The following is a 127,283-nucleotide window of genomic DNA, read 5'->3' on the forward strand; positions in this document are numbered from 1 at the left end:
TAATTTATTCTCTCAGTGAGGTCCTAGCACGGTGTGAAGCAGGTCGTTTTCTGGTTATTGTATTTCTAAATATTTCTTGCATAAACAAGTAATGCTATCAGCAAATGGTTCAGTGCAGCGCTTTGCGGTTTGGTAAACACTGAATGCAGAATAGCTTTTATTTATGACAGTTACTGAAAGCATTCAGCGGAGTGGCACGAAATAAGCAAACAATAATTGCCAGTTTATTATATTTATAATTGTTATTTATGAACTGTCACAAGGCCTGGCACATATCACTAACCCGTAAACATTGTGTTTGTAAGAATAATAAGTACTTTATTATATTCAGGCTCAGTAGAGCCTGGCACCACACGTGCGGGAAGAAAGTGGAAGTTTATTCTTGTTAATTATTATTATTAAGTAAAGCACTTAACAACAGTTCTCCCCGCAGGCGCTTACTGAACAGTCTCACTGGAGACCGCCCCTCCTCCCAAGCCTCGAGAGGCCACGCCCCCTGTCTCGGAAGCTCCGCCCTCTACCGCCCGGTCTGTGCCTGCGCAGTGGCCCTGAACACCCTGCGCATGCGCAGTCTCCCTTTTGTCGCTGGAGCCGCTGGCCACTGCCGGAGCCCGGCATCTGCTACGTACGTGCGTACGTGCGTGCGTCGGGGCGTGCGTGGGTACGTCGTGCGTGCCGTGAGCTCGCCCGGCACCGCGGCCTCGCCCTCCGCCCCTGCGCCCCGCCACCCAGGCCGCCGCCCCCCGCCCGCGCCGTCGCCCCCGACGGGGAGGACCATGGCGAAGGTGGAACAGGTCCTGAGCCTCGAGCCACAACACGAGCTCAAGTTCCGAGGTAAGCGGCCGGCCGGCCCGGGAGCTGTCACTCAGCGGCCGGTGCCGGAAGGGACGCGCCCTGAGGGCAGGACACTGTCCGCTTGAGGCCCGCATGCACCAGGCGTCTAATGCATGCATGTGGAGTCAGTGCATGGAAACGGTTTGCCTGAGTACCCTTCCATCAGCTCCCCCGAGGCAGCGAGCTGCCGGGGTTACAGCCCACGAAGCCCGTGCACACTTTCTGTGTAGTACACTTTCTGTATACATCTGTGTGTAAAGGTGCATGCCCAGGTGATTAAAAAGGTGCACGTAGACAAATATATATGCATGGTATACGCATGTTATAGATAGTGTGTATACATACATGTGCGTACATATATGTACATACACACACACAAGTGTGTGTGTATGTACACATGAATGTTTCCATTCACTAATTTTAAGGGCCACGAGGCAACAGGGTCCATGCCCAGCCTGTTCCTTGCTTCGTTGCATGTTTGAGTCATGAGATTGGGCACAGGAGGCCTATAAAGTTCAACAACCAGTAAGCAAGATGGCAGAATACAGTGGTAAGCACTAGGAGGAAGAGGAAGAAACTGGACTCTATGAAGGTGTACTTGAGGTTGGCTGATATGATCCTCTGTGTATTGCCCACGTGTAGCCCACAGCTGGCACACACGATTTTGGGTGGCCGAGAGTCACCCGTTTCTCCACCGCTGGGAAGTAACGTAGGATCACAGCTCTTATCTAGTTGTCGCATTTGAGTTCTGATTTCAGACGTTCAGATACTTAGCCACTGTACCCACAGACTCTTGGGAAATGCTTCAGATCTGTGGCTGTTCACCTTGCCTTCCAGGTTCAGAGTGTGCAGTGTGACTCTTACAAGGAAGCAGAGGCCGTCCAGTCAACCTGAAAACAAAAACCTTAGGCAGCCTAACACAGGGCTGTGGAGATGGTTCACCGGATAAAGAGCTTGCTGTCAAGGCTGAGGACTTTAGTTCAATCCCTGAGTCCCACATGGTCAAAGGAGAGAACCGACTTGTGCACATTGTCCGCTGACCCCAACAGGTGCAGCCTGGCACACTTGTGAACAAACACACAGACACATACACAAAAAAATTTCAATAGAAGCATCGACTTAAATGTGGACCCTCGTCACCAGAGGTTCCCCCACTTATCGGGATCCCACTTGTTAGCGACAAGGAAGTGGTGTCCGTTTGGTAGTGACTATTTGGAATTTCGAATGCTGAGTCTTTTTCAGGTTACAGTGGTGCGTGATCCCGTGCCTGACTGCACAGCAGTGAATCGCCGCCTGGTTATAACTGTAGCTCTGTGTATTTTGTGTGTTTGCACCCTGTCACGAGTGCAAGGCGTCCATCTCTGTGGTGGGGTGCTCATGTGCATAAACTCTTTGGCTGGTGTCTTTATTTATTTTGCGTTTATGTGTTGCGAATGGCAGTATGTGTGCCACAGTGAGTGTGTGGTACCCAGAAGACAACTTGTAGGAATCATTTCTGTCCTTCCACCCTTGGGGGTGGAACTCAGATCTCCCGTCTTGCGCAACAGTGCTTTTGTTTCCTGATCTGTCACACGCTGGTGTTCTCTTTTAGAGATATGTGGGTTCTCGTGTGCTGAGGTCAGTTCAGGCTGACCTCAGTCTTGAGACAACCCTCCTGATTTTGCTTCCCCAGGGCTGGTGTTACTGTCTCAGCACATATTTGAATATTGTATTGTTATCAAATGGGCACTGTGCACCTGTAGGATGACGTGAGTCTGGGGCATGTCAGCTGCGATGTTCAGAAAGGTCAAGTAGAGCCGGGCGGTGGTGGTGCATGCCTTTAATCCCAGCACATGGTAGGCAGAGGCAGGTGGATTTCAGAGTTCGAGGCCAGCCTGGTCTACAGAGTTGAGTTCCAGGATAGCCAGGGCTATACAGAGAACCCCTGTCTCAAAAAACAAACAGCAACATCAACAACAAAAAAAAAGGTCAAGTAGGTCGAATGCACTTTTACATAAACATATTTCAACTTAGGAAGGGGTTGTCAGGATCTAACTTTATTGAGGGACATCTTTGACTTTCTGTGATGTTCTCAGTGGCTTCTCTGGAGGGGGAGACTGGGAAAGGAAGACCATATCCAAAGTGACTTTACTGGGGTCGCCTGAAGCTCTTACCCGTGACATGGCACATTTATCCCATTGCTCTGCCTCTGTGTGTCAGAACCCAGGACAATTCAAATCCAGTTGGTTGGTCTCGCCTCCTCTTCTCCGACACCCACCTCTCCTTTGCATCCAGGGAAAAAGGGGGCAGATGAGGTGACCCAGACTAGAGTGTGTTAGGAAACAACTTCCCAGGGTGTGGGAGGTCAGATCGTGACAGAGTATCACTGAATCTGGTTACAAAGTTCCAGTGACAGCAAGGGGGAAGCAGATAGGAGAGTCCGGCATAGACAATAGTGTGCATAGAGGTCCAAAAGTGGGAGTACTTGCTTCTTGAGAGTGCTGTGGGTAGAAGGTGTGGGGCGGAGTAGAGGGCCAGACTGGCCAGTACATGAGAGTCAGATCTACACACCCACTTGACTGACCTTCCTCAGGTTGATGCCTGAAGCCCCCACACACTGCTGTCTCTGAAGGAGGGGACACCAGTGTTCCAGCTCTTCCAGTTTAGCATGTGTGACCTTGCCTGCCATTTGCTCTCTTACCTTTGGGTTGGTGGCAGTGCTAAGAAGGTGACACTTCTCCAGCCAACATCGCTGGTTGGCAAGGAGATAGTCCAAAGGTTTGGTGTCCAAACGTCCTTACTCTGGAAGAGTCGTCCAGGGATGTGTGGAGACTTGATGGGGGTCTTGGGAGTGCCAGCCATACATTAGCGTGTAGCCCTTGCCTTGCGGATGAAGTCTCACTAAGCCTTCCAGGCTGGTATGGGGTGCGTGGCTTTCCTGCCATAGCTTCCTGGTGCTGGGATTGGTGCCACCAAGCCCAACTGGGGTGTTGAGTTTCTTGGTTTGTTTGCTTGTTCCTTGGTTTGAGTGCCAAGACATAGAACGAGAGACCCAGCAAGTTGGCTCATTATGTTAAGGGAATTCATTTCAGGGTGAGGACCTTCAGACTTAACTGGTCTCCTTCATGTTATCCAGAATAATGTCTCTGATTTCTGAGGTTCCTGTAAATGAATTACACGTACAAGCTAATCAAAGTACTTGTCATCCAGGGAATCATGGGTCTTTTGCTACAGTTGAAGATGATGCTATGGGATTTAGTATTTGTCGTTAATCTTGGGAATTTTGCGTGATGTGTTAAATTTAAATATGTTATAGTCTGGGCGTGGTGGTGACACATGCCTGTAAACTAAGTACTTTGGAAACTAAGGTAGGAAGATTGTGAATTCAAGATCAGATTGGACTACATCTCAAGATAACATAAAATAAAATAAAACCAAACACAAAAACAGCTGAAGTGTGATATAGTTCAGTGGTAGTGGGCTCTTGGTTCAATCCCTAGACACACACACACACACACTGCATGTGCACATACAAGTACACACACATGTATATACACACAGCTGCCTATGCACCCACAAGTACACACATGCAATACACAGGCAATACACATACACACATATTCACACATGTATGCACACACGTACATGCACATGCACACACAATTACAGACGAAAACAGCCTACAGGTTCCTGTGCTTTTTTTATTTCTGGGGACCATGCCACATTGCACTGTAGTGAATACCGAGGAGGGCTGCTAATGGGAAGACACAGAGTCTGATCTTCATGAGCCATACTTCCTGAGAGAGTTAAAGGCTTCAGAAGCTTGTGGTAGGAGCGTTCCCTTCTGTTTTCTCCATCCAGGCCGGGTAGGGTCTGACTGCCTCTTACATCCTCCTGGGAGCTCTGACTTATGTCTACGTCTAGCCTCTCAAAGGTTTGTCTTTCCTTTCTCTCCTGTTGGATCTCCTCTGTGGTATGTGATGCCTTGTATAATTTAGGTCATTGTCCAGGAGTCAACACTCCCACACCAAGTTCTATTGAAGTCATAGCCGGGAATGATAGCTAAACACCTTACTGGGTTGAGACACCAACCTGTTGTGGGTTCAAGGCCTCCTTGCCTTGTTCTGGCAAAAGCTGGTTCAAAGCCAGTGACAATTTGGAAGTCAGACGCAGCTTACGTACCTAGGTAGGGGCACTCACTTGAGCACTCCAAGCTTGTGGGTAGACACTGTCTTTTGTATGGAGAGAAGAGTCTTAGACTTGTTAGTTCAGGTCATGGAGTTGGTATAATACAAATGTGGTGGGAAGAAACCAGAAGTGGTCTCCCAACCAGAGGCTATAGTCCTCACCGGCAGGAATTACCTTTCCACTGTTTGCTCGCTCGCTCGTTCGCTCGCTCAGTGGGTCAGAGCTCTGGTTTCCTTAACATTTCAGGATCCTGTTGGCAGCCAGTGCTTTACAGCACAACAAAATGTCAGCAGCGTGCTTAAGGTTCTTTATGGCCGTGGTTTAAATCCATCCTGAATAGATCATCTTCATGTATTTAATTATTAACCAGCTTGCTCATCACAAAAGCGAGTGGCATTAAGTTTACTGGGCTCGCGTCAAACTTAAATCTTCCCTGACAGCACTGTTTACTTCTGAAGCCTTCTCCCTCGGAGAAGAATGAACTAGACGGTAACTTTCTCTTCTCTTCTTCTTTTTCTTAAAAACATTTGTGCAGCCCTCGGCCTTGTACTTGGAAGGCAGCCTGGTTCTCTGTGAGGGCTCGTGTCGGGCAGCCTGGCAATTCCCTAGTAACTTTTCATCACTGTGTTGACTTATTGAAGTAATTAGTCTAAACTGATGCTTCTTAAAGAGCCCAACTCTTACGCAGCATTAATGCCATTTTTTATTATTACCCTTTCCTCCACAGAGATTTTTGTGCCTGCAGTCTTAGGCTAAGTAGTTAGAAATGAGGGGTGGGACAAGGGAGTAAGTTCCAGAGAATGTTAGAACTAGAAACTTGAGTTTTAAGATGAAGAACTTCCTCCCACACTGCTCCATCTATCTCTCTATTTGGTAAAACTTTGCCATCTGAAGGCTGACCTGGCCTTGAAGGAGCACTGCTGTCTGCGAGATGACAGAAGATGAACACAGACGAGCCTTCCATTAGTCAGGATGAGCTTGCCGTGGAGTCTTTCATAAAATAAGAGCCTTGAATTGTACTAAAACAAGGGTGCATTATGGTGCCGGCGTGTCTCGTTTTCTGTCATTTCAGGGCCTTCTCGGCCCACGCACGGTCAGCACATCACACCCAGAGAGCTTTGGCCTTGTTCACTGGTTCTTTGAAGCCTTTACCAGGGGACCTGGGCAGCTCTACCTCAGAAACAAAAGTGGCTTAGAGAGCCTTGCTCACTGAACTAGATGGTCATTCCAGGATTATCTTAAAAAGTAATGGCGTGGTAATAAAATACCTCCTGGAATTCTCGTTTTTAAAAATGCTAAATGCATCCTTTAAACGGAAGCTGTTGTTGACTGGAAACAGGCCCTCAGGGGTACTTCAGGGTTTCTCCCATGCATGGGGTATCTGGAGTCACTGCTGTTAAAGTATATAGTCTCATAAGAAATTTTTCATTATTTATATATAATATTAAGAATACACATTCACTGTTTAAAATTGGTTGTCTAAAAGGATATTTAGTACATGTTTCTCCTACCCCCTCTACGATAGCTCCTTAGTGCTGGTTCACACAGTTTCATTCTCTGTAGAGTGAGATGGAAGGTTTGCAGCTATGAATAAATGGCCATCAGGGTAATTTCTTTTATTTTGAAGGAAGGTCTTACCATGTTTAATTTTTAAAAAGATGTATTTATTTTTATGTGCTGTCTGTGCATGCATGCGTGTCTGTAGGAAGGTGTCAGATCCTTTGGAACTGGAGTTTCAGAGCAGTTGTGAGCTGCCATGTGAGTGCTGAGAATCAAATCCGGGTCCTCTGGGAGAATGGGCAGTGTTCTTAACTGCTGAGCCACCTATCCAGCTCTGACATTTTAAAAAGTATTATGTACAAGACTTGCATGCTCTCCTTCACTGGGTAGCCTTGAATAATCTTTTCAAGAAAGATCACTTGGTTCAACTTAATGAAGCCTGTGTCCTTTGAGTACTTATGGGAGCATGGCAGGCACAAATCCATCCTGCCTGTGTTTACTAAGAGCAAGGACTCCTTTCAGAGTTTTGATGTGACTCCAGCACAGTAGCTAGGGACCTGTCACTCCTTCATGTGTAATTTCCTAATGTTAGGTCATCTTTTGACCCTGTAGAGACTAGTGACTGCAGCATGTGCACCCTTCCTTCTTGGGAAGACCAGCCCGTCCTGTCAGGGTCTGTGGCATTTATAACTGCCTCCCCAGAGACCCTGGACAAGAGCAGGTTGTGGTTCCAACCACCTCTTGGGTGTTGGGTGTCAGCAGAGCTCATGAATGATAGAGGTTTCCTCAGCTTACAGAGACTGACAGAGTGTGAGTCACCCAGAAGGCACTGTCTAAGGTAAACAGCCCTCCCAGGTGCAGCACAGCCTTTCCCTGCTGATCCCTGAACCTTCCTGTATGAGCCCTCAGCAGAGAAGCAGGGCAGGGTGAGTTACTGGTGACTAGTGGCATCCCTCCTGTGGGTAGAGGGCAGCTTAAGGTTCTGTACTTGGTGTGCCCAGAATGACGACATGAAGCTAGCGGTGAGCTCAGGGTAGCTTGAGGTGCACCCTGTTGTGTCACGTGTGGGATGATATTTATCCACAGTTGTGGTACTTGGGCATCCTTCCTTTTATAGCATCCGTGCCCTCAGTACCACATTCTCCTTGCCCTCGTCTCTTCCTGCCAGCTCATTGAGTGGCACTCACATCTGTGCTGAGCAGCCATGACAGGCCATGACTGTCGTGGCCACCTCTACCCTGTTCCCTCTGTGGTAGGCTTGCTTTGCTCTGACTGACTAATAGCCTCTTAACAGATCTTCCAGGCTGAGGCCTGTCTTTCTCCACATACAACTTTCAGAAATGCAAATCTAATCATATTTTGCTTAAGTTTGTTAATGTTGCCCAGTGGCCAGTAGAGTAAAGATTGTATCCTTTAACAGATGAAGTATGACTGTCACTTCACTTCAGTGTCATCTCCCTTCTAGTCTGTGCTCACCTTGGCCACGGGACTTTGATGACACAGACCATCTTCCCTGCTCTCCTGCCTAGTTCTGAGGCGCTGTCGCTCTCTGTCTCTCTTTTGCTCTTGCTTTCTCTTCTTCATTGCTCCAGGATGAGGTCTCACACTTGACCCTGTGTGTTTTCCTTGGTGTACTGTGTTAGTTGGGACCTGTCTCTTTCCTCCCCAAGCCTTGTGTAGCCAAACGACTGGGCACAGTGTGTTCAGCCCAGGGCTTCTTGCTCCCTGATTCTTCCCCAGGCCTCTCCTCTCTTGTCTCCTGTCTCCTCCATCCTTGTTCCATGTACCTGTGGTGCCCTTTCCTGAAAAGAGCCCTTCTCCCTCCATCCTCACTTGGCTGATCATTCTTTACGACAGCTGAGTGTACAGTGACATATTACTTCACAGCTTCTCTTTGCCTTTGTACCCCTCTCTTTACCCCTCTGTGGACTCTATCCATTACCAGGTTTCTCTCTGTGACGCCTACCCGACTTGTCCTTGGCTCTCCTGGAGACTTGCTGGCCTCTTTTTGTTTCTGTTTCCATACATCAGGATTCTGGCCTTAGGCTTCTCTTATCTTGCCCTTTCAACTGTGTTTCAACACAGTGCCCTAACTACTCTGTAGGTCCTGGAGGTTCTTTGGCTCTTTTGGCTGGGTTGAGCTCCTGCCAACCTGGTTGTCCTGGAAACTGTAGACTTAGCCCACCCCAACCTCCTTGGTGATTCTTACCTCTGAATCTGACCCTGTGTCTTGGGAATGTTCTCACGTCCAGTTAGGCCGACATCCTCAATTCCCTTTCCCCCATGCTCACACCTGTGACGCCATTTAAATCATTAAAGTACCAGCCTGTTCACTGCACACACCCTTCAGCGTGTAGTACTGTGTTCTCAGTACCAGCCTGTTCACTGCACACACCCTTCAGCATGTAGTACTGTGTTCTCAGTACCAGCCTGTTCACTGCACACACCCTTCAGCATGTAGTACTGTGTTCTCAGTACCAGCCTGTTCACTGCACACACCCTTCAGCATGTAGTACTGTGTTCTCAGTACCAGCCTGTTCACTACACACACCCTTCAGCATGTAGTACTGTGTTCTCAGTACCAGCCTGTTCACTGCACACACCCTTCAGCATGTAGTACTGTGTTCTCAGTCTTCCAGCTTCTGCCATACTTTGAACTGTTGTGTATACAGTTGACAGACTCATTTCTTTAGCGCTGGGGACTGACTGGATCCCATGAATGGCAGGCATCCTACTTTGGAGCTCCATCCTCAGCCTTCCTTTGTGATGGAAGGGGAACTTTATATTTTGAGGGAAGTGTGTCTAAGACACCTAGGCAGGCCTGGAACTTTTTCTGCTCCTACCTCAGCCTCCTAGGTTGGCCAGTATTACAGGCCTGTGCCACCAAGCCTGCCTCAGAAAATCCTCCTTAATTGAAACGTGACCTTGAGAATTCTCTACTTAAAAACATTTGTTGGCTCCTTCAAGCTTGCATCACACCTCAACTGTGTTGGGAGAATAATGTAAGTTACTTTGAAGAGCTTATGATAGACCTTGAGATTCAGGCTCGTGTCACACTTGAATTTTAGAGATAGACCGTGTTGGTCTCAGTTGCATGCTCAGTCACAGTCCTAGTTATGGATGGTTCCTTCATTCCAGTGAACCAGTTGCTCTATCTCTAGTCTTCTGCTTGGGAGGCAGTAGTGTCCATCTCTCTAGCCTGAGAGTCCAACCCAGAGCCTGGACCATTAGTTTGCCAGTTCCTCCTGCCCACAGCATGCCTCTGCTCCTATGGAGCTCATCTTCCAGTGAGGAAAATTGGACTCTGGTATCAGCTGGAGGTGAATGCTGGGTGAAGACAGGCATGAATTAAAGGATTTGGCAATAGCTCTGTTCTTATCTTTTATGTATTTTATTTTTATTTGTGTGTTTTATTTTAAACATTTAAAAAGATTTTTGTTTTTTTTACATTTTAAAATATTTAAAAGATTTTGTGGTTCTGGGGATGGAACTTGGGGCCTTGTCCGTGCTTGGCATATGCACTTTCATTGAGCTGTATCCTGACCCCTGGGCTCCATTTTAACTAGGGCATTGGGGAAGACACTTCACTGAGGTTGGTGATATTTGAGCTGGAAGATTAACTTATATACAACTTATATAAACCTGAGATGTTTGGGGAAAGATATTTTAGACACTGGGGGAATGGCAAATGCAGAGCAGGTGGCTGTGAGTCCCTGAGGTCAAGGAATAGCAGCAGCCATGTGCCTTGAATGACAGAGGGGTAAGATGAGCTTTTAAGGGCACAGACAAGGAGACTGCTGGAGAGATGAGACTGTGCTGTGATGGGTACGAGGAAGAGTTGGAGAGATTTATTTTTTAAATGGCCTGCCTGTTATGTCTGGTGATTTGGACTAGGTGTGGGAGCTTCAGGACAAGAGAGACAGGTATGATGGACCAGAGTAGCAGCAATGAAAGAGGAGAGGTATTTGGGTTCTGACTGTCTTGAGGGTGGAGCCCTCAGAACCTGCCGGTCACCAGGTGATAGAAGCTGACTCGAAGCTGGGCGTGGTGGCACACACCTTTAATCCCAGCACTCGGGAGGCAGAGGCAGGCAGATTTCTGAGTTTGAGGACAGCCAGGGCTATACAGAGAAACCCTGTCTCGAGACTTGAGGAGGGGCAGAATGGGGAGAGTGGGTCTCAGGCAGGTTGGGTAGGTGTGGCAAGTACATATGTAAAGAAATGTGCCTGGAGAGATAGGAAATGGATAGTGGGCTGGGAAGCCTAGAAGACAGAGCCAGGCTGCACACACACATGGAAGTCAGCAGCTTGTTAAAGCACAATAGAAAGGAGTAGTTTCTCCTGCTGAAGGAATTCCATAACCCTTCCTAAAATAGAAGATGTTTGAGCAGAGCCTTGAAGAATGAGCATACTTCCCAAAGCAGAGGAGGGCCCTGGTTCTTCAGTAATAGGGAAACCAGACTAGAATCCACCCTAACCAACCAGCTACATGCTGCCCTTTTTCCCATTGGTGAAATGAGAAAGCCAGTTGAGCAGAGATACAGAAGGCCAGACATATCTTCCATGGTCTGTGTTGTCTGTAGCTAAGTGGGGCAACTTTGGGGAATCCTGTAGCTTGAGAGATTAAAACTACCATGAGCCATTATTTGTATTGCAGTAGCTGCAACCTAGAGAAGTTGGGGCCCTTGATTAGGGTCACTCCAGCCCCTAGGCTGGGTGTCTCTCAGCTGGCTCCTCTGTGCACTTAGACTGTGTTTAGGGGAAGTGGCTTGCTCTATATGGTCACAGTGACCATGAATTTTGGTCTTTTATGTAGAGAAAAATTACTAGGTGTTTGTTAGTTGATGGGGTGAAGAATATGCACAGAAAAACTTGTCTTTTGAAGATTTTTGGGGGATGGATATATAGGATTCAGCTTGCATTTGGTCTGTCCTGCTGGATATCCTAAGGAAGTGTAAAGGGCTATGCTGGCTGTAGGCAGCCGGTTTTCTATTTAGGAAAATCAGGAATATCACAGCAAATCTGTCTCTCTGTCTCTGTCTGTCTGTCTCTTTCTCTGTGAGTGTGTGGTGTGGGTGTGATTTGTAAGGCTGGCTTAGAACTCATAGCAGTTCTCCTGCCTCAGCCTCCCAAGTGCTGCAGTTTCAGGAGTGACCCACCGCATTGATCTGAGTAATGTCTATCATTGGGTAAGTGAGGTTATCTCCTATACAGATAACAACTTCTGCCAAAGTTGGAAGTTAGGTTCTCCTAGAATTACTGAAACCACTGCTGTGCTGAACATGTTCTAAGCAGGAACTTTGATTTTTATAAATTATATTACAATGACTATCGCCAGAAGTCTATTGGTTTTGGACAGCCAATGGATTAGGACAATATTTTTGTACCCACAGGATGTTCTGGGCATGGGCCTTCTTGCAGAAGTATACCACATACTTTTCATACTACTACATAGCTTTTCTTTGAGACTGGGTTTCATTATGTGTCCCAGGCTGGCTTCAGACTTAACTTACAGAGATCCACATGTCTCTGCCTCCCCAGTGTTGGGATTAAAGGTGTGTGCCATCATGTCTGGTCACAGGAGCTTTCTTTATGTAGAAAACATAGAACTAGCCAGATACTTGAGTAAGTTTCAGACATAATGTAGTTACATGTTAGTGGGTGCTAACTGTAATCTAAACCTTTCTGTAGTGAGGTAAATGAGACTGGGTGACTTGGGTGTCTTTACTCTTTGGCTGCCAGCCCTCACCTCCTGCTTTTGCTTACTCACCAGAGGAGTTCAGTGTGGCCTCTCTGTGTGTTCGTATTAGTTAGCTATAATCCATGTGTTCCTCTACATGCTTGTCAGACACAGTTGAGAGGCAGGTAGAAACAGGTCATTCTTTCAAATGGCTGTGTCATATTCCTTTAGACAGATGTACTACATGTGTTGCACATAGTCCAAAGTCTCAGCTCCTTTGTTTCCTGGGCCGCCCCTCCTGCCTGACATCCTGTGTTTTCTAGGTAGCTTTGAGTCTGATTGCAAGCCTTTAAAGCTAAGAGAGTGTTGGCTGCACTCCAGTTTTACCACCTGTGGAGGACCTAGGGGCAGGTGGTTTAAGGAGCTAGGAAGCTAGGAATCAGGTAAGCCTCCAGTAGGGGGTTGTCATCTACTTCTGCCAAGTTGGCCCTAGGTCCCTTTGATGGCCCTGTCAGTGACAGCTCTGGGTGTTGATTCCTCTGCTGTAATAATGGGTGTGACATGGCTTGGCAGCCTCCTGTCTCCTGAGGATGTTGGGGAGGGTACGTTATTAGTTTAGAATACTTTGGGTTTAAAATTTCTTTGAAACAATTGTATCTGTATGTAGGGTTCTTTATATGACTATTTCAAAATAAGAGCCATAGGATTGAGCTTCAGCCTGTGCTGTTTCAAACACAGTGGTTGCAATACCTTGGTGGGTTTGATGTTTTGTTTTTGCCACAGGTTTTCTCCATAGCCCTGGGTGTCTTAGAACTCAGTTTGTAGACCAGGCTGGCCTTGAACTCAGATCTGCCCAGGATCAGAATTCCTCACCCACTCCTACACCTACTCTAACCATCTCTTCCATGCCTACCAGTTCTACTATAGGGACCCCCTCCTGCCAGGAGCCTACCCACTCACTGCTCATCAAGGGCAAAGTTAATTTGCACCAGGCCTCCTGGGTCACTCAGGGTGCCACCGAGGCTGACTACCATTTGCACAAGGTGGGCATGGTCTTCCACAGCCACCACACCCTCCTTGACATTGCCAGGCACCTCAAGCAGACCCAGGCTGGCCAGGAATGTAAAGGACGGCCGCCCCTAGGCCAGGCCTGGATGCCAGGGATGCTGTGTAAGCTGCTGAGCTCCCAGGTCCCAGGTGACTGCATGGTGGCCCTGGGCTTCAGCATGCATGAACTTAGTCTGCTGCACCTGCAATCTCACATGCAACAGCAGCCTGGCGTGGCACCCCATCTAGTCGAGGAGTTGTTCCTTGGGGATGTCCCCACAGAATGGGCAGAGAGACAGCACTGCCGTCCCACTGGCTACCAGTGTCCCCTGCAAAGTGCTCTGGTGAGTATGGAGCCCTGTGGGGATGCTCTGGCGCCAGCCCAGCAGGTCCTATAGTCTGGTCCTGATAAGGGTCTGCCCCACTCTTCACACTGCCCTCAGCTCTGGTCAGCCAACCTCAGGACATTAGTACATTCCGTTACCTCTGTGTGAGCCTTCTGGTCTCCACTTCTGCAGGGCTAGATGAATTTTGTAGAGAATAACACAGTTCACCCTCCTTACCCTAGCCATTCTTGGCATGCACCTCCTGGGTTTGGTCTTCGTGATTCTTGCAAGACCCCATAGCTGTCCCTGCAGGGCACAATGGCTCAGGCAGGTTTCTTCCTGTTTGGTCCTGGTCCCTCTATTCCCCACTCTGCACATCTCCTAACACCCAGCATCCCTGCTGTTAGGGAGCCTGCCTGTCACCTCCTCGCAGACACTAAGTACTTCCTTAGGGGAGTTCTGTGGCACCATCCAGTGTGGGGTCTGGCATCTAGATAGAGGCAGCCATAGTGTTGGCACATGCATTGGAAACACTGCTAGGGCTGTGGTTCTCTCTTAGTGACATCCTTCAGGAGCCCAGGGTGGCCAGGGGACAAACCACTGATGTGTGTGTGCACACGTGCTGATGTTACAGGTTGTAGCATCAAACTCCACACACATTATGGAGTTGTATAATGAACAGAGGTGGAGTTGGGCTGTGGGCAGAAACTCTCACTACTGAAGCTTAGTGGAAACAAAGGAGGTGGGCAGTGTTTAGGACTGTGGATTGGGACCTGGGCCTCTGTGAACAAGTGGGTCCACGTGAGGCCTGTGGTTCTCATTTCTCTTTTTTCCTTTGTTTTGTTTTCTTGCTGTTGTTGTTTGGAACTCAGTTTTGTGCAGCCCTGGCTGTCCTGGAACTCACTCTGTAGACCATGCTGGCCAGGAGCTCAGAAATCTGCCTGCCTCTGTCTCTGCAGCAGTTTCACTGTCCGGCTGCAATGCTTGGGTTCTGTTCCCAAAGCAGTGAGTTAATGTTGAACTAGTGTAGATTTAGGAAAACCAACTGAAGAGTTCTTGGCTGTTGAAGAGCTGACCTTCTGTGAACATGCTGTCTGACCTCCTGGTGTCTGTCCTAGCGCTCCTTCATCCTTAATAGCGTCCCACTTTGGAGCCCAGACTCACCTCAAGCTCTTCATCCTTCTCCCTTCACCTCCTTTGATTACAGGCAAGTGCACTAAGCCTGTTCTTTCTTTGTTTTTAGAAGAAAGGAAACTTTAAAAACTGAAGAGCTCTGACGATAGCCTTTTTGATACAGACCCTTTCATGAGAACGACACACACATGAAAGGACTTCATATTTGCTCCCGATAGTAGCACACTCAGCAGCATAGAAAACCTCACACTGGCTTGCCATTCATCCAACCCTCTTGCTCTTGGTAATACATTATTCAAGACCTATGGGATGATGGATAGGCCAGTTCATGGAAACAGAAGCAAACATGCAGAATAGGTGTTTGTAGGAAAGGAAGGAAGGAAGGAAGGAAGGAAGGAAGGAAGGAAGGAAGGAAGGTAGGTAGGTAGGTAGTGAGGTTAAAGGGAGAGCTACACTCCAGGGGATAAGAGGGAAAGAGCCCAGCCATGGAGTCCTCTGCCTGGCCCTCTTCTTCCAGCCTTGGGGTCCTCTGCCTGTCCCTCCTTTCCAGCCTTGGGGTCCTTGCCTGGCCCTCCTCTTCCACCTTTGGGGTCCTCTGCCTGGCCCTCCTCTTCCAGTCTTGGGATCCTCTGCCTGGCCCTCCTCTTCCAGTCTTGGGATCCTCTGCCTGGCCCTCCTCTTCCAGCCTTGGGGTCCTTACCTGGCCCTCCTCTTCCAGCCTTGGGGTCCTCTGCCTGGCCCTCCTCTTCCAGCCTTGGGGTCCTCTGCCTGGCCCTCCTCTTCCAGCCTTGGGGTCCTCTGCCTGGCCCTCCTCTTCTAGTCTTGGAGTCCTCTGCCTGGCCCTCCTCTTCCAGCCTTGGGATCCTCTGCCTGGCCCTCCTCTTCCAGTCTTGGGGTCCTCTGCCTGGTCCTCCTCTTCCAGCCTTGGGGTCCTTACCTGGCCCTCCTCTTCCAGCCTTGGGGTCCTTACCTGGCCCTCCTCTTCCAGCCTTGGGGTCCTCTGCCTGGCCCTCCTCTTCCAGCCTTGGGGTCCTCTGCCTGGCCCTCCTCTTCCAGCCTTGGGGTCCTCTGCCTGGCCCTCCTCTTCTAGTCTTGGAGTCCTCTGCCTGGCCCTCCTCTTCCAGCCTTGGGATCCTCTGCCTGGCCCTCCTCTTCCAGTCTTGGGGTCCTCTGCCTGGTCCTCCTCTTCCAGCCTTGGGGTCCTTACCTGGCCCTCCTCTTCCAGCCTTGGGGTCCTTACCTGGCCCTCCTCTTCCAGCCTTGGGGTCCTTACCTGGCCCTCCTCTTCCAGCCTTGGGGTCCTCTGCCTGGCCCTCCTCTTCCAGCCTTGGGGTCCTCTGCCTGGCCCTCCTCTTCCAGCCTTGGGGTCCTCTGCCTGGCCCTCCTCTTCTAGTCTTGGAGTCCTCTGCCTGGCCCTCCTCTTCCAGCCTTGGGGTCCTCTGCCTGGCCCTCCTCTTCTAGTCTTGGAGTCCTCTGCCTGGCCCTCCTCTTCCAGCCTTGGGATCCTCTGCCTGGCCCTCCTCTTCCAGTCTTGGGGTCCTCTGCCTGGCCCTCCTCTTCCAGCCTTGGGGTCCTCTGCCTGGCCCTCCTTTTCCAGCCTTGGGGTCCTCTGCCTGGCCCTCCTCTTCCAGCCTTGGGGTCCTCTGCCTGGCCCTCTTCCAGCCTTGGGGTCCTCTGCCTGGCCCTCTTCCAGCCTTGGGGTCCTCTGCCTGGCCCTCCTCTTCTAGTCTTGAAGTCCTTGCCTGGCCCTCCTCTTCTACCTTTGGGGTCCTCTGCCTGGCCCTCCTCTTCCAGTCTTGGGATCCTCTGCCTGGCCCTCCTCTTCCAGTCTTGGGATCCTCTGCCTGGCCCTACTCTTCCAGCCTTGGGGTCCTTACCTGGCCCTCCTCTTCTAGTCTTGGAGTCCTCTGCCTGGCCCTCCTCTTCCAGCCTTAGGGTCCTCTGCCTGGCCCTCCTCTTCCAGCCTTGGGGTCCTCTGCCTGGCCCTCCTCTTCCAGCCTTGGGGTCCTCTGCCTGGCCCTCCTCTTCCAGCCTTGGGGTCCTCTGCCTGGCCCTCCTCTTCTAGTCTTGGAGTCCTCTGCCTGGCCCTCCTCTTCCAGCCTTGGGATCCTCTGCCTGGCCCTCCTCTTCCAGTCTTGGGGTCCTCTGCCTGGCCCTCCTCTTCTAGTTTTGGAGTCCTTGCCTGGCCCTCCTCTTCCAGCCTTGGGGTCCTCTGCCTGGCCCTCTTCCAGTCTTGGGGTCCTCTGCCTGGCCCTCCTCTTCCAGCCTTGGGGTCCTTGCCTGGCCCTCCTCTTCCAGCCTTGGGATCCTTACCTGGCCCTCCTCTTCCAGCCTTGGGGTCCTCTGCCTAGCCCTCCTCTTCCAGTCTTGGGGTCCTCTGCCTGGCCCTTTTCCAGCCTTGGGGTTCTCTGCGTGACCCTCCTCTTCTAGTTTTGGAGTCCTTGCCTGGCCCTCCTCTTCCAGTCTTGGGGTCCTCTGCCTGGCCCTCCTCTTCCAGCCTTGGGATCCTCTGCCTGGCCCTCCTCTTCCAGTCTTGGGGTCCTCTGCCTGGCCCTCCTCTTCCAGCCTTGGGGTTCTCTGCGTGGCCCTCCTCTTCCAGTCTTGGGGTCCTCTGCCTGGCCCTCTTCCAGCCTTGGGGTTCTCTGCGTGGCCCTCCTCTTCTAGTTTTGGAGTCCTTGCCTGGCCCTCCTCTTCCAGTCTTGGGGTCCTTGCCTGGCCCTCCTCTTCCAGCCTTGGGGTCCTCTGCCTGGCCCTCCTCTTCCAGCCTTGGGATCCTCTGCCTGGCCCTCCTCTTCCAGTCTTGGGGTCCTCTGCCTGGCCCTCCTCTTCCAGCCTTGGGGTTCTCTGTGTGGCCCTCCTCTTCCAGCCTGGCCCTCCTCTTCCAGCCTTGGGGTCCTCTGCCTGGCCCTCCTCTTCCAGCCTTGGGATCCTCTGCCTGGCCCTCCTCTTCCAGTCTTGGGGTCCTCTGCCTGGCCCTCCTCTTCCAGCCTTGGGGTTCTCTGTGTGGCCCTCCTCTTCCAGCCTTGGGATCCTCTGCCTGGCCCTCCTCTTCCAGTCTTGGGGTCCTCTGCCTGGCCCTCCTCTTCCAGCCTTGGGGTCCTCTGCCTGGCCCTCCTCTTCCAGTCTTGGGCCCTTGCCTGGCCCTCCTCTTCCAGCCTTGGGGTCCTCTGCCTGGCCCTCCTCTTCCAGCCTTGGGGTCCTCTGCCTGGCCCTCCTCTTCCAGCCTTGGGGTCCTCTGCCTGGCCCTCCTCTTCCAGCCTTGGGGTCCTCTACCTGGCCCTCCTCTTCCAGCCTTGGGGTCCTCTGCCTGGTCCTCCTCTTCTAGTCTTGGAGTCCTTGCCTGGCCCTTCTCTTCTAGTCTTGGGGTCCTCTGCCTGGCCCTCCTCTTCCAGCCTTGGGGTCCTCTGCCTGGCCCTCCTCTTCCAGCCTTTGGGTCCTCTACCTGGCCCTCTTCCAGCCTTGGGGTCCTCTGCCTGGCCCTCTTCCAGCTTTGGAGTCCTCTGCCTGGCCCTTCTCTTTCAGCCTTGGGTCCTCTGCCTGGCCCTCTTCCAGCCTTGGGGTCCTCTGCCTGGCCCTCCTCTTCCAACCTTGCTAAGCTGCTCTACTGCTCCTGGAACTTTTCTAAGTGCAAACCACCAGTGTGAGCAAGAGGCAGAATCATGTGATTTGTTGTTTCCATTGTAGTAAAACAAATATAGGCCTTGCAGTCAGGTAGGAGAAGCAGCAGGGCTTGATATTCAGTAAAAACAGACTGGTGGGATAAACATAAACAGCAGATTGGACTTTAGAAGGCCCGCGTCTCCTAATTCTAATATATTTTCCTATGTATAAAAGCTATTGTATTCAGACCTCAAGGACTGTATTTATTGTCCTGGCAATCTCCATCAAAGGTCTTTGCTTTTGCCCAAAGGCTCTCTGCAGGGTTGAAGTGAATGTGGCCGCTTATTGTTTGTAGGGTCATGGAGAGGGAAGGGTTTATGGGAGAGGAAACTGATGCAGCCTTTTGTGCAGTATGGAGCTGCAGCCAAGCTAATAACTTAAGCCCCTGTGTGGAAGGCTGAGACCCGGATTATTGCATGTCAGGGTGGTGTGTAACTTGTGTGGTAGTACATGCGGTGTGAATTTCAAAGGCTCAAAAACACACCAGGAGATAAATTACACAGGAAGGATGCATATTTATAAGCTAGGATTTCATGAGCTCTAGAAGAGGAAGAGAGACCAAACAGAGGGTCAGCCACTCTTCCCTGTGCACCTGCGCCTGTGTGCATTTGAAACAGAATCCACTGGACACGTGGATCCAGCATGCCCCGTGCTCCTCTTATAAAATACAGCTTTTCTATAGACGGTGGTGGCTTGTGGAGATTGTGCAGAAAAAGAAGCCCCCAACAAAGCAGCTGCCCACTGAAGCTCATTGTCTACCCTGGGGTCTGCCGATGGCTGGCAGGTGCTCACTGTCAGCCCAGGACCTTTTGCCCTCTCTGTAGTTGTGCCCTTTCCAGAACACTGCATGGTGGCATGGTGACTGTCACTTAAAATATGAGTTTGAGTTCCTGCCATGCCTTTCTGTGGATGCTGCTGCTGCTGCTGCTGCTGCTGCTGCTGCTGCTGCTTCTGCTGCTGCTGCTTCTTCTTCTTCTTCTTCTTCTTCTTCTTCTTCTTCTTCTTCTTCTTCTTCTTCTCCTTCTCCTTCTCCTTCTCCTTCTCCTTCTCCTTCTCCTTCTCCTTCTCCTTCTCCTTCTCCTCCTCCTCCTCCTCCTCCTCCTCCTCCTTCTTCTATTATTATTAATATTATTATTATTAATATTAATATTACTACTACTATTATCTACATCTAGATGTTCCATAGTTTATTGTATTCTCCTTCTGAAGGACTTTGTTTTGCCTCTGTGGTGGACATCGTTCTGGTGAGGCTGTTAACCCTTCATTTACAGTGTGGGAATGAAGAGAGAATGCCAGAAAGAATGCACCCAGCTGGGCTGAGGGTACAGCGCAGAGTTAGAGGCTGGTCTAGCGTGTGCGAGCCCCTCAGTTCAAGTTTGAATAGAATCACAAAAAGAAAAGGAAAAAATACTTGACTGTCCCTCAAAGTGGCTGCATAGACCATGTTCCACAGCACCAATGTAAGTCTGGTGGCCTTGTGTGTGCCCCACATTTGGTGCTCAGCGTTGGACTTTAGCCACACAAAGAAGAAGTGGTGACACTTTGTTGTGATTTCACCTTGTTTAGTGCGATGCCTGAAGCTCTTTTGTCTGTTTTTAAACCAGGTGGCATTTTCCTTGCTGTTGTTCAGGAGTTCTCCATATGTTCAGCAGATGACCCGTTATTGGGTGTATCTTTCACACCAGCCCTTCTGGTCTGTGGCTCTTGTCCCTCCGTCCTGTGGGCAATATTCCTCAGCAGGGCAGATGTTTCTATTTTTATTTATTTGATTTTTTTCAGTGCTGGGGATGGGTTTCTGGGGTTTCTTGAGTGTTAGGCACCCCTTCTTCAGAGCCCTGCCCAGCCCATAGGCTTTGAGTTCTGATGAAGTCCAGCTCATTACTGATTCTTCCTTGAATTCCACCTTGCTAGTTTCCCTAAGAAGTCACCTAAATCATTTAGATTCCCTTCCATGTTACCTTCAGGGAGTCTTACTTAGGATTGATTGATTTATTCATTGTGAAACAGGGTGTCACTATGTAGCCTTGGGTGGCTGGAACTTGCTGTGTAGACCAGACTGGACTTGAACTCACTCACAGAGATCTACTTGCCTCTACCTCCTGAGAGCTGGGAAAGAAGAGGTAGCCATCATGCCCAGACAAGGCAATCTTTACTTTCTAATAGGATTGAATTGCTGTGTTAAAAATGAAAAATGCTCTCTTTTCCTCTTCCATCATGTAGTCTTACCACTTATTAGGCAGAGTCTTAAAACAGACTTAATTCTGCAGATGAGAAAGGCCCAGGCTGAGCCCCAAGCCCCTGGACTTCTCACTGTGGCCTGTGTAGTTGCTGAATGTGAACATCGCTGTCTTGGGAAGTTGGTGTTTGGAGTCCCCAGCAGGAGGAGTTCCATGTTAATGATGCTCTCTGGGCAACAGTCACCAAAAGTGTTCAGTCCGTGGGAAGCTGGGGAAACACTCAGGTATTACCTGGATATTTCTTGATTGGTAAATTTATTTAGTCTTCTTATTTTGTTTTGTTCTGTTTGAGACAGGATCTTACTCTGTAGCCTGGAATTTCCTGGTGTGCATTGTGTGGCTCAGGCTGACCTTGAACTCACAGTCCTTCTACTTCAGCCTCTGGGATTACACATGCGGGTACTGGTTCCTGGCTTGAATCTCATTGTCTCTGGAGAGAACTTCAGCACCTGGAGCCTCCTCCCTTGAACTTTAAGATAGTGCTTTAAGTCTGAGCTTTTGTCCTGTGACCTGCAACTCAAGACCCGTCCTCCCCGTCGCCTTTTATAAATACACGTGTTTCTTTGTGTCTGTGATCTTTGCTTTCTTCGTCAGGTGGAATTCAGTCCTTTCTTAAGTAATTTAAAGAAGACAGGCAAGCGGCAGGGCCTGGGAGGCTGCGGGTGGTTTATGGCCTGCTTTCCTGGATCTGATCCCCCGAGAACAAGTGGGGTTCATGTTCTAGTAGTCAGTGCTGGGTTATGAGCATCCTATCGTCCTTAGTAAGTGCTTGCAGGTGCACACAGCTGTAACAAGGGGAAGGAGGAATCCATCCAGCCTGTTCCATAGGAGAAGAGAATGTTCACACACATCGGGAATCTACTCCAGGTTGGGGTTGCTGCTCTGTGCTCATTCTTGCTGGGAGATGTGGAGTTTCTAATTTCACACAGATATCTGGACCAAGGGATAGAGGACATGGAAGAAAGTAATTAAAGGATGAGATGTGCTCCCACTCTGGAGACACAAATCATTTTTTTCAATCTCTTAAAAGAAAAAAAAAACTTAACTTTTGAAGATTTCATTTGTAAAATTGACTGTATTTTATAAGCAATGTTTAAGTTCATTGGTGATAAATATGCATGTTTGTGGAATAAAATCCCATTTTTTACATAACGCTTTAATGGAAATGGCAGTTTTATGAAATGAAAGTGACTAGGAAAAATCTGAATGATGCTCATAAGCCTTCCCATCATTTTTATTGAGGTTTTTGTGTGTTCTAATTCATTAGTGCAGGGGAAAGGCAAGCACTAACACGGTTTATCTCCTGTAATTACTCAAATCGAATCTATTTTCAATAAAATTCTTGAAGTAAATTGCCCAGAGTGGGGCGAAGAGGATTGGCCTGCTTTTGCAAAATGCCTTGATTTTTACCCATGAGACTTTGCTGCTCTCCCAGTCATGTCTGCACTGCATATATTTCCAGCACAGCTCCCTCCAGAGGTCTACAGATGAGCACCAGACCCAAGGCGGGGTGCTCGGGGACAAATGCCACTCACTGCTACCAATATTGCTTGTCTTTTAATAATTTAGGCCATCTTTTATGTGATTCATGTAAATTGAAATACCATTTATATTGCCACATAATAGGCAGACCTGGGTAACTTGCCACAGCGTGCTCAGTCAGTGGAATCTAGCTTATGTTTATAGAATCCCAGAAGACGTTGGTGAAGCCTACAACTGGGCTCCCCACCCCAGCTTAATGGGGAGCCGAAGGAGAGACACTGGAAACTGTGGTGGGCATAGTAAGTGTTCTGTCTTCTCCATGGTGGGATGTCTGTATGCTGTGGTGGGTATGTTATATACCTGAACTAATAGTATGTCCGCACTTGAGGCTCAATGATCAGTCTGTATATTTTCCTATTTGTTTGTTTGTTTTTTGTAGACAGGGCTTATTTTTGTATTGTAGATTGGCTTAGAACTTGTCATGTACCAAAAGATGACATTCAACTTCTGATCTTCCTGCCTTCACCTTCCCAAATTCAGGATAATAGGCATGACACACTGTGCCCGGCCTTTTTTCCATAGGCCTATTGATGCTGGAGACGGGCCCTTTCATGAGTGACTCCCCCACCGCCCCGCCCCTGCCCCTAGAACTCCCTGAATACCCACATTTGCAGAGCAGGGTTTGCTGGTTTATGAAATTCATGCCTGTGAGTTGTACCCGTGCAGGCTTGTAGGGCTTACCACTGTCTTTGGCCCTAGAAAAGCAGAGCTGTTTTTAGCTCTCCTTTTTATAGCCTGTGCTTACTGAAGTGATCCCCACCTTAAGTAAAGGGGTATCAGCCTTCCTATCTTCCCATGAGTCAGCCTGCATGCAGTGCAGGTGGGATAGGGTAGAATTCCAGAGAGCTGCTATCCCACACACCCCTGGACTGTCTTAACACCTAGTGTCTCATTTCTCTCTGGAGGCCAAGAACTTGTTGCCTCCAGCATCCAGCTCCCCTTCCCTGTGGCTGTAAACCCTTTGGGCCAAGGCTAGCTGTCTCCCATGCTTTCCCAGTGGGGGGAGGGGTTGGTTTTCAGTGGAGTCAGTTCTGGATGTAGCTGCATTCCAGATCCTTCAGGAAGTCCTCTCTCCTGTCTTCAGCCTGGTTCCAAGAGGACCAGGGTCAGGGCTTCTTGAAAGATAGGTAGCAGGAGGAGACCTCTTCAGGTGTTTAGATGTCCATGGTGCTGTCCCTGATATGAGAAGAGCTTCTAGGTAAATGATTGTCAAATGCTAGCCATCTTGCCACATGTACTGCAGTGCATGCATGCATCCCTGCAGGCAGCGAAGTGCATCCCAGGGCAGTAGAGGAGGGGTTGATGGAATAGCAGGTACTATCACTGAGTTGCCACCTACCTTGGGTTCCTGTATGGACATGGCACCAGGCTTGCACTCTGAAGTTGCATGAGTATGAATGGTGACCACTGTGTGACAGAGCCAAGCTGAGTAGCCATGTTGGGAGTGCTCGTGTTTGGCACAGTGAGGTTGCAGTTTGTCTGGGCCTTCTTATGGATAAGATTGTCCATTAGCAAATGTGGGAATTGTCTTATGGTCAGATTGTCCCCTGTCATGGACATCTATCACATGTGGACAGCTCAGTGCTTTCTTGGAGCTGCACTGGGTGCTGTAGGCTTGATTTTGGACTCAAGCCCCATCCTCTCAGCCCAGCCGCCATTTGTGTTTAAGCTAAGCCTTTATTCAGTGGGTATTTCATACTTTGAGTACCTCAGAGGAAGCCAGCCTGAGGCACTCACTTTTCAGGAAGTAACCCTGAGTTACTTGGTGCATGTGTCTGGAGACCTTTACTGAGCCCAGACACAGGGCTGGGGACTGAGATGGACAAAGGATAACCCTGCCCTCAGGAGCTGAGAGTCACTGCAAGCGTTTTAGAGCGCGCTGTCGAGTGTCTGTTGGGTCTTCTGAGATGTGACAGGTGAGCTGGTAGATATTCTTTGTAACCACGGAAACAGGGCCCCCTTCCCTGCTTGCTTGTAACTGTGAAGGCAGGAGTGGAAAGCCTGCCTATAGGAAACAAAGATTTGCCACTCCTGTTGAAATAGGTAAACATGAAGTGGATATAGGCCTGGGGATGTGGCTCAGTGACTGGGTACATAAGCACAAGTCCCTGGGTTAGCTCCATAGCAACACACAGAGCCATCAGCACACACATGCATGCGCACATGACAAGAAAGAGAGGCCTCCCCCCAGTTGACCCTAAGAAGCCTAGTGATTAGGTGCTCACTTGCTCGGGTGTAGATTAGCTAGCAAGAAACAATTGTGTGGTCTGTACATTGCTACCAAGTCTAGATAGTTGGACAAGCACCTCCATGGTTAATGTTAGCTAGTTGGACAAGCACCTCCATGGTTAATGTTAGCTAGTTGGACAAGCACCTCCATGGTTAATGTTAGCTAGTTGGACAAGCACCTCCATGGTTAATGTTAGTTACCTGGTCACAGAGGAGAGCTTATTAACTTCTCCTTATACTTAATCTTCCATTGTTTGGTTTGGTTTAAGAAGCATGTTTTACTTTTTTAATTAAAAAAAAATCTAATAAAGTAGGAAATGAATAAGTAATAGTAATGAACAACAGCCTAGGGCCACGGAACGTGGCTCCATAGGGCCACGGAACGTGGCTCCAGGCTTCTTGGGAGCCTCAGTGCTTAGAGCTGCTAGCAGGGCTCTGAATGAAGTCGGCTGTCCTTACAGACACACTGGTAGGTGTAGGCGTTTTCCTGTCTACAGAATCCCACCCTCCCACAGTCCACCTGGCACCTGACACTCTGCTCTTAGTAGTCAAAGGCCCCCAGGCCTGGTCCTTTGTGCCGGACTCCACTGTGGTCCTTTGTGCAGTTCCTGCCGGACTCCACTGTGGTCCTTTGTGCAGTTCCTGCCGGACTCCACTGTGGTCCTTTGTGCAGTTCCTGCCGGATTCCACTGTGGCTCTGTAGAAGTGAGTGTTGGGCATGAGCGACTGTTGTCGGATTCGGACTGTGTGTGTCTATGTCCTTTCAGCTCTCGCGGGGGTCTCCTAGCTTCCTGAGCTCCTACTTTCCTTACAGGACACCAACTAGTGTCTGTCTCTCCACGTAGGTCCCTTCACTGATGTTGTCACCACCAACCTAAAGCTTGGCAACCCAACAGACCGAAATGTGTGTTTTAAAGTGAAGACCACAGCACCTCGCAGGTACTGCGTGCGGCCCAACAGTGGGGTCATTGATGCCGGGGCCTCTCTCAATGTGTCTGGTAAGTCCTGAGCCTCGAGATCATGGGTGGGTTCCAGAAACCCGAGTCATAGGGCTTTGTCAGTGCAGGCAGTTTGGGGTAGTACAGGAAGCTACAGGCGTCTCTCCACCTCTCCTATCCCACCTCTGGATACAATACTTGGTGCCTTATCACCTCTGACTTTCCATAATTCCTGTTTCAAAGTCTCAGTACCTTAGTAGCCAGCCGCTGCAGAATTAAAGCGGTGGCTGTAGAGCAGGGCCTTCGTTATTTTGGAATTCAGTCTGCACCTTGACAAATCAGAAGGGGCTGAATAACAAATTTGCTTTGTGGGAGAATGCTAAATAGCATTATTTTCCTAATGCTAAATGATTTCTGACATTGCTCATGCCATCTAGTAATTGGAGGTACACTTTGCCCCCTGAAAGCTGAGGAGGTGGGGCTGAAGAGATGCACAGGCAAGGCTGTGGGCCCTGTGTGTTCTGATGCCCCCCTTCTCTGTGAGACTGCATATGTTTTCCAAAGCCCCGCTTCTGAAAAGATGCTGATAAGTGCCCAAATTGAAAATTGAGTTTCAGAACTAAGGAAGCCTGAGTGATATGTTCGTGTTTAAATGTATTTAGAAACTGGTGAACTTGCAGCTCATTAGAACTCGTGATGCTCAGAGGATCTGTGGGGGAGTGCATGTCCTTTAGACACCAGTGACTCAGTGGCCCCCAGCTTCAGCATCGTGAGAGGGCACTTCTTATTTGAAGTGAGTGCCTGTCGGGGTTTTTCCATGGTAGATTTTGATTGTGATACATTTGGCTATTCATTTGACACCTAAAAGAAAATGATTCACCTCTTTGGAAAGATACAAGGTGTTTCATTATCTCAGACTCTGAGTCCTCGCCTCTGTTGGTGCCTCTCATTATGGAGCACCTGCCCCAGCTACCCCTGTTGTCCCCCTCTGAGTCTGCAGGGCCGGGTCTGGACTTAGGAGTCAGACTTTCAGTCAGGAGCAGTTAGCTGGTAGCCAGCCCTGGAGAAGGGTTTCCACTGCTGGACCCCACACAGTGCCATCGTGTGCTCTGTGCAGGACACATTGTCGCTTCTGTTTTGTGTCCATTTTGAATCACGGGGTGGTGTGTGACAGAGCTAGTGCCCTGCGTCTGGCCTGCTGAGATAGGGAGTGGTCAGGATGTGATGTCTTGATTCTCTGAGTGTCTCAAGTTTTTGGCTGAGATTAGGGCAGCTGGATTCTAATAGCCTTTACCCCCTTTTGTGTGGTGCCTAAGGGCCTTGTGTTGAACTGTCTAAGCCTTCTCCTTTCTTTAACCACCATCTGCCAATTTCTTTCTCATTAACACATTTCAGAAATTTTGAGTTTATTAGTAGATGAAATCACCAATTTTCATATGAAACAGGCAGCCTGGTTATCTGAATAAAATAATCTTAGCAGGTAGTTGTGTAGTGTAGGTGTGTCTTCTAACGTTACAGAGTATTTGTGCATGTGTGTCTGTGCATGTGTGCATGCATGTGGCCTGAGTGTGTATTTGAGTGCCAGTGTATGTGCATGTCTGCCTGTGTGTGCATGTCTGCGTGTGTGTGTGTGTGTGTCTGAGTGCCTGTGTGTATGCCTCTGTGTATCTTTCACCAGGAGCAAGTCCTTCACTGTCTCAGGACTGTTCTGACTGGTGAGTGTCTCCTTGTTGAAGGCAGCCTCTGTGTTGAGTCTTCTCTCTGCAAATTAGAAAATAAAGAGCCAGCATGGATGTGCTCCTTCCCCCTCACATGGGCTCTGTCATATGACCACCAGCCATTTGGGATATGGGCAGATGTTCTTCTGTGTTTCTGTGTTGCTGCCTGGGCAGCCTGAGAATGCGTCTGAAGTGTAATGCATCATAGGGTTGAGGGGACAGGAGGAGTGACTGAATAAGAAACATGTTTGCAGCTTTTTCCTGCTGAGGTAGGAGTGCACACGAGAAGAGTTGCTGTGGAACCCCCGACTGTTGGTGGTGGTCGTGGGGACCAGGAGAGTGGCACAGTCCGTTCAGTTTTAGGTGCTGGGTGTACAAATGTCACATTCTACACATGTACATCTCTGGCTGGGAAGTGCTGTGCGTGTCTAGGCCTGTTCCTTGAGGAATGCAGCTGTTGGGGTGACAAGCCAGAGTTCCTGGAGAAGGCAGGCACACGGGCAGAACATTGTCCTTAGTGTGCTCACACCCACTTGTGACTGACGTGAAGCTAGGCCCGTCCTGATCCCATTGGCTGACATCTTGCCAGCCTGGTCACCTGTGCACATTCTGCTGGTGCCACTGTACATGCACAGAGCATCTGCATCGCCTTAAAGAAGCAAAGGAATTCTATGCATTCTACGTATGCTTGGCCTTCGTGAAGCCCTATAAGGCACGTGTGCTTATGAGTGAATTTTCCTTTGTAATTTACAAAATGGTGGCCATGAATAAACTTAAAATTGTATCAGCATGGTTCTCCTTAGTACCCAGAGTGTCCCAGGATATCTGGAAAGGACAGGGTTAGTGTATCCCTGCATTTCTGAAGACCCCTGGGAGGTGCTAGCTATTAGACAAGGCTATAAATCATCCGTGTAAGAGGCTGAGGTGGGGGGAGCAGGAGTTGGAGGGGGATGGGAGTGATAGGGATAGGGCTGGCTCTTTAAAGGCATTGTCTTTGGCATCTTGGCTCTGGCAGGCATGGATAGTGATTCCCCAGCCACACCCTGAGGTGCTCTGCTTGCTTTCCCAGTGAACCCGACCTTAAGTCACACTTCAACAGCTCAGGCTCTGACATAACAAATCTATGTGCATGGGGTTCTTGTCAGTAACCTAGGCAGTCCAGTTACAGGTGGACAGAGGGTAAAGTGTGACATGTGGACATTTCCAAGTGAAGTGCTCTGGGCCTTCCTTTGTCTTTATCCTCTGTACTGCTCAGCAGTCTGCTTGTTCTGAGACACAGCCCAGCTAGCAGTTGCCCTCAGAGTGCCAAGGCTGGGCTCCTGATGCTCACTGGCTTTCAGGGCTAGGTTTGCACCTGTGGATCTGCACCTTGACAGCACAGGCATGCAGAGCTGAGCCTGCAGGAAGGAAGGAGACTTCCCAGAGGACACAGGGAGGGGGGAACCTCTGCTTTCATCACTCCTGGGGTCTGGCGGGGTGGGGGTGGGGGGCAGCAGTGTTCTAGCTTTACAGAACTAAGTATCTTTCAAATTGTATGGCAGGGAAATATTTTTTAAAGCATGTAATTTCTGAAGATGTCTTTGTAGAAGGCTGTTAGTGGTGGCGGATCTTGTTTTTAATGACGCAGTTTAATAATGAGGGACTTTTCCATTTATATTCAAAACCGTGTTTGCCAGCATGTACAGCAGGTGAAGAGATAGAATTATGAGCCCATCAAAAATACTTAGGCTTCCTGTAATATGACATTAAATTTAGTATTTGTATAACCTCTGTGAATTCTAATCGCACGAAGTGGTAAGCTTTTATTTGCAGTTCAGTTGTGCACATTGCCTGTCCCTATGCCAAGTGCATTACACATGCAGAGTGTCCACAGGAAGCATGGGCAGAATCATTAAAGACACCAGATCTAGATACAGACTCACTTTACTCAGTGTGCCCTCGGATTGAAGATGGTTTAAAGCCCAGCGTAGCTCTCCCAGTATCTGAGTCTGTGTTAAACTGGAATTCAGAGCAGAGGGCGCATGTTGGTTTCTGAGAGTCCCTTCAGGGCTCGTTTTAATTATGTTTAGACATAAAGTTCTTCCAGTGAGGTGCAGAGAACAGAATGAGAATCAGCAGCTCGTGGGATGGGGATGCTGGTCAATTAATGTAAGTGGATAGTATTGCAATTGATAATTAATCCGTTTATGATGGTGCTGGCTAGGGGGGGGATGTTGCTGTTTACTGGCATTGGACCAAGCAGCTGTGGGCTGCAGCATCCAGGTGTTGAGCCTCAGGGTAGAAGTGAACTTAACCTGTTAACAAAGAAGCCTGGCATTTGTCTTCCGGTGTGGACAGAGGGGCTGCTGTGGGGACTTCCTTGGATCCAGCCCTTGCTTTGGAGGCTCTGATGAATAAGCGCAGCCCTTTCACTGGATGGCCTCCATGAGCCGTCGTCCTCCCCACTCCCAGAGAAGAGCAGCCTAGGCTGCAGTTTAAGATAAGTCTCTAACCTTTTCACCAGATTAGATTATGGCTTAAAATATTTTACCAACAAAAACTTAGCTTAATTGTGCTCACAGCCTTTCAGATCTTGCTGTAGGACACCGGCTTCTTGGGAAGCCCTTTCCCATCTTCTCATGAATATGACCCAAGGGCAGAACCTAGAAGACTGCTCAAGAGATACCTAGCTGAAAGGTACCTTTTGGCTCTTCAAGGTGAGCCAGGAGTACAGTCTATAAAACTTGGGGCAGCAGAAGGTGCTGAAAGTGATCTCAGCCTGTCCTTGTAGGTGGTGTCTTTGGCTCCCCTTGAAGTCCCATCCTACCTACTCTTTGTAACTTCAGTGCCAGCTCATTGCAGAAGGAAGGGAGAGGACAAGGTAGTTGGGAGAGTCCTGGCCATGAGCACCCAGAAAGCAGGCGAGAGAGAAGTTGCCAGGCACAGGAACTGCCCCTGCCCGCCTTAGGCCTCACTGGTCTCTGTTGTAGATGGTCAGTCCTCAGAGGTTTGTCTCAGTCTCCCTGAGATCAGCTAACACTTGGTGGGGCTCAGGGTGCACAGTTATACTAGGAGGCTGTGTTCTGCTGTTAGCTATGGCATAGGAAGGGTGAGGGGCCTTGCTGTTTGACCTGTTACAGGCATCCTCTCTCTTGATCCTGAAGAAAGGCTGAGGGCCGCACCGTGGGCTCTGCACAAGCAGATGGAGCAGACTGCCAGGTGTTTGTTACCTGAGCTGAGCACGTGAGCCAGAGAGGCCCATAGAGGACACAGGTAGAGCAGCAGTGTTCTTGTAACCAGGTGAGGTTAGTTATAGACCTGCTCGGTTTGAATAGTAGAGGCCCAGGAAAGTAGTCACAGTGGCCCCTGAAGGAAACAATGAACTTACTCATGGCAAAGGCTTGGGGCCTACCCAGTTGTCTCAGGAGTCCAGCATTCATGGCCACACTAATCACCCTAGCTGTAAGAAGCTCACACTTGTCTTCTGCGACATTGCCGCAAATGCATTGAGTTGGTAGATGATGCTCTTCTGACTCTCGGACTGTGAAAGGAGGGAAGAAGCCCAGAGGATGTGAGCAACTCCACTGGGTCTCTTCTGCTTGGGCAGTAGCTGCTGTTACAGGAAGTTGTCATCTGAGTGCTGTAGGGGGCTGTGGGGTATCTTCCTAGGTCTAGAAAGCTGATTTGGTGGGAAAGAAACAGCTCTGCAGAACCTCTGCTTGGGACTAAGAGCGCGAGTGAGTGAGAGTCAAATGGTTGTGGATTTGTCGCATGTGGAGACATCTTCAGGCTAGATTCAGAGACTGTGCAGTGGAGCTCTGTAGATGTTCCTTACTTACTTGCCTGTTCCACTGTGGTATACATGAAAACGGCCATGGCTGCCTGGCTCCCCGGAAGCAGCCTTTATGCTGCGTTTAACCAGATTGTCATTTTCTAAGCCAGTGTGTGTTTTAAGTGGCCCGGTTTTTCTCTTTTGAGGGAAGTCTGGTGTGATCGATCCACTTCTTCATGACCCTGAAGGTTCTTTGCAAGGGTCCTACCTTCATGCCTAATGCAGCAGGCTGTGTCCTCATCCCAGTGTGGGTGAGGGGTGACTGAGCCCAGGTTGTCTCCTGGTAACAGGCCTCTTTTAATGTTCTGTCAGCAGATGCGCTCTGAAAGGAGGGACGGTTCACTTAGGGTTTTTATCATCAGTGTCTCTGGTATTTAAATGAAATAAATTAAGTTAATGGGAAGCTCTTTTATAGCCTGTCATGGAAAAAGTACATAATTTGTGCCACAATTTGCAGCGAGCTAGCGCTGACCAACATTTATTCCTCCATGTTCTCATAAAATCTCTGCTGAGACTGGATTTGACAGGAGCTGGTGGCAGCTGAGGAACAGGAACTCGGTGGTGTACGTGAAGGGCTCCATGAGGCGGGGGGTGGGTCCTAGGTGTACCAAGGGTCTGTAGAGTGTCATCTACAGAAAGGACAGCCAGTGCGAGGCAGACAGCTGCTTCTCTTCTTGTTTCTGCAGTGGGGGAGGGGCAAGTCTCCACCTTATACCCAGAGCTTCTTAGAAGAGCACTCCAGAGGCCCTGGTTCCCATTCTGGGCTGAGGTTCTCTGGTTATCCTCACTGGGGCCCTGAACATTGATGTATGTTGACTTAGGAATTGTGACTGGCCACCACTAGGCCTGCCTGTGTGCCCTGCCATCAAGTGTTTCTCTGGGCTCTCCACTATGGGGCTGAGCAGTAGGGTGCTGTAGTCTAGGAATGGGGGTAGTGAGGCTGTAGACCAGGATGCTGTAGGCCCAGGAGTGGGGTGGTGAGGCTGTCGACCATGATGCTGTAGGCCAGGAGTGGGGTGGTGAGGCTGTCGACCATGATGCTGTAGGCCAGGAGTGAGGTGGTGAGGCTGTCGACCATGATGCTGTAGGCCAGGAGTGGGGTGGTGATGGTTGTAGGCAAAGCTGCGGTTTTGAGGTCTTGAGGTATATGCTTACTCAGAGTAGCACAGGGATCATATGCAGTGCTGCCTTCAAAGCTGCCCCTGTGGCTCAGGCATGGGTGCAGATAGTTCCTTTCTCTTTAGGTTGCCTATAGAAAGGGCCCATAGGCACTAGTCCAGTTGATTCCCTCTAGAGAGGGCCAGGAAGGCAGTGTATGTGGCAGCTGTGCTCCTGTGTAGTCTCTAAACTTTTTGTGTTAGGGACAGTTGAAGACCCCAAAGAGTGTAGCAGGTCTTTGTGAGCTGTAGTGATATTTATTATATTAAAATTTTTTAAATGACTAATTTCTTTAAAAATTACAATCCGTCAATTACATGTTAGTAGTAATACTTTTTATGAAAGTAGCTATTCTCAAAGAAATTGGAAGGCTGGCGTTGTTGACAGCTTCTGCAAATCTGACGTCTTAATAGGCTGCTTCTCGTGTCTGCTTCATTCAGTACGCTGCACCGCTGTCGTGGTGGGTGGGTCTCCCAGACAGGAAGTTAACAGCATCTTTAGACAGCTCTGAGGCAGACAAGAAGCATTTTCTTTGTTTTGCTTCTTTTTTTTTTTTTCAATACTAGGGTTGACCCAGGCTTTGCGTGTGCTTTGTAGACCAAGCTGGCCTCAAATTGAGAGCCACCTGCCTCCGCCTCTGCCTCCAGAGTGCGGGATTAAAGGTGTGGGCTACCAACTACAGGCAAATCGGACCCATAGTGTGGGAATGAATGTAAGCCTGGACTCAGCCAGGCAGGAACCCCTCCTAGCCTTTTATCTCCTCCTATCTAGGAAGGAGAAACTTCTCATGGGACAGACTGCAGAAGGCAGGCCTGATATCCTTTGATACACAGTAGCAGGAGCTGTGGGGCAGACCTTTGGGTTTGTGTGTGTGTGTGTGTGTGTGTGTGTGTGTGCGTGCGTGCGTGTGCCTGTGTGTGTGTGTGTGTGTGTGTGCGTGTGTGCGTGCCTGTGTGTGTGTGCGTGCGTGCGTGTGCCTGTGTGTGTGTGTGTGTGCGTGTGTGCGTGCCTGTGTGTGTGTGCGTGTGTGCGTGCCTGTGTGTGTGTGTGTGTGTGTGTGTGCGCGCGTGCCTGTGTGTGTGTGTGTGTGTGTGTGTGCGTGCCTGTGTGTGTGTGCATGCGTGCCTGTGTGTGTGTGTGTGTGTGTGTGTGCGCGCGCGTGCCTGTGTGTGTGTGTGTGTGTGTGCGTGCCTCTGTGTGTGTGTGCGTGCCTATGTGTGTGTGTGCGTGTGTGTGTGTGTGTGTGTGTGCGCACGCGTACGTGTGTGCGTGCCTGTGTGTGTGTGTGTGCGCGCGCGTGCGCGTGTGTGCGTGCCTGTGTGTGTGTGTGTGTGTGTGTGCGCGCGTGCCTGTGTGTGTGTGTGTGTGTGTGCGTGTGTGCGTGCCTGTGTGTGTGCGTGCGTGTGTGCGTGCCTGTGTGTGTGTGTGTGCGTGTGTGCGTGCCTGTGTGTGTGTGTGTGCGTGTGTGCGTGCCTGTGTGTGTGTGTGCGTGTGTGCGTGCCTGTGTGTGTGCGTGCGTGTGTGCGTGCCTGTGTGTGTGTGTGTGCGTGTGTGCGTGCCTGTGTGTGCGTGTGTGCGTGCCTGTGTGTGTGTGTGCGTGTGTGCGTGCCTGTGTGTGTGCGCGCGTGTGCATGCATTTGTGGACTAAGGAAACTGGGTTCTATTTCAGGTTTTTCTGTTTTTTATTTTGCTGTTGTTGTTGTTTTAATCAGAAAAATAGACAGCAGAATAATGCCCTCCTCCCACAGCAGCGCCTGCTTCTTCGGATGGAGTGGGGTAATGGCAGTCTGAAGAGCAGGAGCCTAGGTTCTGGTTGGAGATGCAAGGCCCACACTGACTCTGAGGTGCCCCCTGATTGTGAACTTAGGTTTCAGGGAAGGCCACTAGGGGCAAAGCTTATTAAAGCTGTGCAGCAGAGAGAGTATAGCAGCCCTCCTATAACTGGGCCTGGCTGAGTCATGGGGAAACAGGTCCGAGGAAGTGAATCAGAATACAAGACTCCCTCAGTACAGCGGGGTGCCTTGGGTGAGCTCCCTCTGGGTTCTGGGTGGGGGTAGGGCAGGAGTTGGAATTGCTTTTCCTGCTGTGGCAAATCCAGCTTTTATGCCGTCTCCAGAATTCTATTGGCAAAATCATATTTCAAGCCTTACCTTGATGAGCTGCGTGGGAAATGGGGTGGAGAGAAGTGAAAACCATCCTGAAATGATTTGAGTTATTCTGTTTTCTTTCTCGAAAAGATCATTTGGCAATGTTTCCTTGAGAAAAATAGGACTTTGGTGTTTCTCCCATTTTATGTCTTCAGCGAGAGCTGTGAGATAGGTGAGGGTGGCTCTGTGTGAGCGCACAATCTTTGTATCAGAAATCAGGCACCCAAGTTCCAGACCCACCTACAGCTCAGCTGGCACCTGCTGTGAGGCTGGGACAGGCCCCAGTTTTTCTGGCCTTAACTGCTGACCTGAAAGATGGGGGTTGGGGAAGTTGTACATCTCTGCTGGCCACGGCCTTCCTCAGGGTCCAGATGGGAGAGCTGGGGAGCTGTTTTCCTCCACAGTGTAAGACCTAGCGTGACAAACGACTCCGATAACCACATTGTGACCCTCCTAATGAAATATTTTCTTTCTCAGTGATGTTACAGCCTTTCGATTATGATCCCAATGAGAAAAGTAAACACAAGTTTATGGTTCAGTCTATGTTTGCTCCGCCTGACACTTCTGATATGGAGGCAGTAGTAAGTACGAACACTTCTTCTTCTCTCCAGCCCGCTAGGGCAGCCATGGCGGGTGCTGTTAGGGAGGTGTACACTCAGGCCCCTGTACCACTTTCCCAACTTTGATGAATAGCTTTAACATTTTACATGGCTGTTCTTTTCTGACTCGATGAACTGAACTTGCTTCAATTCTCTGCTCTTGTGGACCTTCTCCTCCCTCTCCTGCACCACAGCGGCGTGCTCTATCCTGAGTGGATGCTTCTGGCCTGTCTCCAGCCCTCATGCCCGGAAGGGTTTGCCTAACATTAAATGCCCCTCCCCTCCCCCCCAGTGATACTGCCCGCTGTTGCTTTCCTCTGCGGAGCGGAAGTAGCTCTGGTCAGCTTTGTTCTTCCCTCTTTACTGAGGACGGAGCTTGGGTCTTGTTCACACTAAGCATCTGCTCTGTCTCTGAACAGGCCCTGCTTCTTTGTTCTTTAATTGCCTTCATTTTTATCCCTCCTTCCTCATGTAAGTACATGTTTAACAGTGTCCCTAATTTTGGTAAAATTAAGATGCCTTCGTTTTTTATAAATAAGCAGGATTTTATGGTATTGATTTTTCCAGAAGAAGGGGCATTAGAACGGCAATTCTCCCCAAAGGTGGCTCTTACCTACTCCAGGAGACAGGACCTGGGGCCAGCACATGCGGCACTGATCCTCAATATCTGGCCAGCCCAGAGATGGCCTATCAGCAGTTGTTCTGTCTCCGAGCTCTATGTGGGGGCCTTCTCCCCCACCGCACAGGCTTTGCTTTGAGCCCGCTGTTCGCATTGGTGCCTACCTTGGGGCAGAAAGAGAAGGTTGAGACAAGTTTTGAGTTGGAGCGAGACCTTGTCATAAGACCGACCCAGGGCATTTCTCTGACCTTTCGTTTCCAGATTTGTGTTGTGTTAGTCTATGTGCTGAAGGGACACATGACAGGCACAGACGGTGGACCGTTGACAGGCCGTGACTTTGGCCTGGCTTCCTCTGTGGTGTAGCTGGAAAGGTGGGGGCTTGGCTGTCCTCGTCTGAAGCTGAGGCCTGCCTTTACCCGTGCTATGCCTGTTTTGAACGGACTTTGTTGATACTTCTTGAGGTTTAGGCCACCTGTGAATTGGGCATAAAAATGCAGCCCACAGGATTTTGAGGAGAGTGTGCCCACGTCTGACATGTCACCCACGTAATTAGGGCTGGGCGCTGAAGGCTGATAAAGGGACTTTTATTTCTCGGTGGGTTGTTCTTGAATAACTATTTTTAAGTGTTCGGGCAGCACATTTTGGAGGGCGCTGTGGACACACCCCACTGAGTAAAACTGAGTTGGACGCAGGTGGCTGTTGATTCTCCCACACCAGGCCCTGCTGTTTGGAGAGCCTGTGTTACTCTTAAGCTGACACCATGCAGGCAACCAAGAGCAGTGCCCTATTGTTCCTGCCTCGATATCCTGTGTGTGAACATTTGCTGCCTTAGCTGTCATAGGCTTTCTTGTGCTAGCTGCCTACAGAGGACGGCTGCTGACTATCCCTGAGCCCTGTAGAACACGGACACTGTTTACTATGTAGTACAATATGCAGTCAGTACAGTGAACTGGAGCTATCAGTAGCTGAAAGGGCTCACCCATCCAGTGCTCTCTGAGTACTCCAGAGTGGTCTGTGGTTTTTAAAAAACCCACAGCCCCTTGGGGGCTTTAGGGTCCGGTTCTGTGGGCTTGGAGGGCTTTGATTATTTCCTCATTAAATTCAGATTCAAATTTGGGGGTAAGAATGGCCCATACTCAGGTGGTGTTACTGGTGGCTTGTCCCACTCTTGGTGTGTTTTGGTGAGTTGGCTCAGGCAGTGTTAAGCCTGTCTGCCCTGTAGTTTGTAGGCAGATCTCTGAGACCACTTAAGTGTCCTGCTGACCAGCAATGAGCACCCAGAGCTGGCCCTCTCATGATCCTCTCTGACTCATAAGTGGCACACAATCACAGGCCTTGTACAGAACGGCAGACACACGTGTTAGTGTCTTCCTGTGTAGCTCTCTGCTCTCAGGGGTCCTGTGAGTGGGGATGTGCTGTCACATTGACTGCTTGTGCCACACCTAGGGTGGCAGTGCTCTGGTGCCAGACAGACTGAGGGCCCTAGTTGCCATGCACAGTTGGGAGGGTGAGGGTGGGTGTCTTCCTTTTCTGAGTTGTCACCTTGCTGCTCTACTGGTCTGTCATTCCCAACCCTTCCTGGAGTCCCATCTTCTACATCTGAATGGAGACATCAGTGAGGGGCACATACCAGAAAATCACTGATGGTTGTGGTAACTTGGGCAGGGCCACCCTGATGCAGCCACTGTAGTGGGATGTGCCCCACTGGCGTGTGCCAAGGTGGGCTAGATACTCATCCTCCAGCTCGCTTGGTAGTGTTTGCCCTGTCGTGTAAATTTCATTGTCTTAAAGAGACCTGGAATTGCCTTTATAGAGGGTGGGTGACCCTGTTTAGCCGTGCTCCCCAGGCCTGTACTGCCCATGCAGCAGCAATGAGTGAGCTTGGACAGGCTCTAAGGAGCCAGGCAGCAAGCCTGCAGGGTTTGCAAAGTGTGATAAATATTCAGGAGAGCTAGTGCATTTAATCTTGTCATGTTAAAAATATTGAAATCTCAGCGGACTTAAGTTCTTTATTTGATATACATCAGGGCTTTCTCATTAAGAGTATTTTTCTGAAATTGTCAGTTATAGGAGGAGAATTATTCTTCCAGCAGCTTGATAATACCCTGATTATTAAATTTAAATTGTTTTAGTGGAAGGAGGCAAAACCGGAAGACCTTATGGATTCAAAACTTAGATGTGTGTTTGAATTGCCAGCAGAAAATGCTAAACCAGTAAGTATGTCTCTAGTTAACCAGTAAGTATGTCTCTCTAGCTAACCAGTAAGTATGTCTCTAGTTAACCAGTAAGTATGTCTCTAGTTAATGGTAAGTATGTCTCTGGTTTAAGGTGATCGAATGCTGCAAGCTGGTACTGATTTGCATGCTGTCTCCTGTGAAACCAAGATTTAAGTTGGCAAATTATTTTCCTCTCTCTAATGTATGAAGGAAAAAATAAGCTGAAGTCAACAGATAGGCTTTATAAAGTCAACCTTGGGGAAGCGGCTACCAGAAACAGTTTCCCCTTGAGAAGTGCAGCCTGTTGGCTCCCAAGGTCATTAATGCTGGGATGGTAAAGTAGGGAGACCAAAATGGAAGTCTTTGCCTTTGTCATCAGGCAAGCTCTCAGAGCTTTGCCTTTGTCATCAGGTCAGCTCTCAGAGCTTCCTTGTCAGTGTCCCCCAGCATCCATCCCTTTCCCCATCCCCACATCACTTCAGCCCAGCAGGTCTGCCTTGAGACAAGAAACTCTTGGCCCCAGTGCTGCTGGCATTTTGTGCTGGATTGGGAGCAGCATCCTGTGTACTGTGGAGTGTCAGGCATGAACCAGACCCTGCTCTCTAGACACTAGGGGTAACTCCAGTTTTTTTGTAGACATTGCTGTATGCCCACTGCCCCTTTGAGAGCCCTTCTTTTCCCTTGCTTCCCTGGCTGCCCGCTCTCCCTGTCGTAACTTCATCTGGACCCTCACTGAGGACCAGTGATGGCAGGAGCTGGGAAGAGGAAACGCTCTGCAGTATTTCTTCACATGATCGTAATGAGCACCAAGAATGCTGTTGATTGGGGTCAGAACTGTGTCGTGTTTTCTTCTACTCTGTAATCAGCTACTGGCATCTTAGTTCTTTGAATGGAGAGAGAATAGCATCCTGTTGCAGGAAAGTTAACTTAAAAGCAGGGAGACATGGATCCTGACCCCAGTCCCATGATAAGTGGACTTAGCCTGGGCTCTGCCTTACAGGCCTCTCCCTGCTGTGGGGGACAGGGTGGAGCTAGATGCCTGATTTTCAGATTGCTGCCTAGAACCTCAGGGACCATCCTGAGTGCTTCCTAGCCCTGCTTCCACTGACTAGCTCATCCTCCAAGAGGGTACCCTCGCTCCTTTTATGCAGGGAGTTTGTGACACCCCCAACACACCCCCTGCAGAACCATGCTGACTCCCGGCCTTGTTGCCCTGCCTATAGGTAGCCTTTGTGTAGCACTCTCTGGGCCTTCTATCCCCAGCCCCCACTGCTGGGATGCTCAGCTCTCCTGCAAAGGTAATTTGCAGCTGATAATTCCTGAGCTTGCACAATTGCAGTATGCTAATTTTTGCATGGCAGGAATTTGATAGTGCAATATGCATGGCCCCTTTTCTCCTCCTTGAAGTATTAGCCTCAGCCCAACTTCATTATTTGCCCTTATTCATAATTTCTAGGGGCCGGTAGCTTTAGATTATCAAGATATTAGATAAAGTGATCCATTTAAACAATAAATGTGACATTGTACAGTGTAGATGAAATGCTGCCTTGTGTCTTGTGTGCCGAGGACGACTTTGCATAGAATCCTTTCTGACATAGCTGGTAACACTTGGGCTTTCATTCATGTCTGAACAGCATGATGTAGAAATAAATAAAATCATACCTACGAGTGCATCCAAGACAGAAGCACCGGCAGCCGCAAAGTCCCTGACATCGCCCCTCGATGACACAGAAGTAAAGAAGGTGATGGAAGAGTGCAGGCGGCTGCAGGGGGAGGTGCAGAGGCTTCGGGAGGAGAGCAGGCAGCTCAAGGTAACGCCCACCCTCCAGGGTCCAGCGGTCATAGCTGGGAAGTGGGGGAGGGGAGCCTAGAGGGTTTGTTTTGTTTCTTTGCATCTGCTTGCTTTTTTCTCCTAAGGGGACATATTTGCAGAGCTTTCTTCCAGTTCTCAAAAGCCAAGGCACCTAACTAGGCTGTAGATAAATCAGGCTGACTGGGGAGGCCAGAGGCTCCCTTGCATGTTACTGTCCACACAGTTTGCATGAGCTCTTGGGTCTCAGGCCTCAGGCCTATTTGCTGAGCGTGTCTCTGGCTGACTTGTGGCTGGAGACCTGTGCATCTGACTGTGGATTTAGCTGATGTGGATATACCTGAACAGTTGAGTATAGGAACTTGAGTTGTAGCTTAAATTCTGGGGCCTATTTGTTCTTAATCTTGATGATGCCACCCAAGCATGTAATAGGTTTCACCTCTTTACCTGCTGTGGCAGCAGATGCACACAGCACACTCCTTTAAGCCGACTCCCTGCATTAGCTCTGAAGGAGATGCAGGAAAATGGCAGCTTGGAGCTGCCCTCAGTGTCTTTGCAGACGCTTCTCTTTAAGTTTCTTTCTCCTTAGAAACAGAGTTCTGCACCATTTAAAGTGATCTATAGGTAGGGATAGCTTCCATGTAAACCCAGTAAAGTAAATGCTGCATTTTGCTGTGCCCATTGTTTTAAAGTTAACCGAATGCTGCAGCTCATTCGTCACTGTGCTGTGATGCTGGCCTTGCCCACGAGCAGAACATCTTTAAAGTAATATCAGAGCCATCATGATGTGCATGTGGGTGGGGTGGGGTGTGTGGCGGGTGCTTTACCCTGCCAGACATTGCCTTTTTGTTTAGTGAGATCTGCTGTGTGCCAGGCGTTGTGGGCTCAGCTATGAGCAGGCTGCCCTGGGGAGCTCCCTGAGAGTGGGGCTGAGGGTGAGACAAGACAGTGACGGTTACAACCCATGTCCTTAGTAGGCCTGTGGAGAGCTGCAGATCACCGGGAGACTCCACTTGGCATTTGACAGATAAGAAAGAAGCAGAGGAAAAGGACGGAGAGTGTCAGCAGTGTGGGGGTCCGCCTGGCGCTGGCCCTGTGCAGAACTGGGGCCTGGGAAGGGCCGTTGGAGGAACCTGCAGGGCCCTTAGCCCGGGGTGGGGGGTGCGGTGGGTTGCAGCAGAAGCAAAGGAAGACAGAATTTCGTTTATTTCCCACCTGTCCTGGGGGGATTGTGATGGGTGTGATCTGGTGTCTGCCTGCCTGAAGACCAGAAGTCACGCATTGGTTAGAAGGCAAATGAAGGTTTTCCACTTTCACTTTTGGGACAGTGGGTGTTCATAGTATGTGTTTAAAAATCGAAGGGACACTTGATTTGGCAGTCACCTAGACCTGTTCCAGACCACCAGAGCTTCAGGGGATGCAGGTCCCTACTGGATAGCTCGCCGTGGGTTGCAGCTTAGGAATAACTGAGATTTCGCTCAGAGATGAGCTGACAGAACAAACTTCAGGGTTCAAGACAGGGCAAAGGTCAGACCTGCAGGTAGACAGGTGAGGCTGAGGCATGGCTAAAAAGCCTGGCTGCCTCTCTGAAGACCTTTCCTTGTGGTTCATGGAGAGATGAGGGGTGTTTTTGGTTGGTGTTGGAGAGAGAGAGAGAGAGAGAGAGAGAGAAAGAGAAAGAAAGAAAAAGCCAGGATGTGCTTGACAGTACGGTTTGGCTGGATTGTGTCTGCCCAGCCCTGAGCTGCTTCTGAAACGTGTCCTTGTTCCCCCAGGAAGAAGACGGACTTCGGGTGAGGAAGGCGATGCCGAGCAACAGCCCCGTGGCGGCTCTGGCGGCCACTGGGAAGGAGGAGGGCCTGAGCGCCCGGCTGCTGGCCCTGGTGGTTCTGTTCTTTATCGTTGGTGTCATTATAGGGAAGATTGCCTTGTAGGGGCCGCATGCGAAGGATGGCAGGTTGGATTGATGGATCTACCACACCATGGGATTCAAATTTATCATAACCATGCGTAAAAAGAAATTAATGTATGACGGCATCTCACAGGTCTTGCCTTTAAATACCCCTCCCCATGCACACACAAATGCACACACAAATATAGCATAATATAATGATCTTTTAGAAAGTTAAAAATGTATAGGGAATGGATGGGGAAAGAATGGTCTGTTGCCGTAGGACGGGCCGTGATTAACCACAGTGGCATCTTGTAGCTGTCACGCTCAATTCGGGTAGGCCTGGGCACGTGTTGCTAGATCACTCTCTTAAAGCAAGAAGCTCCTCCTCGCATGTTGGGGCTGGCCCGTGGGAGCGGGAGTCCTGCAAGGTGGGGCGAGCTGTCTTTTTCTTACCCACGTGGCTTCCCCAGGCCTGCTGTTCTGTCCAGGCATCGTCTCCTCAGGCCTACAGAGCTGCAGGTGCCAAAGTGCATTGCACAGAGGCCACATCTCGTGTACCTGTGGGTCGTGTGGGAGAGACATGAGTGGACCAGCGGGTCCAACACAGGGAAATCCAAGTCTGTGCTCTGTTCTCTTGAAGGGACCAAGCTAAATTACCGCTGGTTCAAGTAGTGAACCGAGTTGTTCTCGGAGATGGCTGATGCACATGTAACCTATTTCATCTCGTGTGTTCCTGCTGCCACCAGAGCACAGGCAGTGAGTGCTGCAGACCGCCAGTGAGGAGCTGCTGCTGTGGGCTCTGGAGGTCTGAGGGAAGGGGAGGGTCTGAGTCAGGAAGTGTTTTGTTGTAGGTCAGTAATAGCTGCCCTGAGGAGGAACGCTCTTTTTAATGACAGTCAGCTCTGGATTACCCAGTCTTCTAGATTGCCCTACCATCCATCCTTCTAAAACATAGGCCAGCCTTGACCTGCCCTTCTCAGGATGAGTGAGTCAGGCTGCAGAGGGTGAAGGGCATAGAGGGGGTGGGGTGGGGTGGGGGAGCCCTCAGCAAATCCATCTGCTGGTGATGAAGAGTCCTGACTGTGAATTAATTTCATGCCATAAAAGACCGATCCAGTTCTGCTCAACTATGTAGCATCTTAAAGGAAGAGATTAAAATAAAGCCCCAAATTAAGAGTCCTTTTGTCATTTTGTCACATTTGCTGTGTGGGGTTCTTATTATCAATCATCGTTAGTGTGCTATGGAAGGTTGATTTTAAAATGAGCTCTATCAGTGGGAAACACATGTGTAATGATTTGACTCTGCACACATCTGTGTACACACGCACACACATATATTACTATTACTTTTATTATTATATTTTGGTTGGCTTCAGCTTAACAGCAGGAGCCATCTCAGGCTGGCTGTCCTTCCCCTTCTGTGACCTTGGCCCTTCAGTGACAGGCCTGAGTCTGAGAGGACAAGCCCATCTAAAGGAAGACTGGCCTAGACACCCGAGATCACACTGCTGCTGTGCCTGAGTGGGCGGGTGGGAGCTGGAGACGGGGGGGGGGGGGGGGGGCACTGGGCGGTAAGCAGCCCTGCCCGCTCTAATGCCTCTTACCGAGTTTCCAGACCCTTTCCGTGTGCCTGAAGGAGGGAGGGTACGACTGAGCTGAGGGTGAGGTCTGAGCTGCCACCTGGCTTCCCTTGCTACACTGAGAGGTTCAGCAGTCTCAGGTGCTGCCAGTAATCCTTTTGCAGCTTTTGAGGGCAGAGTAACTCAGTGCCTCTGACAGGACCTGGGGTGTCATCTAGCTCTACGACACAGGAGCCGGGGTTTGCAAGTGTTCTTAAGGGATGGATGGCTCTGTGTGCCAGAAAAGCTCTTGAGAGGCACAGCCAGCTGCCGAGATTAAAGCGTGTCTGGGAGCTGCCGTGGCTTGGGCCATGGAAGGTGATTGTGTGAACGCTGTCAGAATGCTCTAAGAGGGCCAGAGGTTGTAGACACTTCTGCAGTAGCAGCAACAACAAAAACTCCAGATACAAGGGTATCCTTCCTTTGTCTGGCCCTCGGAAGTCTGACCTCGGAGAGATGCCTGGCAGTGTGGTAGTTGTTGGGGCTTCTTGACCAAGGGGATGATGGGAGCTCTAGGGAGGTTAGCAAGGCAGAGTGGGTAAATCTCCGAGTCACCGTCACTCATGAGTGCTGTAAGAGAGGTGTCAGTAAGAAGCGTACTTGCCTGTGGGCTCTAAAGAGAGCTGTGCACATTTGGGGTGTCTTTTCTGAAAATCTCAGAGCAGATAAACCTGAGTAAGACACAGAAGAGGTGAGTTTCACTCTGTACTACAACTCTGCTGTCTCCAAAGAAGACAGAGTCAGGTGTTCTGGGAGGTGTGAAGCTGAGAGCTAGGAGAGCAGCCATGAGGCAGCCAGGGCAGGTCCTCCATGGTTACAGGGCCCGCTGCCCCTCCTTATTAAGTGCCTCGGCTTTGGAAGCGCAGCCACCGTGCTCACAGATGGACACAGTAGCAGAGTCCCACCAACTGCTATTGATTGAATTTCCAAGTTGATAATTTAAGCTTGGAAAGAGACAGAGCACCTCTTAGACACAGTGAGCACTATTATCTGTCCGTGTGAGGCCCTGGCTTTAATTTTCTTCTCCTCCTACTTTGCATGTTTTCCCTCTCTGGTCTTTTAAACTGCTGGCACCAGCAGTAATAAATACTGATAAAATCAAAATTGATTTTTACCAGTGGACAGTTTATGCCTAGAGAGACGGCTTATACCTACATAACACAGAAGGGGGAATGAGGAGCCTCCAGTGAGCCGTGAAAAGCTGACTGCTTTCAAACAAATCCTAGGAACAGCATTGCTGTGTGAAGATAGCAGTACCCAGCCTGCAGGCTGTGTTGACTCAGACAGAACTGAATGCAGCCAGAGCTAAATAGCCCCTCAGATTAATTTGAAAACAAGCCCCGAGTGTGCATGTGTGTGTTTGTGTGTAGCATATGTGCCATGTGTAAGCAGCCTGACAGTTCCCAAATGGTGCCTGTAGTTTTTTTTTTTGCACACAGATCTTGGTGTTTTCAAACTCAGAGTCCACGCCAAAATGCAGTATCGTTTTGTCATTTTCAGGCTTCTCAAAATTAACTGGCTTGAATGCAAATTTCTAGTTACAGTTTGCAAAAACCTTTATTTTAAGGGAGAGACTGGGACACGGGACAGTTGGTCCTGTGATCTAGGTCATTCTGTATTCCTGAGTGACGTTCTCCTTCCCAGGCCTTCTCCAGTATAGAGGCCCATGCTCCCCTCGCTGCTGTGGTAGCTGTGTCGTCTCCTGTGGACCCTGTGCTGTGACAGAGGGGAAGAGTAAACTTTGTAAGTAACCGGAAGGCAGGCACTAGACTCGTCCTAGTTACATTTGGCCTTGTCTGCTGTTACTGAGAATGAATGCTTCTCAGAGCCCAGCAGAAATGCAATTGTGTTTAACACTCCCCTGCAGAGCATAGATGGACAGATGCAGCATAGGTGAGGCTGGGCGATCATTCTCTGGGATCATGGCCCGATGGCTCCCTCAGGGTTCCCTGGCCTGATTGGACTTGGAGGAGGTCTTTCCTCTCCCCAGACAGAGCTACAACTGTGGGAACCTTTGTCAACACTACCCTGGCTGCAGAGCACCTCACAAAACCGCAAGTTAGGCTCTGCCCTGTAAAAAAGACCCAGTGCGTGGAGGTGGGCAGCATTTTAGTTTGGAACTAAATGAGCCCCAGTTTGTGTGTGCATGCTAAAGCACTGCTTGTTGGAGATCTGCACATCAATGAAGGGAACAAGGCGGAGGGAGGTATCTGCTCCAGGCACCTCAGCTCACCAGCCGCCGCGTCTGCCACCCTGATGCAGCTGCTGTTTCCAGGCTGAGCAGGAGGAAGAGCCAGGGCTCTAGTGTGACCTGAACACATCCCACAAGATAAATGCATATGGTTGTTTCCATTTCGCTCACTGCCCATGTGCCTGGGGAATTGTGGAAGCTTTAGAAAGAAAATTACCACTGTGTCTCAGTGAGGTGAGGCTGCTGTGTCTGGAGGCTCCTCATAACTTGTAAATTAAATGTGAATGAGAGAAGTTCATTAAAATTGGCATTATAGAAGTGGCCTATTGAGATTTGAAAGCAGCTGAGCTCATGGTGTCTGGGCTCCCTCTAAACCTGTGGAGAAATGCATGAACAAGTGACAGGCGACAGTCACAGGAGCATAGGGCGCAGGCAGCTTGGGCGCTGTGAGTGGATCGCTGCCTGGCTCCCTGCCCTCTGACTGTTACTGCATGTTCAACACATGAGGCTCTGCCACTAAGAATATTTGCTGTTTGGAGTGCACAAGGGAGGGGACTAGTGCCATTTCCACAGCAGTGCGGACATTGTTTTCATTTATTCCCAGCACATAGGTATGTGTAAACATTTTAAAGGCACAGCACACACAAACATCTGTGTATTATGGTTCAGAGAGATACCGGGAAGGTGGAAGAGAGGTGGATACAGCGAATATAATAATTACTTTAATTTTTCTCCTTAATGGAATTAATGAATTAGAAGATGTGTGCTTCTGCTCTACAGAAAAGGAAGGAAAGCTAACAGTAAAAAAACACAGCTATTATCCACCTCGCCACAAATGTTTGCAGTTATGCTACCTTGGAATTTTGCCACAGTGTGGGTTCCACTGATGAAAAGATGTGACTGGGAAGAAGAGTGACTGCGCGTCGCTGAGCACTGCAGCCTGTAAATGCTGCTGTTTCTTTTGAACCAGGAAGCACTGGTCCTGTAACAATGCCCTATTACAGTTGCTGTATTGCAGCGAGGGGCTGATGCGGGTTTAATCATCTCTCTAATGGATGTGGGTGCAGGATAGATGCTCTGTCCTGCTTCCCTGCCTGCATCCTGATGAGCCTCTGTAGCCATCAGGGCTGCTGTGTACTGGAGCAGCAGCTGCAGTTCCGTGTCTGTCCGAAATAAAACAGATCACCTGTTCCTCTCTGCCTCTCTCAGAAGACACCAACTATGGGAGACAAATCAGATCTTTTAACACAATCTCATTAAGGCTCCATGCTAACAGGAGTACAGAGCTTACATGACGTACGGACGTGATAAATTATCATGCACGCTCTACACGTCAACTCATCAGCTCTCCCTGTAACACAGAAAGAAAGGCCTCCATCTTTTTTATGGTCGGGCTGCCTGCATTCCCATCTCTTTGCTTTTTAGGAAGTAAACTAAATTCAGCTGCTAGCCCTCTAGTGCAGCATTTATTTAAAAGAAAAAAAAAATGCCTTTTCCCATTGAGTCTCTTACATGGCCTCAAAGGCAAGAATTTATTGTCTGTGATAGTGAAACCCGTGTGTACAAAACTGCCTCCTGTTCATGATCCATGTGGCAGATGTTCCTAAATCGCTGCCTCTATTTTCCATACAACGAGGTCCTCAGAAAATAACCAGCAGGATTCATTTAGTGATTGTGTGGTTCACTGGTAAGCAGTCTTAAGTGCAAAATGCATCAGGCTTCCTCCTCCTCCTTCTCCTCCTCCTCCTCCTCCTCCTCCTCCTCCTCTTCTGTTTTGGTTTTTAAATAAAATATATGAACTGCTGGCATTTGGAACTTCCTATAATAAACACAATATAATGTTCCCGTCACTGGCCCCTCCTCGTGGAGGAGAGACACAGTCTCAGTAATTCCCCATCCGGTTTTACATCTTTTCTCATCTCTAAAAATCTCTGCAGCCTGTGACTGTGCATGTCACTTCTGACCTCAGGATATGTCAACATTTTAGGGACTGAGCATTTTAAGGGGTGTTTTAGAATGCTGTTCTTCCCTGATCTCTCCTTTATGCTTTTAAGCTGTATTTCCTGTTCTGGTGTGGGACTCGTTCACAGAATCAGAGCACGGAGGGACTCTGTCGTGGTGCACGTTGGTTGTCTGATGTGTGATAAATCCATGGTTTTATGGCTAACTTTACATTTTCCAGAGGAAAGGAAACGGATTTCTAGTGTCCAGACCAAAAGAGCCATTCACCCAGAGTTCTCACCTGTTGTATACTGGTCTGATGAAACCTGCCCTGACTCGGCCTAAACTTCCGTATGAGCTGTCTCCATATAATGTTCAATAAATTGTGTGCTCTGAATGTATGTAAATAATGATTCCGTGTATAATTATTTTGAATGGATGACTTGAGAATGTTTGGTGTGCTGCAGAGAATATACCAGGAGCCATTGCTCTACGTTCTCCCTGCTCCCTCAGGGGAGGAAATCAGATTAAATGAAAATCACATGTCTTTGCACCAGAACCCAGATTTTAAGATGACTTAGGTCAGCTTCCTCATTTTGCCTCTGAGGAACTTACCAGGGGCGGTACCCCTCTGCAGGGGGTTCTCTTGGGGGGGGGGGGTGTTGTCCTCTGCTTCCTCCCAGCTTCCTGTTAGGGGAGGTAAGGCTGTTGTCACCACCAGTGTAGATGAGCTGGCCTCTCCCTTTTGAGCCCTGACAGACTTGAAAGTCACAGTGTATGCGAAAGCATTCACCAAGGCAGTTTTAACCTCAGTTGGAAAAGTAACAGGAGCCAAAGCTAAGACGTTGCAAGACCAGAGGACATACAACCAAGGCCGTTCGTTCTCCACCGACACCGACTCCCTTTCTCTGGAGATGGTCTGATTTTTTTCCACCTGCTCTGCCATGCAGCTGGCCTCTTGGAAATGTATCTTGGAGACGCTTTGTGTTATCACACAGAGTTGCTGTCGGTACTTGGTACTTTCCCTCCATCTAGTGCACCCAGAACTCAGCCAGCTGAGGTGTCCTGAAGCAATTTATGCTCTTACTGTGCAGATGAGTCCTGACGTTGTGGGATTGCCCCATAGAAGGCGAATGGACAAGGGAAAGCTGTGTTTTGAAGTTAGGTATCTAATTCCACCACCTCCCGGACAGCATTGTTGTCTCAGTCCTTCTGAGTCACTTCCTTGTCTCCTCCCTGACTGGTCACCTCCTTACACTAGCCTTTGCCCATCTGAAAAGTGCACATAGGTTTTGTTGTCCAAACCCGACAATGGCTGGTTCTTGCCCAGCAGGCATGTTCACACTGTCAGACACATGTTCATACAGCTGTGCACATGTTTCACTATACATGTGGTGTCTTAGTTTTCTTTTGCCTGTGTTTGCCTGGGGTGAGCTGCTGTGTGTGAGTACACTCTGACTTGAAAGGCCATGAAGACCTGCAGTCGAGGCAGGTCGAGGGCGAGAGAATAGCCATCTACACAGGGCAGGCAGCGCTAGCTGACGAGAAAGAAGGGATGCAGGGATGCTTGGGACTGCAGAAAGAGTTGTCCCCTATTCTTATTCTTATGGGAAGACTGCAGCCAAGGGCATAGGATGTGTGTGTGTGTGTGTGTGTGTGTGTGTGTGTGTGTGTGAGGGGATGACCCTCAGGGTTGGCAGTGAGTGCTCTGACCTCCACCTTTACCTTTAACTCGGTGACTGCATTGGCCCAAAACTTGCTTGTGTTCCCTTAGTCTTTGTGGGTCTTTTCCCCCATGGTGTTCAGTAAGATTGCAAATCAAAAGCAAAATCCTATCTCTGCTCCTGGTGAAGGGATAAAGAATGGGGGTGCGGTGTCCTGGCAGTCAGGATGGGAGCTGGGGCGGTGGAGCTATCCTGTAGAAGTAACCACAAACTCAGGGTCTTTTGTTAATGCATTAGGGGATAAAGATCTATGAACTTACTGGGTCCTATAATGGGAGTGGGGTGCCCAGCAGACACTGAAAACAACCCAGAAATCGCACTTACAATCCGAGCTTTCTTTTTTTTCAAGTAGAACTTCTGTTTCTGTTTTCTTAGCAATGTTTGACCACTAAAATCACTTCAAAGAAGAAAAGAAAGAGTAAAAGTTTGAAGAAACACAAAATACGTGCTACAGACCTTTTGAAAAATGGACCTTTCTGCTACTTCAAAAAATGTTAAGAAAATGTGTAGGAAGGAAGGAGGCTTTTCAAAGCCAAGTCCCACTGTGCCTCCGTCCTCCCTGCTATCATGTGGCTGCTCTGAAGTGTGGCTCCTGACCAGGGGAAATCGTTTCCATTAGTAATGAGAAAACCATCCACCAATATTGAGCCAGCCAACGTGTGAGGAAGGGATGATGGCTCAAGCCAGGACCCAGTTCTTGGCCTATTTTCCCTCTCTCCTGTGTTTCCCATAGACTCAAGGTAGAGGCTGCTCCATGTCAGATTGTCCAGTGTCATATTCTCCTGGTAGCGATGTTCTCTCTCTCTGCAAACCATGAGTCCACTGTCTTGCTTCCTTAAAGCATTCAAAATCCCTCTCATCAGGATCTGCCCTTTACATTGTTAGAATTAATTTGGACTTCATACACACGTGTGGATAGTCAGGAATGTGATTGGCTTTGTTTGTTTATTCTAAGGCCTTTTGTGTGTATATATATTAAAAAAAAAAAAAAAGCTGACCTTAGCCGATGGATGACCCCACAACGAAAATCAGTAAGCAGCATCACCCTGGACTTTCATGCCACTCTGGCCAAACAGAACTTGCTCCCGACAAACCCATCCAGTTCCAAAGCTCATGCATATATGAATGGTTTTTGAGCTCAGATTAATATCTTTGTATTATTGTATGGTGTTTTTCCCCCTTATGAAAGATAAGGAATTGGATAGTCTTTTAACCATGTCCCAGGCACAGCTTTCCTTCCCCTTTCTTTCAAAGAACTATGCCATAGAGTTTGGCTATATCAGTGTCCTGTTCTATGACTGAACACAGTGCTGTTGACAGTCGTGCTGGTAATCAACCTTTTATTCATAACCCACTGAATCTTAGTGTCTTTCTGATTTAGGTCTCCCTGTCCAATCAGTTTGACACCAAACCCTAACAGGTGAGTCTCTGCAGTCACACCCATCCACACTAATCTCCCCAGTTGTCTTTGGAGGTCCCACTCCAGACCCCGTCTGTGCTGACACCCCATGCGCCCCATTTACTGTCATTAGTAAATCTCCTTTGCTCTCTTTTGGGCTGCAACTCCTCTTTTCTAGGTCTCCATTTTCTTTTTCTGATTTATTTAGTTATTACTGTATTTTTAAAAAAATATGAATAAAATTGCTTTATTCTAATTGACTAAATGAAAACAGTGCCCAGCAGCAGGTCTAAGGAACCCTCTCGAACATTTCCCCAACCTCCATGCTTCTCAGTGAACTTTTGAACAATTGTGACAGCCATTCTGAAGCCAGGAGCTTCACTTAGGGTTTTATACTTCTAACATAAATTGCATTTTTATTCATTTATGCAACACACACACACACACACACACACACACACAAGAATGTATTAACTGAATTGAAATTAGGAAAAAATAGCTTTAGGTCATCAGTCAGGACTCGTGTCTGTTGCCTGCACTCTGTCCTTCCTCATCTCTTGTTATTAGCCCCTTGGTCTCATTTCTAAATTTTAAAGTATGTCCATACTTATACCCATTTACATATAAACATATATACAATTTAGGTTAGGATTTGCATATGAGGGAGAACATGCATTTCTTTTCTTTCACCTTGCTAAATATGCTTTTCAGGTCCATCCGTTTTCCTGTAGATTTCACAATTTCATTTTTGTTTACAGCTGAATAATATTCCACTGTATATGTGCACCATGTCTTTATTATCTATTCATCTGTTGATGGACATCTAAGTTGGTTCCATTTTTAATTTTATTTAATTTATTTACTTACTTATTTTTTGTATAGTACATAGAGCAGCAATAAGCATGGATGTGCAAATATCCCCATGGTAAGACATGGAGTTCTTTGGGTAAGGACCAAAGAGTGGACTAGTTAGGTCTTTCTTCTTTTATTTCTTTTGTAAAACCACAGCTCTTATCAGGTCTTTGTGAAAGGCATATGTGGGACATAATTTTTCTGAGAAAAATACAGGAAGCTGTCCCATTCTGTCCTCACACTTGACTAGATAGTTGTACTGGATATAAAAGTCAAGGTTGCTTGTGCCTTTGGGGATTTTGAAAACATCATTTCACTTCTAATAGTTCCCTTTAAAAAAAATCTAAAATCACCCCAAATTTCTGCTGTTTATTTCTGGGAAATTTTTCAACTCTAACTTACAATCTTTTGACTTTTCTGCTTTTTTTTTTTTTTTTTTCTTTTTTTTTGACAAGTTTCACAATATAACCATGGCTGGCCTGGAACCTTCTATATAGACCAGGTTGGTCTCTAACTCACAGAGATCCATCTGCCTCTGCCTCCTGCATATTGTAATTTTCAAGATTTCTTTCTTTCCCAGTTTGTATTTGTGAGTGACAACTGCTTCTTGTGTGTATGTATGTATGTATGTTTGGTGTTTGGGAATTATTTCTAGAGATAGGATCTCCTGTGATCCAAGCTAATATCCAACTTACTACAAAGTTGAAGCTGGCCTTGAGCTCCTGCCCCTCCTATTTCATCACCATATTTAGCAGATGTAGATTTTTTTTTCCTCTAGGGACATAATTGTTCTTTGATACATGTTTGCTTTTTCTAGCCAAAGAAACTGGGAAAGGCAGGTTTTTTATTTGTTTGTTTGTTTGTTTGTTTGTTTTTCTGTTTTCTGTGGTGCTTAGAATCAAACACAGGCCTTTGTCTGGTCTAGCACATGACTTTGTGCATATTTAAAGGGTTAAAATCTTCCATCTGCTATCTGGCTGCATGCTCTTGCTCACTTCCTCTATGGAAGCCATGGACAACAGGATGCTGTGCGCTATCTAACACTAGGGTTCGATTCACAGCCCATATCATTCTCAGTATGATAATTCTGCTCCTGGTTGTCGCTGACTCCAAGGGGTTGAATGTTTGGTTCTTCTCTGGCTCTAGCTGGACACAACTCCTTAATTTACACACTTAGAAGCACTGCAAAGATGCCCTGTGCCCAGCCCTTCTGCTCTTCTGTTGTTGTAAGCTGGCCAGGCAGCCAGTTCTCTAAGCCCAGACCTGTGACACATGAGCTTGCTTCTGAGCCTTATCCTGACCACCTACGAATTCAGCTCTCCAAGGCCTACTGTCAGGGAGGAGCTACTACCTATCCATCCCAGCCTCAGTCTCACTCCCATCTTGCTGGCCACATTCTCTTCTCCCTTTCTACTTAGCCTAGAACTTCTGAAGGAAGTGGAGGGAGAGGAACAGAGCCCTGACCCTCTTCAGCTCAGAGTCTGAAAGCCGGACTCCCTCCTGAGGTGTCTTGCATTTCTTTTAACAAACAAGACCTCCTTTGCTTGTTACTTCTCCCCTTAGTCTAAGAGATTTAAAAGGTACCCCAGGACTAAGATATCAATTATTAAATGCCCCCTAGGAAGGGCAACACACTGGGAGGAGGCCCCCCTCAACAAGTCTGCACAGTGTTGTTGGTTTTCTAATTGGGGGCTGGATGGCCTAGAGCCCTCTGCCAGTCACCTGCTGTGGGGCAGGCCTTCAGGGCCAGGGCAGGAGGCTTGACCGACCTATGGCTCTTTCAAGGGGTTCAGGACCTCTCGGTCCCTTGGGGTGCCTGGGACAGTGTCAGGTCCCGTGGCCTCCTGATCTGAGACAGGAGTTACCCTCGATGCTCTAAAACCAACTACCCCAAGAGAGCCAAGTGTCCTCCAGGTCTTATGTCTGCGTTTGGCTCCGTCCATTCTTTCTGAAAAAGCAGTATGGAGAGTGCTTAAAGCCAGTGTGTGCCTTGTAGATACTTAATAGCCCATCCTGAGCCTCCAGACAGGATGCGGGCGGCATTTACCCATTCAGCCAGTGTTTGGTAAGCTCCCGCCTGCAGGGCCAGGTGACACTGCAAGCGGGAGGCCCAGCAGGGGCCCTGACAGGAGGTCTGCTGTTCTGGAGATCCAAGTGAATAAACAGGATGTTGTTGATAAATGTGTGATGGAGATGTAGGGGGCGACAACCCAGCTGAGCAGGGGCTGAAGGAGCCGGAAGGAGTGGGCTGAGCTCTGTGAGAAAACAGAGATGACCACAGAATGGCTGGCATGGAGGAGGGGGCTGCCTGGACTATAGGAGAGTCCTCCAGTGTGGACGGATGATTTCTGCCCTTTGTGGAAGTGGGTCTTCCATCTCTTCAGGTGACTAGCTCTGAGCAGACGGGAGGTGGACGGCTGCCACCCGAAGCCCACCTCTGTAAGTGGGAACAACCCCTGCCCCCAGCCCTCATCAGTGACTAATGGCCCTGCACCAGCCCCTGCCAGGGCCCTAATGCAATTCCACCTGCGTCAGAGGCTCCAGCCAGAGCCTGAGTCACCCTGGCTCCCAGGAGAGGACACACGGAGAGGCCGAGCGAGCGTCAGCAGCACACACACACACACACACACACACACACACACACACACACACACACACACACACACACACTGCTTCTTTGCTCGGTGGTACCGCTGGGAGATTAAACACATTCGCTTAGAGAAAAGCAAAGAAACAACGGCCTCTGCTAGGCAGAGTCTGGTAGCTAACGGGCCTCCGAGAGCTGTGTACAATCTAAACTTTTTATTAAAAAGAAAAAAAGCTCTTTTGCTCTCCTGGGACTTGCACTGTGAAATTATCAACCGCACGGGCTTTGCCTCCCTGTCAACGTGACTGCACACACAGTGGAGAACATTAATTTTGTTTTGTTTTTTCACAGCCGAGACTAGGCTCTTCCCTTCTGCCAAGGAGAATGCTTCTGGGTCTCTCTCTCTGCCAGGGTGGCAAGGCCTGGGGGTTTCGAGGCCCTGGCCTCTGCCCACCACTTCTCTCCTCACTAAAAGAGGCTTTCTTCTGTCAGCTCTCTCCATAGTGGGCATAGCGAACGAAGCCCAGCCCGGAAGCACCCTCTGATTTAGCGTATGTAACCAGGTAGCACAGGACCTGCTGAGCCATTCCAAATGACCTTCCCTGTTACAGCAAGAAGCCCCCACATTCCTCCTAGAACGCCCTGACCTCTGTCCCCAGCCGGGATCTAGCTGACCCAAGCCTCTGCTTACTGTGAAGCCCTGTGCCAAGCCCCTCTCTGTGCCCACATGTCTCCATATGGAAGCTACAGAGAAACTGCTTCAGTCTTTCCCACCAGGGAGGCCACAAGTGGCCTTTGGCTTTCACCAGTCCCTGTATCCTCAAGAGTCACCTATGTTCTCAGGCCCTTTCCACCCGGCCCCAGGCATTTCTGAGCCCACCGGGAAGATGCTGAGATGGGGTTACATTGTCTAGAAGATAGACATGAATGAATTAAAAGCCCTTCTAACACTGATCAACATGTGGCCATGGTGGGTGGAAGAGAGGGGGGGGGGTGATGTTTTGGGGGGAGGCACTAATGCTAGTCTTCTTGAGGAGATAGTATTCAGTCTGAGACTTGAATGAAAGTGCCGAGGGAGGACATGTGGCAGAGATCCCCAGCCAGCCCCCTTCTGCAATCAAGAAACAGAGAGGCAGACACATCTGGGGTGTAGGGAGCCTTGGCTGGACGCTGCTGCAGACAGCCAGAGCTTCGGTGCTCCGTATAGGAGGCACAATGGAGGGATGAGGGAGGGGGTATTGGGAGTACGCAGCAGGCTGGGCTTCACCCCTGCTTTGTTCCTCTCTCCTCTCTCCCACATGTCTTTTCTTTGGAACTATAGTCCCGTTGGTTGACTTTAATAACCAGTGAGAACATTTTTCAGGCTGTTTAACTTTATTAAAAGATTTAAATTTGATGATGAACGTTGGCATGGTTGCTTCAAGCCTCAGAGGCTCGCTCAGCCATGGCTGTGTCCTCGACACCTACTGTCATCCCCACAGGGCTAACCTCCCTCCCTACTGCCATGTAGTCCAGGACTGTAAATAATCTAATTATTTCTTGTACTTTGGTAAATATGCCAGGAACACTCGTAGCTGTCTGAGACCCACAGAGAATATTAACTTGGTGCCTTCCCCCCTCCCCTCTCCCAGAGAAGAATGGATAATAAGTTAGAGCAGTCTCCTTGGCCTGATTGAACCACACACTGTCTCGGAGAGGCCAAGGGCTTTCCTCTGCATGCATCATTAGCCTCATATAGGATTGTTCAAGATCTGTGATAAGAGACACGGGTGGGAGGAGGCAGAAGGAGCTGGGGACAAGTGTCTCACAGCCCTGAAAACCCTTGAGCCCACTAGGACACCAGTTAATCTCGCAGTGTGCAGATGACGGACACCTAGGCCTATGAGCAGGGTCCCCACCGTGATGACAGCACCCCTGAGCGGATGAGAACCCGCTATATTAGCATCGCGGTGTGGGGACATTGGGGGGGTCAGGCTTGCTGGGTCCTGCCTCCAGATGTTGCTATGCAGCCTCATGGCCCTGACCTCCCCCTGGGGCAGTCCCGAAGATGCTTGCTGTGTTCCTCCCCGTCTGTTGACAGCAGCAGATTCTGGAAGAAGATGCAGGGCTAATTACAGAGCACATTGTGCTGCAGCTATCATTAGTATTAATTAGTTTCCAAAGGCAGAGATGCACTTTCCTCCGTGGACTATGCCCCCGCTTGGCTAGCCCTAAGCTTGCAGGCGCTAGGCGTGGGCGAGGGAGACTTAGAGGCCGCAGCCTGCGGGGAGAGGCCAAGGTCTCAGCTCAGATCAAGCCCTCTTTCCATGCTCTGTGGCCCTTGAGGACCGGATTTATCCGTGTGCTGTGTTGCCAGCTTGAGGTCTGACTTACAGAAGCAAAGGCAGATGCCCAAAGATGCCAACAGGCAGAACTCAAGAAAGCCGGCTGGCCCCAGAGAGACAAGGCCTTTACCAGAGAGCTGAGAAGCACTGAAAGCCCCAAGCTGCATCTTTAATTCATGCCCTGGCTTGAGTTTGTATTGCTAAATTCAAATTAATGATCTCTACACCGCAACCCAGAACCTGGCCAAGCGGAAGGAAGCACCTTGGGCACCATCAGACAATGTTCTCTCTGTCTCAATACCCAAGGTGACGAAGGGCCGGTAGACTGACACCAACCTCAGCGACAGGATTAAAACTAGCAGTAGGGTTTTAGAAACCACGTTTTGCAGCCATATCCAGGTCTGTGGTCTGTACCCCTGAATACAGGCTAGACTAGAAGTGGCAGGGTCGTATGTGTCCATCCAAGATAGAGCAACGGAGAAGGGCTGACCTTCCCCTGTAATGTGGTGACAATACAGAGCCAGGTGGGTGTTTGTAGGAGAGCCATACAGTGTTCAAGGGGCCACCCGGAAGTTAAAGGCTGATGTCATAGCCATTCAAAGAGGGCCAGTCCTTGAGTCAGGAGTAGCATGGGGAGAGAGATGACAGGAAGATACGGTGCCCACCCAATAGAGAGCTTCTGCATTGGAGGCCTGCTGTGAGGGTCTGGGGGCTTCTTGGGCCTGCCTCTTGCAGAGGGGGGTGGGGCTGGAAGGAGATAGGACGTTTCTCAGGAGTGTCAGGACTGGATCCATCTGTGGGCCTCTGTCCAATGAAGAGCAGGCTCTGCCCATGGGGGTCTTGTTCCGTTTTGAACAGCTCATACTCTACATGTGGGAGCCTGATGCCCAAGGGCAGGCACCCGTTGGTGGCTGTGACATCCCTCTCAGTATTTACTGACCAGAACCCTGGGCCACCACAGCTGCTTGGCTTGGAGCAGTGGAGTATGTCTGTAGTGACCTGGTCCATGGGGGTCACATGGACCCGAGTAACCTCAAACATCAGCTCAGTGCCACCGTGGACCCTGGGGGACGGGCTGCCTCTGGAGTAGTGGCCAGCTGCAAACACCGTGAAGGTAGTCTGGCGGCAGGCAGGGTCAGAGAAATGATGGTAGCACCCTTCCCAGGAAAGTTGATGGTCGTTCAACCTGAAGCCCATACGAGGAACAGCACCGCTGGCCTTGCTTCACAGCTCACGCTGATCCAGTGGCCACTGAGGCGCAGCGGCAGACCTGGCCGGGAAGGCAGCACAGGCGGGTGGTGCTGGTCGGGTGGTGCTGGTCGGAGCGGACAACAAGACTGCAAGCCAGGCAGGGCGGAGTGTGGTGCTGCCGAAGTTGAAACAGAGTGGTCAGGCAGCAGGGAGAGCCAGGCATTAACCGGAATGGTCTCCCAGTACAGGGCCCCAAGGCTAGTCAGGTACAGGTGAGACCCACTTACTGGTTGTCAGCTGTCTTTGCCCTCAGAGTGGCCTCTTGGGTGTCCTTGGACTTAGAAAGCAAAGTCACCATCTTCCCTGAGGGGACCTGAGCCCACCAATGGCCTGAAGTTTGTAAAGCAGCCTCCAGCCCTGTCCAGTCACCTCCTCATGTTGGTCTTCCTCTCCCTCCTTCCCTTCTGCTCTAGACAGGAAGTTGCAAAGATTCTCTAGGCTGAGGTCCTGATGCCCCCCCAACTCCCAGACTCCCCGTAAACACACACTTGCTGAAAGGACGAGAAACCTACTGACGTATCTAGGTGGGTTAGAAGAAGCCCTGCCCAGGTAGCCTGCCTGGCCTAGTGCTGGGGGTTTTGCTGAACCCCTCCTGCCACTGTTTGGCAGACAGTGACACTCAGAGGCTGGGTGGCCTGCCACAGTTGTCCACAGTTGCACACTGCCCTGCAGGACCTGTCCCAGAGCTGCATGGCAGTTTGCACGTCCTCTGTCCAGGGAACAGCAACGCCAGCATGGTTTCTGTGTATGGTGTGTGTGTGTGTGTGTGTGTGTGTGTGTGTGTGTGTGTGTGTGTGTAGATGTGGGGTGAGGGTGTATGTTCCTGTGTGTGCAGGCACATGTGGAGGCCTTACGTTGACCAGGGGAGTCTTCTTCATATCGCATGTCACCCTATTCTGAGGCAGAGTCTCTCCATTGACCCCACACTTGTCAACAGGACTCATCTTCCTGGCCTGCTGGTCCTTCCCTCTGCTTGACCTTGCTTTATAGCTCGGGCTGGCCTGACGCGCCTGATTCTTCTATGTCTCTAACGTGCTGCGATTGAGAGCATGAACCACCATGCCCTGCCTCCAGCGTATATTACAGCAGACAAAGCAAGTTGCGCTGGAGACCCTGCTCTTGAAGCGGTTTCTTCTGGCTTTTGATTACTTAAAGTCACCCCAGGCTCAGCTTTGCTGAGGTGAGTGAACGCCCATCAACAGGAAACACTTAATCAACAGGAAACACTAAATCTCACTGGGTGGAAGCAGCCCGTCTACATTCTAGAGTGAGAAAGTCTAGTAGAGGCCAAAAAAGAACCGGACAGAGACTCCTGTCTCCTCCCACCCTCTCGCTTTTCCTTCTTCTTTCCTTAAAGGGAGATGCTGTCCAGAAGTCAATGCATAGCCCTTCTTCTCTGAAAACGTGATGGTCTGGGAGAGCCACTGTTGAGCGCTGACCTGGGAGCTGGCAGACAACCCTGTTCCCGCTGTTCCTGAGGGAACAGAACTGAGGCCCAAGCAGGAAAGGCAAGGGGGAGGACTTTATTTATTTATTTATTGTTTGGCTTGCCACCCTTTCAAAGCTCTTACTATTAATATTTATTCCTGTGAGGCGGCTGACATTCTATTTCTATAGCACATGACCCTATATCAAGTTTTATTTCTGGATATTATTCTTATTATCTCTCATTATTATTATTTTGAGAGAGCCTTGCTATATAGCTGAGGCCGAGTTCAAACTCCAGGCAGTCCTTTCTGCCTCAGCTTCCACGGGGCTCAGATAACAGATGAACACCATCAGGCCTAGCTGCTGTTTTTGGGGGGATTCTGACCCAGAGGACTGGAAGGCACTTTAAATCCCTGGTAAATGGCGACAGACTTGTTTGTGATGGAGGAGGCAGTGGCAGTTAGCCAGAGTGTTGGTAATTGGGAGGCTGGCTGATAAAAGTTCCCTCTAATTTAGGCCTTTTAACCTACATTCTGAACTGTGCTCACACTAATGTGTATTGACAGGACCAAATGCACAGCATTGAAATAATACCGAGTAGCTCTTTCCTGCCACACTCACGGGGACACACGCGTGACCTTATATGTGTATGATCCCTGTGCAGAGGGACATTGCAGGAGCTGACTGGTCATTTGGGACAAGTGATTGGGGGCAGAGCAGGTGGGTGAGGGGACAGAAGAGGCATTTCCAGTTCAGGGGCAGCTAAAGAGGATGACACAATGCTCCTGTCCCCATTGAAGGTCTCCAGGGTGTCCTCAACAGAGGCCAATGTGTTAACAGACAAAGCCCCCAGACTCACACTTGCCAACTTCATGCTGATGTGAGCCCATTCCACCACGCCATTTCTCCCATGGCACGTACCAATTTCTAATTAAGCCCCAGAGGTGATGACTGTGGTGGAGCACGGACTGATTGATTAGTATTCTATATCCGGGTGATAAATTTGGGGATCAAATTGGTTTTAAATTAACTTCTAAAAATGTTCAGTGTTTACCATCTGGTTTGGGTCGTGGGCAAGGCTCGGCCCCCCGAGAGCAGAGGCGCTATTTGGGGATTTGACTGTAGCATTTCCTCTTCTCAAACGATCTTCCTCCCCCTCCCCAGGAGGGGGGTGGCTGAGCAGACCTTTAATTTAATGTCTGTGCATCTGGCGCTGGTCTGCAATGACATCTTTCTATGTGTCTTGTTTCTCAATCACTTTTCCAGCCTGTGGAGGCCACCGGGACTGGCCAGGTGGCAGGAAGGGAAGGGATAGTGGCCCCTGAACTCCTCCCAGGAGAGCGGACCCAGTCAGCCATTATGGTGTCTCTTGGAACAAGGAGGTGGGGGGCTGGCAATCAACTTTACCTCTGAATTAAGGCTTGAGTAGCAGAGGCAGTTTTCAGTGGAGAGGGATTCATTTCGAGGTCATTTTGAAAGAGCCTTGAGGCTCTCTTTCTGTTCAGCAGTGTTGCTTCTCTGCCTCCCAGATCCTGGGTTTTGGGGACACTTGGAAAGTGTAAGGAAGGCAGGTGGGCTTGGACTCTCCTCACTAGTGTTCACCCCTGGGATTCTCACAAACGGTTGCTATGGGGGAGCAGAAGTTGCCCCGGTTAGCTTTGCAACTGAGTGTACAGTACACAGTAGGCACTCAATGTATGCTTTGTGATGGCTGAATGGCCCAAGGTTCAAACAGCTCCTGAGAGAGAGCTGAATTTATTCTTCCCTCTGTCCATTTGTTTGTACTTTGTTGTTCTGTTGGTTTTTTGAGAACTCCCTGCCTCTGCCTTCTAAGTGCTAGGATTGCAGATGTGAGCTACCATGTTTAATCTGATTAAATAAATATGGGGTACGCTGGTCAGAAGTTCCTGACCCAGAGTCCTAATCTGCCTTCATCTCTATTAACAATAAGCAGTATTCTTTCAGTGTCACCAGCTGCCCCTGAGTGTCAGCCTGTCCCTCGTCCGTGTTGCAGACATTGCATTTATCACTACTGCTTGGACTTGACAGTGAAGAAAGAATTCCTGTTCTCAGCTACCCAGTGTCACAGCTTCACATCTGAAGGCTATTTCAGTGTAAGTGACTTTCATTTAAAGACAATGCCTTCTATATTTTAGTTTTGTTTTCTTTCATTCCTTTCCTTCCTTCCTTTTTTCCTTTCCTTTCCTTTCCTTTCCTTTCCTTTCCTTTCCTTTCCTTTCCTTTCCTTTCCTTTCCTTTCCTTTCCTTTCCTTTCCTTTCCTTTCCTCTCCTCTCCTCTCCTCTCCTCTCCTCTCCTCTCCTCTCCTCTCCTCTCCTCTCCTCTCCTCTCCTCTCCTCTCCTCTCCTCTCCTCTCCTCTCCTCTCCTCTCTTTCTCTCCTACCCCCTTGGTTGTTTTGAGATAGGGTTTCTGTATAGCCTTGGCTGTCCTAGAACTCACTCTGTAGACCAGGCTGGCCTCAAACCAAAGATCCTCCTGCCTCTGTATCCTGAGTGCTGCCCGATGCCTTTTAAATTTTCAAAAGATTTTTCTCAATGTTTTTCTGAGGAGGGTGCTCAGGCATTAAGAGCTGCCAGAGAAGGCCTCAGCATCAACAACTCTACCAATCCCATCCTTAGGCTGACAGCCCCATTCTTCTACAGTCTAGGGACAGCATGGTGCTTCCATACAGTTGAAATTGTATGGCCGCTTTAGGGTCGCTTTGGAATCTCATGGAGGGGCTGATCCCTATAGCTAGAGCCCCTCTATTCTGGGGATCAGCCCATAGACCATGTGTTAGAAATGAGAACAACATTTAAAAAAAAGTCAGGCAGTGGTGGTACACACCTTTAATCCCAGCAACTTGAGAGGCAGAGGCAGGCAGATTTTTAAGTCTGTGGACAACCTGGTCTAAAGAGTGTCTTCCAGGACAGTTAGAACTACACAAGAAGGTCTATCTCAAACAACGATGATGACAACAACAACAACAACAGGAAAGAAAGAAAGAAAAAAAGAAACAAAGGAAGACAGAAACAAAGAGGACCACAGGCCTCACATGGACCCACAGAGGCCCAGGTCCCAATCCACAGTCCTAAACACTGCCCACCTCCTTTGTTTCCACTAAGCTTCAGTAGTGAGAGTTTCTGCCCACAGCCCAACTCCACCTCTGTTCATTATACTAACTCCATAACGTGTGTGGAGTTTGATGCTACAACCTATAACATCAGCACGTGTGCACACACACATCAGTGGTTTGTCCCCTGGCCACCCTGGGCTCCTGAAGGATGTCACTAAGAGAGAACCACAGCCCTAGCAGTGTTTCCAATGCATGTGCCAACACTATGGCTGCCTCTATCTAGATGCCAGACCCCACACTGGGTGGTGCCACAGAACTCCCCTAAGGAAGTACTTAGTGTCTGCGAGGAGGTGACAGGCAGGCTCCCTAACAGCAGGGATGCTGGGTGTTAGGAGATGTGCAGAGTGGGTAATAGAGGGACCAGGACCAAACAGGAAGAAACCTGCCTGAGCCACTGTGCCCTGCAGGGACAGCTATGGGGTCTTGCAAGAATCACGAAGACCAAACCCAGGAGATGCATGCCAAGAATGGCTAGGGTAAGGAGGGTGAACTGTGTTATTCTCTACAAAATTCATCTAGCCCTGCAGAAGTGGAGACCAGAAGGCTCACACAGAGGTAACGGGATGTACTAATGTCCTGAGGTTAGCTGACCAGAGGGCAGTGTGAAGAGTGGGGCAGACCCTTATCAGGACCAGACTATAGGACCTGCTGGGCTGGCGCCAGAGCATCCCCACAGGGCTCCATACTCACCAGAGCACTTTGCAGGGGACACTGGTAGCCAGTGGGATGGCAGTGCTGTCTCTCTGCCCATTCTGTGGGGACATCCCCAAGGAACAACTCCTCGACTAGATGGGGTGCCACGCCAGGTTGCTGTTGCATGTGAGATTGCAGGTGCAGCAGACTAAGTTCATGCATGCTGAAGCCCAGGGCCACCATGCAGTCACCTGGGACCTGGGAGCTCAGCAGCTTACACAGCATCCCTGGCATCCAGGCCTGACCTAGGGGCAGCCATCCTGTACATGAGGGGCATCTCCTGCCACCCACAACAATGGGGTCTGGCATCTGGATAGAGGCAGCATAGTGTTGGCACATGCATTGGAAACACTGCTGGGGTGGAGATGTGTATTGAACAGAGAAATGAAAACCTATCTGGGTGTTCCCCTCTTTCTGAGCTAAGCTTTGGCATCCCCAGCCTCTTTCACTCAAGCCTGGGCCCCATAGCCTCAGTTTCCCCAATGGGGGTGGGGTGGGAGGACTTCTCCATCTTGTCATCTTCATAAAAGGTCTCCAGTTCTCCTTCTGGTCAAACCTCATGGTCCTAACTGGGGCTTTGGTCGCTGTCTACCACTCAATGTACTTAGTCTCTTAGTCTTAGTGCCAGGCTCCCAGTGCTGTCTTGGATTACCTCCCGAGGGAAGGACAGAGACGCTGAGCAGAGGGACATCTCTCAAGTGTCTCTCTCTGACCAGTGCCCCCTTTCCCTGGTTCATCCTCCAGTAGCAAGCTGTTTCCAGGGCCCGACAACACATACTCTAGGGGTCGCAGGCTGCTGGAGGATCTGGGCCAGCCACTCTGCATTGCTGTTGGTGAAAATGACTATACCGAAACAAGACCAGAAAGATAGCTCAGTGGGTAAAGTATGCCACAGGAGCATAATGTCCCCCGAGTTTCATTTTCATTGTCCACACAGTGAAAAGCAGTTGTGGTGTGTGCCTATAATCCTAGCTCTAAGGTAGAGACAGGAGGATCTCGCTAAGGATGGATGGAGAGTCCCAGATCCCAGTGAGAGAGTGTATCAAAAAACTAAGGTGGAGAATGGCTGACAACCTACCTCTGCATGCACACACACACACACACACACACACACACTCACACACACACACACACACACACACAGAGAGAGAGAGAAAGATAGAGACAGAGAGATAAGACAGATAGAGAGAGAGAGAGAGACAGAGAGACAGAGAGACAGAGAGAGAGAGAGAGAGAGAGAGAGGTGGTCAGCTGACCTGGACTTCAGGCTCTTGTCTGCTAGCAGAGTTACTAGGCCCTGGGGTGTGCAGAAGTGGAAAGGAACAAACTGACTCCCAGCCCCATAGTCATAGCCAAGGATAGAAAAACCTTCCCAAGGCCTCATTGCTGTGGGTAGCAGGGGACGCCCCTCATTCCCTGGTGCCCACCTGGGTTGCCATCTTAATATGGATTTCATACTTAAGTTGTTATCATCCAAGCAGAAAATGGCTCCCAGTTTTCCTTCAGGCCCTCTGCTAACATGACGGAGAAAGCCTCCGCCGAGGCCCAATGAGTCTTAAGCCCCAGCTCCCTTTCTCGCAGCGAGAGCAGACGCTGAGGCCGAGATTGGCCGTGAATCTAGAGAGAACCCAATTATGTGGTTTTGTTTCACCGAGTCTCTTCACAGTTATTTCTTATTTATGGCGAGTGGCTGTTCTCTGCATCCACAGCGATGTTAGGCATCCTTTAAAAATAATTATATCACACTATAAATGTGTACTGTTTACTGTATGCCAATTATACCCCAATAAGGTTGTAAAGATGCATGAATATGTTTAAGTAAATAAAAGTAAGTTGGTCTGAAGAAAAATAGTCAGTGGCTAATAGACCAGGCGGTTGCTACAGTGAGGGAAGTCACCCTGTACATTTGAGAACCTCAGATGGGGCCTGGAATATGGAATGACCTTCCTCGGACATCCAGACTATCATCTCGAAGTCTGAGCCCTACTGACCCCTTTCTACATGCCTCTCAGAAAGCAACAAGGCCTACTTGGAGAGTACAGTGGGGCTTTCTAGGAAGAAAGTTCTAGAAGTTTCTTAGAACTGCTCCGGAGTGTTGCTGCAGGCCAGAACGGACAACATAACGTTCCCTCTCTGTGCACTCAGTGACTCTGCTAGGAGCTGCCTAGGTCCCAGTTGGGCTGAATAAGGTAGGGCTGCAGCCCAGAGCCTGGGAAAAGTGCTAGGAGCAATTTGGAGAGCCGGCGCCCTACCTCCTCCCGGCACCCAAAGCGCTAGCAGATGTTTGGCAGGCAGATTTCCTCATGAGCTCAGGAGGCATGTGGAGGACAGGGCAAGTTCAGTCCTTGACCTCAGAATGGAATGGGCTGAGGAGACCCAGGGGTGTGGGGAGGGGGAGCGGGAATAAGCGAGGAAGCCACACTCCCTCCCCCTCAGCTCCCAGTCTGGGGGCGGGGGGGGGGTGAAGAGTGACCTGATGCTTATGACAGATGAGGGTGGACGGCTGCAGGGCTAGGAGAACTGGGTGGAAACCCTGGGTTCTCTCTGCCCAGTTATTTCCTGCCTCAGTTCTTTGAACCGGTCGTGCTTTCTGCCTGACCCATCTTCCTGTGGATCTCAGAATGGGGACTTCTCTCAACCAGATGTCACCATCTCCAGGGACCCTCTAGGACATTTGTTACCATACCCTGCGTTTCTGCTTTGCAGCACAGTTAGTGTCATGCTAAATGTACATTATACACATCCCCGTTTGCCTCTTTAGCACACGTCCTACTGTGTGCCCAGTGCACCAGCTCAACAGAGGCAAGCCTGTGTGTGTATGTGTGTGTGTGTGTGTGTGTGTGTGTGTGTAACAGGCTGCATGTATCATTCAGTTTTACCCTTGTTGGCTGGACGTGATGCCTGACAGTTTCCTCCTCCAGATGCCAGGTCCAGAGGAGAGAAAGCAAGCACTCAGGTTGGAAGGCAGCCTCTGGGGACCCAGGAGAATCGACTCAACTTCACAGAAGTCAGTGCCAAGGCTCAGAGGGAGACATCTCCCACTCAGCCCAGCAGCACATGGTTGGCAGCTTAAGGGAGTCTTACCCAGTTGAGATCCAGGGCCCAGTGGGTGTGGGAGCAGGACCACAGTGATGGGCATACCATTAGGCACTGGCTGCTAACACTGGGTCTCCCAGTGTAGATGGCCATCCCCTGAAGTCCCGGCTGTTTCTTTGGCGCTAGCTGTGAAGGAGAAAGAACCTGGTCAGAGACCTGATCCACAGGCACCATGTGTGCTGCCTGGCCTGTCTGCTCGCCCTGTGTCAGGGGCCAAGCAGGCTGCACTGCCCGCCTCAGGTTCCAGAAACCCAGATGCTTGCTGACTGCATGCAGCAGGCTTGTCATTGTCCCTTTCTCTGTAGTGGGCCACAGACCAGGGTCTATTCAGTGCTCACTGAGTGTGTGGCGGGAGATGAGAACCTGAGCCGGAGAGCAGCCACATAGACCGTATCCCACCAGGCCCTCTTACCTAAGCCTGGCCAGGAGCCAGCACCACCTCGAGGGAGCTGTCTGAGGATGAACAAAGCAGCAGGGGTCCTTCTGGTGACCCCAGGATGGGCTGGCAAGGGCATGGGGTCAGCTCCCCACAGCTCCTAGCGGCTGCTCAGAATTGAACTCAAGACTTCAGCTAAGGAGCTGTAATCCCTTCAGAGTTGTCAACTCCAACTCAGAAGGACAACTGATACAGCCTGGATGGCAGGATGCTAGTGTGAGCAGTGTCCAAATCTTACAGTAGTGACGGTTCTCATGGTGGCCTCTGACCCCAGACGCTAGCTACTGGATCAGGCTTGCCAACCCAGCCCTTCCCACTGAGCCTGGGGCCCAAGTGGATTGGGAGGGGCTCAGAGAACCTTGGCCAGCCAGGGCCTCCAGGGAAGGCTGCAGATGGGGTAGAGAACTCTCTCACAGTGTATTCCCATCCCTTTCCCACTGCAGGTTTCCAGCTGTGTTTGAGGGGAGGCCAGGGGAACCCCATTTTACCCCTCTATCTGCTCTACACTTGGACCCCAAAGTCTCTGTGCCCAGCAATCTCTCAGGGAAGTTTATGTTCCTGGGATCTGGGGTCACGTGCAGAATCTCTGGGGACCCTGTCACTAGCTGAGAAAGCTGAGTGCTGTAGCTAGTAATGAGGGTAATGGTGCCACGGATCGAGTAAGGATCCACGTGGTTTTGTGGTGTGTCCTGTGATCTTTGCAGCCATCTTCTGTGGCTTGATGGTTCAGTTCCATGGGTTTGTGACACTCACCAAGAAAAGCCAGAACTGGAGCCCGGGTTGTCAGATTCAAACCTGACAGGGTGACTGCTCCTCATTTGGGTCACCGGTGAGAACACCGGGAGTTGAGTTGGAGATCCAGAGTGCGGGACACATGTGTGGAGAGTAAAAATCTGAGTGTGGCCCTTGGCCCTAGAGATCAATGGATTTGTTGATCATGGTCAGACAAGTAGGAGAAACAAAACCAAACAGTAACCGAGGCAAGGTGTCTTCTTAATGTGCGCACATCGTCACTTGGGGAAGCAAGGCTGACCGAAGTCTTGCATGATAGAAGATGGGGTGTTCAGCATTAACTTGGCACAGTATCAATATGACCTGAACCAGATCACTATGGTCGGTGCATGGGCATCCCCACTGAGCCCATGAGTCCCGGACTGAGACAGACTTGTCTAAGCTGTCAGCCAGAGCACATTGTGGCGCTTCTGAGCCACAGTCATGGTCGGAAGCTGCTGGATTCTCTGGATTCAATTCTGCAGGTTAATTTGAACATCACCGGTGTCAATGAAACCTGTCGCAAAGTGTTGATTTGGTGAACAGATGGGAGCAGAGAAGAATCCGGAGGGGTCAGACTTATTTACCTGGTTGGGAAATGAAGCTTACATTTCACAGTGAAATAGCACACAGGTTCTGAAAATGAGAGAGTCGTGTCTCCATGAATCTCTGGTCCTCGAAGAGATGCTGTCTCTGTTGGGAAGGAAGCCGTCACACCCTCCCCGAAGGCACCGAGAAGAGATGTCACGCTCTGTCACAAAGCTTCAGATGCTATTTCCCCCAAGTGGGCTTTCGTGCATGTTATTCTTCTGCGAGAAGTTAGGATTTAATTACGTTGGGAGACTATAATATATAGTCAGACCTTTTTGTCTTCAGAACACGAATACACACACAAAGCTCCGTACAATGGGGACTTTTGTGAAGAAAGCCCCAGAGGCCAGCCATGCTGGCTTCCCATAACCTCAATGTAAAGGTTGTTAAAAAAAAATCAACTACCAACCCAACTAATAGTTAGAAATAGTCTCACGACGTTGCCCCTTTACAGCTTTGGGACAGACCTCGATTTTCTTTCCTTTCTTCCCCCCACACCCCCTTCTTCTCCTCTTTTCCCACAGGAAAGTCTTAACTAGCTGAACCACTACCGGCAGATGGGGCCATGGCTGGGTCATACAACTCTTTGCAGGGACCTGAAAGCAAGGGCCAAATTGATTTTTATCAACCATGGATTTTTAATTAACAGTGGTGTCCACTTTACTGCCGTTCAGTATTTACTGTTTACCCACTAATTAAAAATTATGTTGCTTTTGCACTCATAAGAGCGGGGACATTTGAAATTAGATAGCATCGTTCAAATTACCTGCAGAATTAAATTTACAGTACCCAACTGCTTGGACCAGGCTCCCAGAGCTGAAAATATGATCTGCCATGGCCCGATGTGTTAGCGGGAGCTAGAACACTAGGGACAGGCCACTTGCACAAACACCATATGGGGTATGTTTGTGGCTGTGGGGAGTGTGGATGCTGCCTGAGTCCTTGATTGTGGGGCTCTAGAGATGCCCTGAGGTCCTCACATCTAAAGAGCCCATTTCTAGGGAGTCACCTAGGTTGGAGGCTAGATCTATGCCATGCTGTGGCACTCCACAGCCTTGGGGGAAACATCTTCTGTCTGGCCATTGCCGGGGAATGCCATCTGCATGGCCATTTGGAGTTCAGGACCATTCACAGCCACATCCAAGAGTTGAGGATGCAGAATCTCAGAGTGGTAGAGAGATTTAGCTGCTGTCACTATGAGGATGTTGTCTCTCAAAGATGCTTGCTTCTTTCTTCTTCTTCTTCTTCTTCTTCTTCTTCTTCTTCTTCTTCTTCTTCTTCTTCTTCTTCTTCTTCTTCTTCTTCTTCTTCTTCTTCTTCTTCTTCTTCTTCTCCTGCTTCTTCTTCTTCTTCTTCTTCTTCTTCTTCTTCTTCTTCTTCTTCTTCTTCTTCTTCTTCTTCTTCTTCTTCTTCTTCTTCTTCTTCTTCTCTCTCTCTCTCTCTCTCTCTCTCTCTCTCTCTCTCTCTCTCTCTCTCTCTCCTTCTTCTTTTGTAGTACCAACTCACACCTGCTAGGAGCCGAGACTGACGTGGAACTCACGATCCTCCTTATTAAGCCTCCTAAGTGTTGGGTAGAGAGATGAGTATTAACAAGCCAGCTCTTAGATGTGTGTATGCACATCCATGTACAGGACAGAGGACATCTTGGCTGTAATTCTTTGGACATTGTTCACCTTTTTCTGTTTTAATTTAATTTTCGAGGCAGGTCTCTTTGTAGATTGGAATTCACCAAGTAGATAGGCACTCTTTTCTTTTCTTCCTTTCTTTCTTCCTTCCTTCCTTCCTTCCTTTCTTTTTTTGTTTGTTTTTTAAAAAAACAACAACATGGGTGCTAAGGAATTAAACCCATTTAGACAACTTTAAAAATGCAGTAAAACATATCTAATACAATAATCACGGCTGGATACAGTGGCATATATATGTTTAATCACGGGTTCAAGGTCAGCCTGGAGTATAGAGACTCTGCCTCAACAAACAAACAAAACCTGATCATCCCATTCCAAATGCACCCTTTAGGCATTTTAAAGCACTCAGTCTGGTGGCATTTAGAATGATCGCAATGCCAGGCAGCTATCATCTCTGTCTAGTTCCAGCTATCCAGGCACCATGTAAGGAAGCTTGCTCTCTACATCCACCACTCCCCTCTCCTCGGAGCCTGCAACTAGCAACCTCACTGTTACTATGAATGGACATCATCTATATATTTCCCATGGATGGAATCCACTATGCTTGCCTGCTTCTCACCAAAGTCACCCCTAAGACGTGAGGGTATTAACATTCTTCAGATAAGCAGTGGAGGCCGGGAAAGCCTGCATGCCCAGCCCTGAGAAGGCTAGGATGAGAGATGATGATGATGATGATGATGATGATGATGATGTGTGTGTGTGTGTGTGTGTGTGTGTGTGTGTCTGTGTGTCTGTGTGTGTCTGTGTGTAGGACAGTGGAGACCTTCTCTGCTCTGGCTGCCTAATCCTCAGAAAAGCAAGAGTAGAAGACTGAAGAGAGGGCTGAGCGAGCTAAGAGCACTTAAGAATCCGAGTTTGGATCCCTAGCACCTATGTGGAAGACGAGATGTGACCGGGTGTTTCTGTAAACCCAGAGCTGGTGGGAAGAATGGTGGAGACAGGAAGTTGGCTCGAGTTCACTGGCCAGCCAGTCTAGTAAAGATTTAGTGAGCTACGAATTCCGTGAGAGACAGTTTTTCAAAAGAATAAGGTTGAGAGTCACTGAGGAAGAGAGTTGTCTCTACATGAGTATTCATGTACACACCTGTACACAGATGTTTGCAAACATGCATGCTGAGCATGCACGCATGTGTGCACACTCACAAACATATACACATACACACAGCACACACAAACACACACACACACATACACACACACACACACACACACACACACACACACACACACACCCCTATTGGAGGGTTCTAGATTTACAGGATTGCCCATGAGGGTTAGAATTCTTTCTTGAAGAGACTGATACCTATAACACAGAGCCACCATGACTCTGAGTGTCTTTAAGGAAGAGTACATGATAGTCCCTACCATCCCAGGCTTCCCCAGTGTCCTTAGCTGTCCAGCCTAGCTTTCTCCTAGTCCAAGAGATTTGCGGATTCTCTCTTTTCCCTTACCCAGCAGATCCCACAAGGCCACTCTGCCATGTGGCCTTGTCTTTCACTGGTTCTTGTGCTGACTCTTAGGCTGGCACTGTCACCCCACATCTATTGGAAGAGCCATGCCTGGCACAGCCCCTCTGCTCTCTGACCCATTCCCCACGCCCTTCCACACCAGCCATTAGGTATCTCCTTCCTATTTGCTTTTGTATTTTGACTTTTCATTTTTGGGAACAATTTTAGGCTATGTTGCAGAAGCAGTAGAGTTCTGGTATACCCTCTGCCTAGCTACTCTGAAGGTTCTCATCTAATCTACTCAGACATCCAATGATGATCAAAACCAGGAAGTAGAGTGTAGTCAACAGCCTGTTCCAGGTTCATTCTCTGCCATGTTTATGACAGTTTTAGGGTCAGGCATTTAATTGTCATGTCTTTTCTACATGTCTTTGGTTTTATCTTTCCCAACCTTGACACTTTTGGAGAACACTGGACAGTCACTTCACAGAGTCCCTTTGTCTGGAACTAGTGTTTTCTCTTGATTGAGATTGACCCATTCCTTGTGGCAAGAGTAATGAGTGACTTCACTTCACTGTGTCAAAAGGCGCCGGGTTGGCCAGTCAACAGTTTGGACTTCATTTCTATGCCCACTGTTGAGGACGGGTGTCTTGGTGGTTACTAATAGACTCAAGGCCTCCTTGAGACCTGGTAACATCCTTGCCTACCATTGTAAGCCCTGACCTATGTGTTTCCTGACCTGGAGGCCATCACTTGTCCTGAGTTTATAGCTGGCTTGTGCTGTAAGGAAGAGAGCTGCCCATCTCTTCCGAGGGTCAGTGCAGCTCTTGTGTCCACTCATAACCGCTCCTGGGTGCAGTCTTTAGTTTGCAAAGTGTAGACCATTATTATCAGTGCCTTGTTCCCCAAAGCCCCACTAATCTGGACACTGGGTGTGCCTGTAGTTCATCTCCAGTGTTTTCTCCAAATAACCTGGTCAGGTTTTGTTTGTTTGTTTGTTTGTTTGTTTGTTTAACCTTTCCCAGATAGCAAAAGATCTTCTGAATTCACTTAGACTCAGGCTAGATTCACTCCCAATGTTCTTTTAACAGAAAATGGTGTGCGGATATCAGGGGCTGGGCTTTCCCTGTTGGTGGGCCTCAGTGTTTCTTCCCCACTTGTCCTCCCTGATTCTTTCCCCTTCCTCTCTATTTCTTTTCTCTCTCCCTCCTTCTTCTCTCCCTGCTCCTTCTTCGTTCCCTTCCCTTTTCCCTTTTCCCTCTTCCCTCCCCTCTTCTCTTCTTGTCTCTCCTCCCTTTCTTCCCTTCTCCCTCCTTCCCCTCCTCTCTCCCTCCCTCCTCTTTTCCTCCCTGTTCCTCCTCCTGTCCCCTCTCCATCCTTCCTTTCTTCTTTCTCTCATTTCTTCTATTGATTCCTGCTCTTTCCTTTCTTTTTTTCCTCATTGCTTCTCTTCTTTCTGTATTTTCCCCTCTCTCCCTTCCTTTCCTCTACAGTATTGCCAAGTGAGTCCACCTGTCTCATTAGGACCAGGTTCTCCTTTCTTTCTCTTAATGCCACTCTCAGCACAGTGCCTGGTTGATGCCCTAGAAATAGTCCTGGAAAGTTCTCAGTCTAACACTCCCCAGTTCTCCTTCCCTCAGTTAAACGCAGGAGCACTTCCTCTCACTGTGAGCAGCATCCCCGGTTGCCTTGTACACACCTCTTCCTTCTCTCAGGAAGTGGCTGTCAGGGTCAGACTAGTGGTAGATTTGTAGCTGTTGGGACTTTTGAGAAAGGGCATTAAGTAACAGCATTCCCAGGATTCACAGCCCAGGCAAGTGGAGGGCGGTGCCATGTGAACACTGGATCCGGTCAAGGGCTGGTTCCAGACTCCCAGCCCTCTGCTCTATGCCTGTACACCATATAAAGTCACAGATACAGCGTCACCGGTTACTCATGGCTTCAAAGATCCATGGTCGAAAAGGTAAAAAAGAAATAGGTGAAATTAATCATAGCATCTTTTTAGCTAGCCGAGACATTACATTACAAGTGATGATGGAGACATTGGATATTCAGACCTTGCATAGACTTCACAGCATGGCATCAAAGTTGGGTGCTGTGTGGTTTACAACCACAGATCCATTTAGGTTAGGTCGGTCACCTCCTAGCAATGGGTGGGTCACTGTATGGAACAGAACCCCAGCTAAGGAATGGAGTGTGGGTCTTCTTTAGACAATAGGGTGGGGTTGGGGGTCCAGTAGGTTTAGTTTTCTACTCAGACTCTGGTCCTGCAGCCCTACTCTGTGCTCTGTGTATAAATCAAATTTCCCCTCCCTTCTTTTCTTCCCTTCTTTTAGTTCTGCAAAGCGAATCCAGAAGATCTTTTGCTACCTGGGAAAGGTTAAACAAACAAACAAAACCTGACCAGGTCATTTGGAGAAAACACTGGAGATGAACTACAGGCACACCCAGTGTCCAGGTTAGTGGGGCTTTGGGGAACAAGGCACTGGTAATAATGGTCTACACTTTGCAAACTAAAATCTGCACCCAGGAGCAGTAATGAGTGGACATAAGAGCTGCACTGACCCTCGGAAGAGATGGGCAGCTCTCTTCCTTACAGCACAAGCCAGCTATAAACTCAGGACAAGGTTGTCTTGGACCTTAAACACACTTTGTAGCCAAGTTTGCCCTTGCTCTGTTAATCCTCCTGCCTTCACCTCCGGAGTGCTGATTTGCTTTAAAAAAAAAAAAAAAAAAAAAAGTACTTGATTTACAAGGAAACAAACAAAAAAGTCAGAACATCTCTGGTTTCTTTCAAACCCTCAGCCGGAAGTGATTCACCTGGAGTGCTTGGGCTTGGAGTAAGTGTCAACAACAGGTCCCACCCAAACAATAAGCTCTTGATTAGCAGAGGCCTCCTTATGCACACTGGGACTCGCTGGCTGATGAGGCTCAGAAAGCCCCAGAAACTGGCTGTCAGAGGAGCGGCCCTCGCCCAAGAACACGTGCTTTGGGATGAGATCGCCATCCACAAGGCATGAGGTCATCCAGTTGATCTCCCCAGAGAAGTGCTCAGATTGGCACGTCATGAAAACACCAACAAATCACAGAAGAATGAAGACAAAATTGGACGCCCCAGAGCCTGTGGGCCCCTCTGCGGTGTTTGGCTCAGCTTCAGCCCCCTTCACGTGTCTTGCATTTGGCCATAATCTTAAAGCCTTGTAATCCATTGAATTCAAGGCCTCTGTGCTTAGGGAGTGTGTGTGTGTACATTTCAACCCTGGGAAACTCAGAAATAGCAAGTTCTAGAATGAGCACGTCCCAGTTTCCACTCCTGGCAGTTTCTCAGGCCTTTTGGAATGTGTTCTCTGCTGGGTGACCTCAGTGTATGACTGCCCCGAGGACCCCGGGAAGCATGGGACACCTGCAACAGTCGATTCCCAGATGGAAGATGCATAGGGGTCTTGAAGGCCCACATGAGAAGGCTAGCAAGGAACAGCAGGACTCCCCAGTGTCCTCCCAGCTTTCCATACACCCCCAGAATCCAGGCATCAGTGATGTAGTTTGGCTTTGCCATTGGTGTGGCTCTGCAGTCATGAGCTCCTGTGCGTGGGAAGCCTTTTGTCAAGGGGAGAGGTTTGCCGCTGGGACATCTTTCCCGAGGTCGGAGTTTAGCATTTCCTGCTAAGGGAAGAGGAAGCCCACTACTTCTGGGATGGGAAAGGAATGAGGGGGCTTGGGGAGACAAGATTTGGCCCACTCCGCTGGCCCATCCACCAGGTTTTTCTGTTTGTTTGTTTAAGAATGTTCCAGCATTAAAAATTCCCATCAAAATTCTCTCTGGGCCTCATGGTAATGTTAATTACTCTGCACTGAGCTGGGGCTCCCCCAACACCCCTGCCCGCCCCAGACGAAAACTGGAAACTTCTAGCCAGAGCCCAGCTGTTTCAAAATAGCTCAGGCATCTTGGTGATTAATAGGAGCTCTTCCCTCTTTACCCAGATGTGGAGTCTAACAGACAAGGTTTCCTCTGCTTTGACAGCACCACGTTCCCAGCTCTGTCTCTCTTTAGCTATCCACAGTCTGTGCTGCTCCAATCCATCCTCCATCGTGGACATAGAGTGGTTGGGCGGAGACGGTTGAATGCTTGCTGGTTCTGGATGGCCGTATTGGTGGACACTGTGTCTGTCCTAAGGGGTGTAGCTCTGAAACACTGCATGCTGAACAGATCTATGTCTGGAAGTCCCCATCACACCAACAAATCCTTGTGGATTTCTTGGCAGAAGAGCCAAGTTGCGTTGTTCGGTAGAAAAGGAATTTGGCATGAGTGTCCCAAGGTTGTGGTGTGTTCTGTAGGCAACAGGACATCGATCTGAGTAAATGGTAGTGAAGGCCTCCCGATGAACCATGAAATGGGTGCTTGAGAAGAAACCTAGAGCAAGCACCTCTAAGAACTGGAATCCATTGAGACTTGAGAACTTGGTGGCCATCAGGTCTTCTCCTAAAGGACCAACAACCTTCTCATCTATCAGAAATAGTTAGAAGGTTGACGGTCTTCATGAGAACATGGGGACTGGAGATCTTCATGAGGTGTCTTGTGTCCCTAGACTTCTCAAAGATCTAGGGGGCGACTGGAAACCACCCCAGCATTGGGGTAGGCTGGGCTGTTCTTGGGAGTCCCCACAAGGGGGACCTCTTGAGCTTCAGTTGGGGTGGTTGGGAGTCCGGGTGGAAACCCTGCACAGGCCTCTTCCAGAGTTGGCCGCCAGCCGAGGGCCAAAGGACTCCCTTTCTTCCTCCTTCCAGGTCTTTGGGCAAGCAAAGTCCACCGAAGGCCAACTTTGGGGGTCTATGCTTTTTCCCATGCTAAGGGTCATCATGTTGGGTCATACCGAGGACATAGTTTGAGATTGACGTGGAAGGGTAATGAGAGTATCGTCCTTGTCTCTTTTTAGACACATGGGCAACTTAGAACAAGAGCCACAAAAGGAACAAGAAAGGTGTAGGACAGAGAAACAAACCGCCTCTTCCCTGGGTCTCTCCCCAAAGACGTGTAGCGAGGGAGAGCTTTGGGTGAGAAAGCACAGAGATTTTAAATGCAAGAAAATTATGGTGATTCTAACAAATCAATTTTTCTTGCATTGTGTTGAGATTAAGTTCATGGTCTCTTTCATGTATTCAAAATAAAGAATATCCCCAGAGTCTGAACTTGTAGGAAAGCCTACGTCATGCTCAAAACCCCATTTTGCTAGGAGCCACCAGATATTTAAGAGAAATAGTAATATTTAATTATGGTATTATTTTACCATCTAGAAAATTAATATAGTTTTCAATTTCAGGAGAGTGTCTGAATCTTGTTTTTGAAATTACCATACAAATAGAATCCTAGAGACACAAATATTGGTTTAAGTGTTGCAGACAAGGAACTGGGAAATATGTTGGTTTCCTAATCAATAAGTGGCCTTTCACTCTGCCTTCCCTTGTGACCTCCCGATGTTTGTCATCCCGGAGAATAGAACTCACGGTTGCTCAGGGGACATCATGCAATGATTAGTTGACCCTGGCCGATTAGTCATCAGGGATAGAATGGCTGCCATCCTAGGAAAATGGTGTATGTTTCTAGAAAGCTCTGTTCTTCATGGTTCCGGTTGCCTTGTCCACTCTGCCTGCTACTGTTTTACAGATCGGGGATATAGAGCCTGAAGAGGTCTGACTTTTCTTATGTAAATGTCAACAGAAAGATCCTAACTCAAATCCAGGTGCCTGGGAACCACAACCTCCTACTTGGGCCGGCTGCCCCTGACTTCTCTTGGCATTTATTTAGTTCCTATTATGTGTGTGTTTATGACGTCGTGGACATATTTCTGCCAGGGTTTGGAGTTCCTGGTCCGTTGGTGGACTGTTGCTTGGCACATTCTGTCCAGTACAGGTCCAGTTCACCACAGGGAGGCAGAGAAGGGGCGGGGGGAGTGTTCTGTGGGTCTGGATTCAGTGACTGCATGTTCCTTCAGGGTCTTACATAAACAGAAACAGCTTGACAGATAGAAGATCAGGTAATGGGCTCTTTGGGCAGAGCTGTGAAGGTGGCAGAAAGGTGTGAAGCACACAGGAATGGAGGGCAATGTAATTAGTTCTGAGCTTGGCACAGCTCTGGACGTTGTCATGGGGAGGGTGCAGAGATGAAGAGATGCAGAGGCCCAGGCTCTGGAGTTACTGAGCAGAGGATCTATGGTACAGAGGGATCAGTGTGCTTTGAAAGACATGGTGCCTATGGTGTGCGTGCATGCGGTGTGTGCGTGCGCGCACGCTCGTGCACACACACACACACAAACACACACGTGCGCGCAAGCATACACAAGCATGCACGCGCACACACCTGTGACTCCAGGGGGCCAGGATGGACATTGTACATTTGATTACTTTCATGTCTATTTTGACTCAATTCAATAACTGCCATACCCAGCCTGGGGTGGTGTTAAGACGAAGTGAAGGCAGAGACTGATAGATTATTTTTAAAAATAAGTTAAGTGAAAATGAGTTCTTTGATTGGAAGAGAAATGTTGATTCAATTTTAGGACAGCAGTGATCATCAGAAAGGATCAAATTGGCTTGATGGTCTACAGTCACAAGTGTCTGGAGGCCAAGGCTCTGAGCCCTCCCCCCCCTCTCGTTGCTTTTGTTAATGATGATGTGGTTACCTGTCGGGGTCCAGGCTGTCACAGGATGGAGAGGCAGAGGCTACAGATAAGAAAACAACCTGAGGAATGGTATGGGTGCACATGGGTCCTTAGGCAGGGAACATGGGGCTCCTGAGATGAACTGGGTATAAGTCCTGTTTTGGGGTATGGTATTTAAGAAGTCACAGGCTGAAACCAGACTTTATCCCAAGGCACACACGGTTGAGACTGAAATGTGGGGAGGTAGCTGAAGACTGCCCTAGGCCAAAACCTCTGAAGAGAGGTGAGATGATCAAGAAGGGGGGTGGAGTGGGGCCTGAGAGGCTTCGGTAGGTAGGACTGCAGATGGCACACAGGGTGACTACTTAAGCCTAATTGGGAAGTCTTCTTTGCCCCAAGTGCTACCTAGGTGATGGCTGCAGTATCCTGGGAGACAGAGAAGCCAGGCCAGAGCAGAGATACATGACAGACACATTGTGTCCTGTGGCTTGTTATTTTCATTGAAGCTATTTTACCTCCAAGGGCACTCTGAAAATATAGAAAAAAAATAGCAGTGGGGCTTGCTCCCCTAGAGCCTCTGGTGGGGCCATCTTGGAGTCGTGTTTCTGCAGTAATACTCTTGGAAAGAGTTGTTTGTTTTCGTGAATGAATAAATCTTTCTAGACTATATATATATATATATATATATATATATATATATATATAATACATTTACATTGTTTTTTACAAAATGGACCATTCTGAAATCTGCTATTTTGATCTAATAATAGGTTTTAGTGTTCTTTGTGGAGGTCTTTTTTTTTTTTTTTTCTTTTAAGCTAGAGGGACTAATGCATATTTATTTACGGTCTGTAGGGGGAGAATCTAAGATGATGAAGTAGCAGAAATGAGAGAGGGAATAACTGAGGGGAGCAGAAACCCTCATCAAGAAGAGCCCAATAAAAATGGTTGGAAGTCTCCAAACAAAAGCAATCCGTGCTTTGCAGTGGAATTTTCAAAGCTCATGGCATTGGTGTACCCTGTACGGTGAGCATTGTGCCTTTCCCCGAAGCCCTGGTGGATTTGTGCACAGTGAATCACATTCATGGTTTCCTATTCATCCTCTCAGGGAACATCTTCCTGCCCAGCCCTGCCTATATACACGGATGTGTTTTTTATTTGGCTATTAAAATATTTTTATGCATGCAATCTTTTTACACGCATCGTTCCACCCTTTGCTTTTTATCCTTAAATTATCAGAGACAGCTTTTCATTTTAGACTTACCTGTTCACGGGAAAGGCAGAATTGTCGCATCTGGGTGAGTCTTGATTCAATTAACTGTTCCTCTCTTGGTGGCTATGAGATCCTGGGCAGTCCCTATCCCTGACTCTTACTTTTTTTCTACTTATAAACAATACATCGGAGAGCCTTTTCAGTGTTTCTTGGTGTAAAGTTTGTATATGTCAGTAAGAAGAGTATCCTTAACAAAAGAGGTTGTATGTACAACGAACATTAATGAGTATGGCCACATTGTCCTCCAAAAATCCTGTTTCAATTTCTTCTCCGTTGGAGATATGTGAGAATTACCCACATCCATCCACCTCTGGCCACTCCAGATACTACCAAATGTAGCCATGATGCACACATGTTTTTGAGATACGAGCTTAGTGAATTGCTGGGGCTGGCCTCGATCTCACTAGGGTGACAGGTGTGTGCCATCACAAGTTTCTTTTGAAAGCAGCACTCTGATTTCTGCAGATGGAACAGTTGAAGGTGGAAAAGAGTTGGAGCCCCTGGTTAACCATATGTTTTGTTCTGTGTCCACAGACACAAGGGCAGCAGTTAATCAAACAAAACAAAACAAAGCAAAGCAAAGCAAAACAAAACAAAACAAAACAAAACAAAACAAAACAAAACAAAACAAAACAGCTTTTTGTCTCTCTGGGGGCAGGAGTGGGGGCCCACTCCTCTGTGTATCTTCATAGACACCACTCTAACTCATGGCCCTATTGTGTTCCAGTAGGAGGATTGCATTGACCTCTTGCTGTCCCGTAGGCATGCCCACACATGTGCACATGCACAGAAACACAGACACACACACACACACACACACACACACACACACTCACACTGAATTTATTCTCTTAGAATGCTAAAAAGTGTGAATTGGCATTCTGTCTCTGCAAAAGTAATATGAGTATTTAGAAGGATTCCATTGTCCACATTGAGACATGATCTAAACGACTCTTTTCAAACAGTCTAAACACGCTCGACCTCAAAGACTAGTGAAACGGGACCCACGGAGAGCCTCCTGAGTGTGAATAGAAATGCTGGTCTTGCCCATGTTGTGATGGTGGTGGACAGGGCTAGCCTAGTCTCAGGTTCCTCATGCCTTTTGGCTCCTGGAAGAAGCAAAGATAAATGGCCCCTTAGGAAAGCATTGCTGTTTTAGAGTCTGAGATTTTCCAAGAAAATCAAGAGAATGTGAATTCCCAATTAAGGATCACCAAAGACACAGGTCAACAGAAACAAAAGGTTCCCATCCAAAGAACACCAGCTACTGGAATTCTATGTCATAGAATACACACACACACACACACACACACACACACACACACTGGGATTTGGTCTGACTTGAGCTTGCACAACTCTTGAGCAGCTGTCTGGTCACATGTGCCGCTGCTCTTCAGTGTCTGGAAGATGCTGTTTCCTTGTGGTCACTCACTGCCTCTGGCTCTTTACTCTTTCCACTCCCTCTTCTGCTGTGATCTCTGATCCTTGGGTGGAGGAGGTGTGATAGGGTGGAGGAGGTGTGATACAGATGTCCCATTTAGGGGTGAGCATTCCACAGGCTAGTCTTTTCTACACTTTGATATACTATTGGACTCTGTGTTAATTGCCATCTACTGCAAATAGAAACTTCTCTGATGTGGGGTGAGTGATGTACTTATCTTTGGATACTGTAGCAAGTAGCTAAGAGTCAATGTAATATTGTTCACTTGCCAGAATAATAGTAATAGATTCTCCCTCAGGAACTCTGGCTTGTTTAATCCCAGGTTGTTGGCTCAATGGGAGTTATTGGTTTCAGCTTGTGGAGTGTGACTTCAATCCAATCAGAAGCAATTGGTTATGACTATGACGCTTGTGCCACTATTGCACAAATGGATGTATCTTGCCAGACCAGCCATTACTGACATTTACAAGGTCCATAGCTGGACAAGATTGATAATTGATTGATGAGTGATTGCTTTTCTCTTTATGCATAGCATCTGACAGCACTGAAAGCTAGCCAGTTAGGGATGAAGCTTCCAGGTCAATACCAGTTTGATATATTCATGTTCTTATGACTCAAGCACACGTTGGCTTCAGCAATAGGGTCCTACTGTAAAGTTTTGGAGAATAACCAAGAGCAGTAGCAGTAGCCTGGAATGTTTGAGAGTCTGTGGGACCTCACTGGCTAACAACTGCAAAGGAGGTGGTCCAACCCTGGCCCTGGGCTTTTTATTTGTTACTCTGTATTGTCTAATATATTTTATGTACGTGTGTATTCTACGAAGCTTCTTTGGTAGTAGGTTTTCATATGAGTTTCTAGAATGTTCTAGAATGTTCTTTAGTGTTATTTACCACTCTCCATATTTCCTCCTCTACCCTGCCCTCCCATCATCATCCAATTTAACCCATTATGATCCATTATTCTCCTTTAACCCTTACCTACATGTAGAAGAACGAAACTGGATCCAACTGAGCTCCAAATGGATCAAGGACCTCAACATAACACCTTACTCTCTAAATCTGATAGACAAGAAGGCAGGAATGTGCTTAAACTCCTCGGCACAGGAAAGAATCTTCTAAACAGGACATGGTAGCATAGGTATTAAAAGCAACAGTTAATAAATGGGACCTCGTGAAACTCTAAGCTTCTGTACAGCTAAGGAAATCATCATTCATGTGTAGTGTCAGCTTATAGAAGGAAGAGTCATTACTGGTTATCCATCCGATAGAGGGTCGGTGGTGCAGAATACTCAGAGAACTAAACTAGTCAGACACCATGAAAACAAACAACCCATTTAAAACGTGAAGCATGGAATTATACAAAGGGTTCTCGAGAGATAAAATACGAATGGCTGAGGACCACTTTAAAAGTGTTCAACATCCTTAGCTGTTCGAGAAATGCAAATTAAAAATTAAAGAAAAATTTCATCTTTTCCCAGTCAGAATGGCTAAGATAAAACTAAACTAAACCAAACAACCCTCCCAAACAGGTGATAGCAGATGCTGGGGTAGATGTGGGGAGAAGAGACTGCACACTCAGGGGAAGTGCAAACTGGTGTAACCATAATGGGAATCTCTATGGACGTTTCTCAAAATTTGAAAACAGACCTACCACAAAATGCAGCTCTCCTACTCTTGAGCACATATCCGAAGGATTCTCTATCTTACTACAGGGTCACTTGCTTATCCATGTTTCTTGATGCTCTATTCATAATAGCTAGAGACTGGAAACAGCCTAAGTGTTCATCAACTGGTAAACAGATAATGAAAATGTGATACAGTTTTGGTTATTAAGGACAATAAGATCGTGGCTGGAAAGATAACTTGGGACTTAAGAGCACTTACTCTTGCAGAGGACCTGGGTTTGATTCCCAGCACCCACACTATGGCTGATAACCACCTGCAACTCTAGTCTCAGGGATTCAACAGTCTCTTGTGACCTCTGTAGGCACTAGACACACATGTGGTGCACATATGTGCAGTCAGGCAAGACCTTCATACACAGAAAATAAAAGATGTCAAAATATAAATAATAAAGACAAAATTATGAAATCCCCAAGTAAATGGATGGATCTGGAAACAGGCGTTGTGATGGACATAACTCAAACCCAGACAGACAGGTGTCATTTGTTCTCTCTCCTGTGTGGATGTCAGCTGTGAATCGTTAGATGTGTATGTTTCATTTGGAATACCACAGAGTTCAGGAAACTTGAGCTAGTCAGAAGGGAGATATAGAATACAGTGAGAAGATTGAAGGCAGGATAATTTTAAAATGCTCTAAGTTAACATTTTAAACAACAGGGTGGAGTGGTGCATGGCTAATTCCAGCACTCAGGAGACAGAGGCAAGAGGATCTCTGGACTGGAGGACACCCTGCTCTATATAGCAAGCTTTAGGCCAGCCAGGATTGTACATTGATACTGAATTCAAAACAAAACAAAATAAACACAAACTACCCACAAACATTGCATCAACTGCAAACCACTCACAAACATTGTATCAACTACAAATACCCCACAAACATTGTATCAACTACAAATACCCCACAAACATTGTATCAACGGCAAATCACCCACAAACCTTGAATCAGAAGAAAGAAGAGAGACAGGATAGTTCTAATGGTGAGGGGAGCTGGGCCTTTCCACCCACCTGCTTAGGAGACAGAGACAGGGGGATAGGACATGTAAGACCAGCTTGAGCGACTGGGTGAGATCTTGTCTCAAAAGGTAAAAAGATGGCCCAGGGATACAGCTTAGTGGGAGAAAGCTTGCTGAGGGTGCAAGAACCTTTTAGTTAGACTCCCAGCACTTGGAATGAAAAACAAGCAAAAAGAATAGGGATATATATGTATACATATACGTATATGTATATGTACATACATATACATATGTTTCATATATATATGAAAAGAGCCATTTGAGCTGAACTCAAAGGTCCAGCCTTTCATCCCAGCTATTTGGACAGCGGAGACAGAGAATTATGGGTTACTGTCCAATTTACCAGGAAGATAAAGCTACAAACAGCATCAGAATATACAATGCAGAGGTCACGACAGGTATAGGAGATCTTAACAAGTCTATTAGTGGAAAGGAAGATTTTAGTACAAATCTTTAATTTGAAAAAGGAGGGAGACGTGTACCGGGAATTTAACATTGGGCTTCATACAAGCCAGGCACTCACTTACCATGGTCAAGGTTGGCTTCTCAATTATGTGTACATCACATAGACAAAAGATTGACAACAATATAAAAGCTGTTAACACCCAAGAAAAGAAAATGGACTTCCTTATAGGTTTGTGCACACATCTCTATGCATTGTGTATATGTGATGTTGTCAGTTTGACAGCATCTAGAATCATGGAGAACATAGCCTGCAGGCACAACTATGAGAGACTAGTGAGATGAAAGTTAGGCTCTGAGAATGTCTGTGAGGGATATCTTGGTTGGGTTTTCTGAGGTAAGAAAGCCCTCCCACTGTGTGCAGGACCATTTCCTAGGCTGGGCGCTGAGACTGCATACAAGGAGAAAGCAAGTTGGGCACCACTACTCATCTTTCTGCCTCCTGACTGTGGATGCCATGTGGCCAGCTGCCTCAGGCTCTTGTTGCCATGCCTTCTTACCACAATGGGCTGTAACCCAGATCTGATACCCTATGTAAATCCTTACCTTTGTCAGGATATTCTAGCACAGCAAAAGGAAAAAAAAAAAAAAGACAATGTGTCTAGATGGGTGCATATATCTCAGTGCCTGCTACTCAGAGCATGCATATTTTTCTGACATTTGAAACTGTGTAACATTTACAAACAACTCCACAAAAGGCCATACAAGAAGTCTCAACACAGTTGAAGACTTGGTAGACTCAGGCAGGATACCTTTTTGGCCACAGTACAAGCCAATGGAAAGCCAGTAAAGGAGTTTTGTTTGTTCTTTTACATGAACAGGAGAGATGGCTCAGTGGTTAAGATCATTCTTTGCTCTTTCTAAAGACACTGATTTGTTTTCTAGAACCAATATGGCAGCTCACAACCCTCAGTAACTTTAGTTCCAGGGGGTCAGACGCTCTCTTCTGACCTCCATGAGGACCAGGCACACATGTCATGTGTATACATACATGCAGGCAAGACACAAATATACATGAAAGAATAAAAAAATTAAATTAAAATACTTAAACATTTTTTATGTGCTTTGGAATGAAAAAGTGTTCAGAATACAAAGAGCATCAATGAAGGAATCAAAATCCAAGAATTCAATTTTGATTTTAGAGGTATGAAAGAACTCAGCGGTCACAAACACTTACGGGTGCAGAGAGAGCTGCATTTTCAAGGGAGCGCGTGGGCTGAGGCACTTATGTTTACAAGGAGGAAGTCTGACAATTATCATCACTATAAAGAGTTTAGGAGAAGCAAGGACACACAAAGAGAGCGGAAATGAAAAAGATACTGAGAGCAAATCCAGACACCGCTAAAGTAGAAAACACAATTTTCAAGAGTAAAGGAAGGGGCTCTGTGTTGGTTCTCTGACAAGATAAGAAATTAGACCGAGCTCAGGTGAGACTCAGTAAAAATAAAAGAAGGAACACAGAGTGGGTGAGGAGGAGTGGGGGGGACAAAGGGAACAGTAACATTGGGGTGACAGAGGCACCATACTGCAGATCAAGAGGCATCAAAAACACAGTTTATAAGTAATATCTATGTACATGGATTTTTAAATCATTCCATAGCTTCTAAAGAGTTAGACAGACTTTCAAATGTCCCTCCTACCCTGTAAAACACAACACACAAAAAACCAGGCCAGGGGATTTTTATTATTTATTTATTTACTTTTGAGATAGGGTTTCTCTGTGTAGCCCTGGCTGTCTTGGGACTCACTCGTAGGCCAGGCTGGCCTTGAACTCAGAGATCCAGCTGCCTCTCACTGACCTTAACCAACCTACAGCAGTCCCTCAGTGCCTGACATCACACTACCAACCTATAGTGATCCCTAGATGTCTGGGGTCATCCCACCAACCTATAGCAATCGCAGGATGCCTGAAGTCACTCCACAAACCTATAGCAAAAGGCAAGGCTGATTGCAAAAAGGTCAGGGTATAAAAAAGGTAAAGTGTGGTTGAACAATGGACATAGCTAAGGAATCTTACATCTTTAGCACTAACAGCACCTTAAGGCATGTCGAAGCTTTGACACAGCAACACACAAGTCATCTATAAAGTTCATGGTTCAGAACTGTGCATATCTGTTATCTGTATATCTGTCTGTCTATCTATATTCATATATTGACATACGTTGCATGCTGGGTACTCCAGATTAGCTGCCCCTTGAGCTTCTGGGAGAGCCCCCCCCCCCACCTCCATCTCTGCCTCTCATGTCATTGTATTGGAATATTCCACTTTAGGGCTGCTGGAATTACAGATGCTTACCACACCCACACCCAGGGTTTAAAAAACATTCATTGAGGATTTCATGTACTACTGCACTTTGTCTCATTCCTTCTCCTCCCCTCCTCCTCCAATTCCTCCATGTGTCCTGGGCTGGGAGACCCCTCAGCTGATAGAAGCGTGTAGCCTGATGACCAGAGTTGGTCCCTGGAACCCACATAGAAACACTGGATGCAAAACAAGACTGGTAAGCTATCTCCAGTGCTACAATAGTGGCACTTACATCTTGGGGGTAACCAATAACTCTCTAGTCTCTAGTCTGACCTAAAGCCCATTCAGTGACATTCAGTTAGAAGGAACTCATGCCTGCTACACTGTAATTGATCCTAGAGGAGAATATACTGCTACCATGTTCCTAAAGTGACAGAGGAACATTCTAAATACTGCTTCCTAAACACTTACTCCTCTGCTCAGAAATAAGCGCAACATTGCTCCTCACCAAGGAAGCTTCTATTTTGCAGCACACAGAAGCTACTAGAGAGGTCCAAAATGGAAGAAAAATGCAGATTATAAATGGTGTTGGGAGTCCAGGCATAATGGAACCTCTCTAACATAATCCCTACTCCTAAGGTTCAGAGGACATCACGGAAGAGAGAGAGGGGAAAGATTCTAAGAGTCTGAGCACAGGATAGCCGTATGACAGTGTCTTCTGGAAGCTGCACCCGTGAGCTCTCAGCAGCATGGCTACCTGTCCAAGCCTTGCAAAGCTACACCAGTGGAGATGCTGAAGCAGAAGGAGGAAAAGTTCACGGGCCTCCACCCTCCAGGAGAAGCGCTTTGGGCTGCTGAAGGTGGAGAGCCAGCTTTGTTTGTTTGTTTGGTTGGTTGGTTTTGTTTTGGTTTTTCCAGGACAAGACCCAGTCCTAAGTGATCAGCCCTGAACACGTGCAGATGAAGGCACTAACTGGACTCAGTTGACCTGTGAAAACATATAAATACATGCGCACATATATAGCAAAGTACTGTAGAAGAGATCATGAATTCAGGAGGGAATGGTTGGAAGGACACAGGGGCATCGGAGGGACGAGCATGGGGTAGAAAGGAGGCGAATGAAGGGCACACATGCATGATGTTAGCAACTGTAATTCCAGCTCTAGAGTGGGATTTTCCAGTACCATGACATGAGAGTCTGAGACAGTGGAGTCTCCCAGAAGCTCAGGGAACATCTAGCCTGGGTACCCAGCAGGCAGCAAAAACCAACAGAGCCCCTGCCTCAGAAACAAGGTAGAGGGAGAATACTGCTTCCTGTGTGTTGTCCTCTGATCCCTTCTTATGCATTATGGCACGCACGTGCCTGTATGTGCACGTGTGAGCGCACGTGCTCACATTTTAAAATAATTTTATGACATTTTAAAAGCAAATGATGCCTTTTGTGTTGTAAGGCATTCATAGCTATTTGGGCCACCACAGGTTGGACGTTCCTGCATTATCCACGTGAACGAACAGGTTGTCAGGGGTTTCACAGGCCTGCCCTGCTGCTTTGGAAGGGACACCAGGAAAAGGCAGAGCCTGAAGCCACTTGGGGGTGGGGGATGAGAAAGAAGCACAAAGGGGAGTCTGAGAGAAGGATGTTCTGCACAGAGGAGGCTGCCAACGCCTTACATAAAGCACCAGTTTGCAGAGTACAATTCTATAGAGCAGGTATAGATAGATGGTCGTGTCTGTGTCGGGGTTAAGTGTCAGCGACAGAGAAACCTGTGAGCGCACTCACCCCGTGTCCAGACTCAAAGGCTCCTTCGCAAATGCAGGGAGGGAGAGAGGCTGGTAAAATTCCACAGGCATTCACAATCAAAGGCCCTTGTCACAGAAAAGAGTTCGCTGTGTCCTTAGGCTGATTAGGGACATTATCAAAAATCCCCACACTGAATGCTGTTTTTCTAATGGTAAAATCCTGGACTTTGGAGAGCGGGAGTAAGGCGGGGGTGGCTATATCACCGAAATGAATGCCAATTACATTAGACATCTCAGGGACGGTCCCTGCAGTAGAGCGAGGACAAGAAACCAGAGGCATAAAGATTAGAAAAGAATGGAATTGACACTATTTGGAGATGATATGATTGTCTGTGTAAAAATTCAGCATCTATAGGCAAATTATTAGAAATAATAGGAGTTTAGCAAGATAGACAGATGAAGAAGAGCAGCGTGCAAAAAACAATTACATTCCATAAAAGCAACAAATAGTTGGGAGGGGGGGGAAGACATTTACAGCAGCAGTAAAAAGTATCAGACACCGAGGAATACATCGAGAGGAAATATGCAAGACGTAGTTGGAGGAGATTATAAAAATTTATTGAAAGGCATTAAAGAAGATATAAATAAATGAAAGATACATTCATACACAGGAAATAAAATACCAAGAGACATGTCTGTTCTCTACCAAGATACACTAGATTCCAGTAAAAATAAAAAACCCCAAAAGATTGTCTTGTTTTACTACTACTACTATTATTATTATTATTATTATTATTATTATTTTAGGATTTTGACAAGATGATTATAAAACACGAAAGAGAAAGGATGTCAAAAACTGAAGAGAAATAAGACACAGAGCCTGTTGCACAGCTGACCAGGAACTCCTGGAAAACCTGGTGGCTGTAACAGTGTGGAGTCTACAAAGGCAGAAACAAAGGAAGCAGCAGATTCCAGGCTCCCATACCCACTCAGCCTCTGTGACCCACCGGTGTATGTGTGTGTGTGTGCACTGAGAAGGGTCAGGACACCTGGCTATCTGCATGGAGAAAAGAAGAAAGGAAAGGGGGAGGAAGGAGGAATAAATCGGTTCTGCTCTCACATTCCACATCGATTTCCAAAGGATCAAAGAAGGAAATGTAAAAGGCAAAGCACCGCAGACAATGCCCTTCTGACCTCAGGGTGGCAAAGCCTTGGTAAACAAACTACATCCAGTGCCTAGGTGTTAAAGAAGAGCTGCTATGCCCCAAACTTGTTTCTTGTTTTGTTTTGTTTTGCTTGTTTTTTTTTTTTCATTATTACTATTTTTTTTTTTAGACAAGGTCTCGTATTTCCAGCGTGACCTTGAAATCTCTATGTAGCTGAGGATGACCTTGAATTGCTGACCCCCTTGCTTCTCCCTCCTGAGAGCTGGGGGTTCAGGGAAGAACCTCCACACTTAGCGTGGGTTATGTGGTGCTGAGGATCAAATCCAGGGCTTAGCGACTGCTGTCCAAGCACTGCACGGACTGAGCCACACCGCCAGCCCCAAACTACAGGAGGCTGAGAATGGGCACTTTACAGGACTTAGGCAGAAGCCCTCCCCCTGGAACTTAAGGAAAGCCTACTTTAGAAAGACAGGCCCAAGACCGGTCTCCTACTGCACAGAAGAGGAAGTGGTAAGTGGTAAGGCAGTGTCCATACATTTGTGCTCATAATGCATGTAGCCTAATTACTTCATGCTCATTGGATCAACAAAATTTCAGAATTCCCAAAAGAGCATGTGTGTGGAGGATGGATGTGGGGCCCTGTTGCCAACAGCCTGTTGGGACAATGGTGTTGAAAAACAACTTCTGTCAACTAACTTTTTGTTCATTCACAGTGTGAGACCAGAGGCTTGTAAGCACCTCAGCTGCAAGCAGGTTCAGCGTCGCAGCTGTATGAATATTTACAGACACAATCTTGTATGGGCACACACACACATTTGTGTGCAGCGCGTGTACACACACATACATATACACATACCCACATATGTACATGCATACAATATACTATGTAGGCACACTCTTGTGTACTCATACATATACATACATACCTTGTAAGAACACTCTTTCACATTCACACACACAAACACACACACACACTCACACACTCACACACACTCATACACTCACACACACAACACGCTCACACACACACTCTCACATAACACACTCATATACTTGAACACACACACACTCAGACACACAAACACGAACATGCATAAGATGGGAGCAGAAGCTTCAGGAAAAATATTAGCTCTCACTAGGAGCTAGCTAATCATGCTTAAGAGTGCTCTGTCCTCTACTTAAAAAGAGAAAAAGATCCTTGGCTCCAGTAATATAATTTCATACCTCCTTAATAGATAGTGATTCAGTTCTTGGTAACTTGCCTGTGTGCACCCTGAAGCAAGCATGAGGAGTCCCTAATGGCCTTGCTTATAATCACAGTCGAAAGACAGAGCGATTGTAGACTGAAAAACAAAAAGCTGCCTCACAATTTAGAATACTACTCAGCAGTGAAAAGTGGGTAAACACAGTCACACCCAGTAACAGCTTACCTCTTAGACTGAATATATCAGGCAAGATCAAGCTCTGGAAGGCAGCTCATACTGTAAGCACCAACGTTTCCATGGTTACAAAGCTCAAAGCTCAAGAGCATGTTAAAAAAAAAAAGAAAAGAAAGAAAAAAAAAAGGAGAGAGAGAAAGAAAAACCTAAAACCACTGCACTAGACTAGGGGAGAAAATGTGGGGCGGGGAGGGCCAACAGGAGTTCAGGAAGCTTAGCTGTATGTGGCCAGAGCCTAGGCAGAGCTGGGATTGGGTGTGAGTGGGGGACCCTCTAGTCTTCCTATGCCATATCGCAAAGCTTATATTGTAGCTAGCAAACACGTATATGTAGATTTAGATTTACATACTTTTCTCTATATGTGTGAATGTTTTTCCTGAGTGTACATCTGTGTACCACGTGCATGCCTGGTGTCCAGGGAGGACAGGAGAAGGTGTCGGCTTCCCTTGGAGCTGGAATTACAGATGGTTATGGATCACCACGTCTGGGCTGGGAATTGAACCCAGGTCCAGTACAAGAGCAGCAAATACTCTATGCCACTGAGCCCTCTCTCTAGTCCCAGCAAACATCTATTTGAAAATCCACTCGATGCACTCGTGCTCATGTGGGCAGTACTAATTAGACTCAGGAGGTTATTTAAAAGAAAGAAGAAAACAGAGGATGTGAAGTTGGAAGCGAGGGGTACAGTGTGAGGCTTGGGGGGAGCGAGAGCTAGGAGCGAGGATGAATACAGTCACAGTAGATTGTACAGGAGTGAAAAATCTCAAAGACTGAGTAGAATGACTGTTTCTGCAGCTTCTCTCTTGTCCCGAGCCCTTCGTATCTTCGAACCTGGAAACTGCTGTCTGCTTAGATTCATGTGCAGGTGACTCACGGCAGGGACTTGGCCCCTGTGCTACGTCATTCTCTTCCCTGGGCTCAAGTGTTAGCTACTTAGAGACCTTTCTCCAGGCCTTGTTCACAGGAGGTGGGTACCCTGTCATCCCCTAGAGCCCACTGCCCCTTCTGTAGAAAAAGCCAAGAGTCTAGTCACTTTCCACGTTTCTTCGAGCCACCAGTGCCGATGGGTTGCTCACCCACCCACGTCACCCATGATGCTCCATATCTAGCTAGCATCCTGTCTCTTGAGTCACATGCCTGCAATGGCTACCAGGGCCAATTGCATGCTTTGGGAAGCCAGGGCATGCTGAGCACACTGGCCTTGGCTCAGAATGTGTTAGGGATGTCACGGCAGCATAGAGAGCCCTTCTTGGGCCATAGACAGGACTAGTGCAGGGCTAGTGCGCGCAGCCTACCTGTGGGCAGGCATAAGCTTCCAGGTTAAAGGCTTGCTAACTCCCCATACCTCCCCTGTCTGTTTGCTATCCTCCCTGTGCCCCAGGCTTCTTTACAGTCTAGGCATTGGCTATAGGGTCCTGCGACTGGTCTTAATCCAGGTGGGAAGCTGCCTTGCAGAACTCTGGGTAATGTGCTAGTGCCTCACCCCCACCCCACACACAGTCTCTGTTTCCCTCTCTGTAGATTGGGGTCACAAGCTTGATGTATAGAAGACCCAATAGGTAGCAGGAAAGCTCACTTCCACTCTCTCCTTATGACTTAGAATGAGAAATAGGCATTGATTCCCTGGCATGAGACTCTCTGCCTTAGTTGGGGTCCCCACATCCCAGTCTGCCAGTCACTGAGAGAGCAGCTGACCAACTTCCCTGTGCCTCCACCAGCGTGGGCTGGAGGTCATATGGCTACAGCACTGTGGGCCTTACCCTCACCTCTTCAGGCTTCTGGATCCTCAGCCTTGGGGTTGTCCAGTGCACCTGGTTCCTCTGCCCAGCCCCGAGAAAGCACAGAGTGCTGGGCGAGGAGGGTGAGCTCTTCACACTCTGCTCACAGCATTTGTATGAGCAGAGGAGGATAGGGCACACTTGTATTAGCCCGGCTTCCCCAGGGTTAATGAGTGCAGGTTGGTTTTCTGAATCCTGAAAGAGAACTCTAGTAGATGCAATTAGTGCTTTTATTTAGCGGTAACCTCTGCAGAGCCTGGGGCAGATGTGGGAGGGCCGCAAAGAGGCATTGTGAGTGTGGGCTGCAGGGATGCTTACAGCCCAGGCTGGTTTCAAGGCCCCAAAGTACACAGTCACTGTGCAGTGGGTACCTTGGTTTATCATATGCCAGGGCAGCCCCTGTTACAGGTAGGCAATGTGTTGGCTGTGAGGCTGTTGCTAAGCAAGAACGCGTCCGACCTCAGTCCAACATCTCACGGTTGAAAATGGAGTGAATTCTTTGAGATAACTTGCAAGGTGGTTTCTTAGAGTGGGGATCTCAGGGGCCTGATGTGGGAAGTGACAGGTGAGGGTCACTCAGCACTGGGAGGCGGCTCAGAGGCTGTGTACAGCTAAGGACCTGAGTTTGATCTGTAACATGCAAATCAAATCAAATCAAAACAAAAACAAACAAATACCCCCCCCCAAACCAAAACAAAGCAAAAAAAAAAAACAAAACAAAAAACAAAAAAAACCCAAAACAAACAAACAAACAAAAACCAGGCAGACATGGTGTCTTAGTCAGGGTTTCTATTCCTGCACAAAACATCACAACCAAGAAGCAAGTTGGGGAGGAAAGGGTTTATTCAGCTTACACTTCCACATTGCTGTTCATCACCAAAGGAAGTCAGGACTGGAACTCAAGCAGGTCAGGAAGCAGGAGCTGATGCAGAAGCCATGGAGGGATGTTACTTACTGGCTTGCTCAGCTTGCTTTCTTATAGAACTAAGACTACCAGCCCAGAGATGGCACCACCCACAAGGGGCCCTCCCCTCTTGATCACTAATTGAGAAAATGCCTTACAGCTGGATCTCATGGAGGCATTTCCTCAACTGAAGCTCCTTTCTTTGTGATATCTTCATCTGTGTCAACTTGGCACACAAAACTAGCCAGTACAATTGACCCCTTGTCAACTTCATACACAAACACATCATTATTATGCCTCAACCCTTACTTTCTTATTCATCCCCAAGATTTAAATAACTTTAAAAGAATAAAGGTCTTGCAAATCCTTATATATTAAAATTTCAATCCCTTGAAAATATCCAATCTCCTTTAAAATTCAGTCTTTTTACAATTAAAAGGCTCTTAACTGTGGACTCCACTAAAATACTTTCTACCTTCAAGAGGGAAAAATATCAGGGCACAGTCACAATCAAAAGCAAAATCAAACTTCAACTGTCCAATGTTTGGGATCCACTCATGATCTTCTGGGCTCCTCCAAGGGTTTGGGTCACTTCTCCAGCCCTGCCCTTTGTAGCACACACCTTGTTTTCTAGAATCCAGCTGCCTGTACTCCACTGCTGCTGCTGTTCTTGGTGGTCATTCATGGTACTGGCATCTCCAAAACATTGCAACTAGGCTTCACCAATAGCCTCTCATAGGCTCTCTTCATGGTGCCAAGACTCAACCCCTTTGCATGACCCCTTCAATCCTGGGCCATCCATTACAACTGAGGCTGCATCTTCACCAATGGCCTTCAATGGCCTCTCATAGTGCGGAGCATTAGCTGCTTTTCATGACCCTTACATGCCTTCAAAACCAGTACCACCTGGGTGACTCTTACACATTACCAAGTCCCGCTGCAGCATGAGGTACACAACCTTGGCCATCTCTGGAACTTAGCCTCTGTGCTCTCAGAAAACACTTCCCAGAAGATGTCCCCTCAATGATGCCGGTCTCCTTTTAATCACCACTAATTTATCAGCTCCAGCTAACCAGCATCAATAGTCCCAGCAAGGCAAAGGTTTTACTTTAGTAGTTCTGGTATCTTATTACTCACAGCTGATTCTTCAGCTCCAGCTAACTAAAACCACAGAATCTTTACAATCAAAAGAATAATGGCCCTGATAAGAGTCTTTAGTTTTCCCTCTGAAATTTCAGGAGCCAGGCCTCCATCTTCTGCACTGTTCTCAACATTATCTTCCAAGCTCCTACACAACATCCCACAGAGTTCTTAACATCCCAATGGCTCTTCTAGCTCAAAGCTCCAAAGTCCTTCCACAGTCCTCCCCAAAACATGGTCAGGTTGTCACAGGAATACCCCACTGTTGGTACCAATTTGTCTTAGTCAGGGTTTCTATTCTTGCACAAAACATTACAAATAAGAAACAAGTTGGGGAGGAAAGGGTTTATTCAGCTTACACTTCCACATTGCTGTTCATCACCAAAAGAAGTCAGGACTGGAACTCAAGCAGGTTAGGAAGCAGGAGCTGATGCAGAGGCCGTGGAGGGATGTTTCTTACTGGCTTGCTTTCTCTGCCTTGTTCAGCTTGCTCTCTTATAGAACCCAAGACTATCAGCCCAGGGATGGTCCCACCCACAATGGGCCCTCTACCCTTGGTCACTAGTTGAGAAAATGCCTTACAGATAGATCTCATGGAGGCATTTCCTCACTTGAAGCTCCTTTCTCTGTGATAACTCCAGCTGTGTCAACTTGGCACACAAAACCAGTCAGTACACATGGCAATGCGTATCTGTAATGCCAGTGTTTGGAGGGGAAGTCAGGGAGATTCCTGGAGCTCACTGGCTAGCCGGTCTTGCTCATTCTGTGAGCTCCAAGTTCAGTGAGTGACCCTTTCTTAGAAAAAGTACGGTGGAGAGCAATTGAAGAAGCCACTGATGTTCACCTCAAGCTTTAGCATGCACAACACACACACACACACACACACACACACACACACACACACACACACAGTTTGTAATGGGTCTTGTGAGTCTAAAGAGCAGCTGATACAAAGGTTCCAGGAAGAGGAGAGATCGGTTGCACAGAGGCAAGACATGAACCTGATGGTCCACTCACATGGGTCCCAAGGATTGTGGGGAAGTTTAGGCTTTATTCAGGGAGATTCTGGGAGTTTTGAAACTGTGAAGAGACATGGACCTGGGTGACAGACAGAAGAGTAGAGAGTCAGGGACCCTTTGAGTCTGCTTGTGGACGCACATGGGTGCGAGAGCTCTGGTCCTGAGAACAAGGAGGGAGATGTTGGTCGAGCTGAGGACAGAGCATTGCCTCTACATTAAATAAAATTCAGAGCCAGGTTTCCAAACCAGGCCAGAGAGGAAGGCCACGATGGATATTTGGGTGCCTGAAATTGCAGGTGCTAACCTAGTCCCATGAGTCCTTCTGGGGGGAGAGATTGAGAAGGTAGAATATTGAAGCAAATAGACTCCAGGACAGGATCCAGAAGGCAAAGACCAGAGGGAAAAGGGAGCTGGTGACTACAGTTGGGATGAAAAAAGATACCTGGACCACCTGGGTGAAGGAAGGAGGTAGAGGGTAGAGGGTGGCTGATGGATACTAAGAGCCACTCAGGAATGCCTGCCATACCCCAAGTTAATTCACAGCTGGGGATGGCACTAGCTAGACTTGGGCAATCAGTGTCTTACCTGGTGTCCCCAGAACAATGGAAAGATCTTTTCTTATGTTCTAGAGGCCAGTGGTGAGAGGTGAGGTCAAGGGATCATTCTGAGTTTCTGAGACGCGGCCGCCTGCTTCTTGTACCACTTCACACAGGAATCCCTTTCTCATGTCCTTGTCTAAATGTCCCCTCTGTATGGACGGACAGCAGTCACCTTAGATTAGAGATCCTAATGACCTCTCTTTAGTAGCCTAAGAGACCACCATTCCTTAACGAGATCATTTCTGCAGTCCTATGGGTCAGAACCTTTACCTGTGAATTCTAGGTCAGGGACAACTCTGTTGACAGCATTTAGTGAAGGTCACAGGGCTGGTGGGGAGCAGGTTCCATGAAACCTCTTTTGTCACACAGTGACACACACAATGTCTCTGGTGACCAAAGGGCCACATACTACATGGTGTGGTTCCATGATATTATAATGTCTAGTGAAATCACATCCTGCTGGTTTGGAAAGGTCCATTTTCCCAACTATGGCATCACCTCAGTGTGTAACCATTAATTGTCCATCTTCCGTGGCTCTCCATATCTCTTCTCTCTGAGACAAAGCCCTGCTCTGTAGCCTAGGCTGGCCTTGAATTCGCTTCAGTCTGTAGCCTAACGTGATCTTGAACTCTTGGTCATCCTATGTCAGCCTCCCGAGTACTAGCATTGTAGACATGCACCACAAGACCCAGGGATGGTTCTAATACTGAAAAATAAGCCAACATTACAGAAACAGTGTTTCTCCCTTTCTTCACAGCCACCACCACAGTGGGTGTGTATATCTTCCTCCATATTCTTTGAAAGAGTGCACATAAGTACTTGAGCATGTAGGGGGATGGCAGGCTGTTTTTAAAATAAAATTTAAATCTCTGTTACGGTGAGAAGTCTAGCTAATGAAAAATGTTTCAAAACAGACTGAGGCATTCTCCATGCTAAATATGGAGTTCTGTGTCTCATTTGCAATGGAAAAAATCTCTTGTTTTTTTTTTTTTTTAAATACGTTATTAAGAGGCCTTACAATACAAACCACATTTTCCAATTCAATAGCATACAAGGTCAGCCAAGCAAAGACAATGTAAACCAGCTTCAAACGCGCTCACCCAGTGAGGAAATCTGTTCAGGACTTGCATTGCAATCAGAGCTACAGGGTAGGCTGCTGGCCCAAAGCTGAACTCTTAGCCTCCAAAAATCGGACCCTCTGGGCCCTGGGAAGCCAGGAAAAGATGCTTCACTGGGGGCAGAGGGAGGGTTGATGTCATCTTTCCTAATTAACAGGGATATAATTTCTTAAAGCAAGCAAGAAAGGATTTTGTTTCTATCCCTGGCTTTCTTGAGCTGGCTCTTGCACAAAAAGAAATGTTGCTGGCTTAGAGGGGAGCTGGTGGGGATGTATATGGTGGGAAAGGGGTGTGGAGGTGCAGGTAGGGCTGAAGGAGGTTGAAGGAGGTGTGTTTAAACTGGTCACTGAGTTCTATTGGGTCTTAAATTCGGCCCTGGAAACCACGATTTCCAGTGGCACACCAACCTCCATGCCGGGGCCCCTGAGGCAGGACTGCTTTTACAGTGTGACTGTTCTTTCCTTATGTCACAGGCGCTCACCATCTGAGCTACACCCACTGCGTCCCACGTGGGACATCAGATTCAGTCCACAGCTACTACTCCCAGCCTGCCGAGCCCCCTCTCCTATGCTCCCTTTCTTGGAGTCTTGCAGCTGCCCATGACCACCTGAGTGTCCTGTCTCCACTTTGGATTTGGGGCTTTCCAAATCCTCACTTCCTCCAGCTAATTAGGAATGACTCTGGCTGTGGTGACAGGGTTTCACAAAGAGCTCTAACAGAGCTCTCTTTCCAGGAGCCTTCTGTCCCTTCTGTTGATGGCTCTGCTCCAACCCTGGACCCAACCTTCCATTCTGTGGCTCAGCTGGGTTCCCACCTTCACACTTCTCCCAGGGTGGAGCCGCATGTGGTCCTTCTAGCTGTCTGTACCACGGGGCCTCGAGTTGCAAGGGAGGCTAGAAACACTCTACAGCCTCTGGATAACTAAACACAGGGCTTCTAGAGCCTTGGCACAGGACAGAAGCAGACCATGGGAGGTACCCCTCAGTTTCCGTGCCTTTTTCCTGGCTTACCTACTGTGTCCAGAAGAGCCCATCTCAGGAGAAACTCTCCACAATAGTGCTTCTGCTTCTCTGCCTCTTCTGCTGGCCTCTCATGGCTGCCCACTTTCCTTAACTAAGTGACCCTTAAGCCAAACTGTCCTTAGCTTGTGGTGGAGCAGGGGGACAAGGCACCTCTGCATCCCACCCCATCATTGGCACAATGATTTCCACCATCAGGTGTCAGACTGTGCAGAGTGAGACCCCCATGGAGCCCTTGCTCCCTAGACCCTTCCTTCTGTTCTGTTTCAGCTCTCGGACTCCTGCCCTTGGGGTCCTGTTCATGAACACTCACACCAGTTCACCTTTCCCTCCTTCCTCTGACCTCTATTTGTTCATTAATTCTTTTGAGTGTGTGTTTGTGCGTGCATGTGTGTGTTTGTGTATATTTGTGTATGTGCATGTATGTGTTTGTGCATACATGTGTGTGTTTGTGTGTGTATGTATGTGCATATGTGTGTTTGTGTGTGCTTGTATGTGTTTGTGTGTGTGTACATATGTGTACTTGTGTGCATGTGTGTGTATGTGTACATGTGTGTACATGTATGTACATGTTTGTGTGTATGTATGTATGTGTGCATATGTGCCTATGTGTATATATGTGTGTTTGTGTGTATGTGTGTGCTTGTATGTGTTTGTGTGTGTGTACATATGTGTACTTGTGTGCATGTGTGTGTATGTGTACATGTGTGTACATGTGTGTACGTGTTTGTGTGTGTATGTATGTATGTGTGCATATGTGCCTATGTGTGTCTATGTAATTGTGTGTGTGTGTTTGTGGGTATGTGTATTTGTATGTGTGTGTGTTTGTGTGTATATGTGTTTGGGTGTGTGTGTATGTGTGTGTAGGACAAAGACAAAGCTCAAATGTCATTCCTCATGCATTGTCTACCATTTGTTTTTTTGAGACAGGTCTCTCACTGGTCTGGTAATTGCCAACTAGGCTAGGCTGGCTGGTCAGGAAAGCCCAGGGATTGACTTGACTCTGCCTTTCCAGTGCAGACATTACGAGTATATGCCACCATGCGTAGATTCTGATTGAGCTTGGGTCTTCAACCTAGGCAAGCATGTAATTGACTGAGCAATCTCTCCAGGTCCCACTAGATCATTCAACAAACAAAAATTAATATTTTTATATTTATAATCTACCATGGCCGGATCCCTACATCTGATACTAATTAAAAAATAAAACAGGCTAGGTGGTGGCAGTGTATTCCTTGAATCCCAGCACTTATGAGGCAGAGGCAGGCTGATCTCTGTGAGTTCGAGGCCAGTCTAGTCTACAGAGCAAGTCCCAGGACAACCAGGGCTACACAGAGAAACCCTGTCTGAAAAAATAGCAACCGAATAACCAAAACAAAATAACCAAAACAATAACAACAAACACTGTTTTGTGTAGGGCTCTTCCATTCAATTCCATTGACCAGTGTGTCTGCTTTCTGCCAATATCACGATGTTGTCTTCCTACAACATTGTAGGATAACTTAGCATCAGGAATGGTATGGCTTGCACAGTTCTTTCAATGTATAGGATTGTTTTATCTATCCTGAGTGTCCTGGGTTTCCATATGAAGATGAATCCTGTTCCTTCAAGGTCTGTAAAGAATTGCCTTGGAATTTTGATGGGGGACTACTTTGAATCTGTAGATTGCTTTTGGTAGGATGGTGATTTTTTTTTTCCTATGTTAATCCTACTGATCCATGAGCAAGGGAGATCTTTCCATCTTCTGATGTTTTTTTCAATTTCTTTCTTCAAAGACTTGAAGCTTTATCATGAAGGTCTTTACTTTGCTTGGTTAGAGTTACCCCTGAGATATTTTCTATTATTTGAGGCTACTGCGGAGGTGTTTCCTCAATGGCTTTCTCTGTCTGTTTGTCATTTGTATCTAGGAGGGCTACTAATTTTTGTGAGTTAACTTTGTGTCCAGCTACTTTGCTGAAAATGTTATCAGCTGTAGGAGTTCCCGAGTGGAATTTTTAGGCCACTTATGTGTACCACTATCATATCATCTGCAAATAAAGATACTTTGTTTATAGACTTCAAGTACTATGTTGAATAAATATGGAGAGAATGGACAACCTTGTCTTGTTCCTGATTTTGCTGAAATGTTTTGAGATTCTCATCATTTAAGTTGATGTTGGCTATAAGCTTCCTGTAAACTGCCTTTATCATGTTTAGGTATGTCTCTTGTATTCTTTTATCGTGATGGGTTGTTGAATTTTGTCAAAGACTTTTCTACATCTAATAAGATGATTGTGTGTTTTTTTTTCTTTCATTTTATTTATATGGTAGATTGTATTTTTTGCTTTTTATGTATTGAACCATCCCTGCATCTCTGAGTTGAAGCCTATTCGATTATGGTGGATGATGTCTTTGATGTGATATGGAATTTGGTTTGCAAGTATTTTATTGACTATTTTTGCATCTATATTCATAAACAAAACTGGTCCATAATTTTCATTCTTTGTTAAGTCTTTGTGTGGTTTTGCTATTAGGATAACTGTGGTCTCATAGGATGAATTGGGCAACATTCCTTCTATTCCTACTTTGTGAAATAATTTGAAGAATATTGGTATTAACTAATTTTTGAAAATCTGGTAGAATTCTAGGCTAAAACCATCTGGGCCTGAGCCTTTTCTGGTTGGGAGACTTTTAATGACTGCTTTTATTTCAATAGGAGTTGTAGGTCTGATTAAATTGGTTATCTGAGCTTGATTTAACTTTGGCAAGGGGTAGTATCTATTGAGAAAAGTATCCATTTCTTTTAGATTTTTCAATTTGGTGGAGTACAGGTTTTTAAACTATGTCCTTATTATTTCCTGGATTTCCTTGATGTCTGTTGTTATGTTCCCCCTTTCAATTCTGATTTTATTAGCTTGGATATTCTTTCTCTGCCTTTTAATTAATTTGAATGAGGGTTTGTCTAGCTTATTGATTTTCTCAAAAAGCCAACTCTTTTATTATTGATTCTTTGAATTATTCTGTTTCTATTTTATTGATTTCATCCCTCTTTCTTGCCACCTACTCCTTTAGGGTGCTATTTAATTTTTTTTCTAGCTCTTTCAGGAGTGCTGTTCAGTTGCTAATATGAGATCTTGCCAGTTTTTTATTTTTTAAATGCAGGCACTTAATGCCATGAAATTGTCTCTTAGAACTGCCTTTATTGTGTCTCATAAGTTTGAGTATGTTGTGTATTCATTTTAATTTAATTCTAGGAAGTCTTTAATCTCTTTATTTCTGTCTTGACTAATTTTTCCATTCACTACGGAGTTATTAGTGTCTGTGAGTGGCTAAGTGTTCTGTTGTTTCTGTTGATACTCAGCTTTAACCCATGGTGGTCTGAGAGGATGCTCCTTGCATCTTTGTGTCTGAGCATGTGGTCAATTTTGGAGAAAGTTTTCCAAGGTTCTAAGAAGGTATATTCTCTTGTGTTTGGGTGATACGTTCTATAAATATCTCTTAGATCCATTTTGTTTATAACATCTGTTAGTTCCAGCATTTCTCTGTTTAGTTTTTGTCTGGATGACCTGTCTGTTGATGAGAGTGAGGTATTGCAGTCTCCCACTATCAATGTGTGAGGGGTCAATATGTAATATAAGCTGTAGTAGTGTTTCTTTTACAAACATGGGTGCTCTTGTGTTTGGGGCATAGACGTTAAGAAATAAAATGTCATCTTGGTTGATTTTTCCTTTCATGGGTATGTGGTATATTTCAGACATAAACCCCACATACCTATGGACACCTGATTTTTGATAAAGAAGCCAGAAATACCCATGGGGTTGGGGTAGGGCACAGAAACCAGCATCTTCAACAAATGGTGTTGGTCAAACTGTGTAGTTGCATGCCAAAGAATGCACATAGAGCCATACCTGTCACCCTGCACAGAACTGAACTCCAAATGGATCAAAGACCTTAACATAAAGCCAAATACACTGGACCTGACAGAAGAGAAAGTGGGATAGTCTTGAACTCATTGGCACAGAAGAGAAAGTGGGGATAGCCTTGACAGAAGAGAAAGTGGGAATAGCCTTAAACTCATTGGCACAGAAGAAGACTTTCTCAACAGAGCACCTTGATGCTGGCACCAAGATCAACATCTAATAAATGGAACGTCAAGAAACTGGGCTGCTTCTGCAAAGGACACTGTCATTTGGACAAAGTGACAGCCTACAGAGTGGGAAAGATTTTTTTTTTACCCAAGTCCACATCTAAAAGAGGGCTAATATCCAAAATATATAAAGAACTCAAGAAACTAGATATCAAAAACTAAGCAAACAAATAATCCAATTTAAAAATGGGGTATATTTCTAAATAAAGAATTCTCAAGAGAGGAATCTCAAATGGCTGAGAAACACTTAAAGAAATGTTCAACATCCTTAGCCATTAGGGAAATGCAAATCAAAACTACTTTGAGATTCCATTGTACGCCTGTCAGAATGGCTAAGATCAATAATACAAGTGACAGCTCATGTTGATGAGGATGTGGACCAAGGGGAACACTCCTTCATTGCTTTTGGGAATGTGAGCTTGTACAGCCACTGTGAAAATCTGTGTGGCAGTCCCTCAGTAGGATGGGAATCAATCTACCTCAAGACCCAGCTATCCCAAAGGACTCTTTACCCTACCGGAAGGACACTCACTCAACTTTGTTCATTGCTGCTCTACTCACAATAGTCAGAAACTGGAAAAAAGAAAAAAAAAAAAGCAAACCCTAGGTTTCCCTTGATGGGAATAACCAAGAGGAATGGATAAGGAAAGTGTGGTCGAATACTCAGTAGAATGACGGTCAGTGACTAAGAAGCACATGGCTTTCTTTAGGAGAAGATCTGGGTTCAGTTCCTGGCATCCACAAAGAGACCACAACTGTCTGTGATTCCAACTCCAGAAGATCAGACCCTCTTCTGATGTCTGTGGGTACCAGGTGCACATGTGCTACCCAGATATACATGCTAGCACAACATGCATATGCATAAAATAGATCTAAGAAACAAATTTAAGGCACCTCATTTAATATTAGCAGGAGTGGTGCCTACAAACTCACACACAAACAGCACACACACATACCACACACACACACACACACACACACACACACACACACCACAAATATATACATACACATCACATACACATCACATACACATCACACATACACACCACACACATATACACACATACACACACACATACACATATTCCACATACTCCTCTTACCTCTGAACATCCCTTGACAACATTTAGTTGCAAACTCTCCATCTGGAGTTCACTAGCAAATGGAGACTCCTCCCTCAAGTGAGAGGTTTTCACCTTTCCTGAAATTTTGGTGTCACCCTCACTGACGCTCAGAAGAGGTACATGGAAATGCCAAGCACTGTGGGAGTATAGAAAGTTATGATGCTCAATCTCTGTTGTCAATTTGTGGTCTGGAGTCATTTGGGAGACAGGTCTTTGGGTCTGTCTGTCTGGGGATTATCTTCAGTAGGTTGACTGAGTTGGGAGCATCTTCCCACTATGGGTGGCACCATTCCCTGTGTTGGGGTCCTGGTTTCTGTAAAAGGAGAGAGTAAGCTGAGAACTATCACACATCTTTCTCTCTCTGTTTCCTGACTGTGGATGGAATGTGATTGGCCACTTCAAGCTCCTGTCATCCTGACTTCCCCTTCATGACCAAGAGGCAAGTTGAGGAGGAAAGGGTTTATTTGCTGTTTGTCACCAAAGAAAGTTAGGACAGGAACTCACACAGGGTAGGAACCTGGAGGCAGAAGCTGACACAGAAGCCATGGAGGGATGCTGCTTACTGGATTGCTTCCCCTGGCTTGCTCAGTTTGCTTTTTTACAGAACCCAGAACTAGCAGCCCAGGGATGGCATCACCCACACTGGACCCTCCTACCCTTGATCACTAACTGAGAAAATGCCTTATAGTTGGATCTAATGAGGCATTTCCTCAAGGTAGGCTACTTTCTCTGTGCTAACTCCAACTTATGACAAGTTGACACACAAAACCAGCCAGTACACCTACCCTTCCTTTCTCTTTTCTTTCTTCTTCTTTCTCCTCCTCCTCCTCCTCCTCCTCCTCCTCCTCCTCCTCCTCCTCCTCCTTCTTCTCCTCCTCCTTCTCCTTCTTCTTCTCCTTCTCCTTCTCCTTCTTCTCCTTTTTTTTTTTTTTTTTTTTTTTGAGACAAGGTTTCTCTGTGTAGCCCTGGCTGTCCTGGGACTCACTTTGTAGACCAGGCTGGCCTTGAACTCAGAAATCCACCTGCCTCTGCCTCCCGAGTGCTAGGATTAAAGGTGTGCGCCACCACTGCCCCACTAACCCTTCCTTTCTTAAGTTGCTTTTGTTAACGTATTTTACCCCAGCAACAGAAAAGTAACTAAGAAAGAGCCCCAGTAAATCCAACCCCAGCTCACGGTCAAAGCCCGGGTATCCTTGTCTATGCGTAGGAGGCTTCTGTCTCAGGAGCTTCTGCTACTGTGGATGAAGTTAGAGCCTGTCAGACTTGCATTAAGGCTGACAGGCTCAATGGTAGACTTCAGTTTCCATCTGTCTAGAACTTACTCCCAGCCACCAAAGATACATGCTAAGATGGCTCTGACCATACATGCCAAAGAACAAGCCATTCCACTCACTGTGATCACTAGTGGGTCCAAACTAAACACACTCATGTCTCATTCTGAATTTGCACATACTTGGGGAAGAAAGTTGAGCTTGGCATAAGCTCTTACTTTCTGCTCCTCTTCCTGTGTCATATTTGAGGCTCTGGAACAGAAGGTTAGATATATATTTTCATCTCTCTCTGTGTGCCTATGATGTGTGTGCTTGTATGTGTATACATAATATGTGTGCTGTCCTTGTATATGAGGTATGCAGTTGTGTGTATATGTGGTGTGTGTATGTGTGAATGTGTGCACACATGTTCATGTATGAAAATGCAAGTCACACTCACGCCATGGTATCTGTGTAGAGGTCAGAGGACAACCTCAGATATTGGGTCTTGCCTTCCATTTTGTTTGTGATAGATCCACTGTCTATGCTAGGATGGCTGGTCTGTGAGCGCATGAGGATTCCTCCTGTCTGACTCCCATTTCCCTGTAGAACTGCTGGGATTCTAGTCATGTGCTACTGTGACCAGCTTTACCTGGCTTCTGGGAACCTGAACTCAGGTCCTCTTGCTTGCACAGCTAGCACTTTGTATATTCACCCATATCCTCTGCTCTTAGACATGTATTCTCAGATGCACACCCTGATCCTGTGATGGCTACAATCAAAGCTTATGGCATGAATCTTATTTAGCTCACTCCTTGGAGAGCAAAAGACCGTTGGAACATATGGGCTAGGTGCTTTGGTTGCAACCAAAAGAAGCCACGTGGAACTTCTGCAAGCTTCAACGTATTCCTTGGAAGGGCATAGGTGCTTACTGAACTAAAGGGAAGTTTTGGAATCCAGCTGGAGGGAGCCACTCTGCAGCTTTCCAGCATGCTGGAATTGTGACTGTACTGAGTATCTGGTCCCTCCAGCGAGCATCCTTAGCCGGAGTCCCAGATCCCTTATGGAAGTGACACGTGTGGAAGGATGTACCTTCCAGGACTAGGTCTGCAAGGAAGAATAAAGAGGATTGTAATCCAGGAGGTAAAGTCATCGGCTGGTCCATTTCAGTCTGCTGTTAGTGCAGCAGGACTTGAAATAGGGCTGGGGTGGTAGGAGATCCCTCCACCGCCAGTGCAGCCTAGGGGCTATTAGCATCTCAGAGCTACCCAGGAGCACTGAGCTCTGTGTTGATTGGCTGAAGTTTGTCACAGCCCTGGAGGCTCCTACCAGGTTGTAATCTCACCAGGCATCTGCCCTTTGGCAACACTTTAGTGCAGATGCCCACTGTCTCATTTATCCACTGTAGATAATGATAACACCCACATCACAGACTCCTTCTTGAGAGCTGGTGTTCAGTGGATGCCATCTGTAACTATAGTCTGGCCTCAGTTCCCCTGCAGAGACTTTATTACCCAGTTCTAAAGTCTCAGCCACTAGTCTTGGAATAAGATGCCTCTAATATCATGTTATCATGGCAGGGGGAACAAAGACTCCTCCCTAGATAGTTAAATCAACTTCCTTTCAAATAGCTAGTAACTACAGCTGCCTAAGTGTCCCCTACCTTCCAGTATGTGGGTGCTGTCATATCAGACTCTGAGACCCTGTTTGTGACCATCCAGGTGCCATTTTTAGTGATGGTTGATACTAATGGTCAACTTCACAGGGTCTAGGGTCACCTAGGAGACTGGGCTCTGGACATGTCTGTGAGGGAAGATCTAAGTCAGATACACTGAGATGGGAAAACCGTCCTTAGCATCCGTAACTGGAGAGGACCATTCAGTGGACTGGTGTTCCGGGTTGGATAAAAGGAGATAGTGAGGAAAAGACCCAATGTCTAAAACCCAGCCAGCTTTAAAGAAACAATCCAAACACAAAACCACACTGAGCAACTTTGAAGTATCACTTGTAACCTTATGAGAACTCCAGAGCAAGGCCAGACCAGGAGAACCTCTGAGAGCATACAGAAGGATGCTAAGAAACACATGGAAGTGTTGGTGGACTCTAGACGGCAGAGTTATATCTCCATCTAGGAGTAAATTCAGTGGGAGCGTGTGTGAGGTTGACAGGACAGACTGAGTTCCTCTTGCCTTGTGCAGCAGTGGAGGAAAGAGACAAGAAAGGTGTGGAAATCCTAGTGAAGGCGTAGGAAGACAAGGAGTCTCTAGAGACTCAGATGTGATGTGTTTGGGATCCAGGAACTCTGGGATACTGTGGATATTAAACCTAAACTGAGAGTGTCTCAGGGTGCCAAGAAAGACACAAAGAAGGATCAAGGTCTTGTATATGGGGAGAAATCCCGTTAGTGATAGATCCCAGTGTGATTTTCACTGTAGGTGTAAAGGTGTAAATAGTGTAACGGGGTCAGGAATGTTCTTTAACTCTCCAGCCCTGGATAAGAGACCTTGGGCCTCTCCCGTCTGGTGCTCACCACTCTTGTCATTCTTTGCTCCTTGAATATCTTTGCCTGATTGCTCCGTTCACCTCACCCTAGTGACAGCACCTACACAAGAAGGCACCAACCATATATCCTCTGGTTTGCAACCCACTGGGCACCATTCTGCTATATAATCATTTCTTTTTAAACATTTATTTTATTTTTAATTACATCTGTGTGCTTGTACGAGGATGTGTGCCTATGCGTGCTGGAGGCCAGAAGAACCAGATGCCCCCGGGACTGGAGTTACAGGCAGGTGCTTCACATGGGCCGTGGGATACGAACTCTGAAGTGCAGCATACACTCTTAACTGTTGAGCCTTCTCTTCAGCCCTGACAATTAGCTTAATAGCCACCCACATCCCCATTGAACAACTAAGAACACTGATGGTGGAGGCTCCCATTGTGGGTCAGAGACACTCTAGGAGATGGTAGATAGGAAAGGCTAGGTGTGGGTGTGTGGTGGGAGGAGTTGTTGAGCTCTGATGGGCATCAGAGTGGGAGGAAAAGAGCACTCAGTGGTGTTGGAGTGGCGACAGCCACCCGTCCTTTTCTGCACTCAGGGCCTCTGGGGAAGGCCCATCATTTCAGTGTGGCTCCCTCTGGGGAAGGCACAGCTCTGCAACATGGCTCTGAAGCCGCCTAGATCTTAGGACTAGGCACACATCCTATTATCCTGCTGGATTCCAGCATCCTGAGGCCACAACTACCACCATTCTCAACTCACTGATGGAGACACAGGTCTAGGGAACCTGAAGGGTCCCATGACAGCAAAGGAGGTGATGAAGTCAGGGTGGGACCCAGGTAGATGTCTACAGTTTGTAAATAGGCGGATATCTTGTCTTCCTCTTCCAACTGGCCCAGGGCCATTGGACCTTGGTCACAGCTCCAACCTGACATTTTGTTTCCCATGTGACACTTTTGCTACCCTCTTCCTTGCTGGGTATATCATTTTCCAGATGTGGCTTTCTGTTCCAGGGTCTTTTAGAAACGGTCTGAAAACTCAAATGTTAGGATTAAGGGTAGGCTTTGCAGAAAGGCCTTGTGTCAGGAACAGACCAACCCAACTGCCCAGGCCAACTTAGAACCTTCCTTTGTGCCAACTGTAGAATTTCATTCTGTCCCTAGAGTCCCCCTAGCTCAGTTTAGATGCTCTCGAGTTCAAGTTAATTTTAATAGCCTCCCTTCCCCTTTGTATTGGGCTATTGATCTTCATTTTGCAGACTGACTTTGGCGGTGAACCGCTGTGTCTTGGAAGGCTTGTCAGGGGCTCATTTAGGCTTACAGCTTTCATTAGCACAGTTAATGTCCTGTATGTCGCACACATATTTCTTCACGTGTAGCCTCTCTCTGTTTTGCCATCCAGATGGTTTTAAAATCAAGGAAGCTGCTGTGTTTGCCTCGAGCTGGTTTATTTTGAATTTCAAGATTGCAGCTTCGGTCAGAAGAAAAGAGAAGCAGCTGGCCGGGATGATTTGCCTGCGACTCGCCAAGTACAGAATGAAGTCTCTGTTGATAATTTTCTTTGTTTTAAATAATTAACACAATTACCAATTTCTATTCCCCTTGGAGTGCCACAGAAGTGTATTTAAGTTAATTTCCTCCCTGTTCTCTCTCTCTCTCTCTGTGTCTATGTGTATGTGTCTGTGTATGCATAGTGGGTATGTGCAGACATGTGCACATTCATGTGGAGGTCAGAGGTTAACATACTCTCTCAAACACTCTCCACCTTACTCCTTGAGATAGGCTCTCTTACCAACCAGGGGGTCACTGGCTTGGCAAGACTGGCCAACAAGCCACCCCCCCCCCCATCTTCACATTTCTAGTGCTGGAGTCAGCTGTGTACCACTGTGCTACGGTTTAGAACTCACGTCCTCACGCTTGCAAGTCTGAGCCATGTCCTCAGCTCCTATCCGTTTTCACACTGGGTTTCCAAAATGGTGCTCTCCCTTCAAGCTAAGCTATTAGAGAATAGCTGTGATCTTTTTCTGGTTAATCTGTATCTAAGTGGCTTGCCATCACAAAGACTATAGATAAAAGCAAGACCTAAATTAAATAACCCCTACACACAAAATGTGTAAGAGCGAAACAAGAAAAAAAGACCCGAGGCAGTGGTTTCTTATTGCCTACTTCAAGCATAAAATGTTGAATAAGGGGATTTTTTTTTTTTAAAGCCAGAAATTGCTGAGGAGGGAACTGGTCTCAGCAGCTAAAGGGCTGGCTTGAGACTGTATCTGGCACCATGTATACCAGAGCCTCACGCCTGTCATCCTCTGGCAAAGACATTTTCAAATACAGACCCAGAGAGAACAAATGGGAAAAATCAACGTTCCGATTAGAAACCACCTTGGCTGCGTTGTTTTTCTTGGGCCCCTACTGTGACCTTGATTTCCTGATTGCTCGGAGCAAGAATAACAAAATCCATCCAACCCAGCAATTTGGACAAATATTCCTGTGGAAATCTACCCGATGGGGTTGAACTAGCCAGACCAGTGGTTCTTAACAGGGGCTGTTTTGTCCCCAATAGACACCTAGCAATGTCAGGAGACACTTCTGGAGTTTTGTGTGCTGGGGGGGAGGGGGGGGAGGGATGCTTGCAATGCTGCAAGCAGCCACTAAGTGTAGGACAGCCCCTCTCTGAATGAAGAAACTTGTTCCAAATGTTAACAGTGCCGAGGCCAAGAAACCTGGGTAGGGATGGGAGTGGGGATGCATGTGCTTTCTTGGCAGAGGGGTTGGCCCTTATGGTACCCAGGCATGCTCCAGCTCAGTACTTCGCTGTAAGTAATGGAAATGATTAAGTGGACTCTGCTCCCTTTCAGGAATGCAGAGGAACTCGCCGTCTGGAGATGATGCCAAGAGCAGAGTGGTCAAAGCACTGTGCAGAACGTGGTGCCAGGCCTAGGGTTAGCACTTCGAGCCTTGAAGACAGCTTTAGCTGAGTAGTTTCTACTCTCTTGACCTTGGGTCCAACCAAAGGTCTGCCCTGTTGTTGTATAGATGATCCCAGTTAGGCACCTCCCCTGTGCAATCTTTTCCTTCTCTTTCATGGAGTTTGACTTGCTGTGGTAACAGGTCACAAGAAAGGAAGCAGCAAGACTCCCCGTGAGCAACCTTGGTGCTAAAAACTGATTTTATTGATGTGGTGAGGAACTTGAGGCTTACCAAAGATAACAACTGTAGCTGAGACTATAGGTTTCTAGGGTAATATGTCCCCTACTCAGACCCACCCAGAGCCCCGGGAGAGCCAGAACAGAAAGGCTGCAGAGTGCCCATCACAACAAGCATACCTCCTTCACCTGCCCCTGGCCGCGCCTCCTATTCTTCATTGCTAGTAAGCCAACAAAGGGGACATCGTTGACCTTGCTAGGATGGCTCAGTGATGAGGGCTAGCTAGCTGTGTGACCTCTGATTTCCACTCAGCCAGAGAAAGTAGGTTCTGATGGATGCACACATCTTCAGGTTTTCAAATTGAGGGCACTCGCCCTGCCATTGGCTTCCCTCCAGGCCCCTTTATTTTTCCTCAAAATATCTTGGATAGAAAGTTGGGACTGGGAAGGCAAGGCTGTATTGAAGAGCTAGGGTGCCCAACTCTACCTATAAAAGGGGCGGAGGATGCTAGAGTTCATCCCACAGGACACCTTGGCCTGCGATACTGGCTGCTGTGCACTGGAGAGTTTCTAGGTTCCAGGTAGTATCTGGCAGCAACCTAGGGATATTGTGGTTCACCCCTCTACACCTCCCAGTAATCCTAGACAAAGGTGGGCTTTCATGTCCATCTCACAGGGGAGAAAGTTGAGGCCGAGAGCCCTGAAAGTAGGCACATAGCCATATGCAGAATTGATCTGTGTTTCCAAGCCACAACATTTGACTAGGGCCAAAATTATTAGCTCGTGCTTGGGGAAAGCCCTGGGTCTGACACTTTTCAATGACTGTAATTATTCCCCTTCTCACCACTGGCCCCTGGGACTATCACGGTTGGCATTTATAGAGCTCTTAGCCCAAGGCATCAGGAGAGCATTCATGATAGAGAAGAACCTCTTCAGCCCCTGTTTCCTGAGGTCCTTGATTCCCCGCCTCCCACGCTCAGGTCTCCTGGGTATCATGGATGAGACTCAAAACGTTATCCCCATCTTCCTTTTCTCCCAACCTTGTAGTACGCAGCCTGGCACATTTATGGGTTTGGCAGGTATGACCAACCTAACAGCCTGGTCTAAATAACCTGGGGGTTTGTCCCTTACCTGGGTAACTCTGTGCTTGGGATAGTCCTGTACCTTCTTGGAGCTCCAACACAAAGGGAAGCTCTGTGTTCCTGGAAGTCAGGCTCCAGGCACAAAATCCATACACTGCCTAGTAGCCTACCTTCTCACTCAGAGCCTAGAAAGATCTTGGAGATGCCACAGGTTGTCCACCAGGTGAGTCTGGAAAAGGCATGCAGAGCACAACAGCACAGGGCAGGTACCCAGGCCCAATGTGACCATTTCCAAGGGCCCTTGGGAACATTAGTAGGTGAGTTGATGAAGGAGAGGCAACTACCTCCCAAGAGCACCAGGAAGCACTCGTAGGGGAGAATGGCTGTAGGTATCCCAAAGAGGCTGGCTGGAAGACAAGGCACTGAGAGGAGGCTCTGGCAGCTGTAGTCTGGGGTAAGTCGGATACCCCTCACTTGGGCTGTGCTCCTGTTTCTAGGCTGGAGATCCGGGAGAACTGAGCTGTGCACTCAGAGGTTTAACTTGCCAGAAGAGGTGGAGACCTGTGCTGTGCACAGCCCCGGGACATGGCAGCTCCTGTTACTCACATTCACAGGTGACCCTCCTGTGCCTTGCTTCCAGGGTCCTTGGCTCCTCAAGAGCACAGTTCAGGGCAAGGAGGCCTCCCCACAAAGCCAGAGCACTGAGGCCAGAGCTGTTCCCAGAAAGGACAAGGGCCTAGGGATGCAGAAAGTTCTTTTTAGAGTTTCTGGGCCCTGGATTCCAGAACTTTCTATTGAGTTCTTCCAGATACTCAGCATAAGACCACAGTGAAAGTGGCCAGCCCTGAATCCAGTCTGCAAGGCTCTCTGTAATTAGACAATGCCTGGAGCCGGCTGGGATGGGTTTCCTCCTCCTGTCCCTACCCCACCAGACTCATTCATGTGAGTCGGTTTTGGGTGGCACTCAGAGGCAAAGTAGTTGTGAGGACAGGAAAATACTCCAAGGGTCCCTCCCCCATGTCAGGCACAGGGCATCCTGGGTGACAAAACAAGCCCTGTGGCCATCTGGGAAGGAGATGCCAGGAAGTTAAGATTTTATAAAGGAAGAGGGCAGTGGGCTGGGGAAAGTGGCTCTGGTCTATTCTCCTTCATGGGGAGCATTGGGGCCATCAAAATAGAAGCAGAGGTGGGGGTAAGGCTGGTGCTGTGTGCATCCCACCGAGCACTGTGCTGTTGTGGGCTGGGAGAAGATTTAAGAAGGCGAGAGGAAGAAAAAGGAGACAAAGAGAGAGAGGGAGGAGGAAGAAGACAGAGAGAGGAGAGAAGAAAGAGGGAGGGAGAGATCTAGCAGAGAAGAGAAGAGAAGAGAAGAGAAGAGAAGAGAAGAGAAGAGAAGAGAAGAGAAGAGAAGAGAAGAGAAGAGAAGAGAAGGGAGAGATGGCAAGGGGTCTCTTGAAGGAGGGATGGCAGGAGAGGGCTGAGAAAAGCAAAGGGGGAAGAGGAGAAGAAGGACACTGTCTCCCTGAGGCTGACCTGTGTCCAGGCCCCTGTCGGAGCAGTCAGCTCGGCCCCAGACAGCGTCACAGGTCCAACTGCCCCACTGAGCATCTCAGAAGGGACCTAAGACACCTCTTCTCTTTCTCTTATAAGGAATTGGGATTCCTTGGGCTCAGGAACTCCAAGATCCCTTCACCTCCACCCCGAGGACCCACAACTTAGGACCCCTTGCAACCTTTACTATTCAGGCAAGAAGGCAAGGCAAGATGCCCTCAGTGATCTTCCACACAGCGAGGCGAGAGGGGATTTGTGGATTACATGAGGCTCATGGTGGGCTTCTGGACCCCACATTGTGCAAGCCCTGCTGGCTGACAGCTGTCCCTGTTCCAGGAAGTTTGCAGGCGTTGAGTAAGGGCCAGAGGAGAGCTATGAATGATGACTGTTTATAATCTGCATAATTGTGATGATTTGTGGCAATTATGTGTCCATAAATTTGTAAAATTTGCTGTTACAGATTAAGGCTACGTACACTTCTGCCCATCATTGGGTGACCAGCCTCCCCGGGCCTTCGGAATTCAGCCATCGCCAAGTCTGGGATGTAGACAGTAGTTCAAATATTAGTGGCCTTTTTTTGTTTGTTTGAAAGGGGGTTTTGCATGGCTGTCCCAGGTGGGGTTATAATTTGATCTTTCTGAGCTTACCATGCTGCTGTTAAAAGTAGAAGCTCCCCTACAGAGGGTGGCAGGCGCAATGGCTGTATTGGCTGATTTCTCTGCTAGAACTGTTGATTGCTGAGAACACGGGGTGGCCACCTGTTGTGTCCCTCACATCCAAATGAGCCAGTAGTTCTCGTTAGCTCCATGTTAACTCCAGCCATCTCTCCAGCCCCAGCATGAGAAAAATGAGTTTTGAGTTTGAACCACTGTCCCCGAGCCACACAGGTGGCTATGAGGGGTGGAGGGGGACAGTATTCAGGACAGCAGGGGAAGTCTAGGTACCTGAGTGATGGGTCTACACTCCTTACCCCACAGGTATAGAGGCAGAAGCATGGGAGAGGTGAGTTACCTAGAACTTAGGTGCTTGGAGACAGCACAGGCCTTACTTCAACACAGTATACAGCTAAAACGAAATAAGTAGGAGCTTGGGAGAGGCCTTTGCAGTATCAGTGCATGCTGCCCAAACCTAGTGACTTATGCTCTATCTTTAGAACCAACAGGAAGGCAGAAGGTGAGAACGGACTGGCCAAAGTCATTCTTTGACCTCCTCCATGCATACCCCATGGCACAGCCATCCATGTGCAACCATACCAATAAAAAGGAGAGAGACTAGACAGATGCACTGTCCCAGAAACTTTCTACTGACAGACCAGAGAAAGAACTCCATCCAACTCCAGCTTGGGGAACCAATGAGCTTATGGGAGTCATAGGCGCACGAGCGACTTGTATGTACACCACCGAAGAGTCCCACCCACAGCATGGACAGCTAACAAACAGTTGTACCTCTGAAAAGTGTTCCTGAGAGCTATGGGCAGACATCCTAGCAAAGTGTCTTGCATGCCAGTCAGTTGTTGGGGAAAGGAGAATCTGTGAGGGTTGCTCCCCGCCCCCCGCCCCCCCAGTGGATGGCAACAGTGGAGCCCTTCTGAGAGTGTCATGCTGCTGCTCGCTGTTGCTCTGACTCCTGGTGGTGATGGCCACATCTAGCCCAGAAAACAGCCAGGCAACACAGTATTTGAACAAGATTCTTCTGGCGATGTGAGGAGGCCTCGTGATGAGGGGAGGACTAATGTTAGGTTCGTCTATGGCTTGAAACTTGACCTTTAAAGGAAGGAAAGAGAAAGAAAGGAAGAGGGAAGAGAAGAGAGAGGAAAGGTGGAAGGCAGGCATGGAAGAGGGAGGGAGGGAGGGAGGAAGGGAGGAAGGGAGGAAGGGAGGGAGGAAATTAAAGAAAATGATAAAAAAAAAAAACTGCATTGCATCAGCCTTCTTTTTTGCAGGAGGAAGGGTGCCACACTGGGCCTCTGGCCTCTTTTTGCTCTAGAAGACCCAGAGTGGCTGAGACATGAAGTTAACTGGGAGAGAGCCCCCCCCCCCCCCAGTGCTATTTGAGTCACCCCCAGGGCACCATTGCTTTTGAGTCTGCAGAGCTCTGCTTTCTGAATTGGTAATCAATCACAAAGGGCTTCCTCAGGGTGTCAGAACTCTTTGGAGTTTCGGGTAGATATAGGGGGTTCTGACAGACACAGGGGTGCTGGCGTTCATCATGAGTCAGGCCCTTTGTCTTTTCCCTTCCTTCTAAACACCAACTTTCCCATCCTTGCCTATGTTAAAAGCACCAAGGGAAGATAAGATCGACCAACATTTTGCCGTGAAACTGCTTGCTATCAGGGTGTCTGATCAAAGAAACAGTGCCCAGCTTAGTTATGTAACGACCAAATAAACATCCAGGTGGCCTCCTGAGCTGCTCTGGGTGAATGAAAACCAGACCAGACCAGAACCCAGCCTTCTCAGACTCAAAAACTCCCTGGAAAGGAGTGGAAGGCCACATGGCTTGTGTGCAGTGGAGTGAAGCTGGGGAAGGTTTCGGCCTTGGAAACCTGGTTTCTTAGCCTTGGCCCATGTACTTCTGGTTCCCAAGGGGCTTCTGGTCTACCTGGTTCCTGGGAGGCAGCATGTGGAAACCCCTTGGGCTTCTTGGGACCTCCCTCACCAACCTTTGTCGTTCTAGGCATTGTGTCTTCTTGCTTCATCTGGATGTTGTGTGTGTGGCTGTGGGGGTGGTGGCATTAGAGGTCTTCGCTTAGTGGATATGTTAGAGTAGATGGATTACTGGGTGAAGGAATGACAGGATGGATGGATGGATGGATGGATGGATGGATGGATGGATGGTCTAGGGCTTAGATAGTTGTGTGGATGCATAGGAGAGGTGAATGATGGATAGACAGGGGCTTAGGCAGATGAATCAATGATGGGTAGATGGATGGATGGATGCGTGGATAGACTGAAGTTTAGATGGATATGTGGATGGATAGATGACTGGGTGGATGGATTGGGCCTTAGATAGATGTGTGGGTGCATAGAAGGAGAGGTGAATGACGGATAGACAGGGGCTTAGGTAGATGAATCGATGATGGGTAGATGGATAGATGGATGAGTGGATGGATAGATGAGTGGGTGGATGGACTGGGGCTTAGATAGATGAGTTGATAGTTGGGTCAGAGCTTAGAGGGATGAGTGGATGGATGGATAGATGAGCTATGAGAGAGAGTGGATGTTGGCTAGCACACTGCTGTTGTGATTGTTGACTGAACGGTGCTATTTGTCCTCACCTTCACTAATTCGTTATTAACACTTCATTCATGAACCCATTGACTCATTCACTCACCCTTGAATTACCACCCCCTAAACTGCGGCGACACACTACAGTTCTGGTCTTCAAGGGACACTTCTCCACACCGGTAGGCATCTGTTCTTCATAGGAGCAGCGGCAGGGCCAGGAAGGTGGATGTGCATTCCTACAAAGTTGGAACTCATGACCCCTGGAGGCTCTCCTTGGACTCCACTCTGCCTAGATCTCAGAATACAGGCCAGGCCCCACATCCTCAGACCCTTACACGCTTACAGAGTGGCTGCTCTGGGTAGAGTCCCCCTGCCTACCCCCTTTCCCATCTACCAGCTGGTGCCAAAAACACCTACAGAGGCAGATTCTTCTGTTTGTGGGAGGAGAAAAAACAAAGCAGAGTCAGATAGTGTCCTTCATACCACCGGTTATAAAGTGTGCTGTTATCCTCCCATGTAAAAATCAATACGGACTTCTAATACAGTACCCTAAAAGCCCAAAGTTTATTATTTCTCTTCCATTATGAAATTAGCAGTGCTCCCAATATACTATTTGGAGAATACAGAGAAAGTAGAATGAAGAAATTGACAGTCATAGACTCCCACTAGCCAGGGACAGCCACAGCTGACTCCGGACATTAGAGTCTCTGCTCAGCGTTTCTTGTCTGCCTAGCTCTCTCCAAAAGCACCTGGGTCCAAGCTGCGGTCAAATCTCATAGAAAAACAAACCATCAGTGCTCCAACTTTGTCCTTTGGGTGACTTCCCCAGCTCTCACGAGATCGTTATGGGCAACGCCGTGAGTAGGATAGGGATAAGGGACAAATAGAATCATGGGCTTTAAATTCTTGTGTTTATTTCATATATGAGGTATAAGTTCGTGCCATGGCGTCCCTAAGAAGGTCAGCAGATAACTACTGAGAGCTGTCTTTCTTCTTCTATCGTGTAGCCCCTGAGGAACCAACTCAAGTGGTCAGACTTGGTGGCAAGCATCTTTACCTACTGAGTCATCCCATTGGACACTTAAAATATTTCCAGTACTAGAGAGAGAAACCAAGATCCCGTCCCCACTACGAAAGTACATCACTAATGAGCTACACCCCAGTCCTCGCCTCTTTTTATTTATCTTTTTAAATTTTACTTCTTGTGCATAAGCGTTCTTTCTGATGTAAGTATTTGAACTGTACGCTTGCTTTGTATCCTTAGAGGTCAGAAAAGGGTATCAGATCCCTTGAAACTGGAGTTATTGGTGGTTGTGAACCATCATGAAGGTACTGGAACCCTAGCCTAGGACTTCTGGAAGAGCACCAGTGCTCTGACCTGCTGAGCTACCCCTCCAGGCTCCTCTTTTTAGTTCTTATTTTCAGACAAGAGTCCTATTAAATTTGCCCAAGCTGGTCTTGAGTTCACTCTGTAGCTCATGCGATCCCACTGCCTCAGCCTCCTGGGTAGCTGGGATGACAGACTTGTGCTGTCAGACCTGGAAAAATGTTATTGTTTTGGCCAATGTATCTTTCCGGTTGGATACTATACTATATTATGGGCAGGCAGAACCCATTGTCTTAGGCTTGCTGCTAGTTTTGTTTGCAGCCTTGCTGGGCAGCTCTTTGAAAACTGTGTTTTGCTCAGGATTTGAATCAAAGGAGAGAACATCAAGTGTAACCCCAAATGCCTGGGAGGTACTGTTGCAGGGTGACAGAGGTACTGTTGCAGGGTGACGGAGGTACTGTTGCAGGGTGACAGAGGTACTGTTGCAGGGTGACGGAGGTACTGTTGCAGGGTGACGGAGGTACTGTTGCAGGGTGATGGGTGTTGCCTTAAACTCATCTTCCACTACCAGCTCCAGAGATGTGGAGGGGGTCATGGCTGGAGGGAGCTTACCAGTTATCGGTGGTCTGAATCAAATGAAGAGAGGGTGTGGTTTCCTGTTCATCTAGCAGCCTGGTTTGAGGGTCCTGGGAGCAGGGAAGAGGGAATGTTATGAATGTTCCAAGCAGGACATAGGCATAAGTGCTTTATGGGTCTCCCCACCCCCACTCCTTCCTTTTCAATTTACAATTAACATTCAGGGATTAGTTTCCACATACACACCCCTCTTGAAATGGAATTTTTATCTCTTGATTCATGCTACAAGATAAAAAAAAATCCCTGTTTATCCAGTCACATGAATAATTGATAAGCGCTCTCCAACTAGCCAGAAGCAACTTAGCAGTCTCGCCCAAAGGCCTGGAGCCCCCAGCAATTTCCGGAGTACCAGAGCCCTTCGGGTTCTGCTTGGAATGCACCGCTGTCTGTCTCAGAGGTGCAAGGTACGGCTTATCTCTTGATCCAAAGGCGTGAGCTACAGATTAGGTGTCCATAGAGGCAGTGAACGGGAGGCAGAGGCTGTCAGTGTCCACGTTGGCTCTCGGGACGCAGGCCCAGCACAGGTGTGAACATGGGTTCTTTCTGGAGCCTCCCCAGCTGTGCAGGGTGTAGAGCACTAATTAACTCTAATCTGGTCCCTGAGAGCTTCAACCAGGCCCAAAATGTAAAAGCTTTTTCTTCCCTCCATACGTAATGGGCTTACCATCAAAACAACAAGAACCCGAGTTTTGGCTTCCTTGTGTTCTTGGCTCTCTGGTACAGCTCATGTGATAAAAACAGCAAGGGTAATTTTTTTGTTTTTTGTTTTTTTTTTTCTTAGCAGAGCTGGGTTGATTTAAAAAAAAAAAAAAGCAGGTCTGGACAGCTACCTGTTATGTTTTGTTCTTGCTGGCTTTGAAAAAAAAAGATTTATATTCTGTGCTGCAAGGGCCTCAGCTCTTCAAGGCTGAAGTAAATGCAACGCGAGGTGCCGGCGAGCGAGCAGAATGCCCCTAGGAAAAAAGGTTAACAAGATATTGTTTCTCTAGTCCCCTGCTCACCCCCAGAGTCTTCCAGGTGACAAGCGCTTGGCTTTGATGTGGTTGAGATATACTTGTGCCTTGTGGCTGGCACAGGCTCTCATTGAGACCTGGTAGAAGCTTCTGGCTTCCCAGGCTCTTGGGAGCTGTGCAGCTGCATCCCACCACAGGGGACACAGGACTTTGATTGAAGCCACCAGCATTCGTCAGCTGCAGGCATCCATCCATTCACCTTCTTTCTCTGGGAGGAAGAAGGGAAAATATGTACTGGAAGCTGATGGTTTTTTTCTTTTCTTTCTTTTTTTTTTTTTTTTCCAAACCCTGGTTTGTTTTCCCAAAGCTGCAGGAAATTAAGAACCACACCATTAGTTTTAGCAAACAATTTAAGCAAATTAAAAGATCTGCCCACATCCCCGAGGGTGGGTGATCTTCGATCTTGGTTTTGTGGTCACGGCTCTCTCCCTCTAGACACATGAGCCAGCCAGAGGAGGAGCAGAGTTCTGTGGGCGGTACATGCAGACAGTGTTCCATTTGGGTCAGACACCTGTGTGATGGTGGCCCTAGTAAGAGGGAGACAGAGAGGTTTCTGGGGGTGGGGAGGGGGAAAGCTGGTGTGTATCTGTCTCTATCTATGCATTCTGACAGATCCACTTGCAGACCTCAAGCACTCCTGGGGTCCCCAAGGTAGCTTTGGGAGGCTCACTCCTGCATCCTACTTTAATGCAGAAGGTCCTGTTGGGATCAAAGGGTTTCGAGGCTTGGAGGAGGAGGGGGAGGCAAGAGGGGAGGAGGAGGGAGAGGAGGGGAGGAAGGAGAGGAGAAGGTAACATGGATTTTAATAATGTGTTCCCTATACAGACTGTACAGATGGTAGAGGCATGGGAGATAAGGAAGCAGTCCTTGCCACCCTGTCTCCAGAACAAACGGGAGTATAGCTGTCGTCCCTGCCGATCCTTGAGGACACACCATGGGCCTCTTCCAGCAGGGTGACACTCCCTCAATGGTGCTTCGGGATTTAAGTTGTATGCTAAGTTGTATGATAATACCAGCTTGTCATGGGTGACTATTCAGAGGGCATGGGGGAATGTGGATGGCATGTAGAGTTTTGGATAATGTTGGGTTGTGCCAACACAACATGGTTGTGAATAGGCGTGGTAGCCCCAGGCTAACTCCATTAACTAATGGCATCTTAGCAAGTTTCTTCTCACCTCTGATCTCTGTGGAAGGAAGGCTAGAGGAGGGAGGAGGAGGAGGAGAAGGGATGGGGCTTGGCAGTGATGTCTCCTCTGTCTTCATTGATTACAATAATATTGTGTTCCTATTCCAGGGATCCACAGAACACCAAAGCCTGAGCTACTCTACCATTCAGCAACAAACATTTGCAGAGCCCGGAGAGAGAACAGGCAGACAGGGTTCTGATTGGCTTTTCTTCCAGCGCAGTGAGCATCGGTGAGGATGCTAAGTGAGCATGGGCAGGGATGCTGGGCATCAGAGTCTGTCTTCAGTCCTCATGCTAGGAGAGGAGGTAATCCTTTGAAGCTGACTCCAGAAGACCCCAGAGAAGGTGCAGGTCCCTGTAGGAGGTCCTGTGCTTCACAGGCTGTAAGGCCTCCACAGAGAAGGTACACAGCCTTTAGAGCAGATCAGGGAAGGAGGCTGCGGTGCTCACATGCTCAAGACATAGAAAACTCTGCTAGAAGGCCATCAAGACTCCACCGCTTGGGCCCAGTGCCAGGGTGTTATTTCCTACTATGGCTGCTGAGATGACTTCAGACTCTCTGTGGACATGGTAGGGAGTACCCTCAATCCCTCTCTCTGTGGCATTATAGAAGAGAAAGTCTCTGAATGCCAGTGTACCCCAGAACTGCTGAAGAGCTAGGAGCCTGCCCAGTGGACACCTGATCTCAGTGCTGTGTTTACGTTGCCTTTAAAAAGGTTGGTCATGGGCTAGAGAGATGGCTTAGTGGGTAAAACACTGTGTTTCATTTCTGTTGCTGTGATGAATTAATTACCTTGATTCCCCCAAAAGCGTTCTGACAGAAAGCACTTCAGGGAGAAGGGACCTGTTTGAGTTTACAGTTCCAGGCTCCTGCCCCTCACTGTGGGGTGGTCGGTCGCAAAGGTAGGAGGTTGCAACAGCTGCTCAGAGCTCATCCATGGGCAGGCAACAGCAGAGAGAAGAAGTGCACCTGCTGGCTTGTGCTTCACTCCTTACCCAACCCCTATACTGCTCAGGATCCCCTGCCTGAGAAGCAGTGCTGCTCGCAGTAGGCAGGGCTCCCCAGTTCAGGGAACAGAAGTCAGTTCCCCACAGACATCCTCATAGGCCAATCCAATGCAGATAATCCTGCACTGAGCCTCTCTGCCCGGGAGATAACAGGTCACGTCAAGTTAAAGGTAACCATCACATTGCACAAGCACAAGGAATTGAGCTTGGATCCTCAGAATCTGGGTAAAGCCAGGCACATAAATGCACATAAGTACTTGGCTGGAATCCTGGCACTCCAATGGAGCTGAAGGAGGTGCAGAGGAAGAGATGGGAGAATTCCCCAAAAACGTTGTGGTCTAGATAGCTTGATGTGCACAGAAAACAACGAAGACTCTGTTTCAAAACAAGGTAGAAGTCAAGGACCACCACCAGAGGTTGTTTTTTGACCTTCATATGTGTGGCTGGCACACATACCTGCAGTCACACATGCGAACATGTATGCATGCATACATAGACACACCACACACATACAAGACCTAAAAGAGCTGGTCATCCTCCATTTGCTATGCCAGATACCACTTGGCTCTCCCCACACACATTTTTCTTTGAGGTTTAACCTGTATAATAAACTCAAACCATTTTGTGGATAGCACAATGAAGTTTAATGACTGAATTCAGCACGGAACCATGGGTATGGAGAACTATCTCATCACCTCCCGGGTCTCTTCAAGGGTAGCACACCTCCTTCCTCCCAGCCCTGGCTGTCAATCAATGGTGGCTCACGTTCTTCTGTCAGGGAATCACAGAGGCCCAAATATTGTAGATGTTTGTTCACCCTGAAGGCTGGTTCTGGTGTCCATCTGTGTTGAATGTACTTGATATTTTTGAACTGAAGGATCGGTTCAAGGGTAGGGCTTGCTCTCCCATGGTTTGCTGAGAGACAATGTAGTTATTTGTAGACGTGGAGGCTTTAAGTGAAGCTGCTGTAGACCACCGGCGTGCTTGTTTCTGTAAGGGTTGGAGTGTTCATTTTTCATGGGCAAAGGTCTATAAAAATAAGATTTCTGTGTTCTATGCTGAATGTTCCTTGAACTATGCATGCAACAGCCACACTGTCTTCTAAAGCAGCTGTCCAGCTTCATATATGCCATTTGTACATGCAAATGGTATTTCCTCTGCATTGCCAGTGGTACCTGGTCCTGTCGGAACCTGCCTGGGTTGTTGGTCTCACAGAGTGTAGTGGTAGAACGTTGTTGTTTTATATTTCCCTGATGGCTGAGGACCAGCACATTATCGGAGGATTATTTACAACTTAAAGTTTAGTCCATAAAAGAAAATATTAAAGATCACCCTTCATATAAATTAATCAGGTATGATTTTTTTTAAAGACACTGTCAAGAAAATTAGTAACACATAGCTATTATCCTAGCATTTGGGAGGTGAAGGCAGAAGAATGGAAAATTAACGGACATCTTTAGCTTACAAACTGATTCAATACCAGTCTTGTCTCAAAAAAAAAAAAAAAAAAACATGACTGTTATTGGTATGTGTGGCATGCATGCCTTTAATTGAATCCCAGAATGTGGGAGGCAGAGGCAGGTGGGTCTCTTTGAGTTGTATCCCAGCCTGATTACATAAAGAATTCCAGACAAGGCATAATAACGCCTTGCTTCAAACAAAACAAAAGGAAACGAAACACTACAAACTGGGAGAAAGGACCAGCTAGTGACATGTTTGCCAGGGGATGGATATGTGTGTGTGTGTGTGTGTGTGTGTGTGTGTGTGTGTGTGTATAACCAAAAAGGATAATATAAAACCATGTAAATATAGGTTCAAGATAGGAGCAGGCATCTCACCTATGAACCATGGGCTGCACACATTGCGTGGGTCTTAGTCTGAGCCTGTTATGGCAAGCTTCATGCTGACAAGAAAGAAAAAGCTTTTGCCTGAGGCAGGTCCAAGCAGGAGCAGAAGAGCAGCTCCACACAGTCTGAGAGGCTCTACCTGGGATTGGAAAGAGGTCAGAGCTCACGGACACCTCCCAGTCATGTCCCTACAATGGTGCCAACGCCTATGTGGCTGGTAGGGTAGCTTAACATCCTCAAAATGTGGGGGCTAAGACCCAAGAAACAGTAATAAATGTTAAATAAATAATCTAGGGCAAGAGAACAGTAGCTCAAGTAGAAGCAGGGGGCTGAGATGGACATTTTGTAACGATATTCCACAGGAAAGCACGAACTAGGATATCCTGGACCCTGAGAGTGCTACCCGTGGGAAGCAAGTGATGCTACCGCACCCAATTGCCTAGGAGGAATATTTACATCATGTGAGGTAGTTCTACCAGGCTTGGCAAATCCAAGAGCCTCCAGAAACTGCGTGAAAGCTACAATGGAGACCATGGTGGTTGATTTGGGGCCATAGGCTATAGGGAGCTGCAGGTCACTCCACTTTTGACATGCAGCATTAGAAAAGAAAATTCACCACATACGGATAATTTGAAAACAGACAAGAAAAAAAAAATTGGAAGCATACGTTTTATGGAATGTTTATTGCTATCACATTGTCATGAACAGAATGGACCTAGTCTACTGTTGTAGCCCAAAAAAGCCACGCAGAGAATACAGAAATAAGCAAATGATGGTGGCTGTTCCAATAAAACTTTATTGATAAAGTTGTGAGAGCCAAGAGCTACATCGAGGGACAAGGAAAGTTCTCTTTTGTAACCAATTAAATATTTTTATCCTTTTTTGTTGCAGGTAGTAGTAATGATAAATTTCCATGCATGCGCACGTGTGTATGTGTTGTTGTTATTTTAACTAAGTAAATACAGTTAGTGCTGCTAATATGTGTATGGTGAGGCCCATTCACTGGAGCACAGAAACCTCAGTAGATTCTACATCTCAAGAAAGAAAGATTCTCTGTTCCCAGAACTCGCCACTTCCCACAGCCCTCTAAGGGTGACCATGTATCGGATATGAGCTGGGTCTGTTAGACTTGATCTTGTGCAGGTCAAGTGTAGGGAGCGACAGCTGCTGTGAGCTCCTGACTACAGCAGCCATGCCATGAAGCAGACTAAACCCCACAGAGCTCCTCCCCAGTCTCTGGCTCTAACCGTCTTCCTCCCTCCTCTTCCTCAGTGTTCTCTGAATCTTAGTGGTGATGCAGATGGTAAAGATTCCTATCCAGACTCACTCTTTCCTCTCACTGCTGCCACTGTGGAGAGACACTTGTCTAACCAAGGTTTAAAGGGGGGAGTGGGAGGGATGTATGTTTGCATGTGTGTATGCCCTTTATGTGTATTAATGTATGTGTGTATATACGTGTGTGTGTGGTATGTATGTATGTATGTATGTATGCATATATGTAGATGTATAGATGTAGATGTATGTATGAATGTATAGATGGATGGATGCATAGGTTGATGCATAGATAGATGCATAGATGGATGTATAGATAGATGCCTAATTGGATGGTTGATAGATGGATGGGTTGATGTATGAAGAGAAATAGAAACAGATGGACGCATGTGTTGAAAACTAGAAGGCTAACCAGGAAAATGTCTGAATGGATATTTGAATTAATGAATTTTAAAGCAATCAGTCAAGAAACTGTTTGTTATTTCATTATTTTCGGGTATCGGCATTGGAGGACTTGAAGCTGGTAATAGCTGCATGATTTCATTAATCATGTGAGGGGTGATTTGAGCTTGCACAAGCTGTTTATGCTCTGGCCTGAGCCTTCATTCCCTGAGCAACTTGCCAGAGGAGCAAAACCTTTACTCTTTTGAAGTCAGGTGCTAGACTGCAGGTACAGGCACGTGCTGAACACCAATGCCAGTCCATCCCAGAAGTTCTGTCTGGAATCAAGAAGAGGCCAGAAGTCAGGTCTACTTCCCAGTCATGTCTCTACAATGATGCCTGAGCATGTGTGGTGGGTTCTGTTGTGTAAAATTCTCAAAATGTGGACTCTGAGGTACACAAAACATTATAAAATACTAACTAGAACATCTAGGGCAGGAAGAGTATAGTGGACACTGAAGCAGAAGTCAGGGACTGAGCTGGACATCTTTGTAACTACATTAAGATGCAAACACTGAGGCAGGATATCATGAACCATTTGTTGGTTGTTTCTGGGATCACACAGCTTGGAGCTGTAGGTCACTCCACTTCCCTTCCCTTCCCTTCCCTTCCCTTCCCTTCCCTTCCCTTCCCTTCCCTTCCCTTCCCTTCCCTTCCCTTCCCTTCCCTTCCCTTCCCTTCCCTTCCCTTCCCTTCCCTTCCCTTCCCTTCCCTTCCCTTCCCTTTTCTTTTTGTCTTTTACTTTATTTTTTTTATTGTTTGATAGTTTCATACACACATTTTAAAATATTTCAACTTATTCTTTCATAATTTCATATAATATATATTTATTATATAACTCTTTCCTCAATTCCAGATCTTTTTTATTTCTCTACCTACCTAATTTCAGGTTTTCTCTTGTTCATTAAAAATGATAAAGCAGAGTCCAGTTTGTGTTGGTTAACTAATCCTGGCTAGGAGACTATAACAGAAAATGATTAAAATATCAGGTGTCAAACACTTAAGAAAATTTAATTTCTCTCACACAGCAGTTATCAAATACCAATAATACTTTGACTATGGGTAGAGATTCATGTCTACTTCCCTTCTTCCATTTTAGAATTTTGTTTGGTTTAAGCTTGTGCAGATCTTGTGTATACTGTCACAGTTTCTGGAAGTTCATATTCCTAAGTATAACCTGCTTAGTGCATACAGTGGTACTTTTATGTATGTTTTAGGGGTGACCACTGGTATTGCATGATCAGTTAGAATGCTCTTCCTGAAGAAGACTCCTTCTCCTGCTCTTAGCCTTTCTTAGCTGCCTGCAGTTCTATGTGTGGGATAAGGCCTTGTTGTCTTCTTCCTCTCCACTTTGCCAAGCCTACTGTTCTGGCCATGGTTCAGTTCACATTTGGACAGTCACATTGGTGAGAACTTATGGCTCTAGCTGCTGGCATTCCTAAGATACACAACTGCAAACTTACTGAACCTCTGGCCCTTACAAACATTCAGGCCCCTCATGCACAATGTCCCTTGAGCCTTAGGTGTGGGAATTGTTTTGTAGATGTATCCATTAAGAATGGGCTCCCCAACTCTGCATTCAGGTTCATTGTGATTTTCTGTAGTGGTCTTTGTCTGCTGCAAAGAGAAATGTTCTTGATGATGGGTGATATCTACACATATCCGTAGGTATAAGGACAAATATTTTTAGGTTGTAAGAGCTTATGCTGGTTTAGTAAATTAATGGTTGTGGGCTCTCCTCCAACAACCATGATTTCTGTAGCACTGATTAATTAACTAGATTTTTCCAGTACCAGGCAGGAAATCCCTCTTATTGAGCACATCTTAAGTCCAGTTAGAGAGCTTAAGTTAGTTACTGTGAACATATTCATGCCATTATTGTACCTATATATTTATTGTACCATGCATGATAATTGCTGGGTAGGGCTTTCTTTGCTTTCCCTATATTGGAAGCTTGTGTTGCACCTTCTGATATTATGAAAGCTAGTTCTCAAAGAGGGGCTTTCAGGTTATCCAGCTCAGGTCTTCTGGGCCCTGTTTCTGATGTTCATGGAATCCATGGGTCCTAGCAATGGGTCCTAGCTTTCTATTTCTCAGGAGCAACAAAGGTTGACAGCAATGACCTAAAGTGGTTTGGGAGTCTTTTTGTTTTTAAGACATCAAAATAATTTATAATAGTTAAATGCCTCTTAAATATACATAATGTCTTCTGAAGCTAAAAGTAATATACACTCAACCCATTTTAAAAATCTATTTGGGCTGGGCAGTGGTGGCGCATGCCTTTAATCCCAGCACTTGGGAGGCAGAGGCAGGTGATTTCTGAGTTCAAGGCCAGCCTGGTCTAAAGAGTGAGTTCCAGGACAACCAGGGCTATACAGAGAAACCCTGCCTCGAAAAACAAAAAACAAAAAACAAAACATAAATAAATAAATAAATCTATTTGGAACATTAAATGAGATAGAAGTAGGGAAAAAATCTCTTATGAAGTCCTTTATGAAAGGAAATTGTAACAGGTTCCTGATTAGACAGAAACCATTCCATCTCCAAGGGAGAATACACAGCATAACTGTGGCTTCATAGAGTGAATTGGGTAATGTTCCTCTGTTTCTATTTTGTGGAATAGTTTGAAGTGTATTGGTATTAGGTCTTCTTTGAAGGTCTGATAAAATTCTGCGCTAAACCCATCTGGTCCTGGGATTTTTTTGGTTGGGAGACTTTTTTTTTTTTTTTTTTTTCCATTTTTTATTAGGTATTTAGCTCATTTACATTTCCAATGCTATACCAAAAGTCCCCCTTACCCACCCACCCCCACACCCCTACCCACCCACTCCCCCCCTTTGGCCCTGGCGTTCCCCTGTACCGGGGCACACAAAGTCTGCGTGTCCAATGGGCCTCTCTTTCCAGTGATGGCCGACTAGGCCTTCTTTTGATACATATGCAGCTAGAGTCAAGAGCTCAGGGGTACTGGTTAGTTCATAATGTTGTTCCACCTATAGGGTTGAAGATCCCTTTAGCTCCTTGGGTACTTTCTCTAGCTCCTCCATTGGAAGCCCTGTGATCCATCCATTAGCTGACTGTGAGCATCCACTTCTGTGTTTGCTAGGCCCCGGCATAGTCTCGGTTGGGAGACTTTTAATGACTGCTTCTATTTCTTTAGGGATTATGGGACTGTTCAGAGGGTTTATCTGATCCTGATCTAATTTAGGTATTTGGTATCTCTCTAGAAAATTGTCCATTTCATCCAGATTTTCCAGTTTTGTTGAATATAGGCTTTTGTAGTAGGATTTGATGATTTTTTGAATTTCTTCAGTTTCTGTTCTTATATCTCCATTTTCATTTCTGATTTTGTTAATTTGGACACTTCTCTGTACCCTCTGGTTAGTCTGGCTAAGGGTTCATCTATCTCGTTGATTCTATC

At 47.6% G+C, this 127,283-nt stretch overlaps 1 protein-coding gene and 2 pseudogenes across 1 annotated transcript; 2 read left to right on the top strand and 1 right to left on the bottom strand.

Annotated features, from left to right (window-relative positions):
• The first annotated feature begins 654 nt into the window (after window positions 1-654).
• Window positions 655-47,420, top strand: Vapb (vesicle-associated membrane protein, associated protein B and C). The gene is made up of 6 exons (NM_019806.5): window positions 655-834; window positions 25,201-25,353; window positions 34,605-34,708; window positions 37,478-37,558; window positions 39,196-39,372; window positions 41,147-47,420. The coding sequence occupies exons 1-6, from the start codon at window positions 777-779 to the stop codon at window positions 41,303-41,305; spliced, it is 732 nt and encodes a 243-aa protein (NP_062780.2). The 5' UTR covers window positions 655-776; the 3' UTR covers window positions 41,306-47,420.
• On the top strand, window positions 13,002-13,574 carry Gm18917 (predicted gene, 18917; annotated as a pseudogene).
• On the bottom strand, window positions 54,618-117,056 carry Gm14371 (predicted gene 14371; annotated as a pseudogene).

Source organism: Mus musculus, chromosome 2 (assembly GCF_000001635.26).
Source record: "Mus musculus strain C57BL/6J chromosome 2, GRCm38.p6 C57BL/6J".
Classification (NCBI taxonomy): Eukaryota; Metazoa; Chordata; class Mammalia; order Rodentia; family Muridae; genus Mus; species Mus musculus.

Bases quoted from the DNA above. Each gene is read 5' to 3' on its own strand.
- Vapb (NM_019806.5), top strand. From the start codon at position 777: ATGGCGAAGGTGGAACAGGTCCTGAGCCTCGAGCCACAACACGAGCTC. The intron at 835-25,200 runs GTAAGCGGCCGG...CTCTCCACGTAG, and splicing joins ACACGAGCTCAAGTTCCGAG to GTCCCTTCACTGATGTTGTC. The intron at 34,709-37,477 runs GTAAGTACGAAC...AAATTGTTTTAG, and splicing joins CTTCTGATATGGAGGCAGTA to TGGAAGGAGGCAAAACCGGA.